Consider the following 144,179-nt stretch of genomic DNA (forward strand, 5'->3'; position numbering starts at 1 on the left):
AGCAAGACACTGAAACCCTGAACTGCTCCTGTTGAGTAGGTTGGCGCCTTGCATGGCAGCCTCTGCCATCAGTGAATGAATGTGTGTGTGAATGTGAGGCATACACTGTAAAGCGCTTTGAGTGGTCGGTAGACTAGAAAAGCACTATATAAATGCAGTCCATTTACTGTTTTACCATATACAAACTGACACACCTTCTGTCTTACTGTTGTTCAAAGTCACCACTGATATTTATAAGAACTCCAACAATTCATAGTTAAAATTCTTTAAAAAAAAGAAAGAAAATTGGAGCACCTCCGTAGCCGGATGGTTACAGCGCGTACCACATGGTCACAAATTTCACCGGTTTGATTCCAGCCATTGACCGTTATTCCATCTCATACCCAGTGATTAACCTGGGCCGGGGCTATCCGGGGCTCCATCAACAATTAATTTATTCATGCTTTTTTTCCCTCTTGCCTCTCAGTGGCGTGGCCACAGGACGGGGGGGGGCTCCCCCCACCACTTTTGTCAAAAGTTGGTCCTCAAGATTCCTTCAAAACCGAGGAGAAAATGCCTGGGTATAGGTTGAGTAGGGTAAGATTTTTTTTTGGAGGAATGCTGGAAGAAGATTACGTAAGTGAATTACGTGATAGCCATATATAGTGAAAGTGTTCCTTTTATTCGCGGTCATTGTAATTGTGATGCAATGTGGTTAGGTCATACATCATTATTGGGTTGCTTTCATCACACAGACATTGGAAGCAATGGAAGGTATTTAAATTATAATCCACAAGATGAGGTGCTTTAATCCACATAATGAGGTACTTTATTGATCTAAACTATGACAAATTGACCTCTTTGTTTGTGGGTAGAAACTGCAATATCTTAATACAGTCTTCCCCATTCGGTTTACGTAGTACCACGTGACACATTTGTTGTGTTCTATGCATATGCCAGTAGGTGGCACCAATGTTAAGAATGCCCTGTTGCGTGTAACGTAAGAGAGAAGAAGAACCACTTGATCATTACGACTGTGATCCGTGCTTTACTTACTTATTAACTTATGGTAGATAAGCATATCAGCTGATTTATAGAATCACTGTTAGAAAATTGTCAAATTTTCCGTTTTAGCACTGACAAACAGGATCAGGAGAGGCCTTCTAAGCCAAAGAAAAGCATGTTCTTCAAAAATTTACCTTTCGGCGCTGATTTATAGAATAACTGTTAAGAAATTGTCAAAGTTTCCATGTCAGCAATGGCAAACATGATATCGGGAGATGCATTCTAAGCCAAAGTAAAGGGCATGTCCCAAGACCCCTACATTTTTATACCCCCCCCCCCACTTCATTTACCCTGGCCATGTCGCTGTTGCCTTTATTGTTAAAAACCACTGAGGATGCACAAGCCAGTAAATTCTTAGTGCCGGTTCCAAGCCCGGATAAATGGGGAGGGTTGTGTCAGGAAGGGCATCTGGCATAAAATCTTTGCCAAATCAAATAAGCGGATCATAAATAAGATTTCCATACGGATCGGTCGAGGCACGGATTACCAACGACTGCCACCGGTTCTGTTAGCCAGCAGGGTGCCAGTGGAAACTATGCTACTGTTGGGCGAAGGAGAGAGGGAAGGCATGTCCAGAAGCAGTGAGAGAGGAGGAAGGGTAGGAGTGTGGAGGTGAGAGTTGGAACTTTGAATATTGGCACTATGACCGGTAAAGAGAGAGATCTGGCTGATATGATGGAAAGAAGAAAGGTAGATATACTGTGTGTGCAAGAGACCAGGTGGAAGGGGAGTAAGACCAGGAGCATCAGAGGTGGGTTCAAACTCTTCTACCATGGTGTGAATGGGAGGAGAAATGGGGTAGGGGTAATTCTGAAGGAAGAGTGTGCTGGTTGTGAAGACAGTGTCAGACAGAGTGATGAGTATGAAGCTGGAAATCAAAAGTATATTGATAAATGTTATCAGCTCATATGCCCCACAAGTTGGGTGTGAGATGGAAGAGAAAGAATAATTCTGGAGTGAGTTCGATGAATTGGTACCCAAGTGTACCCAAGGAGGAGAGAGTGGTGTTTGGAGCGGACTTCAATGGGCATGTTGGTGAAGGGAACAGAAGTGATGAGGTGATGGGTAGGTATGCTGTCAAGGAGAGAAATGTGGAAGGACAGATGGTTGTGGCTTTTGCGAAAAGGATGGAAATTGCTGTGGTGAATACATATTTCAAGAAGAGGGAGGAACACAGGGTGACGTACAAGAGTGGAGGAAAGTGCACACAGGCGGACTATATCTTATGTAGAAAGCGCGATCTGAAAGGGATTGGAGACTGCAAGGTGGTGACAGGGGAGAACGTAGCTAGGCAGCATCGGATGGTGGTCTGTAGGATGACTTTGGAGACCAAGAAGAGGAAGTGAGTGAAGGCAGAGACAAAGATCAAATGGTAGAAGTTGAAGGAAGACCTGTGTGGAGTTCAGGGAGGAGTTAAGACAGGCACTGGCTGGTAGTGAAGAGTTGTCGGATGGCTGGGCAAGCACTGCAGAAACAGTGAGGGAGACAGCTAGAAAAGTACTTGGTGTGTCATCAGGACAGAGGAAGAAAGACAAGGAGACTTGGTAGTGGGATGAGAAAGTACAGCAAAGAATACAGAGGAAGAGGTTGGCAAAGAAGAAGTGTGATAGTCAGAGAGATGAGGAAAGTAGACAGGAGTACAAGGAGATGCAGCAAAGAGAGAGGTGGCAAAGGAAAAGGCGTATGGTGAGTTGTATGAAAGGTTAGACACTAAGGAAGGAGAAAAGGACTTGGACTGATTGGCTAGACAGACTGAGCTGGGAAGGACGTGCAGCAGGTTAGGGTGATCAAGGATAGAGATGGAAATGTGCTGACAAGCAAGTAGAGTGTGCTGAGAAGGTGGAAGGAGTACTTTGATGGGCTGATGAATGAAGAAAAGGAGAGAGAGAGAAGATTGGATGATGTGGGGATAGTGCATCATGAAGTGCAGTGGATTATCAAGGAAGAAGTGAGGGCAGCTATGAAGAGGATGAAGAGTGTAAAGGCAGTTGGTCTTGATGACATACCTGTGGAGGCACGGAGATGTTTAGGAGAGATAGCAGTGGAGTTTTTAACTAGATTGTTTAACACAGTCTTGTAAAGTGAGAGGATGCCTGAGGAGTGGAGATGAAGCATACTGGTACCGATTTTCAAGAACAAAGGCGATGTGCAGAACTGTAGCAACTACAGAGGTATAAAGTTGATCAGCCACAGCATGAAGATATGGGAAAGAGTAATAGAAGCTAGGTTAAGAGGAGAGGTGACGATTAGTGAGCAGCAGTATGGTTTCATGCCACGAAAGAGCACCACAGATGCGATGTTTGCTTTGAGAATGTTGATTGAGAAGTATAGAGAAGGCCAGAAGGAGCTACATTATGTCTTTGGGGATTTAGAGAAAGCATATGACAGGGTGCAGAGAGAGGAGGTGTGGTATTGTATGAGGAAGTCGGGAGTTGCAGAGAAGTATGTAGGAGTGGTGCAGGATATGTATGAGGGAAGTGTGACAGTGGTGAGGTGTGCGGTTGGAATGACAGATGGGTTCAAGGTGAAGGTGGGATTACATCAAGGATCAGCTCTGAGCCCTTTCTTGTTTGCAATAATGATGGACAGGTTGACAGACGAGATCAGGCAGGAGTCTCTGTGGACTATGATGTTTGCGGATGGCATTGTGATCTGTAGTGAGAGTAGGGTGCAGGTTGAGGAGATCCTGGAAAGGTGGAGGTATGCACCGGAGAGAAGAGGAATGAAAGTCAGTGGGAGCAAGATGGAATACATATGCGTGAATGAGAGGGAGGACAGTGGAATGGTGAGGATGCAAGGGGTAGAGGTAACAAAGGCATATGAGTTTAAATACTTGGGGTCAACTGTCCAAAGTAATGGGGAGTGAGGAAGAAAAGTGAAGAAGAGAGTGCCGGCAGGGTGGAAGAGTGTCAGTTGTGATTTGTAACAAAAGGGTACCAGCAAGAATGAAAGGGAAAGTTTACAAGGCGGTAATGAGACCAGCTTCTATGTTGTATGGTTTGGAGATGGTGGCACTGATGAAAAGACAGGAGGCAGAGCTGGAGATGCTAAGATTTTGATTGGGAGTGATGAAGGGCAGGATTAGAAATTAGTACATTTGATAGATAGCTCAGGTTGGATGGTTTGGAGGCAAAGCAATAGAGGCAAAATTGAGATGGCTTGGACATGTGTGGAAGAGAGATGCTGGAGAAGGATGCTGAATATGGAGCTGCCAGGGAAGAGGAAGGCCAAAGAGGTTGTTTATGGATGTGGTGAGGGAGGACATGCAGGTGGCTGGTGTGACAGAGGAAGATGCAGAGGACAGAAAGAGATGGAAATGGATGATCCGCTGTGGCGACCCCTAACGGGAGTAGCCAAAGGAAGATGAAGTTTCTGCTTAAACAGTGTTTCAATTTTACAAAATACCAACCCAAGATAGTTTGCGGCAGGTTGCCTCCAATCTTTGGCAGCTGTTACATTAAGCTAGCTGGCAAGCTATAGTCAGAGTTAAACTGTCAAGCAAGCTAGCAGTATTGAAATCTGCACACCCACATGCACCCATGGCAACATTTAAATGACCGAGCCTCCCCCCCATAACAAATCCCAATTTAACCCCGTCATACCCCTCTCTCTCTCTCCCACATTTCATGTCTGCCTCTTCGCTATCAAATAAAGGTAAAAGAAAAAGAATACTCTTTAAAAAAAAAAAGGAAAGAAAGTTGCTGTCACAAAGGGAATTACCGTCATGCTACTGGTTTCCCTCTTGTGTTATTAATTGTTACATCGAGGGGGTAGGTTTCCCTTGATTGTTAGTCAAGAAAGTCTGTTTTTTCTGGTAACGCGTAAAATTAAGGACAAGGTGTCAGGTCCGTAACTGTTGGTGAAAGCTGCTGTGGCTCACTTACCCTGTGAAATGCCATAATGTGGAAAAAATAGGTTCAAATAGGCTCACATTTCAGAGTCACATCTCTCGGCTCTTCCTTTGATACCGTTTCATTTCAGGGAGGTGCAACTGAAAACCCTATACCCCTGGGCCAGGATTGGTTTATTTTAAAAATTCCAATTCTAAGTAAACTTTTTCATAAACTTTGTTGATACAAACAATTCAATACTAAGTTCTCAATTTCACCTGAGGCATGAAACGTAGTGGAGCGTCTAAATCTAAACCCATCCGTTGTCGAGAGAGCTGGAAGTGCTGCTTTTTTTCTGAGTAGGTGAAGTTGCAGTGTGGGACTCGGTAGATGTTTAAACTAAATTGAGATGTCCTATCTCATTTCTAAAAGTCTTCTGCCTGCATCGCCATGTCCCTTTCACTCTTCTCCCCTCGCTGCCTCACGTTTGTTATGCCTCCCTTTCTCTCTCTCTCTATCGCGTTCCAATTCTCTCTCGCTCATTCCAAGCCATGTCTCTTTCTTTTCCCTCTTTTGACTGCCTCTTCTTCCCACCCTCCAGCATGCGGTGTGCTGTGTGACTTTTCTGCAACCGTGCCATCATCAGCAGTGGCTAAGCAACACCTTTCTATGCAGTTTACGTGTCAGAGGACATCTGCCTCTTCTTACATCTTATAGGCCAGCAGCCAGGTCCAGTCCTCAGGATGTTTTCTGTTACATCTTTTTCACTATTACTTCCTGTTAGCCTATAGTATAGGCTAACGTGAACTGGACCTGGCTCCTGGCCTATTATTGTTACCTCTCCTCAGTTATGCTTGTGCATACACATCATCAGCTTGTCCATATTTAGACCATCTGCTTTAACCACAAACAACCAGGCAAACAATGAACCAACTGCTGCAACATTCCTAACTAAAGATTGCTTATAAAATCGCTGACTTGCTTAGCTCATTTTGAAGGATAATACAATCCACCCAACTAATTTGTGAGTGTGATAGCTTTAACCCAAAGCATGGGGGATGCAAACCGTTTTTTTTTAGTGCAGTTTGACTAAGAGGAAATCATACCTCCAACCCTAGCAGTATTAGTAACATACTCAAATTATTGAGCTACATGGTGGCCCAGTGGTTAACACTGTTGCCTCACAGCAAGAAGGTCCTAGGTTCGAACCCCAGGCCATCCCAAGTCCTTTCTGTGTGGAGTTTGCATGTTCTCCCCGTGTCTGTGTGGGTTTCTCCCGGGTGATCCGGTTTCTCCCACCATCAAAAAGACATAAGACATGCATGTTAGGGTTGAAACTCCTGTCTGTGTCTGTGACCAAGGCAATGGAAAGAAGAACTGGAGTTGGTCCCCGAGTGCTGCAGCTGCCCACTGCTCCTATGCGAAAGGATGGATTAAATGCAGAGAACAAATTTCATTTTAAGAATACAATTTGTTGCATGGTAATATCTCATGTTGTAACAAATCTCTAATGATAGCCTCTATAATTAAATGTCCTATTAAATAGCTTTAAATTGCCTTTCAACTACTGAAATATGATTGTTCACACGAATCAACTACACTTTTATTCTTAACAAGGAAGTCATCCCAGCCTTTCTCACCTGCTTAACTAACTGTTAATGATTTGATAATCTTGTGATACCAGACAATCGGAGATTGCTGCCTACCAATGTCTGGGGAGCCTAAATGCAAGATAGTTGCTACAGAACGGCCGCTAACAAACCTACGCCTACTGCTTTGGATACCAAGACACCCCTTGCCGGAAATGATGCCTCCCCCAGTCCTCCTGCATAGTGAAACAAACTGGAGATATAGCAAATCACTTAGTAACATGGAGAGAACTTTCTAAAAGATAGGAAATGGATGTCCCAAGCAGCGCTACATTATTTGTGTTTGTTTTTAGAATATGACTATGTTTTCCGCAAACGCGATAAACATCAACAAACTTTGAAGGAGTTTTCTCCGGTGACTGCGGCTGAGCCATCCTATAATGCACGTGTTGCTGGCACGACAGTGTTTAGAAGTGCACGACTTCTGCATGCCACCGCCCTGAAGACTGGATTGGTTCTGCGATGCAGGTTGCAGGCCGGTTTTAGCAAGGAAAGCTGGTAGAGGGTAATTTAGTTTAGAGACTGACTTGTGAGTCTAATGATTTGTGACCATCTCCACAATTTTGTGTGTGTGTGTGGGCAGAGTGTTAAATATGCCTGGTGTGTGCCCTAGCATGAAGATAACAGTCCATTACTTGTCTATCTGCATAGCTGGCTGGAACATTTTTCTCACAACATAATGCACTAATTACTGCTGTAATCACTCACACCTTGTTAATTTAACTGCCCCGGCCATCCCACGTCACTTTCTGTGCTCTCTCTCTGACTTCCCCCACACAATCCTTCTTTTTCTTACAGACCTATGAAACCTAATGTTTACTCACCACAACAAAGGATGATCAGATTCACCTGGCAGAAGCCGGTAGGGTAGCAGGAGCCAATGTCATCTACATCACTGAACAGGCGTAATAGTGTCTCCGGTGTGCATCACCGGACTGTGGTGGCGGTGGGCCCGAAATGACAGTCAATGAGAGCTCTTGTTACATCGCATGGAAGATTAGTGAAGTTTGGTCCCAACAAGGCCCCAAAGTGTCACTGACATAGTAATGGAGTTGGCAAATGGAAAAAGAATGGTCAATCAAATCAAAAGGAAAAAGGAACCCCCTTTTAATTCCCTTTTAAAAAAATGTCTTAGCAAATGGACTGATGAATCCAGCAACGGGTTTCCTTTTTAAAAACTGCATTAACAAACCAATTTACAAATTCCATCTACATATTTATTAATCCATTTTTAATTAATCTATCATTTTGTTACCTATAAATCCCTTTTTAATTCTATTCATTGATGGATTGATTTATCCATTTGTAAAGTCTTTTATGTATTTGTTATTGCATTTCCCCCTCTTTTTCTCCCCAATTTTACTTGGCCAATTACCCCACTCTTCCGAGCCATCCTGGTTGCTGCTCCACCCCCTCTGCTGATCCAGGAAGGGCTGCAGACTACCACATGCCTCCTCCGATACAGGTGGAGTTGCCAGCCGCTTCTTTTCACCTGACAGTGAGGAGTTTCACCAGGGGGACGTAGCGCCTGGGAGGGTCACACTATCTCCCCCCAGTCCCCCCCCCCCCGCCCTGAACAGGCACACCGACCGACCAGAGGAGGTGCTAGTGCAGCGATCAGGACACACCCACATGTAGACATGGCCAATTGTGTCTGTAGGGACGCCCGACTAAGCCAGAGGTAACGTGGGGATTAGAAATGGCGATCCCCATGCTGGTATTAAAGTCTTTTATAACTCTTTCTTTTTATTGTCCAGGTAAATACCAATGATTGAATTGCTCGTTAATCATTAACAAGACTCTCTGGGCCGTGTCCCTTTTCTTCCATTAGCAGACTGAGCAGCAAAAGCCATTGTTTGACAGCTCCTGTGCTGTTCAACTGGTAGAGGAGTCAAACACCAACAAGTGTCTCTTTACTCTTCAAGGGACCAGCCACCCTGCGAGAGAATGCACTCATATTTTAAGAAAAGTTTAGATAAATGTTTGTATGAATGCCACACAATATGTCCACCAAATTGCTTGTGGCCCCATTAAAGAGGTCATAAACTTTGTTTTTTTTTAAGTTCTTGGAGCTGGAAACATGTTTTTCCTCTTAGTTGGTAGAGCTGATTGCCCTGGTGATGAAATTTAATAAAAGATATCAAATGACATTGTTGGGTTGTCTTGGCTGACACACCTCTTCAGTGTCGCGTGGAGGTCGGGGACAGTATCTGTGGAGTGGCAGACTGGGGTGGTGCTTCCCATATTCAAAAAGGGACCGGAGGGTGTGCTCCAATTATCGGGGCATCACATTGCTCAGCCTCCCTGGGAAAGTCTACTCTAGGGTGCTGGAAATGAGACATCGACTGATTGTTGAACCTCAGATCCAGGAGGAACAATGCGGATTCCGTCCTGGCCATGGAATAACGGACCGACTCTTTACCCTTGCGGAAGTGCTGAGGGGGGCATGGGAGTTTGACCAGCCAGTCTACATGTGGTTTGCGGACTTGAGGAAGGCTTACGACCGTGTACCCCGAGGCACTCTGTGGGGGGGGGGGTACTGCGGGAGTATGGGGTACCAGGACAGTTGCTACAAGCCATCCAGTCCTTGTATAACCAAAATGAGAGCTGTGTCTGCATTCTCGGCACAAAGTCAAATACATTTTCGGTGGGTGTCGGACTCCGCCAAGGTTGTCCCTTGTCTTTGATTCTGTTTGTGATATTCATGGACAGGATCTCAAGGTGCAGCCAAGATGCGGAGTGTGTCTTTTTTGGGAACCTCAGAATTGCATCTCTGCTCTTCGCAGAAGATGTGGTTTTGTTGGCTTCATCAGAACGTGACCTCCAGTGCGCACTGGGGCGGTTTGCAGCTGAGTGTGAAATGACTGGGATGAGAGTCAGCACCTCCAAGTTCGAGACTACTGGACAATGGTGGATTTCTCCCTCCGGGTTGGGGATGAGTTGTTGCCTCAAGTGAAGGAGTTCAAGTATCTTGGGGTCTTGTTCACGAGTGAGGGTAGGATGGAGTGGGAGACTGACAGGCAGATTGGTGCAGCTTCAGCAGTAATGAGGACATTGTACCGGACCATTGTGGTAAAGAGGGAGCTGAGGAGGAAGGCAAAGCTCTCAATTTACCAGTCAATCTTCGTTCCAACCCTCACCCATGGTCATGAGCTTTGGGTAGTGACCGAAAGGGTGAGATCACGGATAAAAGCGGCTGAAATTAGTTTCCTCCGGAGGGTGTCTGGGCTCAGCCTTAGAGATAGGGTGAGGAACTCAGACATCCGGAGGGAGCTCGGAGTAGAGCCGCTGCATCTTCGCATCGAAAGGAGCCAGTTCAGGTGGTTCGTGCATCTGATTAGGATGCCTCCTGGGCGCCTTCCTTTGGAGGTTTACCGGGCACGGCCAACTGGGAGGAGACCCCGCGGTAGACCCAGAACTCGCTGGAGGGACTACATGTCCAGTCTGGCCTGGGAACGCCTTGGGACCCCCCCAGGAGCAGATGGAGGGCATTGCTGGGGAGAGGGATGTCTGGAGTGCCCTACTTAGCTTGCTGCCACCATGACCCGACCCCGGAGAAGCGGCTGAAGATGAATGAAGGAATATCAAATGCCTCACATGGCTTTGAGGGAGAAATGAGGTATTTTCTCTTTCTTGTTGGGTACAATGCACATTACCGTCAACCCTCCCAACTTGCCTCAGGGATAGGCAACATGATCCAGAAAGAGCCAGGGTGGGTGCAGGTTTTTGTTCAGACCAAGCAGTTACACACCTGAGTCTATTAGTCAACCAATAGTCTCTGCTAAAGACCTTGATTTGACTCAGATGTGTAACTGCTTGGTTGGAACAGAGACCTGCACCCACACTGGCCCTTACTGGATCATGTTGCCCATCCCTGGGCCCTACATCATATGGGGGTATCAAAGACACCAACACCCCACTACTGTGTAGCTGACACGCGTGGTGTCCAGCGCATCAGACCAATAAAATATGAGGTGAGTAGAAAGGCGACATGTCAGCGTTGACCAGTCAAACTCTGTGGGTAGACTTGTGATGAGCTGGGGCTTGATTTTCTACTTCAGTACCGCCGCCTTGAGTCTAACCCACACCACCATCACCATCCTCTTCATCAACACCCCTTTTTTTGCATGTGAGTGGAGAGAGACAGGATAAAAATGATTGTTTACTTAATCGAAACAAATTAGTTTGCACTTCTATTAGTCTGGCTTTTTTTTTCTCTTGTTAAAACTAAGCTAATGAAGAACATGTTCCTATTATAGCAGAGAGGAGGTAAGGCCAAATGTCACACTTAGACCCGGACGTTGCTTGTTCAAGGTTGTGATTACTTTTAAACTAACTATCCTGAGGATGTAGATGCAAATAAATGTCCTCTTCAGTACCTTCAATCACTGTTGTATTCAATACAATAGCTTATCTACAAACGTGCAGATCATGAACACTTGTATAGTTGCTTATTTAAATGGTTTTAAAACATATGCTCAGAGTGACGCATATTCAGTATATCGGACAAATGCAGAAGAACAAGACAGGTAGCAGCAGGTTTAAGGATGATATGGACGACCAAGCTTATAGAAGACGTTTACCAACAGATGCTATTAAAACATGTTTTTTTTGGTGGTGGGGATGGTACTGACACAACATCTTGAATGACTCTCTTTAACTTCAGTTGGATCTGAGGGGTTTGGGCATGGTAGGCCAGTGGTTAGCGCTGTTGCCTCACAGCAAGAAGGCCCCGGGTTTGAACCCTGGGGTTGTCCTACCTTGGGGGTCATCCCAGGTCGTCCTCTGTGTGGAGTTTGTATGTTCTCCCCGTGTCTGCTGTGGGTTTTCTCCGGGTGCTCCGGTTTCCCCCACCATCAAAAAGACATGCATGTTAGGGTTAATACTCCTGTCTGTGCCCCTGACCAAGGCAATGGAAAGATGAACTGGAGTTGGTCCCTGGGCGCTGCATGGCGGCTGCCCACTGCTCCGAGCCACACAGCTAGGATGGGTTAATGCAAAGAATTGCCCCACGGGGATTAATAAAGTATCTCTCAATCTCAAATAAACAACTGCTATTACCAGTATAACCACAAGTGTACGCAAATTTAACAGAAATGACAAATTTAGGATTATATTTTGAACATCCCCGATTAGGTATTTCAAGGTGTCCTGTCTGTCTGTCTCCACACTGACAAATCTAGGGTCACATTTGTGCACATTTGTTCCCCAGTCTGTAGTGGGTTATTGCACACCAGTGGTATTCAAATAGAGCCATGTGCATTCAGATGTTCTTGGTTTCTTGGCGTTCAGGTTGCCAAACACTTCAGGTGATTTAACTAAATAACAAACCTTCAACCAATGAGGGAGGGTCTCGTTAGTTAAGCTACCTGGTGCAATGTTTGGCTGGGACAAAAACCTTTATGCTTCCACTGCCATATGGATGGAAACCCTCTGCTGAACACTATTATAAATAGAAAAGGAAAAAAGAAAAAATAACCCAAAGAGAGTGATGGAAAGTAACAACAGAAGATGAATTGTGAAAGGAAGGAGAAGCCATAAATGAGGAAGAGAAAAGTGGACAACGGGGGCAGATAAATGATGATAAAAAAAGGTGAAAACAGATGTAGTAATGTGAATCATAGAGATTGAAAGGGGGGGAGGGAGCAGCTGTAGGTTACACACACATGCACACACACACACACACACACACACACACACACACACACACACACACACACACACAGAGTACATTTAAACAGCCTGCTTCAATTACATAGAATTAATATCGAATCTGCCAAGGTAAAAGCCTCAATTCATTTCCACTATTTCCTCTCCTCTGCTCAGGGACACACAGCATTTCAAATTGGATCTGAGTGCATGCAACAAATGAGGTCACACAATCATGCAGCACAGGAGTGATACTTTTGTCTAACCTCAGAAAACACACTTCTGCCACCTTGTAGAGGTAGAGGTACCACTGATATACTTAAACTAAGGTCAGAAATTTTGAACGGGCTTTCTGGGTCATCATTCACCAGCGACTCACACAACTGTGGGGGTCTTCTCACAAATTTTAAAGAGGCACAATAGACTTGGTTCTGCTTCCTTCTCTGTTACCTAACTGTCCAAAGCTGACAAAAGCTGGTGCTCACAATTGCACCTCGAGGCATTTTTGGAAAAAGTCATGATATCCAACTCCCCTCCAGTTCATCTTATAGGAGGGAATGGATGAATATGGTACCATGGCACATTTCATACATAAAATAGAGCCAAGACTAGGTGAAAACCTAGTATATGGCTGCACCACGACTACATTTATTAAATGGCTGTTTTTACATGACTATGTTTAAAAAGCGGCTGCTATGACATCGTTTCCGTGAACAACTGATCACGTAATAGAGAACTGTTAGTACGGCCAATGGGGACACTCCAAGTTGGCCGTCTGACCAATGGTGAAACTCCAACACTCAGTCACTCACTCATGGACAACCACATGTGTAGGGTCGGCCCTACTCTTGCAGTCCAGTCCAAAAAAAAAAGAAAGCATCATGCCTGTGGCTCTGCCAACACATTCACCATATACATATGCAGGAGTGCAATGGAAAAACCCAACATGGTGGTGCACAGTATGACAACATGGTACTGGGCTAATCTCACAAACAATTTTTTTTTTGTGCAGCATTATAACTGTATGATGAAGAACCTCTCATGGTTGCGGTGGTTGAAAACCTTAGAAAAACGTTTGTTTTCACTATCACCACTCCTCTTCTTTCACTCTCTAGCTCACTCGACCAACACTGCTCTCTGTTGCTACCCGATATAAGTCGTGTGTGCATATGTGACTCAAATCTACAGTTGATTCGGATTAGGCAGCGACAGGATCATCAGGAATCAGGAACACTTTGTCAGGAACTATTGCAACACAAAGACAAAAACACATCCAAAAGCTACAAGAACTTCAAAAACACACACATCCAAACTAATGTATATATCCAAACTAACACACAAACTAAAAAAAAAAAAATCACTGTCCAAGGGAACGAACACCAGCCAGGATGAGTGTCGGAACTGCCGGTCTGCATGGGCTAGCTGTTAGCTTAGCCTTCCCAGCTTCTGTGTACTGTCAGACTGCCCTCAGTGCTTTCTCCTCAGGTGCAGCTCCAGGCAGGGGCCATGGTCCTTGGGCCTACTGGACACAGCAGACCAGGCTCCCCCAGCCCATCCAAAGTCAATCATAAGTTATTAAAAGAATTTTGATAATCAAAAAATAAAGGAACAACTTTCTCTAGGTTGCAGTCAAAACCGGAAGTGTTGCATATTCTTGTCGCTGCCCGATCTGAGTCAACCACAGATGCGAGTCATGCATGCGCATGTGTACACAGTTTGCCCAGCTTTATTATATCATGAACATAAAGACAGGGTTAGGGTTTGACCGAAATAGTGGCATAGCAAACCTTTTCTTTTTGGAAAGTGCAAGTTGATATTAGACTCGGTCACATTTGTGCGAGGGTCCACCTAGGGAACTGCACATCCACAGGCTGACAGGCAAAACGCTTTTATTAGGTAGATTTTTTTAGTGATTTTTTTTTTTTGGTCCTTGTATAATCAAAGTCAGAGCTGTGTCCATAACCTCAGAATTGCATCGCTGCTCTTTGCAGATGATGTGGTTTTGTTGGGTTCATCAGAACGTGACCTCCAGCGCGCACTGGGGCAGTTTGCAGCTGAGTGTGAAATGGCTGGGATGAGAGTCAGCACCTCCAAGTCTGGGGCCATGGTTCTCTACCAGAAAATGGTTGATTTTTTCCCTCCGGGTTGGAGATTAGTTTTTGCCTCAAGTGAAGGAGTGCAAGAATCTTGGGGTCTTGCTCATGAGTGAGGGTAGGATAGAGCAGGAGATGGACAGGCAGATTGGTGCAGCACCAGCCGTAATGCAGACATTGTACCAGACTGTTGTGGTGAAGAGGGAGCTGAGCCGGAAGGCAAAGCTCTCAATTTACCAGTCAATCTTCGATCCAACCCTCACCTATGGTCATTAGCTTTGGGTAGTGACCGAAAGGGTGAGATCGCAAATACAAGCAGCTGAAATGAGTTTCCTGTGTAAGGTGTCTGGGCTCAGCCTTAGAGATAGGGTGAGGAGCTCGGACATCTGGAGGGAGCTCGGAGTAGAGCCGCTGCTCCTTCACGTCGAAAGGAGCCAGTTGAGGTGGTTCGGGTATCTGGTTAGGATGCCTCCTGGGTGCCTTCCTTTGGAGGTTTACCGGGCACGGCCAACTGGGAGGAGACCCCGCGGTAGACCCAGAACACTTCATATCCAGTCTGGCCTGGGAACGCCTTGGGGTCCCCCAGGAGGAGTTGGAGGTCGTTGCTGGGGAGAAGGATGTCTGGAGTGCCCTACTTAGCTTGCTGCCACCGCGACCCGATCTCGGAAAAGCGGCTGATGATGAGATGAGATGAAGATTTTTTTTTAGTTTGAGCGCTGCATATTTAAAACTTTGTTTTTTTCCCCATATTTTCCATTCAATTGACACGGGCGCTGCGCAAAAGTCTTATTATGACAGGAAAAACATTGGTTTTTCTGTCCGCATGAGTGTGTATCTGTCTGCTGATAATCTTACATACCACTGGGCCCGTCAGCCTAATAATTTTTGTAAACAGTTATGACTGTATGATCAACGAACTCTCGTGGTAGTGGTGATTCAGATCCTTTGAAAAACCTGTTTTATACCGCAATTGAGTGCTAACTCTTCAGCTGGTTTTTTGCCTAAGTCCAAGAACCGAAGAAGGGAAAATATGCAGGCAGTGCCCCTGTATTTTCCCTTCCCCTAGTAGGTGAACAAAGGGGTGGTTTGTCGCCAAGTCCATACACCGGAGAAGGGGAGATACGCCTGGCAGGGACCTGCACTCTACTGAGTGTACTCTTCTAAGTGTTGTGGTATGAGGTGGTCTGGATAAGGAGAAGAGAGAGACTTCCTCTCTGTCTCAAAATTGCTCCTTTCTGATTCATTATCTCCCACAGTCCGCGAATGCGCAAGCAGTCCAACCAATTTGCACACAATGCATGCATGAGCAGGGAAGGGAGGGAGAAGGGGAGAGAAATAAAGAGAGGGAGAGAAGGGGAGGGAGAGAGTGATAGTTTTGACCACCAAGCTAAAAAGAATAATATGCAGGAATGGCCATGAATCTGAACAAATGAATCTCTGTAATCTGACATATGAATCAACATTTAAACACAGCCCATCTATCCCAGATTAAGACAAAAAAAAAATTTCTGATCTCCGTGTGATTTCAATAAAAGGACTGCAATTACTGTACTGACAAATGTGACGGGTAATCTGCCTTTACAAAGACGTCATTATGACTGTGTGCAAGTATATTTAGCCACAAATGGTAGGTCATGTTTTTCTGACAAGTGAGCATCAGAGCACACTTCTGTGTCAAACAATCAAAAATTGATCTAACAAACAATTAGCTATTCAATGTAAACAGTATCTTTAATTCACTTATTTTACAGGCCACCGTTATGCTTAAGCACTCTCATATATTCAGACACTTATCACACAACATGCATGCTCAACGAGTCATGGCCTTTTTTAATTTGATGATCCATCAGGCTTTTTCCAACGATATGAAAAAGCTGCAAAGGGATGTGATGATGTGTAGTTTTAGTGAAGGCTAGAATAGAGATGGTTTTGTTTACATAGGATCAATGAGTTGGTTAGATGTGCGTTATACCAATGCCATGTAATGTACGACAGTTCATCTTGAATGAGGAAGCATGTTAATTAAGGTGTGATTGCAGTGATGATCCAGCAAGTTGTTGCACTGGAAGAAGATCAGCAACTGTGGCTGCCTGGTTGTCTGGCCCCGGCGTCAAGGCCAGCACTAAACCCTGATGGCTACACAGGAAAGAGGGGGGACAGAAACAGCTAGGAGCATACACCTGTGGGCCATCAAGCTAAGCTGCTGCCAACTCGCAATTAACCCAGCAGCCTACAAAAACAGCATGGAGACTCAAAGAGGTGTGCCTCTGAAGCCACCGTGCTCCTGCACCTCATTATTGGATCTTTCTTCCCAGACTGACCCAGAACTACAGTGAGACCTCTGTCCCTCAACCACTCTGCTCATGAGCCCTTGAAGATTTGCCTCCCCCGATTCTTCTACAGGGTTTTGGTTTCATATAAAATAACCCTGTGAGGGGCGTCTGGGTGGCGTGGCGGTCTATTTCGTTGCCTACCAACACAGGGTTCGCCGGTTCGAATCCCCATGTTACATCTGGCTTGGTCGGGCGTCCCTACAGACACAATTGGCTGTGTCTGCGAGTGGGAAGCTGGATGTGGGTTTGTGTCCTGGTCGCTGCACTAGCGCCTCCTCTGGTCGGTCAGGGCACCTGGGGGTAATAGCATGATCCTCCCATGCGCTATGTGCCCCTGGCGAAACTCCTCTCTGCCAGGTGAAAAGCAGCGACTGGTGACTCCACATGTATCGGGGGAGGCATGTGGTAGTCTTCAGCCCTCCCTGGATTGGCAGAGGGGGTGGAGCAGCGACAGGGACGGCTCAGAAGAGTGGGGTAGTTGGCCAAATTCAATTGGAGAGAAAAGGGGGGGGGACCCTGCAAGGGCTTTTGTTTGTCACAGCTGCTGAGTCTGTGTGTGTGTGTGTTTCGCCCTGCTAGCCCCCCCCCCCATCCCATTCCAGAGATGATGGAATTTCTGTGTGATCATCCATCCATCCATTATCCAAACCGCTTATCCTCCTCAGGGTTGCAGGAATGCTGGAGCCTATCCCAGATGTCACTGGGCAGCAGGCGGGGAGACACCCTGGACAGGCTGCCAGTCCATCACAGGGCCGACAGACACACACACACACACACACACACACACACACACACACACACACACACACACACACACACACACACATTCACACCTAGGGACAATTTAGTACGGCCGATTCACCTGACCTACGTACATGTCTTTGGACTGTGAGAGTAAACCGGAGCACCCGGAGGAAACCCACGCAGACACGGGGAGAACATGCAAACTTCACACAGAGGACGACCTGGGACGACCCCCCATGGTTTGACTACCCCAGGGCTCAAACCCAGGACCTTGTTGCTGTGAGGCGACCGTGCTAACCACCGTGCCACCCTGTGATCTATGTGATCAACATCAGGGACAAATGAATTGAGCAAGCTTCTGTTTTGGGTTGACACGATATTATGCTTAATGCTTTTCTGAGAGGAGTGAATAATGGGGAAAATGACATTTCAGGAATTCAGCATTCATTGAACATGAAGCAGCATAATCATCATGCCATACTGCTGTTAGAAACCAGACATGAATCTACAGCACGGAAAAGGGGCCTTTTCCAATTCACTAGCAAAGACAAACCTTTAGGTTGCTGTGGTGTTCAGTTGGTCCCAGTTCATTTGCTCACCATTTAGTAGCCTTTATTTTACAGCAATCAGGTCAGCTTATGAATAGAGAAGGAATGCCCAGCATTAATGTAGAGATTAAAATGCAAACATGGTTCATTTGAAATGTTAAAGCCAATCTTGCTCTCGCGCGCACACTCGTGCACACACTGCCCACACACGGTTATTACTAATCTAGTCAGGTGCTAGTGTGACTAAATCCTACATGACACCTTCCTCCTCCAACCCTTTCATTTTCTCTTCCCCTACCCTCCATCCCCCTATCTCACTCTCTCACTCCCATCTGATGACTCTGGCAATCTGCATGTCATGTAAAATTAGGAGGCTGTGAGGAAGGGAGGGAGGGAGAGTGATATGAAAAGTGTGTGCTGGCAATTTCACGTGATGAAATATGTAAGTGTGTGTGTGCATCCCCGTGGCATGCCTGATGATCAGGGCTACCACACATGGTGAGAATGACAAGTTTTTCCTCTGATCTGAGCGAAAAACGTGGCAGAGGCAAAGTTATACACCGAGGACACAGCACAAACACATATGCAAATCCAATGCCATCTTTGCTCCCCCGCCAACCAATCATGTTGGGTGTTTTGGCTAATGGCTGGACCCACTCTTGCTCTCTTTTGCGCGCGCGCGCGGGCGCACACGCGCGCGCGCACACACACACACACACACACACACACACACACACACACACACACACACACACACACACACACACACACACACACACACACACACACATATATATATAGAAGATTGAGAATCCCATCCTTCTTTCATTTTCTCTCTGTTCCTTGACACCCAGAGCCGTTATTTTTCTTTTTAATCTATCAAGGAAAATGCTCTTCTGTGATCATACTCACATGACAGGCACTTCTACCCCTCCCTTGCAGGAACACAAGTAGTCACATATACAGGCACATATAGTATGTATGACTCTCCTAAACTGAATTCTGTCCAACACGCATGCACCCCCCCCCCCCCATTAAGTCCTATCAGAGCAGGATCTTTCCCTCAGTGAAAAATCTCAGCCTTCTTATTCATGAATGGCTATATGTGGCAATTTAGTTTTACTCCTCCAGTCTGTTGCTTACCTCAGACAGGAGATGAGTCCATCTCCGGGCAGCTGGCAGTGAGGGGGGCTGTGATGTGGTCATTTGGCTGGCTGGCGCTCTCTAGTATTTCACTGTCTTAACTGCTCTGGCATCTCATCTGTCCTCTCAGAAGTTTACTTCAAACAAACAAGTGCTGAGGTCACAATAGCTTAGCTCTCCCTAAAACACACAAACACACACACACACACACATGGCTCTGCAAAGAGGAAAAGCCTGAGTAGGAGTCGTCGTTTTGTAAATATCCCAGGAAAGCTGAATCGGTTCATCTCGACACAAGGTTTAGTGGGAGAAACATTTCATCACTCGTCTAAGTGACTTCTCCAGTCTCCGCTGACTGCAGGTATCCCCACCCTTACAAACAACACAGTTGCACCACCACCATATTGTGGGGTGATACTGCGCGTCGCGTACAAAAAAAAAGTTCAAGACTTCAACTCTGGCAGTGGGGGGGCGTAAGCGTGAGACGAGGACAACTGCGACAGTTTCACAGGATTGTGCCTGCTTCTCGCTCCGCCTGCCAGATTGCCCATGCCTCCCCACCTGCCCGCTGGCCTCTCATTGAAAATGAATTACTTAGGCGCATCAATCGTTCCCCATCTGAAAAGTCCATTAAGCAGCAAAAAAAAAATCGCCTTCCTTAATGGGCCCCTGACAGCCTCTGGGCCACGGGGCAGTGCACCAGTTGCACCTCTGATAGTTATGTCAGTGCCGGTTTCATATGCAAATTGTCATGATCATTAATTACAAAGGCCACGTGTACTATTCACAGAGGATTGGGGAATAGCTGCAATCACAGCATTGTAAGATGGCGACAGGTGTACTCTTAGGCCCCCCCTCGGCTCAGGGATGGTCGTTCCCTCTTCGCATAGATGGCCTCTTTGACTCCCCGATCGAACCACTGTTCCTCCATATCAAGGATGTGCACATCCTCATCCTTGAAAGAGTGGCCACTGGCCTGGATATGGGTGTAGACTGCGGGGTCCTGGCCTGAGTTGTGCCAACTGCTTTGCCAGTCTGTTTGATTTCCCCGATGTACAACTCATGGCGATCCTGTTAAATCGCCGGTTTTGGTCGTTATGCAACTGTACTCTTTATAAGCTTGGGGATACCTGCAGTCAGCTGAAACCGATGAAGTCACTTAAATGAAATGATGAAACGTTTCTCCCACAAAACTTTGGTGTCCAGATGAACTGATCCAACTTTCTGGGATTTCTACACCTGGACTATTGAGCATGGATTGAGAACTTTGGAAATAATTCTCATGATAATTGAAAAGGAAAGATAATAAAAAGCTGTTTATTTTTCCAGTAACACAATTTGTATTTTGTCAATGTTTTATCAAAGTCCAACAATGCTTTAAAAACTCTAATCCTTCAATTTAGTATTCTTGTGTGCTTCAGTGAATTCAAGGACAAAGAACCAGTTTTGGTATTGAGAAGCTGTTTGGTGTCCATGGTTCTTTAAGGATTGTGGTTTCCACATACAAATCTTTCAGTGGAAATTGGGTGGATCCAATCAATCCACTGGTAAACATCCATGTCTTTCCAAACAGCATAATATTAAGAGGAATGTTATGATCAATTCCAAATTCAAGTCGACCAGCATTTTTCCAGCGATGGATTTGGACCAAATTGATTAAGTTACTATTTGTAGTTTGTCCAGGTCAGTATACTCATATCATGAGCATGGATCCCATGGTAATTGGTCTTAGCTAATTTCATAGGCTGAAAATATTAAGAAACCCTAGCCCTGGCAGTAGACCATTTCTGACGATAAGTGCTCTACTCTTCACACACATAATTGTCTTTGTTCCTAAAGGATGAGGATTGCATTATTGATTGTTAAGGAATGATAATACTATGTGCCACAATATATCAAATTGTGGTCATAATAACTAAGCCTATCCTACATAAGTAGTTTAGTACCAAAATATCCACTGATGAGCAAAAACATTATGACTTCCTTCCTTCATATTTGTATTATTATTATTATTATTATTATTATTATTATTACAATATTTGGAACCCAGCCACTGAAGATGCACAAGCCAGTGCATTCTTAGTGCCTGTCCCAAACCTGGATAAATGGGGAGGGTTGCGTCAGGAAGGGCATCCAGCTTAAAACCTTTGGCAATTCAAATATGCAGATCATAAATCAGACTTCCATACTGGATCAGTCGAGGCCTGGGTTACCAATTACTGCCACCGGTACTGTCGGCCAGCAGGGTGCCGGTGGAAACTATGCTACTGTTGGGTGAAGGAGAGAGGGAAGGCATGTCCAGAGGCAGCGGTAGAGGAAGGGTAGGAGTGTGGCGGTGAGAGTCAGAACATTGAATGTTGGCACTATGACTGGTAAAGGGAGAGAGCTGGCTGATATAATTGCGAGAAGGAAGGTAGGTATACTGTGTGTGGAAGGGGAGTAAGGCCAAGAGCATCGGAGATGGGTTCAAACTCTTCTACCGTGGTGTGGATGGGAGGAGAAATGCGATAGGGGTAATCCTGAAGGAAGTCGCTCAGGTCTTTACTCCTGCCCATTTCTCCTGCATCCAACACGTTGACTATGAGAACTGATTGTTCACTTACCATCTAATCTACCCAGACCTTAACATGTCCCCTTGTTTGGAGATGATTGTTATTTGGTTCGCCTGTGAGTGTTCACAATGTTTGGGCTCATCAGTGTATTTAGTTAAGGCCTTGGTGAAGATTTGGTTGGATCCTTAAAATAAATACTGGCAGTTTGGCATTTGGATTTGGTCAAACAACATGGTTGGTGAGTAGCAAGGTAAAATGTAATTCTACAGCTTAATTAAGGAGTACCTAAAACAGATTTAAAAATCAACAATAAGGCCTTCAATGTGGAATGGGCTCAACATAATACTTAGCTGCTGAGTAATCATTCTCTAGCAGTTTTGGAGAGCTGCACATTTGCTATTTGACAGAGGGGGGACACAAGTGCACTTGGAAAAAGGTGAATATCTTCACACCGTGAAATGATGTCAGACTTTTGGTATAACATTTTAAAACTTTCATGGCCCTATCATTTATAAAATTCAATTGGTTCTGATTTTCTATGCAGTGCAGTCTTTTGAGATAGAAAACCAGATTTCCTGTAAAAGAGCAGTCCATTCTTTAACTTAGTCCAACTCTCCCCCTCCTTTAATGGACTGATTCCAAACTGCGACCCCCCATTTCTGAGAGCATTTTTAAATCTGCGTGCATATGGAATAATCATTATAAGTATATCAAAAACATGAACAGGCACTAAAAACCATTTCTAGGTAATACCGGAGTAAAAGAATGAGAAACTTCCAAACTCAGTAAGAGGCTAGAACCAGATCATTGCTGAGGTAAAGGGCGATGGTACCGTTAAGAGCCTTTAAATAGCCAGCTTCAACTTCCAATAAAATTCAACACTGGGGGATCCTGCAAAATTAACCCCTTATCAGTACCTATAATACTTCATTCAACATCTGTTTGTTTTGTTGGTGGGGGTGGGGGGGCAGTTTAAAGGTCAGTAGTGATGACAGGAGTGACCCCGTGGATGAGCATCGTGGGCCCCAAGCCTTGTGTCAGCAGGTCCAGTTGACGTAGATAGGTGGTATAGCGACGCGTGTCAGCAGGTGGGCGGGGCAAATACAGGAAACGAACAGCTGGCGGGGGGCAGGCCTGCTCAAGGATCAGCCTATTGACAGCTGCAAGGTATTCATCCGACAGGCGTGTAGCATTACTGGGGAAGCTGTTGACATAATCATCTTCATTCTCCTCTTCCTCCTCCTCCTCTCTTCTCCTCTCCCCTTGTTCGATGTTCTGTTTCCTGCCCAACTCACCTTGGCGCTGCCAGTGCAGTGCCACCTGTTGATCCCAGGGCACAGCATAGACGTTGGCTTTTATTCTCAGCTCTTTCAAGAGCTGGTCCAACTTATCCTCTGAACCCCTCACACTCTGCCCTTCCTCCACACACAGGAAGAGGCGGAGCCTGGCTTTGCGCCAGGCACGAACCATGTTGAGAATACATGCCAGTTGCAGTAGGAACAGTGAGCAGGTATCCACATAGTTACAGCTGTCTGGGCGCAACAGATTCAGTGGCCAGACATCTACGTACACGGCACCTTTCCCTGGGGAAGAGGTGGGTGGGGATAGTGCTTGGGCACGGTCAAATTGGTTGAAGTAGCGAGCCAGTGCCACATTTTTCAGCATCTTCATGGCATCCGCAATGACCGCAACGTACTCCTGAGGTCCCAGGACTTTTCCATCGCCCAATTCACCCGATTCCTTCCCATCTGCCGTCCCCCGTAGAGGGGCAAAGTGGAAGAGAGGGGGTTCTTGCTCTGGGTCTGCACAAGAACCAGATGGGTCAGGGGACCTGGCTGTGGAGAGGGATGGGTCCACCAGTTTGTCCTGTGGAGTACAGTCATCATAGAAACCCAAGACTAGGGTGTTAGGACGCATCCCACCTAGAAAGAAAGGGAGGAGGAGAAAAGAACAAGATAAATGGGAGAAGAAATAGGGAGATGGGTTTTTATTGTCTAATGCAAATCATTTCTTTACCATTACAATTGATTTTTTGTGTTCTTAAATAGCGGGCTGCAAAAGTTCATATCTTTTCATCTGATGAATTGGAAGAAAAATACAGGATTAAGTGGATGACTAGAAAGTGAGTGCTGGGAAAGAAGCCAAAGTGAGATAAGAGAGTAGGATACTGAGAAGAGAAAAATGGTCAAAGTTGGAGAGAATGAGTGGCACTTAGAAAAAGAGAGATTGAAACAGCAAAATAAAAAAAAAAAAGTTTAGCAGCGCAGGAATTGGTAAAAAGGAGAATATGTATATGTGTCTTTGTATGTGTGTGTGAGAGAGAGTGAGACTGTGAACCCTAGTTATCCTTTGAACTTGAAATTTAGAAAATTGATAAATTAGAAAAGGAACAAGAAAATTATCAAACAAATAGTAAGCAAGAAAAAGTAAACAATGAAATCCCATTTTAAAAATAAACAAATATGCAATCAAATTTGAATAGGAGCATTTTAAACCAATGGAAATTACAAAAGTACAAGTAAAGTAACCATTTTGTCGGTCCATGTACAGAGTGTACAACACATTAGGAATCCTAATCTATTCCACATCTTTTTGCCTTCACAGTGGCCCTCACAAAATGAGAGCACACCAATGTATCCTGCTTTGGTTTTGAGCGGGCCAGTAGTGGCTCTCTACCCCATTCACTCCAACTTATCCAACAGATGTTCATTTGGTTCGAGATATTGTGACTGGGCAGGCCACTGCATTATGTTAAATCCATCATATTTACATCATCCTGAAATATTTACCTACAGATGGACATACTGCTGCCGTGAAGGAATGCAACTGATAGGCAGTTAGGTTCTGATATCCTACGGCATTCAAATTATGTTTTTCTTTTATCAAGTGGTTTGATGTGTGTCGTGAATACACACCCCATATCCCCAAACTTCCACCGCTACCAGCCTCCAAAACATGAAGCGTGACACACTGACTAATGTGGTTTTCTCTGTACCCTAATCCTTCTGATGGCCTGAAACGGCAGGAACCGTGATTTGTCAGACTAGGCAACGTTTGTCTCATCTTGTAGTGCCCAAGGTTCACATTCTGTAGCTCACTGCAACGACAGTTAAATGGTTTTATGTTGACAGGAGTGAGGTTCTCGCCTGCCATACCTCATTTGTTTCAAGATGTGATGATGAGTTGCACATACTTTTATGGGCGTCTTTTTGGGGGGGGGGAATCCCCCTTTTTCTCCTCAATTGTATTCAGCCAATTACCCCACTCTTCCGAGCTCTCCCAGTTGCTGCTCCACCCCCTCTGCCGATCCGGGGAAGGGCTGCAGACTACCACATGCCTCCTCCAATACATGTGGAGTCGCCAGCCACTTCTTTTTTGGGGGGATATCCCCCCCTTTTTTTTCTCGCCCCAATTGTATCTGGCCAATTACCCCACTCTTCCGAGCCATTCCAGTCGCTGTGCCACTCCCTCTGCTGATCTGGGGAGGGCTGCAGACTACCACATGCATCCTCCAATACATGTAGAGTCACCAGCCGCTTCTTTTCACCTGACAGTGAGGAGTTTCGCCAGGGGGACATAGTGCGTGGGAGGATCACACTATTCCCCCCCAGTTCCCCCTCTGAACAGGCGCCCCAACTGACCAGAGGAGGGACTAGTGCAGCAACCAGGACACATACCCACATCTGGCTTCCCACCCACAGACACGGCCAATTGTGTCTGTAGAGACACCTGACCACGCCGGAAGTAACACGGGGATTCAAACTGGTGATCCCCGTGTTGGTAGGCAACCGAATAGGCTGCCACGCCACCCGGACGCCCTTTATGGGTGTTTTTTGGCACTAATATTGTACTGGACTGTCAGCTGGGTAAGTATAGACCTAACAGGTCCTACTAATTGCCCCAAACAACCCAAAACCCATACTATCCCAAACAATACCCAAACTACCACTAACACTAATTAACTGCAGTGAAATTTGTGATATTGGGCTATACAAATAAAACTGATTTGACTTGACTTTACTCAGGTCTACAGGTAACTTAAGAACAGTCTGAATCTGATCAATCAGCAGGTTTCAACTGGTAAAAAGAACTACTTCATATTTCACTTGTCAATACATTTAAGGAGAACTAAGGGAATTTGTAACTGAACGGTGTCACAGCTTCTGTTTGTGAAAAAATAAATGATAAACCAGCAAGACATGATCAAATGATTTCCAGTCTGATGCCAAATAATGAACGTTCTTAAAGAAAAACACCTGGGACCAGTAAGATAGTAATCAATTACAACTCGAATTATGAATGTTTTATTCTAATGCAGTCAGTGTCCACTTCTTACTAAAATATTTTTGGGAAAATTCAGTAAAGGGGGGTTGTTGACGGCCCAGCAACTGCTTGGTTGAAGAGTCTTTGGCTTCTCTAGTGTTGAACTGATGAAACTGCTGGACAAGTAAAATATCAGACTGGGACCGGAGTCTTGAAATGTTGATAATAATTCTTCAACATGATGAAACACTTAATAGGTCCAGTATAGTTTTCATTGCATGTTGTTGCAATAGAATGCCAAATTTCTGATAATTGTTTTTGTTTTTGTCTTTTTTAGGTCGGATATTTACAGGAGTAAGGTAAATTAAGATTAACTTTGTTCATCTCCAAAAGAAAAAATTGGGTGATCACCCACACGTGAAAAAAATCCCAAAAACTAAGCCAAAGGCAGAATACACAACAAATCTGACCACCATCTCACACATCCTGTAAACACGATTACAGTCAAGCTACACAAAAAGTGATCATAAGCATCATCACCATCATCAGGTAGAGTATCCTCGGATGGCTCTGACCCTCTCATGCCACCCATCCCCATCTTGCATAGCAGCTGGAAGATCCTCAGATTGTCATCGACAAGTTGATTAATGTAATTTCTTGCAGGCCTTCCGACCAGAACCCTTCATTCTCAGATAGTGTTTGAGATGGCGGGTATATTGCCATAGAGACACTTCTTGGGAGGGTGCTTCTTCCAGGATACATTTAGTTCAGCATGAAGCATTCTGGTGAAAGCCCCATCAAGTTTGGATTCAAGCTGTTTAGTGAGGGTCCAAGAAGATGATCCATAAGTGAGAACGGACTCAACTGTTGCTCAAAAAAATTCCCGCTTCAGTTTGTCTGGTAATGTGGACTTCCAGATGATGTTAAGTCCCTCAATGGCACCCCAAGCCTTTCCAATTCGAAGCTGCGCATCTGTCTCAGTGGATTCGATGTTGCTTTGACAGATTTGATGTTATGACCATCTGATGAGGAGATGACTCCTTCTTGGTTGTAGCTTTACCTAACGTTGATGTGGAGGCCCACTTGTTTCGCTGCATTTTCAAGAATGTGCAACAGTGAGGTAGCATGCTTAATGTTGTCAGCAAGAGGGGCAAGATCATCTGCGTAGGCGACATCAGTTAAGGTTTGAGCAGGATGTCGACTGCTTCTCCTGGGCTTCAGTGTGAGGCCAAGCTCCTTGATTGTGTCGATGGAGGTTCTTAGTACATAATCGAGACACAGAATAAAAAGAAATGGTGCTAGCGTGTCACCTTGTAACACACCAGCAGCAATATCAAAAAATTCTGTCTCTCCATCCAGACAGTGAACTTTTGAGCTTGTGTCTTTGTATAACATCATGATGGCTGCAACAGTTTCTTGTGGAAGGCTGTAAGCTAGCATGATTTTCTCCATTCTATCACGGTCTATAAGGTCATAAGCAGCACTGTAAAAAAAAAAAAATCACCAAGACAGGGTTGCAATAGTCAACTGTAAATTTGTTACCAGGTTTGTGTGTAAAGTCCTTACAAAATTCTTGGTATTAACTAGTAACTTGTAAACTAGCAATTTACTCATTTGAGTTGCACCATTCAAACAATGTCATGGCTAGTAAACTAAACTAAATCTATGGTAATTAGTGGGACCTGACTCAACCATAGTCTGTAATTCTGCACAGTTCATGTCAGCCTTTTTTGATATCTTTAATTAGTAAGCCATTTAGTCTACTGATGGCTGGGTATCTTTTGAGTTGTGGGGTATTCCATAACAGGCCCTGTTGAGTGTGGAAAAACACTGTTTTTAACATATTCAGCCCAGCACACCCATTAACATCCATCCATCCATCCATCCATTATCCGAACGCTTATCCTGCTCTCAGGGTCGCGGGGATGCTGGAGCTTATCCAAGCAGTCATTGGGCGGCAGGCGGTGAGACACCCTGGACAGGCTGCCAGGCCATCGCACAAGGCCAACATACACACACATTCACACCTAGGGACAATTTAGTACGGCCGATTCACCTGACCTGCATGTCTTTGGACTGTGGGAAGAAACAGGAGCCCCCGGAGGAAACCCACACTGATATGGGGAGAACATGCAAACTCCACACAGAGGATGACCCGGGACGACCCCCAAGGCTGGAGTACCTGGGGCTCGAACCCAGGATTTTCTTGCTGTGAGGCGACCGCGCTACCCACTGCACCACCGTGCTGCCCACCCATTCACATACCCCGTTCAAAAGCCCATCAATCTGTTTTCTTGCCCAACTTCTACACAAACACAACCCACTACTTAGTTGTCTCAAGTAAAGAATACTTCTTTAACTGAGAATGAAGAGGATTAAGCTAGTGAAATCAACAAGGCATCATAGCTTTCTAAAAGTCGGCCTGCATCACTGACAGTGATAGGAAGTCAGTGGATAATAGCCTTGTGGGGTGGCTATGAAGGTACTGACCCAGTCCGGAGATGAAGAGAAGATGCTGTACCCCGTGACGCACCGAGTCTGCCAGGGTCAGGTTGACGAAGGCCTTGATGTTCAGATGGTCCACCAGAGACAGCCAGGAGTCATACTGGGATTGAAGCGGATCAGACGGTAAGGTGTCTGGGAGGGAAGAGACAGAAGGCAGTGAGAGGTGATCAAGAGAAACAGAGACTGAGAAAGACAGAGATACCAGGCAATTATATGGAAGCGCAATGCAGGCCAGGAAAGGGGAAGAAAATAGTGATGTATAGATGGACTGACAGAAAGACAAGAACAAGCAGGGAAGAGAGTGGACAATACAACTGAAATGAATGGAGAGAGAGAGCTGAAGAAAGAAATGGTGTGAGTGAGAAAAGTAACAATGCGGGGTGGTATGATAGAGATGAAAGCAAGAGTGAGACAGACAGAAGGCGAGACAAGGAGAATGATAAAGGGAAAGCACACAGAGAGAGGCAAGCAATCAATCATAAAAAACCAATCAATATGTATATAGAAAACCATCTAGACAGCACTGTCTGTCCATGTCTGCTCGCATCATAGAGAATTCATCGGACAGTTTTGTCAATGCTGGGACCTCTTAGCGCTGGAACATTGCTGTTACCAGAGCTAAGTTTTCTAAACCAACATCAGCTATACAAGATACAGAACTTAAGTGTAATAAAACCCTCGACCATTTTAGTGAGGTTGCTGACATCAACAGGTTATAAACCATGTAAAAGGTAAAAAAATGGCAGGTTGGTCTTGGTACTCTGTAATTTTAGCATAGCAGGATAACCACAGCTGCAGCTAATGAAACTAACAATGGATCTGTTGGATGTAGGTGTTCCAAAGAACCACCATTTGTTTCTCATACTGTCAATGTACTGTTGTTTGTTGTTATCTTATTGCATTGTAAATGGTATGCTGTTGCAGTTACAGGTTGTGGGTGGGGGGTGGGTGGGGTTATATTTGTAATGACCTGTAACTATCGCAATATAAGTATATTCAAAGAACCAGCATTGAAAGGGCTACTGACAATTTTTAGTGCTGGCTCTGTCTGACTGTTTGTCAATGCTGATAGGTGTGCTGGTACACCCAAATCAGACCCATAATACATCTTTTTAGCTGTAGCTGTATTTATCCTGCTATGCTTACATCACAATGTACCAAGACCAGCCTGACATGTCTGATGTTTTTTTTTTTACATTTACATGGTTTTTAACCTGTAGGTGTCAGAAAATTCACTAACATGGTCAAGGATTTACTAACTCTTTAATGGAAAGTCTCAACTGAAGGTAGAAGAGCACCCAAGAAGTGGCAGGGAGTTTTAATTGGCAGGTTCATCTTTAAAATGAATATATCTTAATGAGCAGCTTTTTTATATTTGAAGAGCACATCACCATCCTTAAAAGATGTGTTCTTCAATATCTGAACAAATTCGTCAGTTTTAAAAATCCCTAGAGCTTGGATTTTGAAGCCTCCATTCTGGGCCAGCCCCATTCCTCCTCCAAAACAGATACAAAACATAGCCTTGGTCCTTTGAACTAAGTACAAAGCTTGGAGAAAAAAAATGTGTGCTTCTTCAGAAGAAAAGATCACTGCATCTGGGACTCCTTCCTTAGAAATATCAGCAACAGCATCTCAACCCGGTGTCTTGAAAATGCTGCATGCTTCAATGTGCATTATTTCAGCCACTATATAAAGTTCTGTTCATTCTGAAAACTGTATTTTTGTTGACCAATTAAAATGTATTGATTGTTTTAAATAAAGCTGAATTTTCAATTTCCCGAGTCAACAGTTTCATCAAAACCCTTGACCCCCACAGGGAAAACTTGCAGATACTTCCAGTGGACAAACATGTAGTGACTGATTACCACTGTATATTCTTAGAAATGATAAAAGAATAATATCACCCCTCAGGACCAGCTGTGCTTTGCCCAATTCTCAACTTTGACAAATGTACAGAAATCGAACATATGGGGGGAAAATTACTTCCATAAGTTAACCATTTTGGCCTGCAAAAATTCAACAGGGGTGGAAAATTGTCACATTTATTGCCATTTCAGGACATGTCTTTCAATCAAATAAATCCATATATTTCATATTTTAATTTCACAAACTTCAGTGTGAAAAGACACCCATACAGGGTGTCCGGGTGGGGTGGTGGTCTATTCTGTTGCCTACCAACACGGGGTTCGAACCCCCCGTGTTACCTCCAGCTTGGTCGGGCGTCCTACAGACACAATTGGCTATGTCTGTGTGTGGGAAGCCGGATGTGGGTATGTGTCCTGGTCACTGCACTAGCGCCTCCTCTGGTCGGTTGGGGCACCTGTTCAGGGGGGAGGGGGAACTGAGGAGAATAGCGTGATCCTCCCACGCGCTACGTCCCCAGGCGAAACTCCTCACTGTCAGGTGAAAAGAAGCAGCTGGTGCCTCCACATGTATCGGAGGAGACATGTGGTAGTCTGCAGCCCTCCCCGGATCAGCAGAGGGGGTGCAGCAGCAACCGAGACGGCTCGAAAGAGAGGGGTAATTGGACGGATACAAGTGGGGAGAAAAAGGGGGGGTAAAATCCAAAAAAAGAAAAACACAAATCCTACCTGCTACATCTCATCTTTGAAAAACACCTATACATGTTTTCCATACAGAGCAGAGCCTTCAAAAGGAGCGGCGTTTAGAGTTTAGAGGATAAGCTGAACCAGTCCCGTTTGATTGTTCCTCTTACTGAGATCTCCAAGCTGGACGTGTCCCAATACGTATAGGCCACTCTTTTTGATGTCGTTGATGAAGGTGATGAGGCCCACATTGCTGCGAGGATTGGACACCATCAGCAGGACCTGAGGCCTCCAGAACTTAACATGGTCCTTACGAACGTCCAACATCAAAAGGTACTTACGTACCTGTAGAGAGAAGTGGGGGGGGGGGTGTTAATTCGGGAAGTGCTGCTATTTAACCAATATGTTTTTCCCCTGTGGTGGATCAACTCACATAACAGACTTTTTACTGCATACCTGTTCACACTGTGAGTGTTTTTTTATTCAGGCGTGTCTCTTGCCTGCGCCAGTGTGCTCTGAATCCAGGAACTGATCAAAATCCCATTAGAAAAGTGACTCAGCACTCACTTTTCACTATGTATGAAAGTATCCATGTGTACGGTCGAGTCATCTGTGTGTGTGTGTGGTTACATGCAACCGCGTGTGAATGCCTGTATATTTGTAAAATGTATGCGCTGCCTCACTAAAAGCCAACCAGAACTGCTTGTAATACAGTGCTGATGAGGACGCATAAACGTTCCATTAAGATCACCATGTAGCGCACCGGAGGTTTGATGCTTTTTGTTGAATAGATTCAAGTACGGGTGTCTCAATAATCAATCATTTCGACTAGCTCGAGTTTTTAATGTACATCTGGTACACGACTTCTCAGTCCTGTGTGTGTGTGTGTGTGTGTGTGTGTGTGTGTGTGTGTGTGTGTGTGTGTGTGTGTGTGTGTGTGTGTGTGTGTGTGTGTGTGTGTGTGTGTGTGTGTGTGTGTGAACCTGAATGTGTTGGCAGTCTGTGCTCGGATCCATCAATAACAAATACTTCCAACATCATTATCATCATAATCACCCCGACTGTTGTTATCCCACTATGTTCCCATAATTAGAAAAAGAAAAACAAGATCTCAAAGGCTATGTCCAGTGGCGTCCACCCGTCTAATCATCTTTCTCTGCATCGCTCCGTGCCTCCTACTCGCTCTTTTCTCTGTCAACGTAGCATCATATCTGTATCACTCCAGTCTCATCCATCACTTGCGTTTCCTCCCACACTCCTCATAACTACCGCACTCTGTTCTTTTAATGGCTCCCTTCTGGGTTTTTTACTCTCCCTGCTTTGACATGATAAAATCGACGTCTCCGCCATTATTCTGCAACTCTCCAGGCTTCACCCGCTCATTTACACACACTCTCATATATGCTCTCTTCCTCCCGTTATCTCTACGTTGTGCAAATGGCCACATCCCTCTTCACTGCTTCAATGTCACCCGGTTGGCGCCCGTCCACACCAGCCACCGCACGATATATATAGGATAGACAGACTTTCACACACACACACGAACACACACTAAAGAAACCAACATACACATATCCACCGAGGCAGACAGACAGAATACAAAGACACACAGCGCCCAACCACAGGCACACACACTCACTTCCACTTGGCCCGCTAGCGTAATAGCTTAATCTGACTGCTGCTGCTCCTTCTGCTCCCCTCTGTCTGGGGGAGAGGGGGATGAGAAGAGGAACAGAGCAGGGGAGGAGGAGAGGAGAGACACAATAAGTTAAGTGGCTGTAATACTGCCCAGCCTCCTGACAGGATGCTGGCAACTCCTCACAACACCCAACCCCGAACCCCTCTGGCTGTAGCCTTGGCAACAGTTCCCCTCAGTAATGGGCCCTTCTGCCAACAGTGGCCCCTCTCCTTGAGAGCAACAGGCTCATAAGATAGAGGACACATAGAACTGCAGGATGTGTGCACGTGTGTGTATGTTTGTGTAGGACTGAAATGGGCAGTATAATACTGGCTGAATGAAGATCTGTTGGTGGGGCTCTGCGTCTGTGCGTGTCTACCTGGTGGAAGATGAGAGCTTGGCTGATGTAGCCCCAGCTGGATGTAGGGCTAAGGTAGTGGATGAGCAGAAGCAGCAGGAGCATGAAGGCGATGCTGGCTGAAGCGTAGATGGCGTTGATGAGGAACATCATGATGGCACAGCCCACAATGCCCAGCACACATGTATGCCAGGTGAAGTAACGAAACGTGGGCCTGGGGAGGAGGAGACCGGAGAAGAGAGAATGAGGCCAGAGGAGAGGAGACCCGAGTATGGGAGACCAGAGGTGATGATGATAGAATGATGAAATGATGGAAATTAAGTCCAGCACTTTTTTGTTTTATCCTTTACAAATGTCTTTTGTTTTTGTTGTGACCCCCCCCCCTTTTCTCCCCGATTGCACTTGGTCTATTACCCCACTCTTCCGAGCTGTCCCGCTCACTGCTACATACTCTGCCGATCCGGGGAGGACTGCAGACTACCACATGCCTCCTTCGATACACGTGGAGGTGCCAGTCGCTTCTTTTCACCTGACACTGAGGAGTTTCGCCAGGGGGACGTAGCACAGGGAGGATCACACTATTCCCCCCAGTTCCCCCTCCCCCCTGAACAGGCGCCCTGACCAACCAGAGAAGGCGCTAGTGCAGCGACCAGGACACGTTGCCACACCCGGCTTCCCACCCGCAAATGGCCAATTGTGTCTGTAGGCACGCCCGACCAAGCAGGAGGTAACACAGGGATTCGAACCGGTGATCCCCGTGTTGGTAGGCAACGGAATAGACTGCAACACCACCCGGACACCCCTTGTTATGACATTTTTAGACTATGTTGTCAAATAAACTAAACTAAACAAGGCAAGGGGAGATGGGTAGGCGGTGGGAGTTAAGGAGGATAAAGGAGGTGCAGATATAACTATTTGTAGATGCACTGCACAGCAGCTCCAACTCCAAAGGGTTTGGTTCGAAAAACAATCTTGCCGTTCAGTGTTATAGACCAATAATAAATGACACTTGGTCAGTGACTTGCTGGTAGGCAGTTTAACTTAGTGATACATATATGAAACAAAGTTCAAGAATAGTTTGGAAATGTACGTTCATCTGTGCAAAGGTCTCTTAGGAAAAAGACAAGTTCTATCTCATTACGACTTACAAGTATTACATGACGATCAAATCAACACTTCAAATGTATGTTATAAAACATAATATCCATGCTACAATATATGACGTGATATCCATGCAGAAAGACAGGAAAATTGTATACTTAAGCCAACCCAAAACACAAAATATGCACGTTATATAGACACATGCAGAAACTCGAAAGCATTGTGGAGCAGGCTGGCAGACACAGGCAATACACAGCCCTGCACGTCACAAGTGGACGGTGGCGCTTAAATTGAGTAATTAGGTTGGTGAGAAAATTAAAAGAACTTTCTTTGAGTATCTATACAAGCCATCCAATTTTTTCCACATCTATGAAATAATTTGGGCTGCACTCACGACTGATGTCTGGATTTCTGTCTGGTCAAACAAACACCCGCAAACAAGTGCCCTTCAACACAAGTACACATACGCAGACACAACAAACACGCCGTTTTGTTTGGTTTTTTGTTTTTGTTTTTTTAAATTGAGTGAACGCATAGTAGCATATAAATCATCAGCCAAAGTGTGGAGTGAATGCTGGGGCCCGAGCAATTAAAACAAACATTGCAAAAAGATAATGAGCTACACGCACAGTGTGTTATGGGCTACTCACAGTGTGCTATCAAGTGCAAATGTGCATGAATTCAAATTCGAACATGCGCATCCGAGGCAGTACTGCAATTGCAGGTGCCGCATTTCCTGGATCATGTAGTGACCCCAATTTCCCTGCAATAACTGGATCCCCGTGGATAACAACCATTAAAATGGTCCCAGCTGTAATTACACCACACAGCCCTAACGACAGACTGGTTGACTTCATTGAGAGTTGCTGTAGGATATACACCCACAGACCCGGCACCTCTACCAGGGAGAAAAGCCCCCACTGCTGAAGCATATGTGCAAAGTGAACAAGTGTTCAGAGGTTAGGGAGGGGAGGGGAGGGGAGGGGGGGGGTCAGGAACCCAAGGCTGAAAGACAGGGGGAAAGAGAGAGAGACAAAAGAGAAGAGAGAGGCGTCCGAGTGGCACGGCAGTCTATTCCGTTGCCTACCATCACAGGGATGGCCGGTTCAAATCCCCGTGTTACCTCTGGCTTGGTCGGGTGTTCCTACAGACACAATTGGCCGGTGGGAAGCCGGAGGTGGGTATGTGTCCTGGTCGCTGCACTAGCACCTCCTCTGGTTGGTTGGGGCACCTGTTCAGGGGGGAGGGGGAACTGGGGGGAATAGCGTGATCCTCCCATGTGCTACATCTCCCTGGCAAAACTCCTCTCTCAGGTGAAAAGAAGCAGCTGGCGACTCCACATGTATCAGAGTAGACATGTGGTAGTCTGCAGCCCTCCCCGGATCGGCAGAGGGGATGGAGCAGTGACCGGGACGGCTTGGAAGAGTGGGGTAATAGGTCGGATACAATTGGGGAGAATAAGGGGGGGGGGGGGAATCCAAGAAAAAAAAAAAGAGAAAGCAGGAGAGAGGGAGAGAGAGAGGTGCGCAATGGATGGTCATTACTGTTTTTTTTCTTAGTCATTGTTACTTTTTCCTCCACTACGTTGGAAGGCATAGAGAAAGAACGAAGAGTCCCGTTATTGCACCTCACCACTATTTAACAAACAACCTCTCTTCTCTTAGCGTTATTTGATCTCCAAGCACTGAGGGTGCCCACCCAACTATGGCTCTCTCTCTGCCCTTTCTCCATCCCTCCATTCTGCTGGAATAAGGTTGCAATTAGGATAAAAGCTCGCCCGCCCAGTCTGCGCTCCCCTCTTTCACTCTGCACCCACCAAACACCACCCCCACCCTTTTGTCTCCCCTGTCCCCGTGTCATCAGCACCAGTGTTGCTTCCATACAATCACCTCTCTCTCTCTCAACGAGCCCCCCACCTCCCCTGTTCCCAAATGACTGATGTCACTTAGCTGATACAGCAAAAAAAAAAGTTACAAAACCGACCATCAATCAAGTGCTTAGGAGTGAGCAAGAGAGATTGAGAGAGAGAGAGACTGGGCAAGGCAATTAGCCAAAAGACACGTCATGATTGGATAGGGACAAAAATTTCATCATCTCTAGTTTTGCCAAATGCACACGCACGTGCACACGCACACACACACAAACTGAAGCTGCCAGTTTATGTTGTCACATCCTGCGAGCGAAAGGTCATTGAGTATAAGGAGACATGACGTCAGGCAATGTATCACTGACACTATAGCGATGAGAACAGGGATAACCTCAGATGCCTGCTACCACCTGAACACAACCTGATATACAGTTTACACTAGTATGAACTGATGTAGGACTGATCACAACTGCCTTCGTAGAGGATCTAACTCATTAAGACATGATAAAGCCTTAACTTGAATACAAACTGACACATAGTACGATCTATTGCAGAATAAGCTGTTATGGTACCTTGATTAATAATTCATTCATCCAACCATTATCCAAACCCCTTATCCTTACTCAGGGTTGCAGGGATGCTAGCCTATCCTAGCAGTCATTTGGCGGCAGGCACGGAGACACCCTAGACAGGCCGCCAGTCCATCACACACACACATCCACATTCATACCTAGGGACAATTTAGTACAGCCGATTCACCTGACCTACATGTCTTTGGACTGTGGGAGGAAACCGAGCACCCGGAGGAAACCCACACAGACACAGGGAGAACATGCAAACTCCACACAGAGGATGACCTGGGGCAGCCCCCAAGATTGGACTACCCTGGGGCTCGAACCCAGGACCTTTTTGTTGTGAGGCGACCACGTTAACCACTGCACCACTGTGCTGCCTTGATTAATGATAACAATAACAATAATACCTTAAAAATAAAATGCTAGGGTGTCCGTGTAGCATAGCCATCTATTCTGTTGCCTATCAACACGGGGATCACCGGTTCGAACCCCCTTGTTACCTCCCGCTTGGTCAGGCGTCCCTACAGACACAATTGACCGTGTCTGCGGGTGGGAAGCCGGATGTGGGTATGTGTCCCGGTCGCTGCACTAGCGCCTCCTCTGGTCGGTGGGGGCGCCTGTTCAGGGGGGAGAGGGAACTGGGAGGAATAGCGTGATCCTCCCATGTACTATGTCCCCCGGGTGAAACTCCTCACTGTCAGGTGAAAAGAAGCGGCTGCTGACTCCACATGTATCGGAGGAGGCATGTGGTAGTCTGCAGCCCTCCCCGGATCGGCAGAGGGGGTGTAGCAGAGACTGGGATGGCTCGGAAGAGTGGGGTCATTGGCCGGGTACAATTGGGGAGGAAAAAAATCTAAATAAAATAGATAGATAGATAGATAGATAGATAGATAAGTAAATAAAAATGCTAATACCTTAGCTTAAAATAATAATACTTTGAAGGGAAAATTCACTAATTTTCTACCTCATCTCTATCTGTCTTGTGCATAGCATATGAAAAATACAGGCAGTTGTTCCAGATCTTTTTTTTTTCTCTGGGGCAGCATTGAAACAGCTTTTTCCCATCTGCAAGGTGATGCATCCTGACGTCAGTTGGCAAATGGATAAACAACAGCCTAGTTGGGGTTATAACCTGGGCTATGATCTACTATAAAGACACTGTTCAACAAACACATCCTCATTTTCTTGGCCAAGCCAAGGTGGAAATGGCATCCCACAATATTAGTGGACTTCATAACCGATACAGAAGCTTAAGTGCAATGCATTCTGGTACATGTAGGCACTGTCAGATAGGCCCCTGAGCAAGAGGATGGCAATTTTTCCATCAATATGATATGCAGTGGAGATTTTATTGCTTCAATAGACTACATTACGCATCAGTACTGACTGCACATGCATAAAAACCATCAAAGAAATGTCCTTTCATTATCATTATGATAATAATAACAATAGTAATAATAATAATGATAAGATTTATCCTATTCTAGGACAAACGTAATTTAAATGTTGGATTAATGGGCAGATTTTAGAAACAGACTGAGTTATGGATTTTAGGCATCTTATTCCACTTCTTCTTCTTTCATATAAAACAATAAAGATGATGAACCAAGTCAGTAGAACTTATTTATTAGCCTTGATGTTTGCAGACAACTCAATCCTGTCTGGCCATGCTGGCTTCTCCCATTTTATAGAGAATCACGGCCGTCATGGAAAGCAGAGTCCTCTTGCTTTCAATGTGACTCGTTAAGCTGGTGAATTCATATTGTTCTTGACAATCAGCTTCAGAGAGGGCAGCTTTACTATCTGCTATTCAAGTATCAGCTGCTGCTGTGCCCAACAGCAAATGTCTGCCATTCTGTGGAGCTGTTGGGAATGTAGTATTTGAATTCCCCAGTCCCTCCAAAAGTCCATCTCTCGGCCAGGATGCAACTGTGTTTCATATGTTTGGCAAAACATCCTTTGCCCACAATGTGAGAGCCCCCATTTGACCCTGTGATCGTGTGTGTGTGTGTCTGAGCCACTATAACAAGTAGCCAGTGTCTGTGTGGGGATGCTCTATGGCTGTAGGACATAGAGCATCCCCTGAGGAGCACTCTGGGCAACTGGAGCGACCACTGATAAGCTGGAGCCAACAGTAGCCTCCTCAAACAAAACAAACACATGCAAACAAAAAGCTGCAAAACACACACAGTGTCTAAGCAGACCAATTCACACATATAAATAAACACACAAACCAATGCAAAACAACAGAATGTTCAAGCAAACTGAGCGAAAGATACAGGTGCATATGTACACATACACAGTCACACACACAGATACAGGCAAATCTGAGAGGAAGATATGCTTGCATATCTTCCCAACAAATATCACACAGCATAAACTGGATCTGAAAAACACAAAACCCAATCTCCAGATCACGTACCTGCACACTCTGCTCTCTCCGATGTGCATATATGTACACACACACACACACACACACACACACACACACACACACACACACACACACACACACACACACACACACACACACACACACACACAGGCAAGCATATGTACAAACACACACGACATACACACCCTTTAACAAGCAGCCATCTTTTCCGCCACATCATAATTGCACTCCCTCCCCAATCCCCCCCCCCCAAATGAAAAACGGTGGTGTGTGCCAAATTTAGGGGAAAGGGAAATATTTCTGCTAAATTAGTTATGCTAATTACAGAGCAGTTCTCAGGGGGAGAGACGGCGCTAAATGGCTTTTAATTCTTTTCGCTTGGAGAGAGACGTGGGAGAGGGGGATAGAAAGGGAGGGAGAACACAACCAATAAATAAATAAATAAACCAATAAACAAACAAACAAACTGGTGTAAAAATTTGCCCAGTGACAACAGGCTAGGAGAACTAACAGCTCTGGGAGGAGTAGGTGGTACACAGCAGCCTGCTCGCCGGCCAACAAGCGCCTTATCAGCTCTGGGCCCCAACGACTGGCCAGTGGGGAGAAAGGTTGATGTTAGAAAAGTTTGGGCCAACTTGCGCCCTCGTACCCTTCACCAACGGTCAAGTGCTGATAACGTGGCACAGCAGATTAGGCTAAATATATACCAGCACTGTGGATTGGAAATGCAAGAGAAAAAACTGACTCCTCTGAGACCTGAGTATTTACATTTTAAAGGCTCGATGTTGAATCCAAATAAAAAACAAAGCGATGAAACCACTTCTTGTACTCCTAAACAATTAGCTCGAGCAGTGGTACTCAACAATGTGCTATGGAGGGCTGCTATTATGCAAGTATATTTCATCACTCAACTAAGCAACATCCAGATGAACTGATTCAACCTTCTTTGATTTTCTTACCTGGATTATTGAGCATCCATCAAGATAGTATGCAAATATTCATTCCATCAGGACTCCACAACAGATGATTTCAGTGATCAGTCCTCTCCTTCAGTTGAATGTGTGCTTATGAATTAAAATCAGCTCGTAGGGAGTCTGGTTGGAATGAAAACCTGCATGCTCTTGACTCTCCGTGGCATATGGCTGAGTACTAGAGCCCGACCGATAAATTGTCGTGCCGATATTATCCGCCGATATGAGCTAACTGCAGATAAATCGGTATCAGCATTTATAACGGCCAATAAATTACAATTAAAAAAGAAATGGAGAGACAGAAGACGGATCCTTCAACCATGCTATGAGTGTTGTCTTGCTGCCCCGAGCAGAGCCGAGCAGAGTAGCTGATAACGGACATCATCTGTGATCATGGTGAGCTGATAATTGTCACCTGAAATACATTACTTAAACAATGACGAATACCCCCCGCCATCACTTCTCCTCTTACTCTAAATAAGCCTGACAACGTTCATGTCAGCCATGCCTGGTTTTGCTGCAGTAACATGAAAGTCGGTGCCGTCAGTCAAACGTCAAAATTACGTTTAACGTTACGGTAGGTGAGTGGTGTAGGCTAAGCTGTTGACAATCTTGACTGTAGATTTATTTATGAAACAGTGTTGCAGTTCTAATGAGTAAACAAACAGTCCTATCATTTCTCTCTCATCACTTCTAAAGGTTTACAGACAACATTGCTTATACTAGCTTATCACGCTGTCCATCGCTAAATTAGGTTAGCAATGGATAGCTAGCTATTGCCATGTTTATCAGTGCAAGACCGCTAATGTGAATGAGTGTTTAAACTATAGCATTTTAACTTATTCTGCCTAAATGAAGCAATGGTAAACATATCTGTGACTCGCATGTCTATAGTTAATCGGTGCTTTGGAAATTATTAAACCAGAGGGGGCACGTAAACAAACATGAGCTGAACAAGTATCTAACATGGCATGGTAGCCAAACATATGTATCTAGCTTCTCTTTCAAACATGTAGTGTGAAATCCCGAAGTTGCAAGTCCTCGTTGCTGACAGTCATGTAGTATTAGATGCATTCAACGGCAGCGTTTGCTCTAGGTCACTGTACCAGTTACTGCATAGTTTAAGATAGCATGTTTTAGACAGCGCCAAATGGTGGTTGAAAAATGGCTTCTCGTAGTTTGCATTGGATAGAAATAAAAGAGTGCTGGTAAAGGGATAAACTAGATATGAATATGCTACATAGAAAGAGGTCATTGTGACAGATTAGGTGTAAGCTAATAATCAAATAACAAAAAAACCCTATTATATGATTTTTTTTTTGCCTATGAAGGAGAGCCCTGTTTATCAGATAATTGTAATCACAAGAGTACTGATAAATGGTATATATGCCTATCCCAGCAGTCATTGGGCAGCAGGCGGGGAGACACCCTAGACAGGCCGCCAACACATCCCAGGGCCGACACATTCACACCTTGGGACAATTTAGGTACGGCCCATTCACCTGATCTACATGTCTTTGGACTGTGGGAGGAAACCGGAGCACCAGGAGCAAACCCACACAGATATGGGGAGAGCATGCAAACTCCACACAGAGGACGACCCCCAAGGTTGGACTACCCCGGGGTTCGAACCAGGATCTTCTTACTGTGAGGCGACCGTGCTAACCATTGCGCCACCATGCCACCTATTATGTTAATTTCACAAGGATAATATATTTTTGCTTGATTTTTTTTTAAATTTATAGTTTGTCTTTCATGTCCATATGGCAGGCCCACACAACATACGCACGCACGCACGCACGCACACACAATTTCCTTTAATGTTCATTAGTAGTAGTAGTACTCTATAGCTTATAATGGAGCTCATATTTTTTTTAAACTTTTGTATTTTTATACATTTGACTCTTAATTACCTTTGTTCAAAGTACTATTTATGACAATAAAACAAGTTTATTTTTAAACTGCATTATGTCATGTTATCTTGGTGAGAACTCTTAAATAACGACACATAATAAATGTTGTGTTTCTGGAAAAAAAAAAAACCTAATATCAGCCGGTATATCATTACCAGGTTTTTAAATCCTTAAATGTTGAAATGAGTATCGGTCTTAAAAATCCCATTTCGATCAGTTCTACTGAGCACCACTGCAAGAGGTCTCAGCAGTAGCTAGCACCAATTCAGGATTCAATTTTAAACACCATAATAATAATTTGTTGCTTTAAAAAGGGAATTACAGAGAGATGCCAGTTTGTGACTGGAGGATAACAGGATTGGCATCCCAAACTGGGTTTGCAGAATCTGGAAATAAAGGAAATGAGACAGATTCCATACTCCATATAATATCCATACAACCACAAACATGGCACTTAGTCCCCAAAATGCTCCTGTGGAGTAATACATGACCTCACTTGCACTGGGCAGCTCTTGCATCTGACAATCAATAACACTTGAAATGAAATAAAATATTAAGGTACATAAATCCCTTTTCACAAAGTATTAGAATTATTAGGGTACCTCACAGAATTGTTAGTGTCTCCCAATTTCTTGTTTTTTTCTCAGATGCATGTACACAGGACAGTTTTTATGTCCTGAACAACACTCAGTGACCAGAAAAATAGAAACCCAGCTCTGTTCAGTACCACATTGGACCACCTTTGGCCCTGATAACAGCTTCCACATGCTGTGGTGGTGACTCACCAAGGGTCCTGTAGCACCCCATTGTTAAAACTGATCATGCAGACGTCAATGCTTTGCACGACTGCCCAAGGTTGATGGGTGGACGCTCCCATCTAAAGATGCTGCATTCAAGTTAATCCCAAAGGTGTTCAATGGGATTGATATCAGGGAATTTTAGTGGTAAATTCATCATCTCATTTCACCTGAATGATCCTAAAACCATTCCTTGAAAATTCTTGTTCTATGAAAGGGAGGATTATCTTGTTGAAAGTACCCATACCCTTGGGGGTATATGATGGCCACGAATAGATGAACCTAGTTTGCTCCTTCCTATGTTAAAGTACGCTCTGGCATCCAGACATCGATCTACAGGATTCAATGGAGCCAGCAGAATTCCCCCCCCCCCCAAGTAATTACACCTCCCTACCAGTCTGTACCGTTGCAACCATGCAAGATGGGTCTATCACCAACCTCATGGTGTTTATACCACACCCTGAGTCTATGATCATGGCAGTGCAGCTGGAATCAGGATTCATCAGACCGCACAACCTTTTTCCAGTCACTGAAAGTCCAATGGCTCAGTTGCTACCGCCTCGCGACTGGCGTCGCAGACATTAAAGGTGCTATACGTAACATTTCAAGCGGCTGTAGGTAACTTTGGATGAGGTGAGCAATTTCGACAAAACGGACCCAACCCCCGACGTAACTGGCAATATTTTGTATTGTTGTTGATAATCTATGCAAGTATAAAAAAGTTTTCAGTGAATCTCTTAGTTACACCAAAATGTTGTGGATCACGGTTTTACTTACAGGTGAAGCATTTCTAATATCGCTATGTCCACAGTAAAGCAAGCCTTCACATTTTCACAACAGAGACGCAACACCAGTCTCACTCTCTAAACACAGCAAGGTTTTACGGACTTTTGTGGTTGTCAGTCATACATGAACGTTTGTTGATTTTGCGATTGGAAAATGTCCACTTAAGTCCAGACAAAGATAAAGAAATGTTTTCACTTGTCTCACTTGTACATGTTATCATAATTTTATGGACAAATACAGAGGAAGAGCATCGTTGTACTAGGTATATTTGTATACCGCGAGATACGAATTGATGTTGCTAATAGATTTTCCATTTTTTTACGTTCATTGCCTGTCTCCAGACTTGCTGCCAGCCAGGCTGCATCTCTCTTGTGGGGCAGTTTGTAGCTTTCACAAGCAATGTCGTACAATACCGGCTGGTTAGACACAGCAACAATCTGTCTCCTCCATCCTGGCTCACTAAGAAAACTATAGTTAATTACAGCCGAGTGGGATCAACCACACACTTCTTTGCTATTGGTTGAGGCTGCAGATTCCCCAGTCAAAGGTCACCAAAGGTGAACTCCACGCAAAGCGAAGATGCACATTTCTTTCAACATCGAAAGCGGATGATTTATTCACCCCTTCACTCGCACAGAATGAAAGTGAACGGGGGGCGAATATTCGCCAATGTTAATTTTGTGCATGTGTGACCATAGCCTAAATAAGGATCAATGCAAGAGAACTAAGAGTAAAACAATACACTCCAAAGGAAACAGATGTGTGTATGCACACACACACATGCATGCATGCACACATGGACAGACAGGCAGACACACATAACAACAAACATCATAAATAAGGTCACGATGCATCTCAACAAGCTGCTTATTGAGCATGTGTTAATACATATTGTACCCCACAAAAATTAACACACACTGAAATAAACTTACATACACGCGGACACACAAAGTTGAATTGTCCATCCCTCTCTGTTATGGGGCTTGTGAGCAGTGGCTAACTTTACGTCTTTTAATTAGCACACTGGTGCTAAAACAGAGGCCAGCTGGCGCGCGCACACACACACACACACACACACACACACACACACACACACACACATCAAACCAGTGGTTGAGAGAGAGAGTGAGTGGTTGAAAGACATTTTTACTTGTGATGTTCTTCACTCAAATATCTTACATCCAAACGGAAGATTGGCTGACTACAAAGACCCCCCCCACACAAACACACACACACACACGCACACACACACTTTTTAGATTCATATGAAAGATATCACAAGCCACTGGACAATCATGGCTCTGTAATAGGTATATACAATTATACAAAATGTGTGACTGTGAGCATAAAAGAGAAAGAAAGAGAGAGGGACAGAGAGAAAGCGAGACTGTGTGAGGATGTTCATTAAGCAAGGAACAGGTACATACAGAGAGATCCCAAGAGTGATGGATGATCTACTTCTTGTCCATGTGTATTTACTTGCGTGTGTGCAAACCAGCATGCTTTTTGGTCATGTGCGTTTGTCAGAGTATCTTTGAATGTTGTTTCTGGCAGATCCAAAAGCCTGTCTAAGTTCAAGTCTTTGTGGGAAATGTGTAATGTGTCTTGTGTTGGTTTGGTTGCATGTCTGTGTGTGCTACCTGAAGTTTGGTGCGGAGGCCCATTCCAGGGCAAGGCAAGCCAAGTCCACCGCAGCATAGACCAACAGGAAGAAAATCGTCACAATGCTGGCTATGGTGTTGAGCTTACCCGAAAACAACACCAACTATAAAAACAGAGAGAGAGAGAGAGAGAGAGAGAGAGAGAGAGAGAGAGAGAGAGAGAGAGAGAGAGAGAGAGAGAGAGAGAGAGGTGATCAAAATGTTGGGAGACGACAGGGCATTTTGCCTAAAACTCATAATCCTTTATCAAGGGAAAGCGCACCATCTTTACCAGTAACACCCTGCCCCGTCCACTGGGCTGCTAGAACCTGTCAGAAGCTGGTTCACTCAAGTGAGCTGTCAAGGCAACTTGCACTGCTCACTGTACGTATATGAACTACAGTGGATATAAAAAGTCCATACACCCCCGTTAAAATTGCAGGTTTTTGTGATGTAAAAAAAATGAAACCAAGATAAATCATGTCAGGGCTTTTTCCACCTTTAATGTGAAATTGCAACCTATAAAATTCAAGAGAAAAACAAACTGAAACCTTTTAGGGAAATAAATAATAATAATAAAAAATACAATAACCTGATTGCATAAGTGTGCACAACTCTAGTTGAAGCACGTTTTGATTTTATTACAGCACTCAGCCTTTTTGGGTAAGAGTCTATCAGCTTGGCACGTCTTAACTATTCATCATTCCCTCCACCTTGACTAAAGCCCCAGTTCTAGCTGAAGATAAGCAGCCCCAAAGCCTGATACTGCCACCACCACGCTTCATCATAGGATGCTGTTCTTTTGGCGACATGCTGAGTTGTTTTTGCACCAAACATACCTTTTGGAATTATGGCCAAATAGTTCAACCTTGGTCTCAACACACCATAACAAATTTTTCTACATGGTTTTAGGAGACTGAAAATTTAGCCGGGCTTGGATGGGTTTTTTTTTTTTTTTTTTTGTCAAAAGGCTTCTGTCTTGGGGCATCCGGATAGCATAGCAGTCTATTCTGTTGCCTACCAACAGGGGGATCCGGGTTCGAATCCCCATGTTGCCTCAGGCTTGGTCAGGCGTCCCTACAGACACAATTGGCTTTGTCTGCGGGTAGGAAACCGGGTGTGGGTATGTGTCCTGGTCGCTGCACTAGCACCTCCTCTGGTCGGTCAGGGCACCTGTTCGAGGAGGAGGGGGAACTGGGGGAAATAGTTTGATCCTCCCATGTGCTACATCCTCCTGGTGAAACTCCTCACTGTCAGGTGAAAAGTAGCAGCTGGCGACTCCCCATGTATCGGAGGAGGCATGTGGTAGTCTGCAGCCCTCTCAGGATCGGCAGAGGGGGTGGCGCAGCGACCGGGATGGCTCGGAAGAGTTGGGTAATTGGCCAGATACAATTGGGGAGAGAAAAAAAAGGGGGGGCTTCTGTCTTGGCACCCTACCCTATATTCCAGACATATATGAAGAATACACGAGATGGGTATAATATGTAGAGAGCAACCAGTAATTTCCAGAAATTCCTGCAGCTCCTTCACAGCGGGAGTAGACAACTTTTTTCCTTTAACTTATCATTATGAAGTAAATGTTGATCGCACAGTGTAATGGCTATAGAATAATGACACCATCGGTGTTTTAGATTGGTTCTCTAGAAGTGTAATTCTGTCTGCCACCGCGTACAGATTTTCCCAGCAAATCGATTTATGGCACAGGAAGTGTGTCAACCACCCGTAGCAGGCTAGGCAATGGTGGACGGTGTAACAACTGAAGTAATTGTGGAAACTACCCGGCAAAAGAAAAAGAACCCAGTTAATGGAGGAAGCAAAGAAGGCAAAGAGATAGAAGACCAGATGAACAAGAGTGAATCTAAGATGGGCGTTCACTTGATGGAGAGAGCTCCCGGACTTGAGAGGTTCCAAACCGACTTTCAATTGGTATTATTTCTACTTGATCAGTAAGTAACACAACCTGCCTACTTATTAATACAACTGGATGTTTTACTCCGCCTTTATCATAGAATTGAGATCAGGGTTTCTAGTTCAAATTGGGGTTCTTACAGTTTTTTCTTGCTTTGGACAGTAGCCAGGCTGCTAATAAATGGAAAGCGAGCGAGTCGTCTTTGCTACGGCAGTGAAAACAATAATACCACTTGGAAACACTAGGGGTTTGAAAAGTTGTCGACTTCGACTTTGTTGCTGTAGGCCTCTTAGCAGCCTCCCTGATCAGTGTTCCCCTTAGGTTCTCATCAATTTTGGAGGAATATCCTGTTCTTGGTAATGTCGCTGTTGTGCCTTTTTTTCCCAATTGTTGATGATTGTCTTCACTGTGTTCCACCATGGTATAGCTAATGCCTTGGGAATTCTTTTGTACCCCTCTCCTGTTGATCTGATTGTTGACATCTTTCAACAATGAGATCCCGTCAATGCTTTGTAAGCTCTTTGTGGATCGTGGCTTTACGGTTGGATGCAATCAAGAAGATGTCAGGAAAATCCTAACTGAACAGCTCAACTTTATTCTGGGTTAATGACAATCACTTTAATTGATGGTAGGTGTAAGTTTTGTATTTTTTTTCCCCTAAAATGTTTCTGATTGTTTTTCACTTTAATTTTATAGCTTCCAATTTTTAAAAAAAAAGTGGAAAAAGTTCTGACATGTTTATCTTGTTTTGTTTCGTTTTGTTTTTTTACATCACAAAAGCCTGCCATTTTAATAGGAGTGTGTAGACTATTTATATCCACTGTATTTATTTTAGTAACAGTCATGACACTGACCAGTGTAGTAACGCAGTCATTACCAGTCTTGTGCCAGTATCACACAAAAAAAACTATCACCTCAGGTGTAATTTTTAAAATGATTGCAATATCACTTAAGGACTCTTGTGTCATTTAAATTAAATAATCCATTAGTTCAAAACAAACCAGTAAATTTTCATTTACTGAATTTTACTGTTGTACTGCCATTTTAAGCTGAGCCATCTGGGTTTGGTTTATTCTTGTGTTAAAACACTGCTTCTGGGGCATCTTGTTGGCTACACCCGTTAAGCATATTGGTTTAAGCATGATGAATCCGGCCACAAGTTCTTTGCTGCATGTCTTCCCCTACGCTCTTCGCCCAGGTTTAGTGTCCGTCTCTACTGTCCTTTCTAATAAGGGCCAAAAATTGCTTCTGGATGGCACAGCAAATTACAGGTTTGATCCTGACATGAAACGAGGCAACACAACGTTGTGCCACACAAAGAATGCAGTTCCTGTCTCAGCCAATTATTCATTCTTTAAAATCCAGAGCAAAGAGGTATTTCACCAAGTACATACACTGATGAGCCAAAACATTATGACCACTCACAGGTGAACCGAATAACACTGATCATCTCCAAACAAGGACACATGTCTGGGTAGATTCGATAATAAGCAAACAATCAGTTCTCGTAGTCAACGTGTTAGATGCAGGAGAAGTGGGCAGGAGTAAAGATCTGAGCAACTTTGACAAGGGCCATATTGTTATGGCCAGATGACTGGGTCAGCGCATCTCTGAAACGGCAAGGCTTGTGGGGTGCTCCCAGCCAGCAGTGGCGAGTACCTACGGACACTGGTCCAAGGAGAGATGAACCAAAAACTGGTGACAGGGTGTTGGGCACCCAAAGCTCATTGTTACATGAGGGCAACGAAGGCTATCCCGTCTGGTCCGAACCGACAGGACTATCGTGGTACAAGTCACAGAAAATTTGAATGATGGTTATGGGAGGAATGTGTCACGTCCCACGGTGCATCACACCATGCTGCGTATGGGGCTGCGTAGCCACAGACCAATCAGAGTGCCCACGATGACCCCTGTCCACCATTGAAAGTGCCTACAATGTACACACGAGCATCAGAACTGGATCTTGGAGCAGTGGAAGAGGTCATCTGGTCTGATGAGACCCATTTTCTTTTAGATCACATGGATGGCCATGTATGCATGTGCCATTTAGCTGGGGAAGTGATGGCACCAAGATGCACTGTGGGAAGACAAGCTGGTGGAGATAGTGTGATGCTCTCAGCAACATTCTGCTGGGAAACCCTGGATCTGGTCATTCATGTGGACATCAATTAAAAATATGCCATCTACCTGAACATCATTGCAGCCATGGTACACCCCTTCATGGCAATGGTATTCCCTGTTGGCAGTGGCCTCTTTCAGAAGCATAAAGCGCCCTGCCACACTGCACACATTGTTTGAGAATGGTTTGAGGAATATGATGAAGTGCTCAACGTGTTGCCCTATCCTCCAAATTATCCAGATCTCAGTCCGATAGAGCATCTGTGGCATGTGCTGGACCAACAAGTCTGATCTATGGTGGCTCCACCTCAAAACCTATAGGACTTGAAGGATCTGCTGCTAATGTTTTGGTGCCAGATACCAGAGGACACCTTCAGGGGTCTTGCAGAGTCCATGCCTCCGTGGGTCTGCGCCGTTTTGGTGACACATGGAGGACCAACAGCATATTAGGCAGGTGGTCATAATGTTTTGGCTCATCAGTGTATCATTTCCCTTATCAGCATCAAAACCCAATCAGAGGAGTCTGAAACATTGTATGTATGCGATACATGGACGACTAACAATGGGAGAGAGAAGGAGCGCGCACCAGTGTTGGAGAAATGCTGACCATTATGAAAGTACAAGTATGAAGGGAGGAAGTCGCACACTCGCAGCCACAATGCAAGAATATTTCAATGAATAATATAGTTTAATGTTATTCATTCAACTATTCTTGCAACATGGCTACAAGTGTGCGACTTCCTTCCTTCATATGTGGATGACTAAAACTGTTGGCATCTCCCTTAAGTAAATCAGCATCATTTTAAAAATGCTGGATCACGGGGGTGAGGGGCACTGACCTTTAACAAAATCTGCTAATCAGTGTCTGAAATATTACATGCCTGGTTCAAGGGCATATAGTTGGAAGTTTGCAAATCTGTCTTCACTGACTTTGTGACCATGAGACAGAGGTAAACTGAAGAGAGAGAGAGGAGAAAGTAATGACAGAGAATTGAGATTAATGATGCTGTAATTGACAGGCCATCACAGAGACAGAAAAGAGGGGAGGGGGGGCTGGGTGGGGGGGAAGAATGACAAAAAGATGATGGACTGAGGATGATATGAAGATGAAGGCAGGAGGCGAAGAGAGAAAAAGAGAAAGAGGTGAAATAAGACTCTCTGACCTTACACTAAGTCAGCGTATGCCTCCACAGCACTCCTGAGAGCTTAATTAGCCATTATTTTACACACACTGGCCAGTATGGCCAACTGCTATCACTGCACAGAGTGTGTGTGTGTGTGTGCGTGTGTGTGTGTGTGTGTATTTGTGCATCTCCGTAGGCTAGATTTCTATAAGGTGTATTTATTAGCAAGAATGGAAAGTGGTGAGCGTAAATTGCAATACATCTTACTGAAATAAGTGGAATCACGTTGACACTTTAATTGAATGACAAGGATCTAGTAATGCATACGTAACAGGTGAAATAAAAGGTTTACTGGTAGGAAACATAAGGGTATCTGCAGGGTATAAATACGTAGAAACTTGATTGAATAATGAACAACAGTTTTGGGGCCTAATTGGTAACAGAGGAAAACTGGACAGGACTTAGGATTGGGATGGCGTTGTAAGAGCAGGATAAGACATGAGACACAAACCAGGGCTGGAGTGGATGGAACCGGGAGCGGCTATGACACAAATGTCTTGAAGATCGCAAGTAACAATCAACAGCGCCTCTGCATTAGGGGCCGGTGGGCATGTCGCCATTGCACGACATGATCAATAATTCAGTGTAACAAGTAATGTTTTTTTGCTTCGTATCTATCATTGTTGTGCGTTTATTACATATTAATACGGTAACGCTGTCTGATACATTCCAGATATCTTCCTGTACCTGTTGCGAAAAGGTCAATACCTCTAGCAGTCAAAGAAGGTTGAATCAGTTCATCTGGATACGTTTATTGACATACGTTTCATCACTCAACTAAGTGACATCTTCAGTCTAAACTGACTGCAGGTATTCCCACCCCTTATAAACAATAAAGTGCCTAACGACCGAAACCAACGACCAGTTTCCTCTTTGACTCCCCGAGACCATCTATGTTAAGAGGGAATGACCATCCCTGAACCGAGGGGAGGGCCTAAGTCGAGTACATCTGTCACCATCTTACAATGCTGTGATTGCAAACATTCCCAAATCCTCTGTGAATAGTACACATGGCCTGTGAAGCTCTAGTTAATGGTCACACCCAAATTTGCATACGAAATTGATTATTGGTTTTGGTCATTATGCAACTGTATTGTACTGTATTGTTTATAAGGGGTAGGCAGTTTAGACTGAAGAGGTCACTTAGTTGAGTGATGAAACGTATCTGTCAATAACCGTTGCATCCAGATGAACTGATTCAACCTTCTTTGATTTTCTTACCTGGATTATTGAGCATGCATCAAGACATTCTCCCAGCAGTTTTCATTTGGTGAGGATGGGGCCAGCCCTTCGGTGTTTGTTAAATCAAGTGAGCAGATGAAAACACTGTGCGCATGTTCAGCGCACTTTCAATAATGAGCTGTGGGGCACGATTATGTTGGCCCCATGCCGAGCATCTAATAAAAACTAATAGAATGATATACATCAAAATGTTTACATAAAAATCGTTTTCAGCGTTGCTACACACAACACCATATGACACCATGTGGCAACAGAGGTCCTCTGTCAACTGGGATATTTTTCTTTTGCCGGGTAGAGTTTCCACAGTTACTACGGTTGTACCACTGTTCGCCATTGCTTAGCCCGCTACTGGGTGGTTGATGCACTTCCTTTGCTGGGAAAAATTGTACCCGCTGGCAGAAGAATTTTTTCTGGACCCCCCCCCTTTTCTCCCCAGTTGTACTTGGCCAATTACCCCACTCTTTCGAGCTGTCCCAGTCGCTGCTCCATCCCCTCTGCCGATCAAGGGAGAGCTGCAGACTACTATATGCGTCCTGCGATACATGTGGAGTCGCCAGCCGCTTCTTTTCACCTGACAGTGAGGAGTTTCACCAGGGGGACGTAGTGCGTGGGAAGATCACACTATTCCCCCCAGTTCCCCGTCCCCCCCGAACAGGCTCACCGACTGAACAGAATAGGTGCTAGTGCAGCGACCAGGATACATACCCACATCCGGCTTCCCACCTGCAGACACAGCCAGTTGTGTCTGTAGGGACACCCAACCAAACCGGAGGTAACACGGGGATTCAAACCGGGATCCCCATGTTGATAGGCAAAGGAATAGACCGCTACGCTACCCGGACGCCCGGTGGCAGACAAAATGTCATGGTGAAAGCGAGGCTTATGGAGAACCAATGTAAATGTGATGGCATCATTATTCTATAGCCATTACACTTTGCAATCAACATTTACTTCATAATGAGAAGTTATCATTATTAGAATTAATATTCTAATATCTATCCATCCATCCATTATCGGAACCGCTTATCCTGCTTTCAGAGTCGCGGGGATGCTGGAGCTTATCCCAGCAATCATTGGGCGGCAAGCAGGGAGACACCCTGGAGAGGCCGACCACCACCACCACACACACACACACACACACATTCATACCTACGGACAATTTAGTATGGCCGATTCATCTGAGCTACATGTCTTTGGACTGTGGGAGGAAACCGGAGCCCCCGGAGGAAACCCACGCAGACATGGGGAGAACATGCAAACTCCACACAGAGGACGACCCGCGACAACCCCCAAGGTTGGACTACCCCAGGGCTCGAACCCAGGACCTTCTTGCTGTGAGGCAACTGCGCTAACCACTTTGTCGCTGTGCCGCAGTGGTTAGCGCAGTTAATAGTTAATAATGATAAGCTAAAGCAAAAAAGTTGTCTACCTCCACTTTAAAAGTTTTACAGTGATTTGAAGCACTTCAGTATAATGTCATGCATGATGATGTCATTAGGTCAATTTGAGCCGAGTTTACTGTCACGTTTCTCCATCTTCCCTGCTCACCTTTTCAGCTTCTTCTCCTTTCAGTCAACCCACTTTCCTCTCCTAAGGTGCCATTCAGGCTTTGGCCTGTGCCCTTTCTCTCCTCCCTGCTTTTTCATTCTCCGGTGTGCGAGATTGTTGGAACACGGGGGGAAGATTAGAATCATGCTTTTGTCACCAGTGAATCATTTGAATGGCAGAGAGAGAGAGAGAGAGAGAGAGAGAGAGAGAGAGAGAGAGAGAGAGAGAGAGAGAGAGAAGAAAGAGAGAGAGAGAGAGAGAGAGAGAGAGAGAGAGAGAGAGAGAGAGAGAGAGAGAGAGAGAGAGAGAGAGAGAGAGAGAGAGAGAGAGAGAGAGAGTGAGAGAGAGAAAGGACGAGAGAATCAATGATCTCTGATGGTGGCGGTGGCACAGCTACCGATTTCCCTGTAATTACTCCTCCTCCAATCCTGAAATACGCTGCGAAGAATGTGGGGGGGGTGGGAGCACAAAAAATGGAAGACGTTTACCCTTTAACACTAAACTCTGATAATGATGGGCATCAGAATACATGTTCTCCTCCACAGCCCTCTCCTCCTCCACGTCTCTCTCCATCTTTAACCTTTTCCCTTCTGCCAATGTTATCACCTTGGTATACACTGACTTCTTTTCTCCACTTTGAAGACAAAATGTAACAGAAAGATGTACAGCCAAATGCATGTTTTCCAGCAGTCATTGAGAACACTGAACAGGCCTATGTTTGGTTTAATTGATAATTCCTTTTCTCTTTAGGTTGAATTTCAAGTAGTCAACACTCAATAAAATGTCTGACGCAGTCAATATCATGTGTTTTCGCTTTACCAGAGGTGGGCAAAGTTTAAGAAGAAGCGACCCTCTGCTAACATTGCTGAATGGGCAGATGCAAATTGGTGCATTGAAGCAGCCGGTCACTGAAAACAGTGGCTGTTATATTTGCTGTAAGGACAGCAAACCGCCTACACTGAATGAGATTCACCAAAAAAAAGAAAAGAAAATCCAAATCTTTTTGGATCTTCCTATCTGAAGAACGTTTCTGTTGCAAGACAATCTTTACAAAGGCATATGGAAAAAAATCACTAAGGGTGGTTCTCGAATTAAATCACTCTGGACTGTTGTCACATGAAAAACAATTATCGTTAGGCCCCACAACTTTGCTTGGATAGAGAACAAGAAGAACAAGAAATACACGTTATTTTGTCATTGTATTCTTACAATGAAATGTGTGCTCTGCATTTAACCCATCCTATTGTATAGGAGCAGTGGGCAGCTGCAGCGCCCGGGAACCAACTCCAGTTCTTCTTTACATTGCCTTGGTCAGGGACACAGACAGGACTATTAACCCTAAAATGCATGTCTTTTTGATGATGGGAGGAAACCGGAGCACCCAAAGGAAACCCACGCAGACACAGGGAGAACATGCAAACAATATCTGGATTAAGCTCCTGATACTTGGAGCACCAGATATGAGATTTGCGGCTTTACAGAACACTATTCTGAGCGTCTGAGTGGCGTGGCAGGCAATATATTCCATTGCCTACCAACAAATGGGATCCCAGTTCAAATCCCCATGTTACCGCCGGCTCAGTCGGGCATCCCTACAGACACAATTGGCCATGTCTGCAGGTGGAAAGCTGGATGCAGGTATGTGTCCAGGTTGCTGCACTCGTGCCTCCTCGGGTCAGTCAGGGCGCCTGTTCAGGGTGGGGAAGGGGGGGTGCTGGGGGTGAATAGTGCGATCCTCCCATGCGCTATGTCTCCCTGGCGAAACTCCTCACTGTCAGGTGAAAAGAAGTGGCTGGCAACTCCACATGTATTGGAGGAGGCATGTGGTAGTCTGCAGCCCTCCCCGGATTGGCAGAGGGTGTGGAGCAGCGACCGGGATGGCTCGGAAAATAGGGTAATTGGCCAGATACAATTGATACGAAAAATGGGGGGGGGAGAAAGAAGAAAGTGTGCCAACTAACTGACTGTAGAAATCAAAATTCAGTTTCTCTTTACCTAATTCTGCTCTTGAATTTATTGGTGGTTAATGAATGTTGGCACACCTCAGCAAAAAAGGGGGATCAGAAAACAAAACAAAACCAGGCAGACGAGAAGAGGAAACATGTTGCCTGTGTTACCTCTTGTTATCTTTTATGGATTAATCTTTACGGTTCTGTGAAGAAGACCAGTGAACTACAAGGCCACATTCTTCTTCTTTCCTTCTCTCACCTGCACTAGAAACCAGGAGATAAGCACCGAGGCCCAGGGGTTACCGCTGTGCGACGTCCTCTTGGCCAGAGACAGCACCTTACCTAGAGATACATAGGGGTGGGTGGACAGCGAGAGAAAGACACACACACACACACACACACACACACACACACACACACACACACACACACACACACACACACACACACACACACACACACACACACAAACAGAGAGGTGGTTTTGATTATTCTGAGTGAATATGGGATTCAGTCTTGATACGGGCAAAAAGAAATAAAGGGTTAAGAGTGCTATGAGGAGGGGTCCTGTCCTGTCCAGAAGAACAAGGACCGGCTGTGGAGATCCTCATCGACTCGAGAAACAACAGGTGGCACACCTGTCGACAGAGAGGGTACGAAGATGGAATTTGAGGTGGAGGTCGAGGAGAGGCGAGGGGGGGGGTTTCAAGTTTCAGACCAAATTCCATAGTTTATAAACAAGTGGAATTAAATGAAAGAGAGACGCTCAAGTCAAATCTGTGTGGCTGAGAACGGCGGACTGAGAGAGCGTGAGAGAGAGAGAGAGAGAGAGAGAGAGAGAGAGAGAGAGAGAGAGAGAGAGAGAGAGAGAGAGAGAGAGAGAGAGAGAGAGAGAGAGAGAGAGAGAGAGAGAGAGAGAGAGAGAGAGAGAGAGAGAGAGAGTACAAATCTCCCTGAGGTTTCTTCCTATTTTTTCTCCCTGTCAAAGGTTTTTTTTTCGGGAGTTGTTCCTTATCCGATGAGAGGGTCTAAGGACAGGATGTTGTGTTGCTGTTAAGCCCACTGAGGCAAATTTGTAATTTGTGATATTGGGCTATACAAATAAAATTGACTTGACTTGACAGTGGAAAACGCAGAGCAGAGTTTAAGGAGGGAGAGATTAGTGTTAATAGAGGTGAAAAAAGTAACATGAACGGGACAGCAAGATTGGATGGTGTGTGTGTGTGTTTGTGTGTGTGTGTGTGTGTGTGTGTGTGTGTGTGTGTGTGTGTGTGTGTGTGTGTGTGTGTGTGTGTGTGTGTTTTGGGAAATTGAGGCATCCATCACATAATTTGTATAGGACATACTCACAAGGTTAAGCAGCAAGGAGCATGCATAAGTGACAGCAAACACAACACACGTGCATACGCGCATCAAGTGCGCACACACATACGGCGGGGGATGCTAACTATCTCATATTTCAATATAAGAACAGCATCCAATCAACACTCTGATAGACTCCGAAGCAAATGGTTTAGTCAAATTTAATTCAACTCTCCGGCCGCTGGGGACAAACAGAACCAAATCACGGTCGTTTTTTGTCATCCGCCTCTACTCGGTGGGACCACTCTACAGACCAACCTCGGCTAATACAGTCATTTGTCTCCCCTGACATACACACGTGCACGCACATGCACGCATACACATACACAGCCATACTTGTATGCACAGACAGACAAGCATACACACCGGGTTAGCTGTATTTACGGCAGACTTAAGGCATGAGATTGGGAAGTTGCTCACGCACACAGTATGAAGAAGCAGGCAGCATGGAAACACACAGTGACGCACAACTGGGCAGAAAAATATGCAGGTGCGCCTTGCACACATTCCCCGCTCTGACGGACACCCAGCAAATATCTCGTTGTAAAAACATTTTTTAGATGGATAATCCGGTGAAACTTAACAGAAACAGGTGAAGCCAAGCATGCATTCCTCTTCACCATACAGAACTAGTCATTTAGGGAAGCGTTCAATATTAGAAGGGTTTATATCGTCTGTGGGTAATTCAAAGACTAACCAATATTCAACTGTTGGGCTTGTGCTTGCATGCTCATACTGGACCTGCCCCCCCCATATTTTTCTCTCTAATTACCCCACTCTCCTAGCCATCCCGGCCGCTGCGCCACCCCCTCTGCCAATCCGGGGAGGGCTGCAGACTACCACATGCCTCCTCCGAGACATGTGGAGTCACCAGCCGCTTCTTTTCACCTGACAGTGAGGAGTTTTACCAGGGGGACGTAGCGTGTGGGAGAATCACGCTATTCCCCCAGTCCCCCTCCCCCGAACAGGCGCCCTAACCGCCCAGAGCAGCTGCTAGTGCAGCAACTAAGACACATACCCACATCCAGCTTCCCACCTGCAGACATGGCCAATTGTGTCTAGGGATGCCCGACCAACCCGGAGGTAACAAAGGGATTTGAACCGGCGAGCCCCATGTTGGTAAGCAACAGACTGCTATGCCACCTGGATGCCCGACCTGTCTTTCCTAAGATACTGACAGGTCAACCAAAACAAAAGCTTTGCTCAAAGCATGATATCCAAACTAATTACACAACAAATGGTCACCACTCAGTGACTATTAGTGGTACGCAACATTGTTCTAACTTCTGTTTTTTTCTGCCCGAGTTACCTGCCCATCTGAATGTTACTGGTATATGGAAATGTGTGCTGCGTTACCTTTTTAGCCATGTCTACAGCTAGCCATTTACAGTCGGGACTTATTGTTCAAGGCCGTGTTTTGATAAGAACATGTCAGTCCAATCTCACAATGGAAATGACAGGGATGAATTTTTAGTTTCAGGCATACTTTGAATGCTAAAAACACCATTCCACCCGCTTCTTCTTCTTAAGCTTGCTCACTTGATATAAATAGATATTCAGCTACAGTATACCCTCTTCTGTTGTATACCCTCAATTTGTTTTTCCTTTGACAAAAAAAATTGCATCAAGCTTACAGCTAGTTATTTTCTGTTTCACCACGCTTTTGAACATTCTATTAGTAGTTGTTTTTGGCAGTGGGGGGGTTGGTGGAGGTAGGTCATTGTGCCACAGGGTCTGAAAGCAAAATTAATACCAGCAGAATGTTTTTGCAAGGAAACAGCAGCATAACAAACTATATCACTTGTGTTACACACCAAATAAGTCGTCCCTGGCCAGGGCGTAGAGGATGCGTGAGGCCCCAATGAGGTTACACATGGCAGCCGACAGGGTGGAGGAATAGACCCCAACGGTGACGAAGGGGTTCCATACGTTGATGTCCCTCAGGAAACTGTAGTCCCTCTGAAGCAGGACACTTTATAGGTTTGGCAGAGGGGAGCAGAGAAGGAATAAAACAAAATACTTCATGAAATTGAAAGCCACATTATTCACACTGTATTCTTACAATGAATTGTATTATTACAATGCAATCTGTTCTCTGCATTTAACTCATCCTATTGTATATGAGCAGTGGCCAGCTGCAGTGCCCAGGGACCAACTCCAGCTCTTCTTTCCATTGCCTTGGTCAAGGACACAGGCATGAGTATTAACCCTAACGTGCATGTCTTTTTTTCTCCCCACTTGTATCTGGCCAATTACCCCACTCTTCCGAGCCATCCCAGGCGCTGCTCCACCTCCTCTGCCAATCCGGGGAGGGCTGCAGACTACCACATGCCTCCTCCAATACATGTGGAGTCGCCAGCCGCTTCTTTTCACCTGACAGTGAGGAGTTTCACCAGGGGGATGTAGCACGTGGGAGGATCACGCTATTCCCCCCAGTTTCTCCTCCTCCCTGAACAGGAACCCTGACCGACCAGAGGAGGCGCTAGTGTAGCGACCAGGACACATACCCACATCCGGCTTCCCATCCGCAGACACGGCCAACTGTGTCTGTAAGGACGCCCGACCAAGCCGGAGATAACACAGGGATTCAAACTGGCGACACCTGTACTAGTAGGCAATGGAACAGACTGCCACACCACCCAGGTGCCCAACATGCATGTCTTTTTGATGGTGGGAGGAAACCGGCGCACCTGGAGGAAACCCACGCAGACACGGGGAGAACATGCAAACTCCACACAGAAAGGACCTGGGACAGTCTGGGGTTCGAACCCAGGACCATCTTGCTGTGAGGCAACAGTGCTAACCACTGGGCCACGGTGCCTTCGTGGTCCACAAATGAACGTTTGCCTCGGGCTTTAAATCGTCAAAAGTTGAAAAGGTCGTTTCATTACAGAAACGATCAGACGAGACAATATGACACCAGGACAGCAAAGGTGAATGTCCAGTGCGTACAGTATTCACAGCAGTGTACGGTATCCGGACTGGGGGTTTACCTTCCAGCTATGCGTCGATATGGGCTGACAATGCTCGTTAACCTTTGGAGCAAGTAAGTAAGAAAAAGTCGAGAGGAAAACACTGGAAGAGTGACAGAAAAGGAAGAAATGCCATTGTTTTTAGGCAAACCCGGGTGAACTAATAGAGTGCTCTACTTTTCAGCTACTACCTTGCTCTGCAACTATTCAAATGTGACAAACGGCAAAGAAAAACACACGGTATAGAACAAAACTTCATAAAAAAAATAGATGGAGAAGTCAAGTAAGTGGCCTGTCATTTCAAGCTCATTTGTATTGTGGGCACCACGTACTGGTTGGCGTCCAACCAAAATATGGAAGTTTAGAGAGGAAGCAATTATTGTAACACTGAACCTAATGATGAGGTACAAAGTTAGTGGGTTTATTGTCTTGGCTGTGTGTGTGTGCGTGCGCGCACAGGGAAGTTGCTGTACTGGAGACCGAAGCGAGATGGAAAGAGAGATTAGAGTGCACACAACGCAGCAGGGTGGGTATGATTATGGTCCGCCCCCCCACCACTTTTCAGTACAACAGAGCGAGAGAAACTGAAGAATTAGATGACCATTTTAACCCCCCCCCGACTCTTTATCTGTCCGTCTCTACCTATCATTTACCCTGTCTGCTCTGATGTATAACTCCCACCTCACAATATCGTCAAACCTGCTTTATGGCTTCCTGTTTTTCTGCCCCCCCCCCCCCCCATCACTGGTCGCCCCAGTGTCCGCTTTCTTCATCTCTCTCTCGCCATTGTAATTAGGGTGTCTAATCACGTTTTCTTTCAGGTCCAGCGGTTTTTATTGTTCACTCTGTCCAAAGATCTGAGCACACTATTATTTCACATGGAGCCCAAGAGCCAGGCGACACACGCATACACACACACACACACACACACACACACACACACACACACCAACTACACAAAGGTTCTGCTCTGAACTTAACATCACCCTCGAAATTAAGAAATGTCAACAACTTTATATGGTGTTTGTGCATGTCCGTCTGCACACAAATTATGGGTCTAGGCGCTGCAGTTAAAAGTTTATGAACCATTGCTTTAATCAGAGCCTCTGACATATTCATAATAACAAATAATGTTCAGTGGTCTTCTACACAAGTACAAAGTCATTTTGAAATGTTTGCACGTGTGTTTCATACAACAACAAAAAAGCAAACACAAGAACCACGACAATGGTAAGTGCAACGAAGAATATAGGTCTATGTGTGTGTGTGTCTGTTGCATGCACGCAAGCACGTGTGTGTGTGTGTGTGTGTCTGTTGCACGCAGGCAAGCACGTGTCTGTGCAATGATGTCGTTCAGACTTCATGGGCTGCTTAATAATTTTTCTGACATGTGACAGGTGCAAAATAAATCTTAAAAAGCTTGACATTTCCAAACTCGCTTTAAAAATGAAGCTGTCATTAGCTGACAACAATAAAAGATGGTGAATAGATGAGTGTATGTGAGTGGAGAGAGACGTGATCGCACGTGTTGGACCATAATCCAATGGACAACAGTACACTATACTGCGTCTTGTCATAAATTTTAAGTATGGGTTTTTCACGATACACTTGTCCATGCATTTCCAGTGCAAGTGTGGTTTCTTCCAGCATCCACATTTGTGAGAGAGTGTGTGTGTGTGTGTGTGTGTGTGTCCTTAATAGTAATTACTGATCAGGCTGTAATGGGCTCTGCCATTCAAATAAAGAGAGGAACAAAAGAGAGAGAGAGCAAGCGAGATTAAAATGAGTTCTGTTCCAAAGGGGGGAGGGGGCGAGTCTTAAAGACTACAGGACCCTGCAGAGATTTGTTTGCCCGATTGTTCTCATTCCTCCCAGCCTCTATTCTTCAGCTCATTTGCTTACCATTTTTATTCATGCCCCCGTTTGTGTATTCATGCGTATTCATCTTTTAATCCATCATTTCATGTGTTTGTGCTTCTGATAATTTGCCACTGCTCTGGGTAGCACATTATGGATTAATTATCTGCATTTTTCAAATAAAATAGGATGAAAAATGAAGTGCTGACAACGTGTGTGTGCGTTCATGCGTGTGGGGGAATATATACACACTGATCAGCCAAAACATTAAAACCACTGACAGGTATTTGAATAACATTGATTATCTCGTTACAATGGCATCTGTCAAGGGGTGTGATATATTAGGCCGCAAGTAAACATTCAGTTCTTGAAGTTGATGTGCTGGAAGCAGGAAAAATGGGCAAGCGAAAAGATCTGAACGACTTTGACAAGCGCCAAATTTTGATGGCTAGACCACTGGCTCAGAGCATCTCCAAAACAGAAGGTCTTGTGGGGTGTTCCCGGTATGCAGTGGTCGGTACCTACCAAAAGTGGTCCAAGGAAGGACAACCGGTGAACCAGCAACAGGGTCATGGGCACCAAAGGCTCATTGATGTGCGCGGGGAGTGAAGGCTAACCCATCTGGTCCAATCCCACAGAAGAGCGACTGTATCTCAAATTGCTGAAAAAGTTAATGCTGGCTATGATAGACAGGTGTCAAAACATGCAGCGCATCACAGCGTACTGCGTATGAGGATGCGCAGCTGCAGACCAGTCAGAGTGCCCATGATGACCCCTGTCTACTGCTGAAACCGCCTACAATGGGCACGTGAGCATCAGAACTGGACCATAGAGCAATGGAAGAAGGTGGCCTGATCTGATGAATCACATTTGCTTTAACCTCATGTGGGCGGCTGGGTGCGTGTGCATCGTTTACCAGGGGAAGTGATGGCACCAGGATGCACTATTGGGAGAAGGCAAGCCAGCGGAGGCAGTGTGATGCTCTGGGCAATGTTCTGTGGGGAAACCCTAGGTCCTGGCATTCTTGTGGATGTTACTTTGACATGTACCACCTACCTAAACATTGTTGCAGACCAGGTACACCCCTTCATGGCAATGGTATTCCCTGATGACAGTGGCCTCTTTCAGCAGGATAATGCACCCTGCCACACTGCACGCATTTTCAGGAATGGTTTGAGGAACATGACAAAAAGTTCAAGGTGTTGACGTGGCCTCTAAATTCTCCAGATCTCAATCCAATCGAGCATCTGTGGGATGTGCTGAAAATACAAGCCTGATCCATGGAGGCCCCACCTCGCAACTTACAGGACTTAAAGGATCTGCTGCTAACATCTTGGTGCCTGATACCAGAGGACACCTTCAGAAGTCTTGTGGAATCGCAGACTCCATGCCTCAACAGGTCAAAACTGTTTTGGTGGCATGAGGGGGACACACACAATATTAGGCAAATGGTTTTAATGTTTTGACTGATCGGTGTATATACACACACACACACACACACACACACACACACACACACACACACACACACACACACACAATATGGACAAAAGCATTGCGACAGACTTCTTAATCATTGAATTCAGGTGTTTCATTCAGACCCATTGCCACAGGTGTACAAAATCAAGCAGCTGGCCATGCAGTCTGCATTTACAAACATTTGTGAAAGAATGGGTCGTTCTGAAGAGCTCAGTGAATTCAAGCGTGGTACTGTCACAGGATGCCAACTTTGATATAAATCAGTTCGTGAGGCGCCCGGGTAGCATAGCGGTCTATTCTGCTGCCTACCAACATGGGGGTCGGTGGTTCGAATCCCCGTGTTACCTCCGGCTTGGTCGGGCATCTCTAAAGACACAATTGGCCGTGTCTGTGGGTGGGAAGCCAGGTGTGAAGAGTGGGGTAATTTTCCAAGTACAATTCGGGAAAAAAAGAGGGAGGGGGGAGTCAGTTCATGAAATTTCTTCCCCGCTAGATATTCCAAGGTCAACTAAGTGGTATTATTGAAAAGTGGAAGCATTTAGGAACAACAGCAACTCAGCCACGAAGTAGCAGACCACGTAAAGTCACACAGTGGGGTCAACGAATGCTGAGGTGCATAGTGCGTAAAAGTTGCCAACGCTCTGTTGACTTAATAACTGCAGAGTTCCAAACTTCCTCTGACATTAACATCAGCACAAAAACTGTGTGCTAGGAGCTTCATGGAATGGGTTTTCATGGCCGAGCAGCTGCATGCAAGCCTTACATCACCAAGCACAATGCCAAGCATCGGCTGGAGTGGTGTAAAGCATGCTGCCACTGGACTCTAGTGGAAACATGTTCTGTGGAGTGACGAATCACTCTTCTTTGTCTGGCAGTCTGATGGATGAGTCTGTGTTTGGCGGATGCCAGGAGAACATTACCTGCCTGACTGCATTGTGCCAACTGTAAAGTTTGGTAGAGGAGGGATAATGGTATGGGGTTGTTTTTCAGGGGTTTGGCTAGGCCCCTTAGTTCCAGTGAAGGGAAATCTTAATGCTTCAGCATAACAAGACATTTTGGACAATTCTATGCTTCCAACTTTGTGGGAACAGTTTGAGGAGGGCCCTTTTCTGTTCCAGCATGACTGTGCCCCAGTGCACAAAGCAAGGTCCATTAAGTTGGTGTGTAAGAACTTGACTGGCCTGCACAGAGCCCTGACCTCAACCCCATCGAACAAATTTGGGATGAATTAGAATGGAGATTGCAAGCCAGGTCTTCTCATCCCAACATCAGTGCCTGACCTCACAAGACACACTCCAAAATCTTGTGGAAAGCCTTCACAGAAGAGTGGAAGCTGTTATAGCTGCAAAGGAGGGACCGACTCCATATTAATGCCTATGGATTTAGAATGGGATGTCATAAAATCTCATGTAGGTGTAATGGCCAGGTGTCCCAATTTTAAGAGCATTCAGGGAGTGGCAGCTCTGTATCTTTTTTCCCCCACAAAGTTATTAAACTTTGAAAATCCAAAACTGTCAAAATGACTGCCTTGGTCATTTTAATAGTAATAATAATAATAATAATAACAACAACAATACATTTTATTTGTGGGCACTTTTCAGAGCACTCAATGACACCTTACAGAACACAGTTAAAAAAACAAAACAAGTAGCACTGTATCAGACAGCATAAAATCAAAAAGCAGGGTAGACAATAAAGAGTTAATACAACAGATAAGTATAAAATCATCATCTGCACAAAACTCAATGAAGCGTGGATCAGACTGAATATGCCAGTTTGAAAAGATACGTTTTGAAATGGGATTTGAAGGCTTGAAAGAGAGTCAATGTTGTGAATATCTTGTGGGAGAGAGTTCCATAGGTGGGGGGCAGAATGACTGAAGGCTCTAGACCCCATGGTAGTCAAGCAGGCCAATGGTGTAGTGAGTTGGAGAGCAGAAGAGGATCTGAGAGTGCAGGATGGCATGTGGATATGAAGGAGTTCAGAAAGATATGAAGGAGCTAGGTTATTAAGGGCCTTAAAGGTGAGAAGCAGTATCTTGAAGTCAATACGGTATTTAACAGGGAGCCAATGGAGTTGCTGAATAACAGGAGTGATATGATCTATGGAAGGAGTTCTGGTAATGATACGGTCAGGTGAATTCTGGACCAATTGAAGTTTATGAAGACACTTGAGGGGAAGTCCAAAGAGGATAGAATTGCAGTAGTCAATACGGGATGTAACCAGGGTGTGAATGAGTATGGCGGTGCTGTTAGGTGTAAGTGATGGGCGAAGACGATTTATATTGCGTAGGTGGAAGTATGCCGACCAAGTAACATTGTTGATGTGAGCTTCAAAAGATAATGTGCTGTCCAAGATGACACTCCGACTCTTAACCTGAGGCGATGGAGGAACTACAGAATTGCCAATAGTTACGGAAAACTATCAGGTTTAGCCAAAGTAGATTTAGTACCTACTAACAGGACCTCGGTTTTATCACTATTAAGTTTGAGGGAGTAGTATGAAAACCAGGATTTAATTTCTAGTAAGCAGTCAGAAAGGGAAGTGGGTGTAAGAGTGGAGGTAGGCTTGATGGATAGATAAAGCTGGGTGTCATCTACATAGCAGTGAAATTGAATGCCAGATTTCCTGAAAATGTAGCCAAGAGGTAATAGGTAAATAATAAATAGGAGGGGTCCCAATACAGATCCCTGGGGAACATCGGTAGTAACAAGAAAGGACTGTGATCTCAAATTTTTAAGTTGGACAAACTGAGTGCGGCCAGACAGATATGACCTAAACCAGTTAAGGGGGGTGCCAGTTATTCCAATGGAAGCTAATCACTCTAGGAGGATGTTATGTGAGATGGTATCAAAGGGTGCACTCAGGTCAAGAAGGTATGGTTAAGCGCCCAGAGTCAGCTGCCATCAACAGATCATTAGTGATTTTCACCAAGGCTGTCTCCGTACTGTGCATAGAGTGAAAACCAGACTGGAATGGTTCAAACAGATTGCTGTGCATTGTCTCTAGGTGTGAATGTGTGTGTGTGTGTGTGTGTGTGTGTGTGTGTGTGTGTGTGTGTTGGCCCTGTGCAATGGCCTGGCAGCCTGTCCAGGGTGTCTCCCCACCTGCCGCCCAATGACTGCTAGGATAGGCTCCAGCATCCACGCGATCATGAGAGCAGAATAAGCGGTTTGGATAATGGATGGAGATATATATATATATAAAGAAAGTGGGAGAGAGACAAACATACACATAAACACAAGCAAAAGTTTTCCCTCCAACCCTTCATTATAATGAGAATCAATGTTGCTACTTTCAGCACAGTTTCGCTTTGGAACATAAGAGGACCAAGAAAGAGTGACAGAAAGAAAGATGGAGAGAGGCAAAGAGCAAAGGGAGGCCGACAATAAAGTAATGGACAGAGGGAAAAGACACCGACAGAAGAGGAAGGATGACAGAACGAACGAGCGAGAGAGAAAGAGAGAGAGGGAGAGAGAGAGAGGGAGCAAGGGAGAGAGAGTGACAGTGAGCGAGTGAGTGAGAGTAAGACAGTTAAGTGCTCTTGTGGGAGTAGACCATAGTTAAGGATTATTAAATTGGATCAATAGCTAACAAGGCCTCTGTGCACACACCCTCCTTCTCTCTCTCTCCCTCCCTCGTCCTCGACTTGCCCTGCCTCTCTTCTCCAGCCCTCTAGCTCGTCCTGATCAGTCACCCACACAGCACAGCCAGCCAGATCTCAAATGGCTGACCTGGCATGTCCCATCTTCTTTCAGCCTTCCCTTTTGAGTTCATATTTATCATGTGAGATGTGTAAAATGTATATCAAACCTTTCACTGGTCCCACATCTCTAATATATAATCAATTTACCATTCTTTAATGTTACCGTCTGTGGATTCACGTGCAAATCAGTGCCCTTTTTGACAATTCAATACGCCAGGGACAGAAGGTAAGAAAAGAGCAGTCTTTTGTGGTTGCTCATTTTAATGGTTGCTGTCTGGTAGGCCTTTCCCATGAAAAGAAATGATGTGAATTATTGTTTCCCCACAGCAGCCACATGTGGAAGAGTAAAGCAAGCAACAGTGAGTTTACAGAAGAGTTGTTGTGGCCAACATGCCTTGGGAAAGACATAAGCTCTTAAAAAAAAAAACTTAACCAGCAGATATTACAAGATCAGCAGCTGAAGCTAAAATCAAACTTTTTTTTTTCCGAGGGAAAAGTACTGACTGACACAATGGCACTTGGGGCTCTGTTTTGGTTTCAAGAGGTTCATTTTGGGATTTACAACATATCAGACACAGGCATCTGTAAGTTAAACACAGACATCAATCTTCAGGGCTGTGACTTTCGAATTTCCCACTCTCTTGATCTTTATGATCAGAGTTTTATTCCCGACCTGGATGCTTATATTTATTGTTCATTTTGTCAGCCTTTGACTCTTTATCGATCCAAATCCTGCACTTCATCCACCCTTAGCTCTCCTGCCCTCAGCCCCATCTCTCTGACTCTTTTCTCCTCTCCTGCCTTTCTCAATATTATGTTGCTTGAGAACTGAGAACTTGTCCCTCGCTGCCACCATTCACCCCTACCTAAAAAAAAAACAAAAAAATAATAATAATCTATTCACAGGCAGCAGCGAAGAAATGTAACTGTAGGTCACAGAGAATGAAACTGACTGGAATCTCTGTGCAGGGGAGAGAGGGAGGGACTAACAAGGGGATGGATAGATGAGAGACAGAGAGAGAGACAGAGAGAGAGAGAGCAGGTATACTGCTGTAGGTGATAGTACAGGAACAGATGCAAGCGAGAGAGAGAGAGAGAAAGAAAGAGACAGAGAGAAAGAAAGAGAGACAGAGAGAAAGAGGGCTGGGTAATAGTACAGGAACAGATGAGAGCGCGAGAGAGAGAAAGAAAGAGAGAGAGAAAAAGGGCTGGTAATAGTACAGGAACAAATGAGAGCGCAAGAGAGAGAGACAGAGAGAAAGAGGGCTGGGTAATAGTACAGGAACAGATGAGCGCAGGAGAGAGAAAGAAAGAGAGAGAGACAGAGAGAAAGAGGGCTGGGTAATAGTACAGGAACAGATGAGAGCGCGAGAGAGAGAAAGAAAGAGAGAGACAGAGAGAAAGAGGGCTGGGTAATAGTACAGGAACAGATGAGAGCGTGAGAGAGAGAGAGAGAGTGAAAGGGCTGGGTGATAGTACAGGAACAGATGAGAGAGAGAGAGAGAGAGAGAGAGAGAGAGAGAGAGAGAGAGAGAGAGAGACAGGTATACTGCTGTGGGGTGATAGTACAGGAACAGATGAGAGAGGCTGAAAGGTAACGGAAGATTGGACCTGTTGCCTCACAATGGTTGGACTCTGAACAAGAAGACAGCAATCTGTCATGGGAGGAAGGGGAAGGCGAGAGAGACAAAGAGAGAGACAGAGAAAGAGGTAAACAATGAGCGGAGAGAGAGAGGGAATGTATGAACAAGTGGAGAAGCTGACAGCGAGCATTTGACTGACAGATTTTGGAGAAGAGAGAGGAACAGGAGAAATGCATGGAATAGATTGGAACATTGTAGGAGGTTGAGAATGGAGAGATAAAATAGCGGACAGCAGGCGAGAAAAAAGTACATGTGTAATATGATGTATTAACATGGGGGATGAGACAGCAACAGAAAACAGAGAAGGAGGAATTAAAAGCATATTTGTTTGTCAAACACATGGCTGCAGAGAGAGGGAGAGAAAAAAAAAGAGACAGGATGTGCAAACACCCACACTAACACACACGCACGCACACCAGGCTGCATGTCAGAGATAGCGCAACAAAAGAAGACCGGCAGATTTAAATTAATATAATTATCAAGTCAGTTATTAATACAAAAGCTTCTATAGCAGGGAGAGGATTAGCCCACAGGCCACTGATGTGCATTACGCTGAAGCAGAAGCAGCAACACACACACACACACATGCACACACATATCAAGTCAGCCATTCAAAGACAGACAACCCTTGAGAAGTCATACAAAAAAGCAAGCAAAACTCACACAAATCTGAACACAGTAAAATCCTGATGAGTTGCAAGATACCAACAAATTGTGGACAGAGAGCAGAGTATTTATACACAAAACCAATGTGCTCATTACAGAGCCTCGTCGACTCTACTCTCTCTCTCTCTCTGTCCGTCTTTTGGTCTCCCTCCTTCCCTCACACACGAGTGCACACACATTCACTCTCACACACACACACACACAAGCATGTGCATGCACACACACACACACACAGACACAGACACAGGAACACACACTAAAATGGGCTTGGTTGGGTAGCAACACGGCAATCCGTCATGGCTGGCTAGTAAGTCACACGGGGTTAATAGACTCTTCCTATCTCACAAACCTTCAACCTTCATCATTGCCATCCTCATCTTCCTCACTCATAATACCGCAATGCTATCAGTGAGTCAGAAAGGGCAGGGGAAAAAAATCTAGTCACTCTGGCCCTGCTAAAACCACATTGCATAAACTTCTAATTTTACAATTTAGTTTTACACCCACATTTCATTGTAGTGCTAATAGTTGCCAAACAAAACATGGGCCCTCACCGAGCACTAGATCTCTTGTTCTAATCTTGGGGGAAAGAGTTGCTGATAATCAAACCGACGCCTTGCTGAATCAGTTCTTAAAAGGACAGGTTGAATCTTTTTGAACCCACACGTCTTAAAATATTGCTGGGCGTAATTAAGTACCGCACAGACGAAAACAGTCAGACATGTCTTAAAAATGTTCCGTTGGGAATATAATCACGAACCATGCTTTCTGTCGAGTTAAAATTACATTATTTTGCATTCTCGCAAATGCATTTTCCAAGCTACATCCATGCCGCTCTACTCTGGAAATATGCATCTGTAGATAATGAAACAGGACTGCTGAGCTGCAAGACTTCAACTACAAAACCAGAAAAGTTTGCTCCAAATCTAAATTGGAATTTGCTCGGATTGAAAACACAATCTGAACACACATTAACTATATGGAGACATGTGTGACTGAACTGTGATCCTCCTGTTTAAAAAAAGAAAAGAAATGGAGATCATTTTTTCGAAGGATCGGGGCCCAGCCAAAAGATTCAACAAAGTGGTAAGTATCTTGATAGTGATAAGTGGTGATTTTGCCTGTATGATTCTAAATGAATCGTGACTACATTTTAATGAGGTCTGGGTTTAAATATAGTGAACCTGTCCTTTGAGAACCACTGAGGTCAAGTGCATTTTTTTGTGGGTGGATTCTCTCCATTTCTCACACAATTATATAAGTCCAGCCTCAACCTCTTCACACACAGAACTGGGCACACATGTGCAAGCTGTCCTAATAAGACAGTTACTACTTGGTATTACTATTGTACCATGTAATCCATCCTAAACAGCCAATCTGTTGGTATCTTCCGTTGGCATGTGGATACTGCTTGGCATCCTGTGCATCATGTTCTTCATAAATTTTATGTCCATTATAACTCTGTTATCCTCTTTCAATGTTGTATTATGTAAATTGCGTGAACACAACATCCATTGCACGCTGTCCGTCTTGGGAGAGAGATCCCTCCTCCTCTGTTGCTCTCCCTGAGGTTTCTTACTATTTTTTCTCCCTGTTAAAGGTTTTTTTTAGGGAGTTGTTCCTTATCCGATGAGAGGGTCTAAGGACAGGATGTTGTGTTACTGTTAAGCCCACTGAGGCAAATTTGTAATTTGTGATATTGGGCTACACAAATAAAATTGATTTGATTTTGAATCTGACACCTCCCTGACATTAAATTTTAAATACAATCTTAACTGCTTTGCCTTTTGAGCTGTGCTGAGTGCCATATGGAAAGATTACTTTGTTATTCTACATTTGGCCTCACGTTATGACCACACCGCTAAGGAAGCTTGTTCGCCTGGTGAGAGTGTGGCTGCCCCCTTTTGGAAGACTCGTGTAACTACAACACATGAGCCTTTTTTACTAAACACAAATAAATCTTACATGCATGCTCAATAATGCAGGTAAGGAACTCACAGAAAGTTGTGTCAGTTCATCTGGACACAACCTCAGTAATCTCAAGTCTCTCAATAAACGTGGCCAGATGAACAGATTCTACTTTCTGTGACAAAGAAGTCTTGAAAACACACCGTTTTTTTTCTTATTGGGGGGGGGGGTTCCCCCTTTTTCTCCCCACTTGTATTCGGCCAATTACCCCACTCTTCCGAGCCATCTCGGTCGCTGCTCCACCTCCTCTGCCGATCCGGGAAGGGCTGCAGACTACCACATGCCTCCTCCGATACATGTGGAGTCGCCAGCTACTACTTTTCAATTGACAGTGAGGAGTTTCGCCAGGGGGATGTAGCACGTGGGAGGATCACACTATTCCACCCAGCCCCCCCTCCCCCCCAAACAGGTGCCCCGACCGACCAGAGGAGGCGCTAGTGCAACAACCAGGACAGACACAGACAATTGTGTCTGTAGGGACTCCTGACCAAGCCGGAGGTAACACGAGGATTCGAACCAGCGATCCCGGTGTTGGTAGGCAACGGAATAGACTGCCACACCACCCGGACGCCCCAAAAGCATACCTTTTACCACAACAACACACACACGCACATATGCATACACTTATGATGGTCCCAACCCAAAATTACCAGCCGCTTTTCACAATGACATAGCTTCAATAATGCAATATTCTGCCACTGCTGTGTTATATCACAGGGCTTAGGTAATGGGGCTTTTCCTGGCATTTCGTTTGGAGGAGCCATGACATGACGGATGATTTTAATATGATCAGTCATATTTTAATCCACCATAATAAAGTTAGCTCGCCTGCCTGTATGTTCTAATGACCGCTGGGCCCCACTGCCACATAAGTTTGGAAAACTAATATCAGTTCACATGTGACGAAAGTGTTATTCCCCGGGTGGCGTTAACTATTCCCTATAAAATGAGACTATAGAATCCTCTCGGTTGGTATTCTTTTCACTGGTCGACCGAATTTAATACGAGTGTCAATCCATCCTGATTTTATTTATGTTTGTTATATAATTAGGAATAATTAGAACATTTTTCATAATTTCTTCTAGAAAAACTAAGAATTTAAACATTTAAAAATGTAAATTTAAAATGAAAAACTGAGGTAAATATGACAACATGGGGGAAAGATGCAGAGCTCTCCAGAAAATGATGTACTGTCTCACATCAAAATAAGGAACTTTTACATTTTCTTCAATTCTGATATGATGCAAATCAAAGATAATAAAAAGTAGAGATTAGAATAAATAAATAAAGCATAGTGTTGAAACTTTAGCCAACTAAGCTCTGTTGGTGTTCTCATACAGCACTGCCACCTTCAGCCTCCACACCCCACCCTCACATTTGTCTTGCTTTAAACCTCTTTTTTTCCCTGCCTTTTTCAAACTGTGCATGGGCAGAGCCAGGCCAAACACTTAGGATATCACCAGTACAAACAGTTTTACTATCCTAGGGAAATTAAAAGATGCTAACTTCTTAGAATTAATCTAGTCAAGACAGTAGAGGCCTGTTGATAGTCAAGGTGCCTTGTCCTATAAGTCAGGTTTCGGGTCCTTGATCTGCAGGTATTCAGAGCAGTCTTCTCAGCAGTCATTCATCCTGTGCAGCTGAACACACTTGTGGTCCTTCAGTCACCGCTATGAATGAAATCATCCTTCAAACGTGTGTGGGTGCATTATATCAATATTCAAAGAGGAGGGGCAGGTTCCAAGGGAACTTGTTTTAAACTTAGCGGAACTTCCCATAACCTTTTGACACCTTTCTTGAGAGTCAAGTAATCCCAATCCACACTGCAAGATCTTAACGGCTAAAAACGTTGTCTCAGTCATTTTATCCTTAACATTTTCATGTTTTGCATTTTTCCATTTACAAGACACTATTGTACAAAGCAACATACAACAGAGTCAGACATACTACTGTGTCAACCTACAGGAGTCTTACAGTACTTAGTGGTCATCATATCATAACCTGGCGCACGTGTCACTTACAGTGAGAAATAACATCAATAGTTCTCCAAATTAGCTGGACAATACCACAAACCAGTATCACGGTCATGCTCAGAGACCATCTATGAATTAGGGTAGGCCTGGAAAAGAATCAAGTAGACCAGAATAGAATAGAATACACTTTGTCATTTGTACAACCCATCCTATTGTATTGGAGCAGTGGGCAGCTGCAGCGCCCGGGGACCAACTCCAGTTCTTCTTTCCGTTGCCTTGGTCAGGGGCACAGACAGGAGTATTAACCCTAACATGCATGTCTTTTTGATGGTGGGAGGAAACCGGAGCACCCGGAGAAAACCCAGACAGACACGGGGAACACATGCAAACTCATGACAGAAGGACCTGGGATGGCCTGGGGTTTGAACCCATGACCTTCTTGCTTTGACGCAACAGTGCTAACCACAACTCTTTTCTCCTTTCTTGAGTGTGACAAGTGAGACTGCAGTCTTGACGGAAGACCTATTGTGTGGTCAAGTTGAGAGGAAAGATACGAATCTACTTTGCATTCTGATTCTCCTATCCACCACCTCTTCATGGTAAGGCACACTTACACTAAGGTACTTGACATAATATGCACTCTTGGCTACAATATGATAAGCAGAGATGTTCACACGTCCTCAAATGCGGGTCTGAGTCAAATTCCAAGTATGTGAACCTAGGGTCTGAGTCAAGGCTCAAGTCTGGTCACAGGTCTGAGTCAAGTCTCCAGAACGGTTCAGTTTCAACAACAGTATGGCTATTATGGGAAATTCGCCGAGACTGCTAGTTGAGAATATAGGTATCAGAAGTGTGTAAGACAGCTTTGGGGGGGGTCGGGGGAGGAGAAAAACAAATAAATGAACAAAATTATGCCAAATATGATGCCCATTCTCAGTGCCACACAACGGTGCACAGCATCAGTCCGCACAATCTCTCTCTGTGGAGAGAGAATATTGGAATATTGGGAATATCAGAAGCTATTTAACCTATTGTCTATTCCAACAACTCATTCAATTATTCCATTTAGTGGGTCGTTACTAAATATCAAATGTCTATTTCATGCTGTTATTCATTTACCCCATCTATTACGCAGTGTCATTTTATTTAACCTTTGTTTATTACTTGATAGATTACTTCAATGATAAAGTAATTATTCCTGTAATTTTGTGTGATGAATTGTGTGTTGATGAAGATTTCGAGAATCCCTCAACAGGAAAATTGACATGCCCTTCAAGACTGTAAGACTGATTTAAATGGATGAGACATTTTACTCTACTATATAAGAATGATAGTGCCCCTCAGGTAATCTAAATTTAAGGTTAAATAATTTACCTTTGAATTTGGCAAGTAATTAGGCAAGTACAGATACTGATGATAAACTGAGGTTGGATAATCAATGGTCATTTTCCTTGACCCAAAAAGTACTATTCCTTTCCCATGATATAAACACATGTGTGCGCACACACATATCTAGAAGATCATGACAGACTGTGTATGTGACAGACACGGAAAGGGGTTATTGTATGCGTGTGTGTGTGTGTGTGTGTGTGTGTGTGTGTGTGTGTGTGTGTGTGTGTGTGTGTGTGTGTGTGTGTGTGTGTGTGTGTGTGTGTGTGTGTCAGACACAGAAAGGGGTTATGGTGTGTGTGTTAGGATGAGAGAGGCAGGGCAGAAAGCGCTGCCGAGTAAATGATGGCTATATTGATCTCCAATGTTCCTTTATGGCCCTTTCATGTCAGTTTAGCACCTTTGCAACACTTGCTTTAGAGCCACATCAATATCCAATTCTGCCCCCTCCCCTGATAGAGAGAGAGAAAGCGAGACCAATAAATAATGAAAGCAGAAAAGCAGAAAGGGAGAGATTGACTAGGTGATACAAACTGAATGGCAGAGGAATAAATGAGGGGTATCAGGTGTAATACAGCACCTGTCTGGTCTTGAAGCACCAGTGTGGGGATTTCACCACATCACATATAATGTACCCAAATGCTCTTCTAACCAAAAGAAAGACTAGGCAAGACAAATTGGCATTACACAATAGTGACATCTCACTGCAATGTGTTGATCATTTTTGCTGCCTGATGCTGTCTATTTCGCTTTCGTTTTGAGTGTTTTAACTGTATTTGAAGGAGAGGCTTGTGACCAAGAATGCCAGTGTATTTCAATACAAATAACCAGTAATTGAGACGAATTTCACCTTCCTTCTGCTGACTTCATGATGTGCAAGAGGGGATGAGACAACAGAAAGTGTATGTTGAACACGTAGCATTGTATGTACATATGTGCTAGATGTGTTTTAAAGGGGCTATGTGTCATTTCTACTTATAGCAGTTCCCCCCCCCCTTTTTTTCTCCCCAGTTGTACTTGGCCAATTACCCCACCTCTTCCAAACCATCCCGGTCGCTGCTCCACCCCTCTGTCAATGCGGGGAGGGCTGCAGATTACCACATGCCTCCGCCGATACACTTGGAGTCGCCAGCCGCTTCTTTTCACCTGACAGTGAGGAGTTTCAGCAGGGGGACTAGTGCATGGGATTATGCTATTCCCCCCGGTTCCCCCTCCTCCCTGAACAGGTACCCTGACTGACCAGAGGAGGCGCTAGTGCAGCGACCAGGACACACACCTACATCCGGCTTCCTACCCGCAGACACGGCCAATTGTGTCTGTAGGGACGCCCAACCAAGCCAGAGGTAAAATGGGGATTCGAACTGGCGATCCTCGTGTCATATAGTAAGTTCTGACCTGACAGTGATGTCAATAACAACAGCAACAAGAACAACCCGAAAACAGACAAGACAAGCAAATCCACTATACAGGGAGTGGACAACCAGTACGTTTGGATTTTTGAATGTAGAAAGCTTTAAAGTGGAGGAACTTTAAAAACTTCCTTTTAAATCACTTCCACTAGATATGATGTATGATGTATCATGATAGTCAAAAATTACACATGCCACCTTTAAGTGCCTAATGGATGATTAACAATACACACACTGACACTCACAGAAAACTATTTTTTGGCAACCAAAAGTAGCCAGTTGAACCAGATGACATAAGCTGAAAACAGACAACTTTATTGTCTCATCTGTTGTTTCTCTAAACAGATGGACAGTTTCATTTACTCCACTTGAACAGATAAAAGAAGTATACGTTAGTATTCAGTATGGGCGTGAAATACCACATCACATTCATCTGTCTAAAAAAACTCAAGTTTGACAGTGTGTGTGTGTGTGTGTGTGTGTGTGTGTGTGTGTGTGTGTGTGTGTGTGTGTGTGTGTGTGTGTCACGGTTTCCGTTAGCCGGTAAATACCGGTTTTTGACTGGTAAAATCTATGAAAAACCGGAAAAATAAAAACTTGCCGGTCAAAATGTCTGGTAGGCATGCACATAAAAAACATAATGATATAACGTTGGCTATCCCTCACCTTGACATTTCTGTCAACGGCCCATTAACAGCCTGCAGTGCTCTTTTCCGCCATAGGGGTCCGATCTTTAATTGCGCGATACTACCACCTTATTCCTGGCCAAACAATGGGCGTCGCCATGACACCGCTGTCCAGTGCAAAGTGCTTACATGTGAGTTCAGCGAGCTATACCCCGACTGGGCTACACTGGCTAAAATTGCCTGGGTCTTGCCCATGTCGAGTGTGTCTCTGCAGAACAGAATTAAGACGGCGCAACGAAATCGGCTGGACCAGGACAGAGTGATGCGGCTTATGCACATTGCAAGCTGCAAAGACACTCTAGACACCTTTGATTTTAAAGTCGGCAGCGGAGGAGTTTGCCGCAACAAAAAAAACGGAGAAAATAAAAATGTCTGCTAGCCGTATCATATATAGCCTGGGCTAAATGTTACGAGTGTTCTGTTGGTTATGAGTGTTTTGCTATTGTTTGTTTTGCACAATTGTTACAGTTCGTTTTGTTTAATATGCATTATTCATTAAGTAGGTAAACCAATTTGAGGTTCTTGTCATTATTTCTTCAACCTAAGTGTAGGCTGTTATATTTGCATTTGTAACAAACTGTTTTTGAACGTGTCCAGTAAGTTTAACATTTGTCCGGTAAAATAAATTCTTTCCGGATATTGGACCGGCAAGGAAAAATCCTAGTGGAAACCTGGGTGTGTGTGTGTGTGTGTGTGTGTGTGTGTGTGTGTGTGTGTGTGTGTGTGTAAGCATGCAAGTGAGTGCGTTACTGACCGGTCACATGAGCAAGCCACAAGCAGGCTGAGAAGGTTGTAGATGATGAAGGTGAAGATCACAGCAGTGATGGTACCACGGGGAATGGAGTAGCTGGGGTTTTTCAAATCCCCTTGGTGTACACACAAACAAATACAAGTAGACACACAGATTACTTATGCACTCACTACACATGTGCACATAAATAGACATGTTACTCACTCTCTCTCACAGACAAACACAGCCACAAATCCATAAACTGCCAGTGCTCCATTTCTACCCCAGGGCACCCTACCACATCCCCCATACCTGACATGTTTGATCCAGCCATGATACCAGTGCAACCATTGAACATGACGGCAAAAACAGTGGCAAAGGTCATCATGGTTCCCGTTGTGTAATCCACGGTGTAATCAGCTGTAAAGAGAGATGCTATGACATGAGTCATTGGGTAGGGTGCTTTTCGACATTCCACAAAAAATGTCCTATTTTTGCTTACAAGTGGGTTGGGGAAGTCAATTCAAAGGGGGAAAGGCTGATTTACTTCTGTAAGAGTAATATAGGATATATGTTAGCCCAGTCACTAAAACCTTACCCTGTAGGTTCCCCAACAGCGTGTCCAACTTGAAACCGGTAAAATTGGCTGAGGTTGGCGGCCCAGGACCTGTGCCATTACCAACTGGGGAGGGTGCGGCAGGGCCGGGTAAGACAATGGTGCGGGGTCGTACCGCAAAGAAGCTGACAAAGATAGTAGCCATGACAAACATGACGACTAGGAAGATGAGGAAAGTGGCCTTGGCATAAATGTGGGCACCCACCAGGCATACCAACAGGCATAGCAGGGCAATAGTGGTGGCATAGAGCAATGACCACCAGTAACCCGACGGCAGCACCTGATAGGGTAATGTCATGGTGGCTCCATCTAGAAGAAAAACGGGGTAATCATAATGAGAAGATATGCAAAGAGAGACATGCATATGATTATTTAACTTCGATATCAGCATTTACTTGAGTTAACTCTTTCTGCCACGGATACACGTGATTACATGGGAAAAAAAACTATAAATGTCCAAAGTACAATTAACCTTTAAAATTAGAAGCATCATCCATAAAAATGTAAACAAAAATCAGCATTTTAGCATCAGAAGAAACAAGTTGACTTTTAAAGGTAGAATCAGTAAAATTATTTCTTATGACCACTATCAGCTACCAGTGGGAATCACAACAACATTGGTAAGTCTCTCTGAGCAATGGTGACCCACAGGTTACATAACTGATGCTAATAATACAGACACTACGTGATGCAGAAATCCTGCAGAAATTTTAAGTGTAATAATTTTGTAAAACACTGAACAAAATTCATAACTTATCATGTATGACCGTGTATTTGACAGGGCCACCAATAAGTGGGGGGAAAAGGGGAACGCTTTCTGGGGCCCAGCAGCTGGGGGGGGCAGCAATAATCATCTTCATCCTAAATAGAAGCAATGATAATGGTAATACTTGCCATTGAGTGTGAACTGGCTAAACAGATGGACTTAAAATACATTATAAAGGATTTTGCATCCAGTAAAACAAGGAAGACAGCTGTATGTATGTATAAGAGCCAAAGATGAAGCCATGATGTAAGAAATTGCATTTCCTAAGTGTAGCAGATCTTTGTTGACCTTGGTGTGTTTAAGTGTGTGTGTATGTCTATGTAGCCCCCGCTAACGAGTAAGTCTCTCTCAATCTATGTGTATGTGTTTATTAGGAGAGACAGAGAGACTCTGGCCTCCTCCGGTGTTTGCTTCCCCACCACCAGCCCTGGCCCCTGCTCAACAGCAGTTGTTTTGGTTGGGTGCTGCGCCCCCCTCCCGTGAATTCTGGGGGGGGGGGGTACCTACATATTCCCTAATTCCCCATTTGCTGTGTCAGTTGTTAGTTAAGTTTACAGTGCAACTTTCTACTCCACTCTCGAACAACATTGGTTATAACGAAATAAAACTTCTTGTGTTTGTGGCACTGTTACATTAAAACTCTTGCCTCAAGCCTCTCCTTGTTCCCCGACTCCTACAATATAGTCATTAACCTATACCATGGAGAGGATGAATGAAACTCTGGAATTTTTCAACAACTTTTAGAAGCTATAACTATTTCAAAGCACCAAGTAATTCCTTTTCCCAAGTATTAATTTTACAATGGTTCTCTCTGGAGCAACTGGCCCTGCTGCGCCATTAGCTAGTGGCCAGCCGCGGTACTGCAACCACTATCAAGTTCAACTTGATAGTGGTTGTAGTACCACTGAACAAAGAACATTAAAGACACTAAACCTGGTGCCGGACTGATGGTACTGACCCATGGTCTTCAGCAGGTCATCAGTTTACACACACACACACACATATATATATATATATATATATATATATATATATATATATATATATATACACACACACACACACACACACACACACAAGTAGCTGGGAATACACAAACACACACAAATATGCAAACGACTACACACACATAGGCATATTTATTAAGGCTGGGCCTACACATACACACACACACACATCACACACTATTTATTATTATTACTGCTTTTTTGTAGTTATTTATTGCTATTGTTGCTGCAGTGTTGAGGAGCTGAAACTCAAGAATTTTACTCTTTATAATGAGACATAACAAATAAAGAAACTTGAATCTTGAATCTCTTGAATCCTCCATAAGCTTCAAAACTGGCATTGGAGGTAGATGATGGCCATTTTTTTGCTATGTCAAACTCAAACTTTTAATGAAAGCACCTTTAAATAAAACTTTAATTTGTATAATCTTTGACAACCTCACCTTCTGGTACTCCAAAGGTGGCTACAATGGCTTCAACGAGACCCAGCACATAGAGGGCACTGCCACACACATTAGCCAAGAAGAACATGATGCCTATACTGCCACCGAACTCTGGTCCCAATGCTCTGCTGATCATGTCTAAGAGGTGCTAAGGCTGAGAACAGTTGGATTAGATGCAGGTCCATGAATTTTTACAAGCGCAGTCATTGTTTTGAAGAAAAATATGAAATATAGGAGAAAAAAAAACTCATTTCAAATTTGGCAGTTTATTTATTCAGGAGGAAGTTCTGTTTTAAAAATGTTGTTTGGGTACCAAGTCCACCAGTCAACTGTGTGCCACTGAAGCAAGTTAAATCTTACTAAAGGAATCAGGATACTTAAGCTGTAGTTACACTTGTCTCTTCAATGTCACTTATGTGACAAGATCCACCAAATCGGTTCTCAGCTGTGTCCACACTTGACACTTCAATGCGCCCTGTCTGTTGGGATAGTGATTGGATGTAGTGCTCCCATGCTGCTCATCAGGAAAAATGGCACTTGGTGCGAGAGTGCCTTCTTGTACTAAGAATATGAAGGATTATCATCAAATTACTATGTGCTGACACAGGGGAATTGGTTGTAGCATTTGTCTTTACTGTTTCAGGTGGCCTACTGCTACTGGAGGGAAAGGTCCCTCCAGCACACTGCATTCTCTCTCCATGACGGTCTCCATGTTCAACCCTGTTCTAATATAAAAAAAAAGACATTCAACAGAAAAATTGTCCATAAGACGGCAGCCTGGCCAGATTTGGTGAAATGCGGTAGCCTGGTTTTGCAGCACACAGCTCTTCTGTCTGACAGAAAACACGCTACAGGATAGCGTTCCCATAAGATGGAAGAGCAAATCTGTCATGTGCAGGGGTGGGACAGGATGGGACAAATATCCCACAGGAACGGCAGATACAGGAACACTAACATACAGGAACACTAACATAAAGGAAATAAAGTGTAGGCCGATTTAAATTATTGAAATAGAATAAAATAATAATAATAATAATGAGTGAAAAATAAAAACAGGCCTACATTGAGGATTTGATCATCATCCTTAGGGTTGTGATTGATGAGTGTTTGCGTACAAAAGTCTCCTACTATTTCAGAATTGATAGCTGAACAATAGTGAGGTTTGAATTTGGTAGCTTCAGTGACAGAAAAAAAAATGTGATGAATCAATTAATTAATAAACAAACTTTAATGGGAAGGGTCTTGAGTAAATACTTTGGTATCAAATTAGAGCCTCTCAGTCTCAACGGCAAAAGCAATGTCCCTTCCAATTTGGGGCGTGATTACAGAAAACAGAATGATGAGTCTGACTTGCAAAATGTATTCTAAAATAAAATGGTTGGCTTGGGCGATAGTTTAATATATACATGGGATGGATGGAACAGCAGTCAAAAACACCAACACAAGTTAACACGGGATAAAAACACTAACTGAGTAGCATTATTTGGACAAGATGAGAACATTTTTAACAGGGCTGGGCAGGACAAGAGCCAAATTTCCCTCTCATATATCCATCCATCCATCCATTATCCAAACCACTTATCCTGCTCTCAGGGTCGTGGGGATGCTGGAGCCTATCCCAGCAGTCATTGGGTGGCAGGCGGAGAGACACCCGGGACAGGCCGCCAGGCCATCACAGGGCCAACACACATTCACATCTAGGGGCAATTTAGTATGGCCGATTCACCTGACCTGCATGTCTTTGGACTGTGGGAGGAAACCGGAGAACCCAGAGGTAACCCACGCAGACACGGGGAGAACATGCAAACTCCACACAAGGACGACCCGGGATGACCCCCAAGGTTGGACTACCCTGGGGCCCAAACCCAGGACCTTCTTGCTGTGAGGCGACCGGGCTAGCCACTTTGCCACCGTGCCGCCCCCTCTCATACAGCCCTGTAAAAAACACACATACTAGAAGTAAAGTCCAGTGTCACATGCCAACGACAGACACATTTCTTTGCTACACACTCACTGGAGAGGAACTCTCATGTGGCAGGAAGATGACGATAGGCTTATGCTTAATAAATTGTGCAGATTGTGCCCACACCTCACTGAGATCTTATCTAAATGCAAGCCAGACCACCTCGCATGTCATCGACTCACAGCGTGAGCTAGATCCGATCTTGGAGAGAACAGACTTGACAGTTGATGCATCCTGGTGAGATCAGAAGAAAAAAGCTGCATTGAAATGACAAATGTAACCACAGCTTTAGAACGGATTTGCTGTAAAGTAGAGCAGACCATGGCCTTCTTATTTTGGGACATCCTGACTGGGCCAGTCCGAATGTTCTCAGGTCATAGTTTCCTTACATTGTGCATGTGTGTATGTGTACAGAAGAATCAACCAGTGGGGAGCACCTGGGGACACTCAAACCTGAGAATAATAAATCTTTAAAAAAAAAAGTTATTAAGTTATTGTTTCTATTTTTTTGTTATTAGTAAGTCCAAGATAATTACAATGGATACAGTAATTATGAACTACTTTTTTGTTGATAACTTAGCTTGTGAAAGGTTAAGGGAACTGTGGACAGTTCACCACAGGTTTACATTCTGTAGATATGTTAATATGTAAATAGATTTACATAGCATAAATGACGTTAAGAGGCTGGAGAGAAAATTGTGAGGCCACAAAGCATGCAGCTAAGGAAAAACCAATAGAAAAACAAGCAAAGGAGCTGTTTTGCAAAACATTCTACAAGGTTTAAAAAAAGTTATGATGATGCTTACTCCAGCAAAGGCCGCATTAGATGTACATGATGTAAAAGAAATCTGTGTGGTGATGCATATGGTTACTATAGTGTTTTAACCTGGGGTTGTGTATGTATGCATCTGTGTGTGTGTGTGGGGGGGGGGGGTATCTGGAGGTCGCGCAGTTCAGTTGAATGAAAAAAAAAGCTTATGTAAACTGAGAAGTGAATTGACCTCGAACAACTATTTGATTCTTGACAGGCGTGAAATCTGCTGGTCAGTTAATGTTTTACAGTTTAGAAAATTAACAACAGCTTTAATTCACCCTTAAACAGAATACTTTGCATGTGTGACAGATACAACGCAACAATCAAGAAACCAAGGACAGTTAAATAAGCAAAGACATGCACTGTGTGAATAACATACACTACGTAGGGCCGTCCGCAATGGTTGCATTTCTAAAAATGTGTGTGCACTCTTTATCATATCTAATTTGACCACCATGGTGCCTATACTACACTTCTGTGACTATCATGTGCTTCTATCATGTGTTGGAATGTGTGTATGTGTGTGCACGTACAAAAGGACACTTTCGTGTGAGCTCAACAGTGTGTATGTGTATGCATGTCTGCTTGTCTGTGTATGCCTGCCATGGGAAGGATACAATAGGCTCCTCCAGCGTCAAGCGCTCCATTGGTGGAGATGGCACAGACAGAGAGCACGGTCATACTGATGATGAAGTAGGCAACCAAGAACATGGCTATGGCCTGGTAGAGCCCACACTGACCCACCAGGAAACCTAGCAGGAGGGGGGAAACACATGACACAAATTACACACAGAAATGAATGATTGAAATGCAAAGCAAAGCGCCACTGAAACATTTCTGAGAGGGAGTGTGAGAGAGAGCAGGGCCGGGGTGTGTGCAGCTCACACGTCACTTGGTGTCAAATGGGAAATTTGGCCTGAGCAGTAAAATCAATCTGGCCAAAGGAAGAAGTTGATGGTGGCCTTTACTGGAACTGCTCAAACAATGTAGTTTCTAGTGGTGGCAATGTAACATGGTACCCAAGTAAAAGGACTCATATTAAAACGTTTGCCTTCAAAGAAATTACTATACTGTGTAATAACAGTGACAATGCTGCTACTAATTTCCATTACTACTTTAAATTAACAGCATAATAGTGCTGCACTGATGACTTAGTTTTCTAGCTCAGAGCAAGTTTTGGGCCAATTGTCTGATCACCGGACTTTTTTCATTTATTCATTCATTATCCAAACCACTTATCCTTACTCAGGGTCGCGGGGATGCTGGAGCCTACCCCAGCAGTCATTGGGCGGCAGGCGGGGAGACACCCTGGACAAGCTGCCAGTCCATCACAGGGCCGACACATACATTCACACCTAGGGACAATTTTAGTATGGCTGATTCACCAGACCTACATGTCTTTGGACTGTGGGAGGAAACCGCAGCACCCGGAGGAAACCCACACAGATACGGGGAGAAATGCAAACTCCACACAGAGGATGACCCAGGATGACTCCCCCAAGGTTGGACTACCCTGGTGCTCGAACCCAGGACCTTCTTGCTATGAGGCGACCACACTTTTAATTTTATCTCTGATTTTTCCCTTTTTCTCCCAATTTAGTGGCTAATCGCGCCGTATTCTAGTTCAAACACCCACCCTCGTACTGCATGAGTTCGCCAACTGCATCTCTCCGGCCAGCAGTCTCGAAGGAGATGCCTCGCCACTTCCGTGACAAGGCGAATCCAGGCCAAACCACTGCTTTTTCTGACATGGAGAGACGCATTCATGTGACGAACACAAGCCGACTCTGCCCCCCTCCCGAAGACAACGCTGCCAATTATTGCTGCTTCATTGAGTCCAGCCATAGTCGGATCTGACAAGAACGAAGCGTGAACATCGGTCCCCAGTGGGCAACTGCATCGACACAAAGCCAATGCTTACACCGCTACACCCCCGCTATGAGGCGACCACGCTAACCACTGCGCCATCTAAAATGGAAATATTGCCCTACTAAAAAACAACTATTTACGGTTCCACTTTTACAATTATTGTGATTTATTGAATACTAGAGCATAAAAATTACAATCGCAGACAATATGGTCAGCCTTGCTAGGCAACTTCTGACAAAGGGAACAAAACATGAGATCCTCTTGTTCTTCATAGCAGAGCCACAGGAAAACACGAAATCAGCTTGTTATAAACATTCTCTGCCTCTATGCATCAGTATTATTATTTTTCAGTGTTTCCTCTACCATGAGCATTAATGAGCAGCCCGCCCACTAATCCCCCTGTAGACAAAATGGCGATGAATATTTCCATTTTCAATGAAAAGGAAAACCCATGTGCAACAACAGTTCATTTTACTCTACCATAGAATTACAGGTTATCCCATGAAGAACCTGTAGCTCTCTGACAGTTCATTAGTTTGTCTGTGAAATGAAATCGTCTCATCATGTGCCGGCATTTTGGTGTTGACCAGACCGTGTTGCATGCCTTGTAACACAGTGACTATGTCATGTGCTGTTTGAAACACAGAATCCATTCTCTCTAGACATTAATTTACATTTAACACAGTTGAAAGCTGTTGTTTTGTTTTTGTGATCCCCCCCTTTTTTTTCTCCTTATTTGTACTTGGCCAATTACCCCACTCTTCCGAGCCGTCCCGGTCGCTGCTCCACCCCCTCTGCCAATCCGAGGAGGGCTACAGACTACCACATGCCTCCTCTGATACATGTGGAGTCACCAGCCACTTCTTTTCACCTGACAGTGAGGAGTTTCGCCAGGGGGACATAGCACGTGGGAGGATCACGATATTCCCCCCAGTTCCTCCTCCCCCCTGAACAGGTGCCCCAACTGACCAGAAGCAGCGCTAGTGCAGCGACCAGGATACATACCACATCCAGCTTCCCACCCGCAGACACAGCCAATTGTGTCTGTAGCAGGAGGTAACACGGGGATTCGAACCACCAATCCCCATGTTGGTAAGCAACGGAATTGACCGCCACACCACCCGGACGCCCCACAGTTTAAAGTTTTGACGAGTTGAAAGGTGACTCATTCTGGGATGAGATAACTTATATCCTCATACTGCACGATTAAAAACAAAAACAAAAAAACAAACACTTAATACCACTGTCGGGAGATTGCATACGTACCCCTTTAATGCATGTGAACGCCTCAACGTTCCTAGACAAACCAAAGTGTTTTACAACACTTGTAAAAAAGTAATAGTTATAAAATAGTGAAATATTTTTTACATATGTAGTTTTTGCACAGCAGTAACAATAATTACTACAGTGAAACTGACTAAAGTGGGGGCATCCAGATAGCGCAGTGGTCTATTCCATTGCCTACCAACACAGGCCCCACCGGATCGAATTCCCGTGTTGCCTTCTGGCGTGGTTGGGCATCCCTACAGACACAGTTGGCTGTGTCTGCGGGTGGGAAGCCAGATGTGGGTATGTGTCCTGGTCGCTGGACTAGCCCCTCCACTGGTCGGTCGGGGCACCTGTTCTGGGGAGGAGGAGGAACTGGAAGAAATAGCGTGATCCTCCAACGCACTACGTCCCCCTGGCAAAACTCCTCAGTTTCAGGTGAAAAGAAGAGGCTGGCGACTCCACATGTATCGGAGGAGGCATGTGGTAGTCTGCAGCCCTCCCCGGATCGGCAGAGAGGGTGGAGCAGCAACCGCACAGCTCAGAAGAGTAGGGTAATTGGCCGAATACAATTGGGGAGAAAAAGGAAGAAGAAAAAATCTCATCATCTCCCAACTTCTGCCGCTTTTCTGGGGTCGGGTCGCGATGGCAGCAAGCTAATTAGGGCACTCCAGACATCCCTCTCCCCAGCAACGCCCTCCAGCTACTCCTGGGGGATCCCAAGGCGTTCCCAGGCCAGACTGGACGTGTAGTCCCTCCAGCGAGTTCTGGGCCTACCCCAGGGTCTCCTCCCAGTTGGCCGTGCCCGGTAAACCTCCAAAGCAAGGCGCCCAGGAGGCATCCTAATCAGATGCCCAAACCATCTCTGGCTCCTTTCAATGCGAAAAAAAAAAGAAGAAAAAAAAAAAAAGAAACTGACTAAAGTGATGTAACGGGAGGACATGAGCTTCATCCAGAAGCCCAAACACAACAGGTTGACACCAGCTTGGATGACATAGCAGTTGGAGTGCATCCGGGCCTGTTTATAGGAATAATTGATTAGAAGGGAGTCGCATCAAGCTCTACCAGGTGAAGAGGCCAGAGAGCAAGGAGAAAAACAATCTGATGAATCTGCCACCCCATCTAAATGTAAATGCCTCTCAAAGTGGTCATTAAGGTGCCCAGTTGATTCAGCTTTCAATAAATTATCATTTCAATGACTGGCTTGCTGATACTTTACAGTTTTAGTCATGTCTTTTTTTTTTTTTTTTTGCCCAATCAGACAACTACCAAAGCAATACTACTTGTCCAAAGATAGTTTGCTTGCCCCGGACAAGTGAACATGAGTTCACGTCGAGCCCTGGCTTATGTGAATAACTGCCATGATAATGTAGTTATACCTTCATGACAATTGTGAAGTGAAACTTTGTCACAGACAAAAGCCTATTTCACTTTTATGTCATCTAATAAGAGGTCCATCGATCATGTAGCATGCCAATATGAGTTAAAAGCTGGGGATCTTACAGTACTTTCACATTGGTCGAGACAATCAAACTACTGTTTTGTAACTTCCACTATTGTCAAACTTTGCCCCCCCCCCAAACGTGTGGTGCTGTGTGGAATACAAGTCTACAATAATCCCCACAGAGCCTCTGTGTGTGCATGTGCTTGTGTGTGCGTTTGCCACAGCAGCTGACATCTCACGAGACAGCATGAAAAATGCAAGGGAGTCTGAAAACAACTCATGGATAGAGGACATCAAGTAAAACAATCCCCATTGTGAACATTAACATTCAGGTCAAGCACTACACATACCTCCAGACAAGAAACAGGGAATGCATGGTCAAATTTTATGTAAAAAAATATGGCCAAGCTTTTGTATTTATGAACAGTTATTTCTAAGACCTTTTAACTTATTAATGGCCTCCTTTTCTTGCCAGCAGTGGTGGAAAAATCTAAACCTTGAGAAAGGTGTCATGTGAACATGATTACTAGCTGAAGACTAGAGTTGTGTTCAGAGGGGTGGGGTCTTTATTCTTAAGAGCAATTCTCCTGATTTGAACCCTAAATTGCATGCACTTGCAATTTCATTTTCCCATAGTATTATAGTAGGTAATACAAAACAGTTCCACTTTCTTAGTTCCTCTCTTTCAGTCATAGTGAAATTAAATCTTGAAATACACTATAACCTATGAACATGGGTTTCATGCTTTGCACACAGAATGAATGAATCCAGGAAATGAATAAAACATTGTCAAGGACTTTTTATTTTCCAGCATTTGCTCAAGGTGGGCATGCTGTTGGACTTCAGATTCTATAGTAACGTAACAGCATGGTCAAACTAATGATCATTAACGCTAGGTGTTCCTTGTACACCATCCCCTTAACCATGCTACAGGTCCCCCGTCTGTTTTCATAACCAAAATCAAGATTTTCTGTTTCAGCTATACGTATCAACTTCACTCACACTAGAAAGCATAAGGACAGTTTCAGGCTTGTCCTAAAAATGTTGAGAATTGTTTTGCTTCTCTCGTTTTTCTGTGTAAACAATAACCTCTCCAACACTGCATAAGTGCTGTCTGTACATCCATCCATCCAATCTTCAAATTAGTCAAGTCCTGACACCCTCAGTGTGGTAAGAGTTGTGAGACAGGGTGTGCAATGCATCAGCTAAATAAGTAGGTGAGCCCCTCTGTTACAGACACATCCCTTTACTTATCTGGCTTTCTTATCCTACTTTTTTGGATTCCTCAAAATGTGTTGAAGGTAGATTGTGACTAAAAAAGGTATATTCCAATGTTTGTTTTTTTAAGTTGGCCGGACATCCTGACTGACACAAGGACCTTTAGGAATTGGTCAATTCCTTTATTCAAGCAACCCACTGAAACAAATTGCATTTACTCTATTTAGTCTATTTTTTACACTACAAGTAGCCCAAAACATCTGAGGTTTCCTTCTTGGCACCTCTTTCTGAGCAAATTATGTCATCTGTATTATGTTGTATAAGCTGTGTGCCAAAATAATGTCCCATGCTCAGGAAACTCACAGGACAAAAAAAAAATTAAAAAAGGAGGATCTCCTGTAGTTCACGGGTATGGCAATCCAATTTCTGAATGAATCAGAACGAAGAGTATCTTTCTCACTTAAGACTGTTAAATATGGAGACATAAACCAGAGTGGGTGAGAACCCTCTGCCCTTTAGTTGATCTGTGTACTCTAAAATTGAAACTACAAGGGTCATCTTTCACGTCAAGATAAGTGGCATAACCCCAAGAAGCAAGAGGGCAATCAAATAATCTGTCTGGGAGTCTCAGCTGGCTTTTGATTGGTCAACATGTGCAGAAGTCAAGACACCAATGCGTTGCATCCATGTTGGGGCTGAGTGTAGAGCTAGTGTATGTGTAATGCATGCGGGATGTACTTAAATGTTCAGAACTGGTGATTAAACAGATTCAGTGCAGTAGCTCTATTAGTCTGCAGGTGCATTTTGGTTATTTTTGGACTAATTTTATGATTCACTCACAATCACAAGCTGAACTCTGAGCTGCCAATGAAGTAGGCTAATGTGACCATATAGTTCAAAATCACCAAGTTTTTGGTTTCTATAGAACTTTGGGGGTTGTGGGGGGGGGTCTCCTTTTCCCAGCTGCATGCGCAAGCCGGACCCATCCCTGTGATGCAAGCGCGGATGTAAGTAATTCAGACAATAAGAGCGGTGCGCTTACATGGATGAAACAAGCGACACACTACTTACCGATCCTTAGAAAGACCACCACGCTGAACATAGACAGTAAGGTGGGAATCACCACACCGAAAAAGGTGGAGAGTTTCTGGGGCTGCTTGTGGTGTGTCGACTTCCGCCTGGAACTCGACGCGTAATGATCCACATTTTGACAGGCTGACGGCGGCCGGTGGTGCGTCGACTCGTTGCCGGAGGTACTTGAGAGCCGGTAGTGCAGGAGAGGAGTCCGCTCCGTCATGCTGAATTCCCGTAAACAAGCTCCGTACCGTGCGCTTTAAACAACCGCGATCCCGACGGTTAACGCTGTCACCGAATTACGTGTTCAGAACTACAACAGATAATCGATAAAAACAAAATATCACGGTTCCCCGTCTGTTACGGACATCTAAGTGTTTCAAATGCCTCGCAAAGTAGTGGCGATTATCGCTTAATCGGGACTGTCAGTTTAGGAGGAAAAAGTAATCCTACCCCGTTTAGCTCGCAGTACGCAACAGTTCTCCGTTAAAAAGAAGGCACAGTCGTTCAAGCGAGTTGCGTCGGGTTAAAACGGAGTGGAGATGTTCGTGTCAAATCCACCCGGCTCCGCGGCTGTTTTAGCCATCTTGACACCGGATAAATTCTGATGAAGCGCTGAACTGATTCATCATGTGACGGCTGGATTTTCTAACTCACTGCATCCGATCATGTGACCAGGAGGGCTGGCCCAATCGGAGCCTCCCATTCCCTTCCGCCGCGATGATGCCAAAGTGAAAGTGTTTCAACAGCGGTCCCCGCCTGATGGAGCGACAGACGGGCCGCGGTCTGCTCAGGATTGAAGCCTGTCTATCGGTGCCGCGGCGCATTAATGTACACATCCGGAAGTAAAATATCCTCTGCATTGCACTTTATCTTATGTGCTAAAAATCCTTTATTCACAAACAAAATATTTTAAATTCCAGGAATACCCCCTCCCTTTTTAGCTTAAAGTAACTTCCATCCATCCATCCATCATCCAAACCGCTGATCCTGCTCTCAGGGTCACAGGGATGCTGGAGCCTATCCCAGCAGTCATTGGCCGGCAGGCGGAGAGACACCCTGGACAGGCCGCCAGGCCATCACAGGGCCCACACACACACACACACAGACACACAAATACACACCTAGGGACAATTTAGTATGGCCGATTCACCTGACCTACATGTCTTGACTGTGGGAGGAAATCGGAGCACCCGGAGGAAACCCACACAGACACGGGGAGAACATGCAAACTCCACACAGAGAATGACCCGGGACGACCCCCAAGGTTGGACTACCCCAAGGCTCAAATCAAGGACCTTCTTGAGGCGACCACACTAACCACCGCCTGAAATAAAACCATAAGTGTTTAATAGAGTCTGTAATTTCGTGAGGGAGTTACCAGGATCCATTATGTATAAAATTGCACCATCTGCCAGGAGATTAATTTCATGATTTGTTTGCTCAACTTTGAAACCCTTTAAACCCTTTATATCAGGATGCTGTCTAATTGCTTCGGTGAGGGGCTCAATAGTCAAGACAAAGAGTCTTGAGACAAAGGGCAACCATGTCAACTCGATCTACTCATGGGAAATACTGTCGAGATCTGTCCGTTAGTGGTCATTTTGGCCCTGGGTTCATGATAAAGGGTTTTTAAGGGGTATTTTTGACCTATTTTCCAACATCTGATATTTCGACAGCCTGAGCAGAATTTCCAATACTAAAACATGGAAGCGCACTCCTGATCGACAGCAGTGTCAGCCGGCGAAGAAGAGTGAAAAAAAGAAGTGCGCATTAGCCTAAGTATTTTTTAAAGTAATTTCTCATTCTCAAATCTCTTAAAGAAAAAAAATAAATGTACTGCATTACATTATTAGGGTCTGACGAACCCCTGACAGTTAATGAGGTTTTCCTGTTGCAAAATTGTTTTTCTTGAATTTCATCTTCATTTACCCCCTCCCTTTTTATTGTAATGTAATCCATCCATTTTCCGAACCACTTATCCTGCTCTCAGGGAAGCTGGAGCCTATCCCAGCAGTCATTGGGCAGAGTGGAGACACCCTGGACAGGCCGCCAGACAGGGCCGACACACAAACACATAACTAGGGACAATTTAGTATGGCCAATTCACCTGACCTACATGTCTTTGGACTGTGGGAGGAAACCAGAGCCCCCGGAAGAAACCCACGCAGACACGAAGAGAACATGCAAACTCCACACAGGATGACCCGGGACGACCCCCAAGGTCGGCCTACCCTGGGGCTCGAACCCAGGACCTTCTTACTGTGAGGCAACCGCCCTAACCACTGCGCCACCGTGCTGCCCTATACATTTCAATTAATTTCACATCATAAGCTCAAGATTTTTCGCTTCATTTACAGGCTGATGTGTTTTACAAACCTGAAACTGTTTGTATAGGTTATTATTCAGTGGCAAGGGGGGGGGGGCTCTGCTTTAATGTGTTATTGGGGGACCCTCCATTTTCAACCCGTCTGAGGAATGCTGTATCTACACTTTGCAGTACATATCACAGAAGAACATAGCATCTAACTGATGAACAATGTTTCTATTTCTATCTAAAAACCAATTTGTATCGAGCACGCGCACATGCACACACACACACAGGGATTTGGTAGCTGTGACAGAGTGGCATGCTGACCAGCTGCCACCAGTTAGCCCAAGGCTGCCAATTTCACACCACGTATTGGCAGAGTGAAATGCCTTTGTGTTCCCCTTGTGAAATAGGCAGGATGGGAAGCTTGGCAACCAAAACCACTTAACACAAATCATTTAATAAAACATGGCTATACCATCTACTCCCGTGGGTGGATTACCAAACGGGCCTACCAGGACCAGGTGCCCAAGGGCTCAGAAGTCTCTGTTATAAACTTTGCATTTCTTGTCACATAGTCAAAGGGCTTAGTCGTTCCTGTCAATAACAGAGCCCCTAGCGTCCTATTGAAGAAAACTGCAGGTGAATGTGTGTCTTATGCTGCTGGCCTGCTGCCGTTAATTGTGTGAATGCGCAATGAAAATATTGTTGAGGTACGGGGGGGCTTTTGCATCTGTGCCCAGGGGCCTATTGTCTCATAATCTGCCTATGCCTACTCCTGCCCCATGACTGACTTGGCAGAGCATAATGGTGTAAAATTGAATGTTTATGCACTGCTAAACTTATGGCTTCCTCCATTCACACATTCTAGCTGACCGCTCCATCCAAGGTCAACAGTCAAAGCCGTCCTGTTTGGTTGATGACGTGAATTCGCGTGTCACAGTTCACCAAATCTGAACTGGACGCAAAGGCATCAAGGTAAATTCACTTATGACAGCAAATTCAGTTCATACCAGTGGATTTGTCACAAGTCGTAAATTTGCTATTGGGTGTGAAGCAGCGTTGAGGCGAATGCGTTAATTGCCGTTCACCAATTTGCGAATTTTGTATTCGCCAATGCTTGTGTGACTGCAGCCCAATCGACTCGGGGCATCTGCACCGACATGAAGACGCCCAGCAGGGACGGGGGACACAGGGCCCGCCACAGCTGCTCTCTCCCGGCCAAAGCCTCTATAGACATTTAACTGGTTTTGCCCCCCCGTTTCGTTTTAATCTTCGTGTTTTAAGAACGACCGGGATTTCACGCCTACCTAAAACGACCATGGGCCGTCAAAATGACGGCCGGTTTTTAAACTCTATTCTGTCACGATAAATACTCAGTTGAGATATTAATGCATTGCATGTGGTAGTATATCTGTTAGGAAACGACTGACTCCAAAATTAACATTTTAGCAATTATAATACAATTTTTAAACCATTTAAACTTCAGAGAGACATGGTCGAACTTGAATAGCAAAATTGGAAAAAGTGAAAATATTACCTGAAAAACAAAACGGAAAACAGATAGGGCTATTGCTTATCTAACAAACGTAACGAGGCCTATAAAACGTGAAATGTTAAAACAGAACTGAAGTTTTTAAATTTTAAAATCCAAACCATTGGTCATTCTAGTTTAAGAAATGGTTGTTGAGCCCCCAACGTCCTTCATTGTCCGTATCTCTGTGCCCACAGACCTCCTGTTAGTGACCCGAGCCTTGCAACAGTAAGTTATATCATTCACTCCTGGCAACTCACTCACTCACAAAGGGACGCTTGGTCTCAAGTACAGCTGTACCACCTGCATACATTCAAAAACGTTTGTGAGTGCATGTAAAATACATGCTGTAGTGAGACATTACAGATTTTGTGTGTGTGTGTGTGTGTGTGTGTGTTAATTTACATAACTCTGGCACCAAATTACTCGTCAAGTGAGCTAATTAGTCTCAGAGTTTACAAAATAAGAACAGTGACTTTTTTTTTTGGGTTTGGATATATGTGTTAATTGAATATGTGTGTTCTTGTAGTTCTTATATGTGTTTTTTCCACTGCCGTGGGATGGGGGGAAACGGCATTTCATTTCACTTCATGTGCGCATGAGGTGAAATGACAAATAAATTGTTACTGATTCCTGATTCTTGCAGGCCAGTCAAGAGGGGTCAACAAAAAGAAATGTTGTGTCAGATCTCTTCATAAGCCCAACGGTACAAAGGAAAGGACAGGTTAGGTCTGGTTTAGTGATTGATTTGCAGCACAAACACAGGAGCTTGCTAAAATTACACATACACTTATTGGTGTAACGTATTTGGTGTCGCTGTGTCACTTTGTTGAGCTGCTTCTAAGGACTGTTGCCGGGCGAAATTCCATTGTACGAGCCTCAATGACAATAAAGTATATTTTATCTTATATATCTAAACCTACTGTAGAGTTATGGTAAGCACAACCTGGACTATGATTCAAGTGCTTTGTTCTCAGTCTTTGTTAACCTGAACACAACAGGGGTCCACGGCAATGTCCACTCAGCTGGTGTGTGTGTGTGTGTGTGTGTGTGTGTGTGTGTGTGTGTGTGTGTGTGTGTGTGTGTGTGTGTGTGTGTGTGTGTGTGTGTGTGTGTGTGTCAGGGAAGGACTGGGACAACAATTCAAATCTGGAGTCTTACACCCACCCAGGCCACCTTGCCATACTTTACAAGTAAAACAACATGATTTGTATGACTGTAAAGAACAATTAAGTCCACCAAACACTTTTTTGTGTTTTTTAAAGACAGAATGTACTGTTCTATGTTCTGAGTTACAGTCTCAATGACACATCCATTCAGGCTTCTTCTCCTTCTATGTAGCCTAAATCACAACAGCCCTCCAGTTCACATGATGAAAGCGTGGCTTGATCCATGACATTCAGCAGCATTATCAGACACAACACGTGTGCTGGATCAATGAGCGGCTGCCTTTATTCTGTTAAGTGTCCAATCGGGATATTGTGTAAATGATACGTAGGCCTTGTATTACCACCTAATGTGAAAATGGAGGTAATATCAGCTCAATACAATGATCCTGTGTCAGTCTGTTCACAGCAAAGTCCAACAGTTGTGTTTTGCATCTTTGACACAATATGTTGGTTTGTCAGATATGCCTAGCTTAAAGACATTGGTACTATTCATTGAGCATAGATACAACCAGTAAACAAATGTTTTGGCATTAACCTTTGTTCTTCTCATAGTGTTTGAGGTCCTTCTTATGAGCTTTTCATTCATTTTGTCATACAATTTAAAACTGCAGGTGCAAAAAAGTAGACTAGCTTTGGCTAGAAAAATAAAAGAGGGAGGGTGTCATAACTTTTCATCGTTGTTGTCGTCGTTGGTGTTGCTGCTGTTTGTTTTTGTTGTTGGTGGTGGTGGTGGTGGTGTTTTGCAAAAGATCATTTGGGGATGAATAGGGAGAGCGAGCAAAATAAATCAGAGGCTGACACTGAGACTCAGATGCCCTGTTCAAATTTGTATCTTTAGGCATGACTAATGAAATTATTAACTAAAATACTTACCTTCTGTGTCTGTGCACACATGCATAGTTATGAGAGAGCAAGTGAAGGGATAAAGCAAAAAGATTGTGAAGGGGAGTCCCCGCCCCAGTTGGTCCTCACGTTGTTTTTTTTCTGTTTCTCCACTTTCCTAGCCCAATCTGCACTAACAAACTGGATTTATAAATACTTACCTTTGTTGATATCCCAGTCCAATGGTATTTTCTTAATAATTAAACATAATTAAACAACACTACCACCACTACATCTCTGCCTACATGCCCAACTAATAAAAATGGCCCATTATCAGGGCCAGCGTCTTATCATATCCAAGGTGACAAGCTGTAATTAAAATCCAAGAAAATCTTTTACTGACATCTCTTCAGTAGCAGTAAATGGGTGCTCTCTCCCCTCCCTAGAGGGTCATGACTCATGCTATACAGTTAGTCCCTGATCATCGCAAAATATGGAAGAGCTACTACTATATCAGGGCGTGCATTTTGACCATCATCAATATGCGTCACGTGGTCGTAGACTGAGAGTAGGGTATGGAAAAAGGACTGCTTGGGTGGGAGATCATCCATGAGGAGGTTGATGGGAATTGATGGACCCGCCACTTGAAACTCGATTAACCACCATCTGCAGGGTTTACTTTGGCCATGGTAACCAAGTGTGGCTACTCTCCTCTACCTGTAACATCTTGGCCCCATCCCCCGAAATTTATTGAGCTGACATAACCAATATCCTACTATATCTTTAACAAGGAATTACTTATATTGCACTGTTTCAGCTATGCATACACATTGCTGATGGCTGAAATTACTTAACATTCTTTATCTCGAAGGCGGTTCATCATATCACCCTTATCTTTATCAGAGAAGAGCACCATTCCTGGACTGTGTCATTGTTTTTCCCCATAGTATCTTTGAGAGTGGAATTTGGACCAACAAACATATTCATTTTAGGTTGCTGATGCATCTCCAGGGCTGTTAAGTTGAGTTTAATTGGTTTTGTGTGGATGCCGTCATGCATGAGAGAATGTTGTGGCTTCATGGATTTCCCTGGGCAGTTATCTGCTGTTGCCTGGACAAGTCCATTTCTGGAGACTAGTAGCAAGCTGGTTAAGTTTTCCCTGTAGTAGAGCTCTGTATTTCTGCAGAAGTTGTCTCGAGCTTTGGGTCCAGTTGGGCTGGTTAGGGTAATGTGGTGGCATTGCAGATCCAGAGGCTATTGCCCTGTCCACCTATATAGGTCCAAAAGGAGAGACAAACACTTCAGTGCAGACAGTCACATCTGATGTGCACTGTTGAACCCTAGCTATAATGTTTTGTGTCAATAGTACAGTAAGCAGATTGAGATGCCAAAGTTAAATTCAAGGGGCCGTGCCTATAGGACCCTTTCGGAAAAAAAGGGTCCCATATTCCCCGTTTTCCCCTAAAAAGGTCCTATAATCCCCGTTGCAATAGACACCGGGGAACATAGGACCCTCTTTTGGAAAAAGGGTCCTATATTCCCCGCTGTTTCCAGGGGAACATAGGACCTTTTTCCAAATAAAGGGTCCTATATTCCCCACTATTGCCAATCGAGGAACAAACCGGGGAACTTAGAACCCTTTTTGCAAATTATTTCCTTAACGGGTCCAAAATAATAAAAACTGGGGTCATGGCTGAGTTGTAGGCTACGACAATCTATTCCTCCGCTGATTAAATTAGGCCGTATTACCATTGTTGGCTGTTGTATATCGCAGGCCACCTTGAGTGCGTATCCAAATTCGGCCTAGAGGAGGCTGTAATTTGCTTTATTGTTATTTCTTACCAATATTTACTGCAGTAGGCCTAGTTAGTTGGCTCTCCGGCTCAGCATGGACAGTCGGCAATCAACGCAAGTTTGTCTTGCAGTAGGCCCGCCTACCAGAATAACCTAGCCATTTCCACCTTCGCTCAAAGTTCAATTTGCACAGCACTGGACACTTCAGCCACTTTCTTGTTACTTTGTAGTTCGTTTTCCATATTAAATCACTTGGCAGACTTTCTTTCAAAAATACTTTAATGATGAACTTTTTAGGCAGAGAACTTAGACCAGGACTTGGGAATTTAGGACCAGCACAAAGTATCCATCAACGGGGGCCGCCTACCTTACACAATAGGCTAATTGCCTAATAATAATAATATGTGCTTCTCAAAAAACTAAAGGCTTGTGGAGGTGCTAAACCAAAAACATGAATCAAAGACGAACATCAAAGGATGTAAGGTAACACTCACCAAATGGTAAAAAAATAACAGAGGCAGTCCTCTATTTCACCATTTTATTGTTTGGCATCAGTCATTAAGGTTTCTGAAGAAGACCACCCGGCCAAGTTAATGACTGATGCCAAACAATGAAATGGTAAAATAGAGAATTGTGTCTTTTTTTTTCATTTGATGAGTGCTACCTTACATCCTTTGATGTTCTTCTTTAATAATAATAATAATAATAATAATAGTAATAATATCAATAATAATAATAAGAAATAATACATAATAATAATAATAATTACAGCCTAATAATAATAATGATAATAATAATAATAGCCTAATTATAAAAGAGGCCTAATAACAAATAACAATTACAGGCATAATACTATCAATAGTAATGCTGATAATAGGCTATTAATAACAAAATGCTTCTAGTAAAAGCTTGGCTGAAAAAGAGTTGGTCTATGGCAGAAGCCCCCCAGAAAAGGCATGGTCTAAAACAAAAATCTCCAAGGCCTAACTAGGCTAACGTTAAGGCTTTTTTCTTCTTCAAAAAATCAAAATGAGTAGTCCTAGTCCATTAGGCTACTCAACAAAGAGGGGCTAAAACCCTGGATTTGACATTGCCGACGCTGCAGGACCCTTTGCGCATTATAGATCCTTCTGATTGGGACTGTTGGCTCCCTCGCAACTTCTGCAACCACCCCCTGTCGGAATTCTGCACGGTTCACCATTTCTCCGTCAGGGGGATGCACGTGTTCCCCAACATCGTGCACAATAATGTTAGCATCCACGTCCTCCACTTCAAATCTATTTGTGATCAGTGGCACTCTACAGTTCCACCTCCAGCACCTCCATCTAATGGTGTCTTGATTGGTGCGGTGCTTCTGATATCTGAAGTTCTCATGTACCAACACTTTGCCCCCTCGATCACCATCCATAACTATCGCCATTGTTTGTCTTCTTGTAGGCTAGTAAGCACATGACACTGAGTCCACGAGTTATCACCGATAACAACCGATTGTTGCAAATTGTTGCAAGTTGGCGGGCGGTTTAGACATTGGTGAACTTTGATCATGTGATTTAGAACGCCAGGAAACTTGCGTGCAGATGACCACACATCCACGACAAGTCTTAAATATTTCCAAACTCGAAATCATGTGTGCATTTGGCTATTTATAAATTATTTTTCGAGCAATATGTGTTTTGTGATTCAGCTTTAGCGTTGTTGATTAGCCTTTCATTCATATTTTGTCAAAAAGGCGTATTCATTAGCCTAGGCCTATGTCCCGTTATTTCTGTAGCATACAGCATCTTAGAATCTTAAGAGACCAGGCAGATATTGTTATTATTTTGTTATTACCATGCTATATTAGCCTACTTTATAATTATAAATATTTCAATTATCCAATTTTTAGCATTTCTAATATAAGGCTATATTGTTATTATTATTATTATTATCATCATCATCATCATCATTATTATTATTATTAGGCTATTATTATTATCATTATTATTGTCATTATTATTATGTTATTATTATTATTATTACAATTATGATGCTTAAAGGGCCTTACTGAGCAGATGGTTTCTATCTAATATCTGTCAGATGCTTTTCCCAATAAGCTGGTGTGGTTACAATGGGAACGACGGCTTTCTAGGGAACACAGAAGGAGTGGGACGGAATTGGCCTATTGTCGGTATCAGCCAGCTTTCGCAGGAGTCTATCCCTGGTACAATGCGCTAGACCTCTGGGAGATGGACTGCTGAGGACGGACCACAACACGTATCCTCAGTTCCCAGCACTTCTCGCACAATGTGCTACTCATACGCTGAGTTGGCGGCACCCGGGATCGAACTCACGACCTTGCGATCCATAGGCGAGAGCTCTACCGACTGAGCTATGCCCGGGTACAGTTGCTCAAGGAGCATAGGCTTACTATATTACATTCAGACACAGACGAGCCAGCTCACCTACTCGGCGAGGCGCATTTTCCTCGATAAGTGACACATTTCGCGCATAAATATCAGAGAACTAACGGGGTGGGTTATGCGCCCAAATGTAAGCTATAGCCTAATAAATTGAAATTGGTGTAGTGTCGAAAGTTTCCACATACTTTAGCCAACCTGGACTTTGTGAATTCGTTTTTGTGATATAAAAATAGAAATCATATGATTCATTGTCTTCTTAATAATCTGCCCTAAATAATGCATTATTGAAAATGCACTTTTTGCGCCAAACAGCGTCAAACCTGCTGACCGGGGAACATAGGACCTTTCTTTATAAAAAGGGTCCTATGTTCCCCTAGGGCACCCGGGGAACATAGGACCCTTTTTATAAAGAAAGGTCCTATGTTCCCCTGCACATACAAAACGGGGAACATAGGACCCTTTTGGGGAAAAGTGGGGAATATAGGGCCCTCTGTATACAAAAAGGTCTGATATTCCCCGGTCTCATACAAAGCGGGGAACATAGGACCCGGGGACTATAGGACATTTTACAGTGAAATGTTTTTATGTGTGTGAATATTTGTGCTTTATAACTTCACAGATACACTACATAGCCAAAATGTCTTTATGCATGCTCAATAATCCAGTAAGAAGATCACAGAAAGTTGAATAAGTTCATCTGGACACGTTTATTGAGCGAGAACCATTTCGTCACTCATCTAAGTGACCTCTTCAGTCTCAACTGACTGCAGGTATGCCCATCCTTATAAACAATACAGTGGCATAATGACTGAAACAGCGATCAGTTTTATACGCAAATTGCCGTGACCATTAACGAGCGTTTTAATGGCAATGTGTACTATTCACAGAGGACTTGGGAATGGTTGTAATCACAGCATTGTAAGATGGCGACATATGTACTCTCAGCCCCCCCCCCCTTAGTTCGGGGATGGTCGTTCCCTCATCACATAGATGGCCTCTGACTCCCCGTTCAAACCAGCGTTCCTCCCTATCAAGATGTGCAGATTCTCATCCTTGAAAGAGTGGCCACTGGCCTGTAGATGGGTGTAGGCTGCAGAGTCCTGGCCTGATGTGTTAGCTCTCCTGTGTTGTGCCATCCTCTTGGCCAGCATGTTTGGTTTCCCCAATGTACAGTTCACGGGGATCCTCCTGGCACTTAACAGTATACACTATATTGCTCTGTTTGTGCCGGAGGACTTGACCCTTGGGGTGGACCAATTTCTGACGCAGCGTGTTTTGGGGTTTGAAAGCAACTGAGACACAATGTTTGGAAAATACACATCTCAACTGTTCTGACAATCCCACTACATACGGAATCACCACTGGTTTACACTTCGGCAGCTGTTGTCCTTCTCCACTCTTCGATTGGTTGGTGCACTGTTTCGGTGTCTTCCTGGCTTTGACAAATGCCCAGTTAGGATAACCACACTTAACAAGGACCTGTTTAATATGGGATTTCTCCCCTTTCATGGCTGCTGTGTCGGTGGGGACGTTGTCAGCTCGGTGGTACAGCGTCCTGATGACTCCTAGTTTATGCTCCAGTGGATGATGAGTCAAACGTTAAGTACTGATCAGTATGTGTTGGTTTAGGGTAAACATCATCAATCAAATGTCCCCCATAACCATTGCAATTTCACAGTCTAAGAAGGCTAACCTGTCATTTTTCACATCCTCCCTGGTGAACTTGAAATGGTTGTCCACAGAGTTAATGTGATCGGTGAAATGTGGTACATCCTGAGATTTAATTTTAACCCAGGTGTCGTCCACAAATCGGAACCAATGGCTAGGTGGTGTCCCTGGTTAGGATATCAGAACCCTCTTTTCCACGTCCTCCATATACAAATTGGCCACTACAGGTGAGACTAGGGAACCCATAGCACACCCATGCCTCTGCCTACAGTGCTGCACCCTGTATTTGAAGTACGTGGACTGAAGACACAGCTTCAGGCTCCTGAAGCTGTGCCTTAACACTTGGTCAGTGTTAAGGGTGGTCCTACTGCAAAGGGTGGGGTCGTTTTGTAACTAAATCTCAGGACGTACCACATTTCACCCATTCATTTCGCCCAGCCTACACAGTTCCTATGCAGGTGGCTGGGCCTGCAACGGAGCCTAAGCAGTATCACCCTTTACGGGTATAACTACAACTACAGCTTCCTCTCAGCAGTCTGGCAGAGGAGCTCAAGGTCACCCGAGCCAGAGAAGTCCTGCTCTACTGAGAGTCCACAGACACCAAGGTCTCTCCTGCGGGTATTGAGGTCAAAACAGGAAGGAAGTGGCATGTGCAGGAGGCAGTTAGCAGCCTGAGGCAAGGTTGTGGCACAGCATCCTGATGGGCACTATGGCAACTGGTTGGGCTGGGCTCGGGATCAACTCAAGGCCTTGCTACGGTAAAGCCTGAGGAAAGGAAAGGCCAAAGCTGACCCAGGAGGAGGTATGCACAGAGGTGGAGGAAGCTCACTACTGCAAAATGGTAGGTATGTGCAAGCAGGGGGCCTGGACCAAGTGGGAGCATACAACTGGCCGAAAGATCACCTGGGCAGAACTCTGGAAGGCAGAATAACACCGATTCAAGTTTTTGGTCTAGTCAGTGATCGATGTCCTCCCAAGCCCTTTCAACCTGTTCAGCTGGGGCCTGGCAGATTTACCTGCTTGCCAACTCTGCCAGAAAAGGGGATCCTTAGAGCACATCCTGAGCTGCAGTGCAAAGGCTTTGGGAGAGGGGTGGTATCATCGGTGCCATGACCAAGTTCTGCGGGCAGTAGCAGACACCATCTGCAGTGGGATCAGCTACAACAAGCAGCAACACCAAACCAAATGCACTATCGCCTTTGTTCGAACAGGGGAGAAGCCCCAGCCCCAGCCAAAGACCCAGGATTGGCTGATCGCAACAACAAGGGACTGGAAGTTCCTAGTCGACCTAGGGAGACAACTGAGGTTCCTGGACACCATTGCAGCAACCACACTCAGGCCAGACATGGTCCTGATGTCCACTGCAACCAAGCAAGTGGTTTTGCTAGCGCTAACTGTCCCCTGGGAAGATTGGATGGAGCAGGTGCAAGGAAGGAAGAGAGCCAGGTATGTAGATCTGATAGCTGGGTGTCAGAGGAATGGATGTGTAACCAGGTTAAAATTAATGTTTTTATTTTATTTTGTTTGAGTATGAAATATCACCAAATCCTGTCTGTGTGCTGTTATTTGTGTTTACTACATTTTATTTTATGTCATTATTTACTTTTATGTATGTTTTACAACGACCGTCATATACATGTATGGTCGCTTTAAGAGAGAGGTCTTGTGGGTACACGGAAGAGGGAACGCGGGAGAGGCCATTTTTGTTTTGTGGGGGGAGTGTCAAGCAGCGACCGAGCCGAGCCACACGTGTTTCTTACCGTAGCACAGTTTTGCTGATTGAGGAGAACGTAACCTTGAGTATCCCTGTAAGAAGATACTGCAAGCTGTGGGATAAAATACTTGTTTATCCTTCCTTACATCGGAGTCCCGTGGACGGTTTCTCCTTCTAACGCACACGAGTGAAGTACCCATATGTGCCGTTCTAGTCTAGACTGCTGAATAGGACAATACAAAGCTCAAATGACCGGCAGTGGAAACCAGTTATTTCGAAAATAAATGGCAAGGTGGGCCAAATAGAGTCCTGTGTGTCCCCCCTCCTTCCTTGATCATGATGATGATGATGATGATGAGATACTGAGGGCCCCCCCCCCAACAACACCTGGGGCCCCACCCAACTAGAACACAACGCAGAGCTAACGATGAGAGTGACGGGCGTGCAGCAGGCTGACCAGCATAGAATACCATAGGACTGCCCCCGTTACATTGGTGCCGTGACCCTCCTGGATCCTGAGAGCGACATCAGTTGCTCGCCGCGGGAGGCTGCTGTCGTCATCAAGCCCCAGACGTCCTCAGGTATTTCTATAGACTGTACACTCATGTTACAGTGGACTGGAGTTGAGCTGTATGGACACTGGACAGTCATAGCTGTGGTTACCATGGACTGGGCTTGTGAACAGGACATTTGTATATATTGAAGGAAGAAAAACACACGAAAAAAAAGGAAAAAAAGTTAATGTTGACGTGATTGAAGGACTCATGTGAATAATCTATTGATGTAAACTACTAGATATGTGCATATGTGATTAATCTATTGGTGAATTTGTTGATTGTGTGTGATTGTTTCAATCTCTTAGTGATTTCTAGATTCAATTATTTAAATTAATTGAGCTTTTCTCTTTTTTATTTTATTTTTTATTTTATCTGAGTGTTAGAGGTAGGAACATGGCAGAGGGTGGTTCGTACGTAGGTGGGGGTAACATTGCTGATCAGGATCTTTTGGATCGCCAGTGTGCTATGGAGAGGGGGTACCAGTTAGATGTGGGTGGGGGTTTACGGCTAGGTGTAGGTAGGAGTTTCGGGCAGCTCTTAGAGGGCGGGGAACCAGACACCAGAGCACCAGGACCTAGAGACCCGACCACATTTGGCACTCCTCAGTTCACCTCCACACGCTACGTAGAACGGGCCAGGCCAGGTTTCAGCGAAGGGGCTGTGCTAGGTAACAGCGAGCAGCCGGTGGGTGAGTTAGCCACGCTCATTACTCAGCTAGCAGAGAAGATAGGAGAGTCAATCACTGCTAAGCTGCAGGAAAATCAAATGCTTAGAAACACACACACATACAGTGCTAGGTCTGCTGAACAGCGTTCGGAGACAGTGCCTAGTGTTAGAGTAGTAATGCAGACAGACGCTAGGGAGCCTCCTATTTTCAGGGGCGATAGCTCTGATAAGTTTACAGTTCATGAGTGGGAGAGCCTTATGACTTTGTATTTGAGGAAGCGAGCCATTCCAGTTAGTGAGCAGTCACATGAGATTCTAGCTAAGCTTATGGGGAAAGCAGGGGACGTGGTGAGGATAAAGCTGCGCAACACATCTGTCGACCACATAGCGAACCCCCACATTATTTTTGGTGTACTGAAGCAACACTTTAGTGACCTCACATACTCGAGCATGCCCCTGGCGGACTTTTACAGTACGCTGCCCAAGCCAGGTGAGGACGCTATGGAGTATTGGATTAGGCTTAATAAGACAGTGGAGGTGGCTGACGAATGCTTGAAGTGGCAGGGCCGTAGTATTGAAGAGCCAAGCCACGAGGTAAGCATGATGTTTATCAAACACTGTCCAGATCAGTCTCTTGCCAATGTTTTTAAGTTCAAGTCCGCAGGGAAATGGTCTGCTAGCGAGATCCAGGAGAGGCTTGATGAGCACATGCTGGAGAGGAAGTCCCGTGTTGCTGCAGGTGGACAACGTGAAGCAGGCGCGGTAGAGCGTAGGTTCCATTCACAGGTTCATGTCCCTGTAGTCGACATGGCTCCCGACTTGAACACGACCGTGCCGGTGGTGCCATCTCCCGTCCCGGCTCATGCGTCATCTCCTACACCATTTTGTGCAAGGTCTCCTACACCGTCTCCCGCACCGTCTCCTGCACCTGTCTCTGGCGGTGATGACTATATGAGGAGTTTGGTGAGCTTGCTAGACCGTTTGGTCACAATGCAGACTCAGGTTCCAGTTAGCGCTGCAGTCCGGACACCGACGCTGACTCAACCGCCAGCTAACGCCACAGGGCGGGTGCCAGACGCACCACAGAGGTTGTGCAGGGTTTGTAAGTCTCCGGATCACTCCACATTTTCCCACTGCAGCCGGGAGAACCGATGTATAAACTGTTTGTCTCCTGGTTATTGGAAGAGGGACTGTCCTCACCCTCAGCTGCCCAACCAGCTCCGTTCTCAGCCTGATGAAAGAGCTGGTCGTCAGTCTCGTCCATTAAACTTCTAAACCCACACCTAGAGAGGGATGGTGTGGGTAATGTAGATGTATCCCTCACTGATGTCTCCGACCTGGCTCACTTGTATGAAGACAAGTGTGCCAAAGCACCTCAGGGTTCGTGTATGGTCATTCAGGTGACACAGAGGATTCAGGCTTTCAGTGACTTGTTCTATGCTCCTGTTCTTGTCAACCAGAGTGTGCAGCTTAATGGCATGTTGGATACTGGCTCTATGTCATGCAGTATCAGTGAAAATGCAGTAGAGAAGCTCCGCTCTGGGGGTGTTTTACCTGAGAAGCAGCAGCCTGAAGAGAACATTGTCTTGATTGGCTGCGGTGGTCTGGAGACTAGGCCTGGTGGTTTTTATGACCTCAACATGCAGCTTTATGGTGTTTCCTTTGTCATACCCACTCTGGTCGTGCCCGGTCAGCATGATGATCTGATAGTCGGCACAAACGTCATTAAACATGTGGCCCATGTACTCAAGAGTGGTACTGAGTACTGGGACATCGCGTTCAGACAGGAACATCCATCTAGTCCTGATGTTGAACAGTTCTTGTCCATGTTCACGAATGTAGAGCGCTGGAGGGGTGGTGCAGTTCCTGAGAAGATAGGTACTGTTAAGCTCACCCAGGCCGTGACACTCTTACCGAGGCACGAGCACTTAGTCTGGGGCAGACTTCCTGCTAAGGTGCCTATGTCAGCTGGAAGCACTGTTGTTGTGGAGCTGACAGACTCCAAGGCCATGCCACGCGGTGTCCTCGTAGGTCGACTTGTCACACCACTCTGGGGTGATAGGTGGGTACCCATGACTGTTGTCAATCCATCTGACAAAACCATCACGCTGAAAAGGAACTGCAAGTTGGCTGATGTGTTTCCATGCTTGGCGATTGAGGACTTTAATGTTTTCCAGGGACTGCAATCAGTTGCGGGGAGGCATGAGTCCAACGCCACAGGTAGTGCCTGTCTCCCTGTCCAGCCGGCTAGGAGTTTGTCAGAGCTCGGACTCAGTGACATTGACCTCAGCTCCTGTCAGGTTAGTGAGGCATGCAAGTCCCAGCTCACTCAGCTGCTCACTGAGTACCATGACATCTTCTCCAGGGACTCTCTGGACTGTGGCGAGGTCACAGGATACACACATCGCATCCATCTGGTGGATGAGCGCCCCTTTCGCTTGCCCTACAGGAGGGTTCCCCCAGCCCACTATCAGAAGTTGAGACAGGTTCTCACTGATATGGAGGAGAAAGGGATTATCCGGAAGTCCTCGAGCACATACGCTTCACCGCTGGTTATGGTGTGGAAGAAGGATGGCGGGCTTCGGATCTGCACTGATTTCAGATGGCTGAATGCTCGGACCTTGAAAGACGCTCATCCCTTGCCACACCAGTCGGACTGTCTTGCCACGCTGGGTGGTAACTGCCTCTTTAGTACGATGGACCTCACCTCTGGCTTCTTCAACATCCCAATGCATGAAGATGACAAGAAGTACACTGCTTTCACGACTCCCCTTGGGTTGCATGAATACAATCGCATGCCGCAGGGCCTTTGTAATAGCCCTGCAGCCTTCATGAGAATGATGATTGGGATCTTTGGGGATCTGAACTTCACGAAGCTTTTGTGCTATCTTGATGATCTTCTTGTCTTCGCGCCATCAGAGGTTGAGGCTCTGTCGAGGCTCCGCACTGTGTTTCAGAGGTTGAGGGAGAACAACTTGAAACTGGCTCCGAAAAAGTGTCATCTGCTGCAGAAGCGGGTGCGGTTTTTGGGCCACGTGGTTGATGGCAGAGGTGTGTCTGTCGATCCCTTCAAAGTAGAGGTCATCTCCAACATGACAGTGCAGGATCTCATGGAAGGTGATGGGTGCACGCCTTCTGTTCGTAGGATCAAATCTTTCCTTGGTATGGTATTTTACTACCAGCATTTCCTCCCAAACTGCTCCTCCGTGGCTAAGCCCCTGTTCGCCCTTACGGCTGGACAAAAGAGGAGGGGGAGGTCGGCTAAGGATAAGAAGCCCCATGGCAGCTTCCGTAAGCTTACCTCCGCAGACTGGACGGCGGAATGTGGGGAAGCATTTGATCTGTTGAAGACGATGTTACTGGAGTGTGTGGTGCTTGCCCATCCAGACTTTGAGGTGCCTTTCATTTTGTCGGTCGATGCGTCTTTGGACAGACTCGGCGCAGTGCTGTCTCAAGTGCCTCGAGGAGAGTCCAAGGCCAGACCTGTTGGTTTTGCAAGCAAGTCCCTCAGTGCCTCACAGCGGAAGTATCCAGCTCATAGACTGGAGTTCATGGCGCTGAAGTGGAGTGTTTGTGAAAAGTTCAGCCACTGGCTGAAGGGTCAAAGCTTTACCGTATGGACAGATAATAATCCGCTGACTTATCTCCTAACGAAGCCGAAGCTTGACGCGTGTGAGATCCGCTGGGTGTCTAAGTTGGCGTCTTACACCTTCGATCACAAACACCTGCCAGGGAAGAAAAACGTGGTGGCGGATGCCTTGAGTCGCGACCCTTTTTCCAAGCCCGTCAGTCAGAGGCTACTTAGGGAGCCCTACCCGGCCCTTGTTCAGGAAGCCGACGGGGTTGAGGGGGACTCTGTGCAGGATGTTTTCAGACTCAGCTGCCAGTCCCAATCAGTGAGTAGTGCGCGATCTGGGTTTGCTTGTGATGCATCTGAGGTCAGGGCTTTTTGTCAAGCCAAATGTGACTGGCCTGATGCATCAGTATTCAGAGCACTCAGTTTGGTCCAACACGTTCAGCATCTGTCGGGTGGTCAGGATACACTGCCGATGTTATCCACCGAGGAGCTCAGGTTGAGTCAGGAGCAGGACCCCTGCATCTCCAAGGTGTTGCCCTTTGTCGCTGTTCGGAAGCGGCCATCGAGGCGTGAGAGGCATGGTGCTGACCAGAAGGTCCTCAGGCTGTTGAAACAGTGGGAGAAGTTGGAAGTCAATGATGGTGTCTTGTACAGGGTGACAAAGGACCCAGTGTCCAAGCAGAGGAGGTCTCAGTATGTTTTGCCTCTGAGCCTGAAAGACAAGGCACTGTCTGGCATCCACGATCACGCTGGTCATCAGGGCCAGGACCGTACTCTCTCTCTTGCAAGGCAGCGTTTTTATTGGCCTGACATGGAGAGGGATATCAGAACATATGTCAGATGCTGTCGGAGATGTGTGTTTGGGAAGACCCCAGAGCCAGCTGCTTGCGCGCCCCTGGAAAGCATTAAAACCTCCGCACCGATGCAGCTTGTGTGTATGGATTTCTGGTCCGCTGAGGACAGTAAGCAGCGGTCAGTCGATGTCTTAGTGGTTACTGACCACTTCACTAAGCTTGCTCACGCGTTCCCCTGCGCCAATCACACAGCAAAGCAGGTCGCCAAGAAACTCTGGGATCATGTATTCTGTGTTTCCGGGTTTCCGGAGAGAATACATTCTGACCAGGGCACAAACTTTGAGAGCAACCTGATTGCAGAGCTTCTCAAGTTGGCGGGTGTAGCGAAGTCCCACACGACGGCCTACCATCCTATGGGTAATGGCGGGACAGAGCGTTTTAATTGCACGATGGGGAATATGCTCAATTCCCTTCCGCTTCAGTAGAAGCAACAGTGGCGTCAGCAGAGCCATTCTCTCACGCTCGCGTACAATGCCACTGTTCATGAGACCACGGGTTACGCGCCTTTCTTCCTGATGTATGGGCGTGTCCCAAGACTGCCGGTGGATGTTATGTTCAGGCAGGTTTTGCATGACCCTCACATTGTTGACTATGACTCTTATGCTCAGTCTCTGCTTTCCTGTCTAAGGAGTGCAATGGAGATCGCTCAGAAGCACTCCACGGCTGAGCAGCAGCATCAGGCGCGACAGTACAACAGACACGCCAAGGGCACTGTCCTGTCTGTCGGGGATCGTGTTTTGGTTGCGAACCAGAGTGAGCGAGGGAAGAGAAAGTTGGCTGACAAATGGGAGAACAGAGTGTACACGGTTGTCGGTGTCAACCCCAATATCCACGTCTACAAGATTCAGGATGCAGAGGGGCACACCAGGGTGTTGCACAGGAACCGTTTGTTGGAGGTCAACTTCTTGCCCCTTCCTGAGTTAGATCAGGGTGAGGAGTCCAGTACAACCAGTCAGTTGCTTGACTGCGCAGAGTCCGATGAGAAGGACAGTGCAGATGGCCTGACGGTCTCAGGGGATGCAATGGGGCTTGCAGTCTCATCACTTGGAGACTCGCCTAGATCTGAGTGGGCAGAAGCGGAAGAGTTCATTCCGTCTAGTCTGGTAGTCAGTCCTGTGGGGGCCACTGCTCAGACTCCACCCAACACACATGCACCACACATAGAGGCATCACACTCACTAGATGTTGGTGTTATATCTCACACTGATTCGCACACAGAAGCACCACACTCACTCGATACAGATGTTGCAGCTCGCACTGTCTCACGCACACAAGTAGAGAGCGATGGTCGGGTTAGGACATGCACAGGGAGGGTGGTGAGGTCAGTGAACAGGTTAATAGAATCTATGGCTCAGATGCCATTTCTACGGAGTGTGAGGGATTGAACTTTGTGGAGGTTGGAGTCATTCAGACTACTTTAATCTGAGTTATTAGGTGTCTATCAGACAGGGTTGTTTTGGGCCAAGTGCATGGTGTGGCGTATCAGGCGTCACATTGATCTAAGGGAATACTGAGACTTGATCAACCTCATTATTTTCTGAACCTCGTAACCGAGTTAGCTCCTATAGTCCATGGGCCAGAGCCCAAAATTTCCTATTTCGGTACACTCAAGGTGGCAAAACTTACTTATAATTTTTGAAAGGATCCATGTCTGTAGATGATATTTTGGTATGATAACCATTCCTGAGTGGCAGCTGTATCACAGTTATCAGCTCATGAAGTTAACCACCCCCTAAAGTAAATTGCATTTTAGACGCTGGTGCATATCCTGGTTTAGCCTCATGGTCAGGACATTTTTCAATGTTCTATAATATTGTCTTTGGTATCATTTTAAAGGGGACCTTCTTAGCTTTCATTCAAGCCCTGTTGTGGATATTTCTCACAAATATAGAGGTCACTTGAGCTCTTCAACCCGCCAATAACACACATCTTTCTGCAATGTTTGCCTAAACTATATACTTTCTTTTAGCCCTGTGGCATCTAGGAATATCAGGGACACAAAACACAAAGACTGGAATACTCACAGGACTGTAAAAATTCAGGAAATGTATAATATACCCATACTATTTCATTGTGTGAGGTGATTGTGAACCTTAAATTAGAAGGGCATTATTACTAAGAAACTAACTAGACCAAAGCCAGTTAGTCCATGGGTCAGACCAGATATCGATATCACCCAAGGTGACACAACTTCACTGGTGCCATTTTATTTGGTACACTAACAGAAGTAAAATAATACATGATAACCTTTCCAAATGAGCAGCTATTTCATTTTTCTTTCAGGAAACCTGTTTCTGTGCCTCACGATTGTGTATTTGCCCAGATTTTTACAAATATAGCATTTCAACACCCCTGGTACTGATTAGCCTAGCTTAAACTCTGGGACAGTTCTTAGTTGGCCAACAACCAAGGATAACCAGTACTGTGTACTTCCATTCATTGTGCTAAGCTAGGCTAACGTGCAGCCAGATAGCTTTCTACTAAACACATATAGAGGAAACTGGTATCTATCTTCTTGTCTCACTCTGGAGAAGATTGTTAGCTAATTTCCCATAATGTTAGCATGTTCTTTTAATGTATATGTTAATATGATTAGTTAAAGTGGCTACGAGGAACTTTCATCTTGTGTTGATTTTAGCGGCCTCATGTGGACAAAATACAGCTGTTGCATAGCAACTAGGTAATGTATCTATTTGTGGCTATGTAAGATAAATAATGGTAATATGACGCTGGTGAAGCAAAGCAAACTTTGTTTTAGTAGTGTTCATACACCTAAGTTACATGTATTTGTTTGTATGTGGCAGGTGAAAACTGACTGAATATGGCCACTGGTGAACAAGCAAGTTTTTACCCAATACCAAAGCGCCCACGGGTGGAGTGCATTATCCACTGTTCTGATGATACAGATAAGCTGGTTTCACTACAAAGTGTCAACTCATGGAGAACTCTGCTCAGGGCAGCTCAGATACGAAATCATGCACCAGTTTTGAAACTGGCAAAAGACATTCCTGAGGGACAGATTCCAGCAATCTACTACCACAGAAAGTGTCGCAGTATCTTCACTATGAAGCAAATTCTTGATGGCCTCCTTGCAAAAGAAAAGAAAAGTTGTGTCTCTGCTGAAGAGAAACAATCTAAGAGAGTAGCTCGACATGCTCCAAGTACATCTAGGACTTATGATGCAGAGTGCGTATTTTGTCAGAAAAACAGCAAATATTCCAAGAGACAGAATACGAGAGAAGTACTGGTGCAGTGTCGAGAACTGCAAGCTGATGCAAAGATCAGGAGTGCAGCCACAAAGAAAAGGGACAGCAGAATCCTTGCCATTGTGAGTAGAGACCTTGTAGCAGCTGAAGGGCACTACCACAGGTCATGCTATAGACTTTACACCAAAGAAGAGATTTCCAAAGGAGAGGTTGCCAGCAATGAAGATGATGATGCTGCAGCCCAGTATGAAGCTGCTGTGAATAAGGCATACAATGAGCTGTTCCTCTTCATCAGGATGGAGCTTTTTGGCAATCCTCAAGTGATGACAATGACTGATCTCCTAGACTGGTAGCTTCAATGAACTCCCAAGGCATTGCCCAAGTCAAGGAATCAACCAAGAAGCACATAAGGCGAAACCTGGAGAGTGAGTTTGCTGGAGCCTTGCAGATATTCCCTGATGAGAAAGGAAAATTCCTCCTCTATCCCGATAACTTGTCCATGAGGGAACTTGCCAAAGAAAATCAGTCTCTCAAAAGGGAGCTGCAGACCCTGAAAAGTGTCAGTGCACAAGATGTTCTAGCCAAAGCAGCCATCAAATTGAGAGCAGACATTAAAAGTCAAGATGTTCCTCAAACCTGGCCGCCTGAAGTCAAACCAGAAGCAGAATGTCCTACCATTCCAGAGTCGCTCATTATCTTCCTGTACTCTCTACTCACAGGCTCAAATGATCCTGATCATGCATCCCAGAGAGTGCAGTGCCTTCTGCAGTCATTTGGCCATGACATAGTATATGCAGTGACATGTGGAAATACCAAGCCTTCCAAGCACATTGTTCTGCCATTCAGTGTCAAATCGTTGACAGGAAATGTAGAGTTGATAAACATCCTCAACCGACTTGGTCACAGTGTGTCCTATTCACAGATGGAAGAGATCAACACTGCCCTGCGTCTCCAGAAACTCTCATCATCAGGGAGTGGCATTGCCCTTCCAGCTAACATCCATCCTGGCATATTCACAACTTTAGCCTGGGACAATATCGACCGTCTTGAAGAAACTGTCAGTGGTGAGGGAACATCTCACAGAGTCAATGGGATTGCTGTGCAAGCAAAGCCAGTCAACCCACTTCCTGTCCAACCCATGCCCACTGTTCCCAAAACAAAGATGAGAAGCATTGATGGACCCCCACCAATGTTACCAACTTACAATGCTGGACAACGGGTAGGGCCACCACAAAGCAAAAAGTCAGATGCCGATACTGCAGCCAATACTAAGCTTGCCAGAGAGAAAAACCTTCTTTGGGTCCTAGCACGCATGTCACAACAAGAAGAACAGTCAGTCAGCAGCTGGACAGGCTTCAACATCCTGACTCGAGGAGAGATGACGGTCATCCCCGACAATATAGGCTATCTGCCTACCATCAATGCTCCAGCGACACAAATGTCTACTGTCAACGAGGTGCTTAACCAGTCACTGAGCATCATGCAGTGCTTAGGCCTGAGGAAGATTGTCTGTGTCTTTGACCAAGCCCTGTATGCGAAGGCTGTCGAGATCACATGGAAACACCATGACAAGTTCCATGATATCATCGTTAGGCATGGGGTATTCCACACCATCTGCACACTGCTGGCAATAATAGGAAAGCGTTTCCAAGATGCTGGACTCAAAGACCTCTGCATTGAGTCTGGCATGATTGCAGAAGGCTCAATTGCTGGTGTTATGGATGGCCGCAAGTACAACAGGGCAGTGCGACTACACAAGCTCCTGTATGAGGCTCTCATGCGACTGACCTTGAATGGTTTCCTGTCCTGGTTGGAAGAAACTCACAGGAATGACATGGTTCACCTGAATGAGACACTGAAGACCATTGACAGCCTTGGGAAAGAAGTCTCACAACATGCTTTGAAGGAGGTCCTCGAGAACAGCTCTTGTACACGCATCATGGATCTATTTGAAGTCTACCGTGAGTTCCTTAGAGGTGGAAACGGCAGCCTCTCGAACTTCTGGATGTCCTATTTGGACATGGTTGAAATCTTGTTGGGGCTCATCCGAGCATCCAGAGAGGGAGACTGGATGCTACACTTGGCTAGCATTCGTGCAATGATCCCATGGTGCTTTGCTTATGACAGGATGAATTATGCACGCTACCTCCCCTACTACTACGCCCAGATGTCTGAGCTGCCCATCACACACCCAGATGTGTACACAGAATTCATGGAAGGAGGCTTCTCAGTCCAACTGGGCTCCACCAATCCCTTTGGCCGAATCCCTGTTGACCAAGCTATAGAAGAAACGGTGAACAAAGACACCCAAACAGCTGGAGGGACAAAGGGATTCAGCTTGAAGCCAGGAGCTGTGACCAAATATTATCTCACAGCTGAGTATAGAAGCATGTACCTCAGACAGCTGAGAGACCTGACAGGTCAAGGCAGGTGCAAATGGTCTCATCCAGATCTACAGAGTCCAAGGATCAAGAGAGATGAAGCAGATGTCCAGTCTCTCATGGACCTTATGGAGAATAACTGGCTCAATCCTATGTCCCCTGATGAGATTGATTTGGTTAGCCTCTCCACTGGCAACATGGCTCCACCTGATGTGACCATAGATCTCTTGAGAGCTCTTGAGAAAGGAGAAGAGGCCTACCAAGCATTCCAGCAAACAAGGTTAGATGCAGACCCACCACCTGTGAAATTCCACGACAAGATGACCAAGCAAAGTCTGAAAACATTCTCCAATGTCAGCACAAAACAAGCTCATGGAAAGAAAGCACAGGATGTGGTTCTGAAGGCAGATAGAAACCTTTTCAGTCACATGATCCTGGTGGCTGAAAGCAGGAAGGTGAATCTGAAGGATGTCCTTGCCTACCCATTGGGCCCACTACCATGGGCACTGGCAAATGCTGATGGGTCCTTACGAAAAACAAACAAGGCTGCACTTGCCAGAGAGCTTGAAAAGAATGTATCTCCTGCAGAAGACATCCCAATCCCATCTACTTCCATCATTGATGGGATGAGCCTGGTCCAAAAAATGAATGGCAACAACAAAACCTTTGCACAGGTGGCAGAGTCAGCCTTGACCCAGGTCCTCCATGAGGGAGCACAGAGTGGGAGGATTGATGTTGTTTTTGATGTCTATCACCAGACTTCGATCAAAGATGCTGAACGACTGAACCGGGGTGGAGATATCACTCTCCAGTACAAGAATCTTGCAGGGGGACACCACGTCCAGCAGTGGAGAAAATTTCTGTGCAGTTCCTCCAACAAGACCAGTCTCATCAAGTTTCTGGTGGAAGAGTGGAAACTCCCACGATACAGAGCTATGCTGCATGGCAAGGTGTTGTACATGACCTGTGAGGAAACCTGCTACAAGTTGACAGAAGATGGGTGTGAGGAAGCAGCAGAACTGCACTCCACACATGAAGAAGCTGACACCCGTCTGCTCCTGCATGCATTGCATGCAGCAAATGCGGGCTCAAAGTCAGTTATCATCACAGCTGGGGTAGATGGGACATCACCTGTCCCATCTACCAGAAGTGTGGGACTCAGAACCGCACACGGTTTGTCGACATCACCAAACTGGCAAGTTCACTTGGAGACAGCATCTGTGACAGCCTAATTGGCTTACATGCCTTCACAGGCTGCGACACTGTCAGTGCATTCGCTGGTCGAGGGAAGCTGAATGCCCTGAAGATAGTGAGAAAGCACACTTCCTGCAAAGAGACTTTTAGTCAACTGGGACAGACATGGAATGTGAGTGATGAGCTGTTCCAGAAAATTGAGCAGTTCACCTGTCGGATGTATGTTGCTAATAGCAGCACTGCTGAGGTGAACAAACTGCGTTACCAGCTCTTCTGCACCAAAAGGGGAGAGGTTGAGTCCAGCCAGCTGCCACCATGTAGAGACTGTCTCTTTATGCATGTTCAACGAGCCAACTATCAGGCAGCAATATGGAAGTGCTGTCTGCAGGCTAACCCTGTGGTGCCAAGCCCTACTGAGTATGGATGGACAGACGATGAAGGCAAGCTGGCCATTTACTGGATGCGCTCCCCACCTGCACCAGATGTGGTCTTGGAAATGCTAACATGCAAGTGTGTGCATTCATGCAAAATGCCAAGCTGCATGTGCCTGTCAAATGGACTTCCATGCACAGACATGTGCAGGTTACAGACCTGCAGTAACCAAAAACAGCAGGATGGTCCAGAACTGGACTTTGAACTTGGGGAGTCAGATGATGAGAGAAACGAGCAGTTTGATGAATGACAGTGTGATGATTCTGATGGTATTACTGTGGTAGTAGTCTATTGATGCACAGGATGTTGATTCTGGACTTGGTTACCCAGAGCTTGATAACAATAATGTAACCATATTCACATATACCCATTAGCCTACCCATTACCATTATATATACCCACTAATGATATGGGATTACATGTATCATTGACTAAGTATATGTAAATGTCAATGTTGTTTAAAATATTAAAATAGTTCATTACCTCACTATGGTATTCCTTTTTATCATGTATTTTGATTGTGTATTTAAACAAATGTATAGAGACCAGTTTGTGACCTAACTGGCTTTGGTCTAGTTCTCATTTAAGGCTCACAATCACCTCACACAATGAAATAGTATGGGTATATTATACATTTCCTGAATCTTTACAGTCCTGTGAGTATTCCAGTCTTTGTGTTTTGTGTCCCTGATATTCCTAGATGCCACAGGGCTAAAAGAAAGTATATAGTTTAGGCGAAAATTGCAGAAAGATGTGTGTTATTGACGGGTTGAAGAGCTCAAGTGACCTCTATATTTGTGAGAAATATCCACAACAGGGCTTGAATGAAAGCTAAGAAGGTCCCCTTTAAAATGATACCAAAGACAATATTATAGAACATTGAAAAATGTCCTGACCATGAGGCTAAACCAGGATATGCACCAGCGTCTAAAATGCAATTTAGTTTAGCGGGTGGTTAACTTCATGAGCTGATAACTGTGATACAGCTGCCACTCAGGAATGGTTATCATACCAAAATATCATCTACAGACATGGATCCTTTCAAAAATTATAAGTAAGTTTTGCCACCTTGAGTGTACCGAAATATCGTCTGGCCCATGGACTACTAAGTTGACTGGAGGACTAGGTCCTTCTTTTCACTTGTGCCAGTAGTCAGTGATGGGCTTTTCCTTTCCTCTTTCTCTTTTTATCCTGCTGTCAGGATGTTGGTGAATTTCAGGAGGGGTGAATGTAACCAGGTTAAAATGAATGTTTTTATTTTATTTTGTTTGAGTATGAAATATCACCAAATCCTGTCTGTGTGCTGTTATTTGTGTTTACTACATTTTATTTTATGTCATTATTTACTTTTATGTATGTTTTACAACGACCGTCATATACATGTACTGTCGCTTTAAGAGAGAGGTCTTGTGGGTACACGGAAGAGGGAACGCGGGAGAGGCCATTTTTGTTTTGTGGGGGGAGTGTCAAGCAGCGACCGAGCCGAGCCACACGTGTTTCTTACCGTAGCACAGTTTTGCTGATTGAGGAGAACGTAACCTTGAATATCCCTGTAAGAAGATACTGCAAGCTGTGGGATAAAATACTTGTTTATCCTTCCTTACATCGGAGTCCCGTGGACGGTTTCTCCTTCTAACGCACACGAGTGAAGTACCCATATGTGCCGTTCTAGTCTAGACTGCTGAATAGGACAATACAAAGCTCAAATGACCGGCAGTGGAAAACAGTTATTTCGAAAATAAATGGCAAGGTGGGCCAAATAGAGTTCTGTGTGTCCCCCCTCCTTCCTTGATCATGATGATGATGATGATGATGAGATACTGAGGGCCCCCCCCAACAACACCTGGGGCCCCACCCAACTAGAACACAACGCAGAGCTAACGATGAGAGTGACGGGCGTGCAGCAGGCTGACCAGCATAGAACACCATGGGACTGCCCCCGTTACAGATGGAAGGCCCACTGTGAGCCGGTTGAAGCAGGGGCTTTGCAGGCCAGTCTCTACACCAGGTCCTGGGATTCTTGGAGGTTTGTGGGCTGCAAAGAAAAAGAGCCATTAGGGACATATTGGAAGTGATTGAAAAGGCTTTCTCTTGGCTCTGGGTAAAGAGGGGTGATGTGTGGTGTAATGCACTACCTGGACACAAGTCGGGGCCTAATCACCCCGGGCTGGGTCGCTCGGGCAAGGGTGTCTGTCTGATGTTTGCCCCGAAACACCTATGATCGGGTTTGTTACTGACCATGTGTCCAGGCTGCACCACATGGTGTATCAAAGAACTAATTATCTTGCCTTAATCCTTAAAATCATATCTACTCCTTGTCCTTCATTAAAAAATTCAGAATCTGTGAATATGCAAATTATCACATACTTTATACATTATGAGAATATACAGTAAAACACACTAACAAGATGTTTTAGAGTTTGATTATATTTACAGATATCCCGTGCATCACAGCACATGAGAAGGTTGAGGCAGTTTGCCTCAGTCGTGATGTTTTATGGGCTGCCCTCACCAGCCTCCATGACCAGGAGAGTTCTGGCCTATGCAAGTTGAAACATCAGCCCATGTTTAACGTTAAGTTCTCTACGTTTATTTTACATAGAAAAAAATGTATTTCATAATAGCTAAAAGGTATGTACGGTAGCATACTAAGGCCATTGTAGGTAAAAAAGAAATTACAGGGGTGGGGAGGGGTAATATCCTGAGAAAAAACTTAGAATTTCCAAGATTTTTCTCAGATTTTCTTTTAAAACACCTTATCATATCTACAGGAGAACTAAGTAGGGTTTCTATATCGATAGCATTTTGTATTTGCCACAATCAGTAACTTAAGTCCTTAGATGAAAAACCATAAAAGTTAAAATTATTCACGTGATTTTGGAATTTTACTATCTTACCTCAGGTGGCATGTTTGTAATTCAAGACAGTGGAGGAGAGAGTTGTGTAGTTTCAGCTGTCACGGTTTAACCTGTGCACACAATACACGTTACACGCATTGAAATAAAATTATAACTGGACTGTGCCCTTCATAAAGGCTTCTGTAGTTTTACAGGTTAAGGTAAACAACTTGTATCATTCTTTCATAACTTAACAGTATATTTGTTTCAAAAAAGTCTGGTTTTAGGTCTTGCAGATATGCCTCATATCGTCAGTTTACATGGTGCATGCATGGCAGGCTGGGGAGAAGAACCCACCGAGTCATTCCATCATGTGCAGTCAACAAAATAGGAAAGGTCTTCTCTGAACCAAGCGTGATCTATACAGGGTTTGACGATGTACGTATTGATCATGCAGAAGTAGATGAAGCATGGAGAAACTTTAATGATATTTAAAATGTATTGTTCACATTTGAATGAATTTCATCATGAGCATGAGTTATGCACAGCTCAACAAAATGGGTTATCATACAAAAATGTTAATCGCTGGGGCATCCGGGTAGCGTAGCGGTCTATTCTGTTGCCTGCCAACATTGGGATCGCCAGTTCAAATCCCCGTGTTACCTTCGGTTTGGTCGGGCGTCCCTACGGACACAACTGGCTGTGTCTGCGGGTGGGAAGCCAGATGTGGGTATTTGTCCTGGTTGCTGCACTAGCGCCTCCTCTGGTCTGTCGCGGCGCCTGTTCCGAGGGGGAGGGGGAACTGGGGGAATAGCGTGGTCCTGCAATGCGCTACGTTCCCCTGGTGAAACTCCTCAATGTCCGGTGCAAAGAAGCAGCTGGCGACTCCACATACTATATCGGAGGAGTCAAGTCAAGCCAATTTCATTTGTATAGGCCATTATCACAAATTACAAAGTTGCCTCAGTGGGCTTTATAGCAATACAACAGCCTGTCCTTAGACCCTCGCATTGGATAAGGAACAACTCTCTAAAAAAAAAACAACCTTTAACAGGGAGAAAAAATAGGAAGAATCTTCAGGGAGAGCAACAGAGGAGGGATCTCTCTCCCAAGATGGACAGATGTGCAATGGATGTTGTGTGTACACAATTTACAGAGGCATGTCTGCAGCCCTCCCCGGATCGGCAGAGGGGGTGGAGCAGAGACTGGTACGGCTCGGAAGAGTGGGGTAATTGGCTGGATATGATTAGAAAAGGGGGGGGGTAAAAAAAATTAATGGTTTAAATAAAAATGTTTTTATAAAATGTACCCCGATACGAAAAATACATAGGTTTGTTTTATGCCATTTCTGAAATATAAAGTGTCCTTGAAAACACTGACCGCTTGATTAGCATTTAAAATTAAAGTTAATGTGGATTTGAACAATACAGGTGTGTCGATAATAATAAAAAAAATAATAATAAATGTTATTTGTAAATGCACTTTACATTTCATAGAAACCTCAAAGTTCTATAAAACAATGGATAAAATACATCTACAATAATCAGTACACAGTGCTAGTGAAACAGCAATCACAGGGGCGGCGAAAGTACAGTCATCCACAATCCGTAATCATAGTCCGTGAAACAGAGTCCATGGTCAAAACCATTTAAAAAAAGGCATGGGAAAAGAGGTGGCCTGGCTAGGAAAAAAAATTTGGTGAACAGATGGGTTTTGAGGTGTTGTTTGAAAGTTTCCACAGACTGTGGTGCCCTGAGGTGGTCTGGGAGGGCATTCCACAGCCTGGGGGCAGCTGAGGAGATAGCCCACTTCCCCATGGTTATCAGCTTCCACTTTGCTTCTTGGAGGAAGTTGGCATCAGAGGAGCGAAGGGTAAGTGTGCAGGTCTTTGGTGCAAGGAGCTCCTTGAGGTAGGAGGGGGCATTTCCATATATGCATTGGTGGGTGAGGAGGGAGATCTTGTACTCAACTCTGAAAGATATGGGGAGCCAGTGAAGTGATCTGAGGGTGGGAGTGATGTCATCATACCTGCGCACCCTCATCAGGATCCTAGCAGCGCAGTTCTGGATGTACTGGAGCCTCTGAAGACAGAAGCTGGGGATCCCGATGAGGAGTGCATTGCAGTAGTCCAGCCTGGAGGAGACAAAGGCATGGACGAGCATTTCTGCATCTGCCTGGGAGAGCATGGGACGGAGTTTGGAGATGTTCCTGAGATGATAGAAAGACTTTTGACAGAGGTGTTTGATGTGCATCTCAAAGGTGAGGTGGGGGTCCATTTTAACCCCCAGGTTTGTGACTGATGTGGAGAGGGGGGTGTTTTGGCCGGAGAAAGTAATGCTGGTGATGGATGATGACTGGATCTGATGAGGTGTACCAATTTGGATAGCTTCTGTCTTAGAGCTGTTTAACTGTAGAAAGCTCAGCTTCATCCATGCCTCTATCTCCTCCAGGCACAACTTCAGTGTGGCCAGTGGCAGAGGTGTGGAGGTAGTGGGTTTGGTTCTGAGATATAATTGTGTATCATCAGCATAGCAATGGAAAGCTATTCCATGCTTACTGATGATGTGGCCTAGGGGGATCATGTACATGGTGAAAAGGGTGGGACCTAGCACCGAACCTTGTGGAACACCGCACGTGACATTGTGGGTCTGAGATTTTGCCTTGCCCAGGGCAACATACTCAGTTCTGTCAGATAAGTAGGAGGCGAACCAGTTGTGGACAGTGCCAGAGAGACCCAGGGTGGAGTGCAGACGTTGGAGGAGAATTTTGTGATCTATGGTGTCGAAGGCCGCTGTGAGATCCAGGAGGATGAGGAGGGATGGGGAACCACTGTCAGCTGTCATTAAGAGGTCATTTGTGACCCTGACCAGAGTCGTTTCTGTGCTGTGGCCAGGGCGGAAACCGGGCTGGAACTTTTCGAACAGATTGTTATGTATTAGGTGGGTCTGGAGTTCAGCAGCGACTGCTTTTTCTAAGACTTTGGAAATGAATTGGAGGTTGGAGATGGGTCGATAGTTTGCAAGGATTTCGGGGTCAAGAGAGGGTTTTTTTGAGTAGGGATCTGATAACAGCAGTTTTGAAGGAGGTTGGGACATGGCCAGATTGGAGGGAGTGGTTGATGACCTTGGTGATGAGGGGACTGAGGGCGGAAAGGTTAGATTTTAGCAAAACTGTGGGGAAGGGATCAAGGGCACTGGTGTTGGGTTTCATGTTCTTTACAATGCTCTCGACCTCTTGCTGCGTGGCATTTGAAAAACAGCACAGAGGCTGGACGCATCCAGGTTCTGGGTCTTCGGAGGGGGCCAGTGAGGCGGGAAAGCTAGAGAGGTGAGAGCGAATGTTATTCACTTTCCCCTTGAAAAAGGTGATGTGCTCGTTGCACCTCTCCTCAGTAGCTTCTAGGCGTGAGTGGGATTGAGGTTTGAGTAGATGGTTTACAGTGGAGAAGAGCTGCTTGGAGTTTCCAGGATTGCTATTGATAATGTTTGAGTAGAACTGTGAACGTGCAGTGCTGAGGGATTTGGCATACTCTTTTTGGTGTTCTCTGTATGCTTGCTTATGAACGGTCAGTCCAGGGTCAGGAAACGCCGCTCAAGAACACGTCCGGATTTCTTCATCCTCCTCAGCTCATTTGTGTACCAGGGCGCTGAGCGCTGGAAGGAGACCATCCGGGACTTGAGAGGGGCGTGTTGGTTTAAAAGATCAGTCAGGGACTTGTTGTAATAATCAGCAAAGTCTGTGGCTGAGTGGAAATATACAGGACGAGATGAGATGTGTTGAAGATCAAGGGAAAGGGCAGCCAGGTTTATGTTTTTTAGGCTTCTAAAATGAATTTTCCGTTTGGGCCTGGAGAGGGGGGTCAGTAATGGCAGCTCCATGGAAATCATGTTGTGGTCAGATACACCTAGACTATACACCTGTAAGCTATTTATGGGGACGGTGTTTGAGATGACCAAATCGAGTGTATGACCTTTGTTATGTGTTGGCTCATTGACATGTTGTGTGAGGTGGAGGTGGTCCAGCAGTTGGAGAAACTCGATTGCTGAGTGATCTGAGGGGTTGTCCACGTGAATATTAAAATCTCCGAGTGTAATGTCCGTAGACGCCTTGTCTTACTGACATAAGAATAATTCAAGAACGAGCCGACTTCGTAGGTTCTTAACTGCGTAGCTTTTACTAGCGTTCATCCGACATACAACCTTCATAACATGCGCTTCCAACTTCCTGTATACGTCACACGCACTGCACGTACACCCGTGAGTAGGTCAAGTTAAACACGTGACCTTTCATTCATTACATCTCCCCCTCTAAGATGATTTTCTAACCTGTATATCACCCCCCTTTTCACAAAAAAATAAAAAATCCCCCACAGTACACAAGTCCATACGCCTCACAAATCCAGCCGGATTGCAGGCTTGCTCACCCTGCCAGAGCGAGTAACATATGGTGTGGAAGTTGGCATTTCTGCTGCTCGGGACTCATCCGTGTTTCCACTCTCCCCTGGAGTGACATGGTCAGGATCCCTGCTGACAAAGGTGAGTGTTTTAGGTGTGGCCAACAGGTGGCGCCTGTTCCTTCTGTAATGTTCACCTTGAGCTGTCTCCACTATGTAGGATCTGGGAGTGGAGCTCTGACTGTGAACAACTGCTGGCATTGTCCATGTTTTCTGTCCATCAGGTTTGGTGAGTACTGCGTCAGTGGGCGCAGTGTCCGCACGCCGTTCCTGCGGTTGTAGTAGAAAGCCTGCCTCGATTTGGCTACGGCGTCAGCGGTTTTGATCAGTTCCTCTTTAGGCCAGGCCGGTTTCAGGTTATGCTGCAATGTGGGTAAGGTGGTTCTGAGTCTCCTACCCATGAGCAATTCCGCTGGACTGGCTCCAGTGGAAGAAGAGGGTGTAGCTCTGTATGTCAACAGGGCGAGGAGAGGGTCTCCCTGCCTTAATATGCTTTTGGCTATCTGAACAGCCCTCTCTGCCTGTCCATTACTCTGGGGGTAGTGTGGGCTTGAAGTCACATGGATGAAATCATAATCCTCACTGAACCTCCTCATCTCTTCTGAAACTAGCTGTGGCCCATTATCACTAACTACAATTTCAGGGATACCAAAACGTGCAAATGTAGCCTTCAGCCTAGCTACAACCTGACTGCTAGTAGTTGTTGGTAGATTTAGGATCTCCAAAAACCTGGAATAATAGTCAGACACTATCAAGTAGTTTTGCTTTTTGTACTCACACAGGTCTATGCCAACTTTCTGCCATGGTCTGGATGGGAGCTCACTTGACATTAAAGGCTCTTTTCTCTGTGTGTTCTTGTGTTCTCTGCAGAATTGACATTGCTGTATCTTTGTTGTAATGTGCTCTGTCATTTTGGGCCACCACACTGACTGGCTAGCTCTCTCTATGCACTTAACTATCCCCTGGTGCCCGTCGTGTATTCTGTCTAAGATCACCTCCCTCATCTCTGTGGGAATGACGATACGACTGCCTCTGATGACTAAACCATCTACCGCAGATAACTCCCCTCTCACCTGATAAAAGTCTCTGACTGTCTCCGGCACTTTATCGACATACTCAGGCCAGCCGTGTCTGATGAAGCCCAACACTGTCTGGAGCTGCAGATCCCCATCCGTGCTCTGTTTTATCTCCTGCATCCTTTGAGGTGTGGCAGGCACCTGGCACACGATGGCATCAATGTGCGCTGCAACATCATCATGAGAAGCACCATCTCCGTAGCGCTGCTCTGGGCCTCTGGAGAGTGCATCAGCCACAGCTTAAGTTTTGCCTGGTGCGTATTCAGCCACTGCATTGAAACGCATCAGCCTCATTAACAGTCTCTGGCACCTAATGGGCACATTATCCAAGTCTTTGCTGTTCATGAGAGGCACTAGTGGTTTATGATCGGTGACAAGTCTGAAATTGTCAAGCCCAAACAAGTACTTCTCGAACCTTTCACATGCCCAGACGCTAGCTAAGCACTCTTTCTCGATCTGTGCGTACCTTGTCTCTGCGTCACTCAGCCGTCGGGAGCAGTAGGCCACGGGCTTCCAGTGTTCCCCGTGCTGCTGGAGCAGAACGCCTCCCAGCCCGTAGCTGCTGGCATCTGCTGACACCACCGTAGCCTTAGTGACGTCATAAAAGGTGAGTACCGGGGCGGTGGCGAGTGCTGCTTTAAGGTCTTGGAATGCTGTGTTCTGTGCAGGTCCCCACAGCCACTCTGTCGTTGCTTTAAGCAGTTCATAAAGCGGCTGACCTACAGTGGACAGCTCTGGGACGTATTTTGCCAAATAGTTCACCATCCCGAGGAACCTCTTGAGTTCCGTCACGTTCTGGGGCTGAGGAAAGTTCTCTATTCCGGCCACTTTGTCCGGGTCAGGTCTGATGCCTGCCTCGTTGATGATATGACCAAGGAAGCGGACTTGTTTCTGTTTGAACTTGCATTTCGCTTGGTTCAGTTTGAGACCTGCTGTTTCAATGACCCCCAGCGCCTCTGCTAGGCGCCGGTCATGGATTTCCTCAGTCTCTCCATGTATAAGGATGTCATCCATGTACACCTCTGTGCCCTCTAGCCCGGTCAGAGTTTCCGCCATCTTTCTCTGGAAAATCTCTGGAGCACTCGTTATACCAAATGGAAGGCGGCAGAAAGCATACCTCCCCAATGGGGTGATGAAAGTGGTGAGCCCCCTGCTGTCTTCATGCAAGGGGATCTGGTAAAACCCACTTGCTGCATCCAACGTTGTGAAGAACTTTGACCCTGCGAGCCTTGGCATTATTTCCTCCATAGTGGGCAGCACGTATTTCTCACGTTTCACCGCTCGATTCAGCCTCCTGAGGTCAGCGCAGCAGCGAACCTCTTTCTTGTTCGGTTTCAGCACCGGCACCATAGCGGCGCACCATTCTGTGGGCTGAGTCACTTTTTCAATAATGCCCTCATTTTCCATGCGCTGCAGTTCTTTCTTAACCAGTGGTACAAGTGGCAGCGGTATCCGTCTGGCTGTATGCACCGCGTATGGCTGGGCACCCTCCACCAGAGCTATTTTCACTGGGTCTGTTTTCAGCAGTCCACTTGAACCGAAAACTCCACTGACCTCATTCATCCGCTTCACTAGACCCATCTCCACTGCCTCTGGACGACTCAGCAGACAGCTGCCTCTCCCCTTGATCACATACACTGGAAAGGAGTATTGTTTCTCCTTGTAGTTGGTTGTGGCTTGAAACTGTCCTATGCAGCTGATGTTTCCACCTGGGCTTATGAAGCATGTGTCAGGAGGTCCCAGTTTTATGTTTGGCTTCAGCTTTTTAAATGTCCCTTGGTTGATAACAGTAGCGTCAGCCCCCGTGTCAATTTTAAAGGTTATTGGTACATCACTTATTGTTAAACTAACAGTCCAATCTTCCTGACTGCTCTCTTTGCCAACTTCTCCCAGAAAGTACAGCTGTTTAACCTCTTCAGTGACTTCTCTCACCGCTTTAGAGTGACATACACGCTCCCAATGTCCCTTTTTATGACACTTGTTGCACTTACTGTTCGTTGCAGGACACTTCCGCTCATCGGTGTGCTGCGTCTTGCCGCACCTCCCGCATTCATCTACTTTGTTGGTTGCAGGTCTGCTGCCACCATGACGCTGTCCGCCCTTTTTGTTTTGGCGTTCGTCCCGCCATCGGACAACATTGACGTTAGCCAGCTGGGCCTCTGGTTGGTTAGCTTGGAGGCTGAGCTGCTTTGTTATTGCCTCCGCCTGGCGCACTTGTTCAATGACTTTCACCAGAGTAAGGTCCGCTGTGAGCTGGAACTGACGGGAGAGCACCTTATCTTTTATGCCCACTACCAGACGATCTCTGATATGTTCATCCCTCTTGTCCCCAAACTCACAGTGTTCAGACAGCTCATACAGTGTCCGGATGTACATCTCCGCTGTCTCTCCTGGCTGCTGGCTACGTTGATAGAAGCACGCCCTCTCATGTATGATGTTACGGCGGGGAATAAAGTAGTCGTCGAACTTTTTCAGTACGATATCATAGTCCACTTTATCACCCTCCGCCGCGAAGTCAAACGAGCTGAATATCTTTTCAGCCTCGCTGCCCATTGCATAAATCAGCGAACTCACTTGAATCTCCCCGTCGTCTTTATCCAGCTTTGTCGCGAGCCTGAAGCGCGAAAACCGTTGTTCCCACTCCGGCCATTCAACGGGGCCGTCAAACTTGAATTCACTCGGCGGATTAAACTTCGGCATGACCGCTCGTGTTCAGATACACAGACTATTCTGACACCATGTAATGTCCGTAGACGCCTTGTCTTACTGACATAAGAATAATTCAAGAACGAGCCGACTTCGTAGGTTCTTAACTGCGTAGCTTTTACTAGCGTTCATCCGACATACAACCTTCATAACATGCGCTTCCAGCTTCCTGTATACGTCACACGCACTGCACGTACACCCGTGAGTAGGTCAAGTTAAACACGTGACCTTTCATGCATTACACCGAGGATCAGAATATTGTCAGTGGTTGAGCAGAGTGAGGTGAGAAGGTCCTGGAATTCTGAGAAAAAGATTGACTTGGGTCTGGGAGGAGGGCGGTAAACAAGAAGCACGGTCAAAGGGGCTAAGCTAAAGCTAAGCATTCAAATGAGGACTGTGTGGCAAGTGGGATGGAGGATGGCTCCAGTTCCTGCCGGTGGAAAACGGCTAGGACACCACACTTCTTGCCAAAGCGGGCCTTCTCCAAGTAACCAAAACCGGGTGGGCAGAGCTCATTTAACCCAAAGAAAACATCGGGCTGGTGCCAGCTCTCTGTAATACAGAGGAGATCTAACTTATTTTCAATAATATGGCGGTGGAGAAGGTAGGCTTTTGATCCAATTGACTGTGCATTAAATAGGGCCATTTTGATAATTCGCGGGGGAGGGTGGTTTTCTGTAGGGGTCGTAGTACTTTGAAATCCACACGTCGTCGTCGTCGTCGTCTGACCTGCAGGGGTTGCGGGAATCTCGCGGTGTTTCCTCCTGTAAGGTGCGGAGATCTCGCGATGTTTCCCCCATTACGTCTGTAGCAGGCGACAGTGCTCTGATGACGTCTCAGCGCGACGGTGGACCTGAAGGATAGGATGAAGCAAACAGAGTTGTGTGGCTGGTTGTTGATGAAATGTCCAGGAATCCGGGAAATATTGTCCATGTTCAGCAAATTTCCTCCGTTGATGGCCTCCGGTGTGTCCCCGCGCCGGTAGCCGGGCGATGGGCATCTCCCCTCCACCGGAGCTGAGGACTGTATACTGCTGGGGAGTCGCTGCTCCCTCTGGCCCAGCGACGTCCATGGCAGACCGGTGGTGGACTTGTTCCAGTCGAATCTCCGGGTCGGGAGGACAGCACTCGGACAGGGAGAAGCGGAGTCAGGCAGGCAGTGACCATCGACATCAAAGGTATCTGTAAAACGTGCACATACCTGCAAAACAGCGGTGTTGCTCTTGTCGCTAGGCCAGCCAGTATCACCGGAGTCGTGTTGTAGTCGATCCGGGCTGTGCACAGATGTAGTTGGGCCGGGACACTGACTAGTACTGACCATGGCTTCACTTTCTTGTTGGTAAGTGGAATCCGTGGATGGCAATTTCTGTTCCTTTAGTGATGGCGACCGAGGCTAGATGTTACCGTCCGTTCAGTATCAGCGCAGGCGAGTCCAGGCAGGCAGCTGGTAAACACTACCGAGCCCGCAGATACAAGTCGATGTCCCTTTCCTCTGTTCTCCGGACGGGTGGACAGTGGGAACGACGAACTAAATTATCTTAACTGTTGTGTTGTGTTGTTTCCAGGACACAGCGGGTCAGGGGCGGTACTGGACCATCACCACAGCTTACTACCGGGGAGCCATGGGCTTCATCCTGATGTATGACATCACCAACGAGGACTCCTTCAACGCCGTGCAGGACTGATGAGGCTCCCACATCGATCATGTGTTTGTAATGATGCAACCGCTTTAAACTTGAAAACTGCCACCTGAAAAAAGATCATGATCTGGATGGTCCCTCTTATGGAGCCATGATATGTGTTTGGTTCACTCTCATGTCCATGCCCCGGTTTGAATCTGACACAGAGGAGAGAACACCTGCCATCATAGCCAGTCCTTCTCAACAGCCACTGGTCTTGCTCTGAATATCTTGTGGACTTTGCTTCGTGGTATTTTGAACTTGGGTTCATCAACATTCTCCCCATCTTGAAAAACAGCCTGTTCAAAAACAGAACTATGATAAATATAGGTATAACATAGTAGATAAAAGGTGCAAGGAACATTTTGATGCATGATATATAAAAAAATCACCCACCTGTTCCCTGTTCACATTGTTGTTATGACCCAGAGCAGCAAGCATGGAGGCATGGATCATCACATCATATTCAAAATGTGTTCTCTTCGGGAGTTACATGAGGAACATGGAGTGGTACACCTGATGTAAATTCAAATTTGACATGAAAAAAAACAAAATATGTGAATCACATCCTGCCATAGAAAAATACCATCACATTATATTAAGGTACCTTTTGTAAGACTTCTATATTTGAGCATAACTCTAATGTTGTCTGGATGCACTTCATCTGATGATCCAGGTCTTTCAAAAAACACCTGTCTTTCACAGTCTTCACAAGTGCTTTGTGAGCTTCAGATCCTGGCCTGAACCAAAGCTTACTTCTCTGGCTCGTCTCATCAAGGAGTTTGGTGATCGTGCCTGTTCCCTGGCCAGTCATGTTGGTTAGTAACATGATGTATTACTGATACCCCACTTCCCTTTCAACACCTCAGTCTCACCTTCACAGTTTGTGCACTTCACCACAAATTATTTATAATGGATGGAATCCACTCTCCCAGGCCTTCACATCCCCTCCTCTTAGCTGCAGTGGCCAGTTTTGTCACTCCTTTTGCCACATGCCAGGATCCAATTCATAGAGTTTTTCTGGATAACAGACCCTAATTTCTTTAACAATTAGTGGATGTCTGTCAGTGGAGATGGTAGAGACCATCACTACATTTTCTTCTGTGGTTTGAAGTACTTCCTTAAAACCTTTGATTTCCACAGTATTAGAGCTTGAAACTTGGGCGCAGTTTATTATCTTGAAGTCGACAACATTTGACTCTGCACATCTAATTAAGTGTACGTACAGGCTGAGTGGCCTGGAGAGTCGCACCAGGCATCTCCACAGAGCACAACTTCAGCTTCACATGACTTCATGGTAGTTAACACTGCACTCTGCTCTTTGAACCATGTTTTTTCAATAACAGGAAACACAAACTTCATCCTCAGTGTTGTGTATGTGTCTTCACTTAATGTTTTGAGGTTCATGTAACTACAGAACTGTTCATATTTAGCTAAATGAACTGATGCTGCCAAAAGCAGTTTTCCTGCCCCTTTGGTCCCACTCAAGAGTAGGTTGAGTCTGCCATCTGTAACTACAGCCACTGGCACATGTAAGTGTAACAGAGATAAGAATTATATATTTTAAACTTGTTCAAGTTCGGCAAAATATATGAAATAATTGTTTTTTATATATTGAGTTTCTCTTGTGCTCCCTGGCACAAACCGCATTACTGGTGGCGTCTCTGTCCCTTCTTCACATGACGGCGATGGAGTTGCTATGTTGTTCCATAGAGCTCACTCCAAATACGGCTAAAAAAGTGTTATAAAATTGCTAAAAGTACACTCCAGTTATGGCAATCAATGTCTAAATGTATGCACACATTTTTTTCCATGCTATACTTTCTTTTGTTAAACTTCACAATAGATGAAACCTTCACTCAAGCTAATGAGGCATGTAATGGCCGCCATTCTTCTCCACTAGCTAACATTTCTCTATGAATAGGGCGGGAGTTGTATTAATACAAAACGGTTTCAGGGAATGCTATTATGTAAAATGGTTATATTAAGTAGTGAAAATTAATACTACTGTAAACTATACGATCAAGTTTTATTTTGGTTGAACCAATTATTATTGTATTTTATTTTGTATTTATTACATATGTATTTATATATCAGCAGTAGAAAAACGCCCTTCACATGACGACGACATATGATCCTTCATTTTGCAGCTCCTTCGTATCTTCCTTGACAATCGAGGAACCACACTTTAAACAATAGTGAAGCAATTGTTCCAACTGTTACTCGAAAAAAGTCTATCTTCTTATGGGTGTCAGTTGAAGTTTGTGATTCCTGGGTGATTTGAAAGGGCTCAGATGAATTTACATTGTATTCCAGATCAGTCTGTACTCTGGCTGACTTCTCGCTAAGTTCCTCATCTGAGAGGAACAGATCCTGGGCCTGACTGTCCTATATTTGTTCATCAAACTCGATTTCATGTTCACCTGCGTAAACATGGTCCGTAGTTACCAGATAGTGAACATCCGACGTGTCTATATCCGTCTCAGTTGCTGCATCGGTCATATTTGGACAACACTGTACACTTATGGACTGCTGAACTGACTGAACTCGTGGATCGTCAGGGTCCTCCATGATCAGGGTTGTGTCTGATGGTTCGCCTTCAGAGGCTGCAACTGCAGAAGCGGGTTGTTTACATCCTAGCAGGAGAGCGCCCAGCGTCTCCTGTCTGTAGTGTTCTATGCATACGCCAGTAGGTGGCACCAATGTTATGAATGCCGTGTTGCGTGTAACGTATGTCAGAAAAGAAGACAATAAGAACCGTTGATCATTACTGCTGTGCTCCGTGCTTTACTTACTTACTCATACTTACTTACTTATACATACACTGCTTACACAACACACATCCAAACATAACACTGTCGTTGACGTTTATTTGAGCGGATTTCCCTCTCTACCCGAGGGCGCTTAGACTCCTTGTTGGAGAAAATTGTAGGGACGTTGTTTGGTTTTAGTCTTATAACCAGCAGCTCTTTTAGCGGCTGTGGTCAACTAAATGCATCAAACGAGAAGTGGCGAGAACACAGCCGCGGGTCTTTAGTAAATTGTATTCGTCAACAAGTATTTTCCCCACTCCTTTCTTCTCTTCTTATCTCTAGGAAAGCGTGAATACTTAAATCACGTCCCCTGTCGCCGTTCGACTGGAAATTACAACCAAGAGCAGCCCAGTGTGTTGATATTTTCTCTATTGTGGGCTGATCAAAATAGCAACACGTAGGCGCAACCAATTACGTCATTGACCCAGAGTGCATTGCGCAATAAAGTAACGGCGGTCACCATAGGTCAAAATATGTATTAAACGTTAATTATTGTTAAAATAATGAAAAAGTCATTTGTTTTTCTCAGTCACACATACATCTAACAGAACGTTATACCCACTAATCAACAGGGTTCGGTCTTCAATTTATGACCTCAGTAAATAAGTATTACTCTGGGTTTGACTTCATCTGCCCATCTCTCGAGAACGAAACGAAATCTTTCTCCCACCCTGTATGGCCAAAAGCAGCTGCTTCCTTCGATTCAGGGAGCAGTTTACAAATAATGTGGTAAATGGTGTCGTGACAAAGAGGCTTCCCCCTGTCGGAGACATGTTAGTTTTCTTTATAAACCTTGTGTGCAAAAGATGCGTCTCTGGCAGATTCTCCAGCCTGCTATGCTGGCGATGGTGGTGGTGACAGGGCAGCTCCACAGCCTATGTTCAACTCAAGCCGTCCTTGAGATACCAGATGAAGCCAGTTACACCACGACAGCCCTAGCGGCCTTTTCCCTTGCTGCCCAAAACAAATGAAAAGAAAAATAGAGTGCATAATTACAGCTATTAAGTGGAAAGATGCCGTCAGGGTAAACATGATATGGCAGAGAGTGTTTGTTATTATGCAAGATAATGTTTGTGTAATTGTCTGATTTTGCACCAGGCTTTAGAACATTTAAGTTTTTAAAAAAAAAGTATGGAGAACATTTGGGAAGTTTCAAGGGCCCATATACACTCACTGGCCACTTTATTAGGTACACCTTGCTAGTACCAGGTTGGGCCCCCTTTTGCCTTCAGAACTGCCTTAATCCTTCGTGGCATAGATTCAACAAGGTACTGGAAACATTCCTCAGAGAGTTTGGTCCATACTGACATGATAGCATCACGCAGTTGCTGCAGATTTGTCGGCTGCACATCCATGATGCGAATCTCCCGGTCCACCACATCCCAAAGGTGCTCTATTGGATTGAGATCTGGTGACTGTGGAGACCATTTGAGTACAGTGAACTCATTGTCATGTTCAAGAAACCAGTCTGAGATGATTCGGGCTTTATGACATGGCGCGTTATCCTGCTGGAAGTAGCCATCAGAAGATGGGAACACTGTGGTCATAAAGGGATGGACATGGTCAGCAACAATACTCAGGTAGGCTGTGGCGTTGACACGATGCTCAATTGGTACTAAGGGGCCCAAAGTGTGCCAAGAAAATATCCCCCACACCATTACACCACCACCACCAGCCTGAACCGTTGATACAAGGCAGGATGGATCCATGCTGTCATGTTGTTGACGCCAAATTCTGACCCTACCATCCGAATGTCGCAGCAGAAATCGAGACTCATCAGACCAGGCAACGTTTTTCCAATCTTCTATTGTCCAATTTTGGTGAGCCTGTGCGAATTGTAGCCTCAGTTTCCTGTTCTTAGCTGACAGGAGTGGCACCCAGTGTGGTCTTCTGCCGCTGTAGCCCATCTGCCTCAAGGTTCGACGTGTTGTGTGTTCAGAGATGCTCTTCTGCATACCTCAGTTGTAATGAGTGGTTATTTGAGTTACTGTTGCCTTTTTATCAGCTCGAACCAGTCTGGCCATTCTCCTCTGACCTCTGGCATCAACAAGGCATTTTCACCCACAGAACTGCCGCTCACTGGATATTTTCTCTTTTTCGGACCATTCTCTGTAAACCCTAGAGATGGTTGTGCGTGAAAATCTCAGTAGATCAGCAGTTTCTGAAATACTCAGACCAGCCCGTCTGGCACCAACAACCATGCCACGTTCAAAGTCACTTAAATCACCTTTCTTTCCCATTCTGATGCTCGGTTTGAACTGCAGCAGATCGTCTTGACCATGTCTACATGCCTAAATGCATTGAGTTGCTGCCATGTGATTGGCTGATTAGAAATTTGCGTTAACGAGCAGTTGGACAGGTGTGCCTAATAAAATGGCCGGTGAGTGTAGATTCTTTCTTACACTTGCTCCAAAAGCTTCTGTAAAGAAGGGCTTTCCAACTGAATCACCGATCAATTAATATTTGAATTGACACTTGATTCCTAATTTTCATATCTTTTCTGTGATCTGAAGGTGATAGAGGGCATCCCTCAAGCAGTTTATCACCATTTACAGAGAGCATACAGTAGGATGGACAAGGTAGAGCTCATAAAATGTTATCTATCTGCCTATGAACATGCTCTGTAACGTTAGCACATTTATCACCAGCGTATGTATGGATGTGCATTTAGAATACTTGTGTACCATGGTAGTCTCTAAATTCATGTTTGGTCGTATATGGATGAAAAGGGTTAATGTGAATATACACTTCTTTGAAATCTTGATATACATTATTGTGCTGTCTAATTTTAAAAGGAATATACAAACAAAGACATTTATTCTGAGGTTGCAAGTGTCTGTTTTCCTCAAGATGATATAGCACATGGCCCTGTCATGGACTGGCGGCCTGTCCAGGGTGTCTCCCCCAATGACTGCTGGATAGGCTCCAGCATCCCTGCAACCCTGAGAGCAGGATAAGCGGTTTGGATAATGGATGGATGGATGGATGGATGGAAAATATTTAATGTATTTTAGTAGGGAAGGAAAATATAAAGTACTAAGTTCTACAAGTCCCAATAGTCAGAATTCCTTTTAACTTTAGCTCCAAAATTCGTTTTGATACAACCTCATCCATGAGGTGCTGTTTACTTTTAAGCTTATCTGAAACAGCCAGAATGCATAGTGTGCCACACACATTCATTTGAATTTAATGAGTAAGGAGTAGCTGCTGCTCATCTGTGCACGCACGTAAACATGAGTGAATATACTACAATCCAGCCATAATGGCAAGTTGATTAATAAAATCCAAGTAGCTTGAAATAGTATTTCCTAATCCAGTCCTGAAGTACCCAGTCCTGCAGTTTTTCTTTGCATCCCTGAACTGGTAGGCCTGTAGTTGCTTAACCAATCACGTTATAGCCATATCAAAATCATATTATATAGATATAATCATATATCCAAGTGTGCCAAATAAAACATAATCAAGTGCTGATTGGTTGAATAAGTAGAAGCAGGCTGTTACGGTTTCACCCTCACAACCCCCGCAACCTACTTCTTCCCTCTGGACCTCCACGGCACTCGGCTTCGCCTGATTATCCACTCCTCACCACCAGAGCTGGGGCGCGTTCACGTTCCCCATCACCGGACTCAGACCCTGAGGTCCCCAGCACCTCCCAACGGGCACGGCGCGCCCTACTGATGCCATCTGCTGGCAGACTGGCAGCACGGCTCTGCTTTTTCCCAGTCACTCATTCCCTCAGCTGTGCCCCATCTACAATCATCTCAGCTGTTCCCCATCTGCAATCACTTCTACCCCTACAAGAAGCTGGCCTTCTCTCGCCAGATCTTCTCATAGGCTACCTCTGACCTGTTGCGCCGAGCCAACCAGCCAACCAACCTCGGACAACCACTTAGACTTTGAACTGAGACTACTCCTCGATTTCCCCTTTGCCGTCGGACTTGGTACTTTGGCTGATACACACACACTTCTACAACACCCAACGCCCCATTCACATTTTTAAAAACACTTAGGATAATTTACACTAACACATAGCTAGACACATCACCGCCTGTCACTACACATAGCGTATTTACTAACAAAACTACCTGAGCACCATACACATCCCGCATTTCTCCCGCCTCTATTATTTTTTCCCCCTTTGTTAATTTACATTAAATGTTAAGAGTCCTCTACCTCCCGTGTGGTCGTCTGGGTCTTTCTGCACAACCTGTAACACAGGCCCACCTATGCAAGGTATCAATGAAAATCTACAGAATAGGGGGTACTTGAGGACTGGGTTGGGAAACACTGGCCAAGTAAAAAGAAAGGAAAAAGAAATCAACACCAGATTGGCCATCAGCCTCACTTGCTTTCTTCTAATTGCATCAGCCCTTAAAAACCAATATTGGCCCACCTCTAGTACACACACAACCTTGGAATCACTTTTAATGCCACTGTCTGCACATCAGCAACACAGTCAGATCCTTATTTTTCCACTTTCACAGCATCGGCAGAAACCGGTCATCCCCCCCCCCCCCCCCAGCTGAAATGTGAACACATGCATTCACATGCTCCTGACTCAGATAAAAAAGCCCCCCTCTACAGCAATAGTCACCGTTCCCTCCATCAGCTACAGATTGTCTATAACTCAGCTGCCAGACTCTAAACCCACACCATATCCCAGAATGACATCACCCCCCCCCCATGAACTTTATTGGTTTCCTGCTAAGTACCACATTGACTACATAATCCTCCCCATAACCTATTAAGCATTGCATCACTTGGCCCCCCTCAGTGACTTCCTTCTCTTCTCCAAACCCACAGAGCCACCTCAGTCCACCTCCATCAGTCTCCTTTCCATACAGAGAACATACCTCAGCAGTTTTGGTGACAGGGCACTCTCAGTAGTTGTACACACCCTCTGGAAGTCCCTCCCTCCATCTATCCATAATGCTGAAACCATCTCCATTTTCCAGTCCTGTCTAAAAACCCACCTGATCACTTTGCTTTCTTTTTTAACCCATTTTCTGTTTCGTATTTCGCTTAAATTGGCAGCAACCACCAACTCCCTTACCACGGTGACCTCCAGGTGCGTTATGTTGATCATGATTTTTCTGAGATGATTGTTGCACACAGTCATTTGGTTTGGCCTGGACCCAGAGTGGACAGGAGGAAATTATCCAGACCAGCAGTAGGAATCCTAGACAGGTAGCCCCCCCCCCCCCAGAGGAGATGAGCAGTGAATTGTTGGTCTTTTGTATTTATGGAGGCAAGACAAAATCTGATCGACCATGCTTAATTGTTCAGGGGATTTTGAAAAGACCTCCACATTTTTAACAAGTGTAGACAGCACAACATATCTTAGAGAATAATCCCTTTTTACTATTTGTTCCCAACTTGTAATTGTTGGCAACTTTCCGCTTTGTGAATCTATCACCTCCACTTTAAACACTGACATTTTCAAACATATAAGCATTTCCAAATTGAGTAAGAGGTGTGAGGTAATAAATATGAGGGAAAGAGGCAACACATTTGGTATTCATATACTTAATGCTGCCTTGAAGTGGGGCAATAGTCACCTGTGCATTGTACTGCAGCGCTTGACTTTATTTATTTATTTGGCCACTTGTCCGATCACTGGACTTGCTTATCCAAAATGGAAAATAACTGTCCTTTTAAAAAACTATTTACAGTTTCACTTTCACAACAATCATGATTTAATTTACTACTACAGCATACAAATTAAAACAGCAGACAACAGGAGGCAATATATGGCAAGTCTTAAACCAGCCATGCTGCAAAGTAGTAAATATTACCAGAATAACTGCTGATCTGTGACAAACGAGGTCAAATGCCAGCAGCCATACCAACATGTACTCTGGCTCTGCTGAATGACAGAAGCTAAGCAAGTGTGGACTTGGCTAGTACTTGGATGGGAGACCTCCTGGGAAAAAGAGTTGCTGCTGGATGTGGTGTTAGTGTGCCAGTAGGGGGCAGTCTTCCATCTGGTCCCAATAAACAACAAAAATCACAGTACAGTGACGGGGACACTGTGCTGTAGGAGATGCCGTCCTTCAGATCAGATGTTAACACCAAGGTCCTGACTCACTGTGGTCATTAAAGATCCCATGGCACTTATCGCAAAGAGTAGGGGTACCCCCAGCGTCCTGGCAAAATTCCCAACCTGGAATCTCTCCATCTGGCCACCTAATCATATTCTGTGTAATTGACTCAATGATTCCCCCCATCTCCACTTCAAGCTGATGTGTGGTGAGGCTTCTGGTACAAAATGGCTGCGGTGTATCACCCAGGTGGGTGCTACACACTGATGGTGATCAGGGGTGGACAGTAACGACAGCGAGTGGACAGTAACTTGAGTACTGTACTTGAGTACATTTTTTGAGTATCTGTACTTAACTTGAGTATTAATTTTTTTTGGAAACTTATGACTTTTACACCACTACATTTGAAAGAAAAATACTGTGAAATACTGTCCACAGGTGAACAGGTAAATTGGAAACAGGTGAGTGTCATGATTGGGTTTAAAAGGAGCATCCCCGAAAGGCTCAGTCATTCACAAGCAAGGATGGGTCGAGGTTCACCACTTTGTGAACAACTGCATGAGCAAATAGTCCAGCAGTTTAAGAACAACGTTTCTCAACATACAATTGCAAGAAATCTAGGGGTTTCATCATCTACAGTCCATAATATCATCAAAAGATTCAGAGAATCCGGAGAAATCTCTGCACGTAAGCGGCAAGGCCGAAAACCAACATTGAATGCCCATGACCTTCAATCCCTCAGGCGGCACTGCATTAAAAACCGCGTCATTCTGTAAAGGATATTACCACGTGAGCTCAGGAACACTTTGGAAAACCATCATCAGTTAACACAGTTCGTCGCTACATCTACAAGAGCAAGAGCGATGGGAAGTGCAAGAGCGATGGGAAAAGGTAGAATGCAGCATGCCTTTCTCTCTGCCCAGAGAAACCAGAGGAGTTACCGTGAGCTGGTGTAGCTGAGGGAAACATCAGCCCAGCAGAGACGTCAACAAGACAATCTGCTCATCATAGAGAGAGACAGCTACCAGCTTGGACAAAAGACTATGTGATGACATAGGCTTAAGCCCAAAACAAGAAGACATGTAAAGGGTGTAGGCGGCTCGCTACCCTATGAAAAAAAAAGTGAAACTAAAGGGTAAAGAAGTGGAGTACAATACATTTATGAATTGGAGTTGAAGTGGCAGTAATGTGAATTTTAGTTACTACGATAGAGTGTTTTGAGTATTATACATGACACACTTTCAGTTGCACTTATATGGCAAGGCTTACTTGAAATACTGTGGAGAATTTAAGTTGGTTGCAGAAACCTTATGTTTTCAGATATTTTCATTCATGTATTCAGATGTTTTCAGGTTTATGAGTATGGAACATTAAGTTACCTGCTAATGTTACATTACACAAGGAAAATGTCTAATGCCGCTTAGGCTAAGTTCAGTCATAATGATATAGTATTTCCATGAGTATTGGGGAAGATGTTGTGTTTGTGGACACTACATTCCATTGCCACTGTGTAGCACTGTGAGACGATGCATAGCGGAGAGGGACTGCTGTGAGGGGACAAGAAGAACAAGCAGAGGAGGACAGAAAGTTTGAATGAAGCTAGTTGTTTAAACATAAAGTTAAATAACAGTTCGTTCGTCTCCTGTGATTCACTCACCAACATAACACCTACGTTAACCAGTCGACTAAAGGGTCCGACCCGTTAGCCAACCGGCTAGCGAGTGTACTCATTCATGATCGTTACACTATCCCGCTCCTCCGGGAAGCGTATCCCCGCTCTTCAGCATACCAACTCCCTCACGCCTTCTGGGCGCACGAGCTTCCAATGGCCTCACGGTCTCGCCATCCCACTTCTGACACCAATGTAGCGAATTCGGGGGGGGGGGGTGGCAGGGACCGGGAACCGCCACAGCTGGAACGCGAACCCGGGACTCCCACTCCACGGGCGACGACGTTAACCAGTCAACTAAAGGGTCTGACCCGTTAGCCAACCGGCTAGCAACTCTACTCATTCATGATCGATACGGTATGATCTTGTGTCAAACACTACCGTTTCACCATGGAACACAAAGTAGCATTCGCAATCGTCGCTATCCATGCATGGAGACAACGCCGCTGGAGGTGATTTTTATATGGACGGTTTAATTTTAGCTAATTCAATTGTTAAAAAAAGTCCTTCTCACAATCATTTAAATGGGCTATGTATTCACTGTTCATGAGGAATTTTAGCTAGCATCATTCACAACTGCTTAAATTTGCCATTCACTTGATTAGACCTCACCACTCACCCTAACAATCTCGGGAGATCTGCCTCCATGCATCATTTTTTTAAATTAACGTCTCTGTAAATGGACAGGGACGCATCGTACAGGACAGGAAAGCCAGCAGCAGCTTCAATCAGTTTCTCCTCCATGGCGGCTATGGGAATTAAAAAGCTAATATAGGAACTAAAGTTTAAGAAAACGTTTCACAGTGAAAGAATATAAGATTCCTGCCTACCTCTGCTGCCTGTGAAAGGCTTTTTAGCATAGCCGCGGGAAGTAGGGGTGCTGAGGGTGCTGCAGCAACCCCTGGTATGGAGCCCAAGAAAAATGGGGGGGGGTAAAATAAATAAATGAAAATGTTTTCACAAAAAAAATTTAATTTATTCATTCGTCTGTTCATTAAAATTAATTTGAAACATTGATGACTTAACTGTAAAAAGTAAGTGGCCTAAGCAACAATGACGACAAGCAACAATTGTCTCACGACGGCACCCATCAGTGACTCAGTCAGGCCAAGTGTCTGAACACCAGTCCAAATGGCGCAAAAACGCATTTCTGAGTTTTTTGGGAAGCCCCAAAAAGACAAAAAGAGATTGAGCCTGAAGTTGGCGGATCAAGCGGAGGAGGAGGAAGCAGACTTGGAGCTTAAGCCGAGTAGGCCTCCCAGCAGCAGCTGCAGCACCTCCGAAGCGACCGCCACACCTGCCCCGGGCCGAGGAGCCGTGCTAATTCAAGCTAACATCGCGGCAGTATCAGGACAAAATGCTAGAGTTAACGTGGTTTCATCAAGGCAATCACTCCACACCAACCAACCAACTTCAGTTTTCCTGGAAGGCAGTTTGGAAAAGAGACATTTTCTCATTCATTCAATGCAAACTGGTTCAACAAATGGAGGTGGCTGCATTGTATTGAGGAAGGTGATGGCGTTGTCTGTTTTAGCTGTGTGAAAGCAGTGGAGAAACGTCTCATCAATGAAGATAGTGTAAGGTTTGACAGCAGTTCTGTCAAGGGAGGCTTCACAAACTAGCAGAAAGCCATAGAAAAATTCAAGGAGCATGAAACGTCTAAACTTCATAGTGATGCCATTCAACAAATCGCTGCTCTACAAGACACCCCAATTGCTGCCCTTTTATCTGACGCTGCCCGTTGAACTCAAGACACACAGCAAGGCATGTTTTGGAGCTGATGTTCAGGTCAGGGCTCTTCCTGTGAAAGAAGGGGCTGACTTTTCGGGGTGACAGCACCCGTGATGGCATTTTGTATGAACTGATGTTTGAACATACCTACAACCTCCCAGGATAGAGACAGTGGATGGAGAGGGGAGATAACTAGCTCTCGGACACAATCCAGAATGACGTCATTCAACAGTATGCCTGTGCTATTCAATGTGAGATTGTATCCCATGCCAGAAATAGATAATACTATGGACTCACAGCTGATGGTACCACCAACTCCAGTACAATAGAGCAGTTCTCATTGATGCTGCAGTATGTGGATGAGAAATTGGAGATTCACTTTGAATTAATTGGATTTTACTATGCCCCCGACAGCAGCGGAGAGACCCTGTTCAAGTGCATCAAACATGTGTATTTCTCAGGCTGAACATCCCAGTTGAGCGTCTCCAACATGTCAGGACTGTTTTCGGGTGTTCAGGTGCAGTTAAAAGAAACATGCCCTGAGTCCCTCTTCGTCCACTGTGCCAACCATTCACTTGACCCAGTTCTTCAGGAGGCTGCGTGTGAGGTGGGTCTCATCGCTGATTCAATTAACTTTGTTCAGGGCATAGGTGTGGTAATCCGTGAATCAGCAAAACGCAAGGAGCTCTATGAGTCCATGTTTGGCTGCAATGAGATAGATCCCATACTGGCCATATGTCCAACAAGATGGTGCATACAAACAATAGCTATCAAACGTGTGTAGTGCCTACAGAGAAATGATCAAAACACTGGAGCAGCTTAAGGATGACAAAAGTGTGCGAGGAGAGACCAGAGCTAAGATCGGAGGCCTGCTCAAGCAAGCAATGAAGGCTAAAACCTACTATGGCCTCCTCTGTTGTGAAGCAATATTCGAGCCGTGCGAGTTGGTGGCCAGGAGTTTGCAGCATACCAAAGCCAGCGCACTGGGCGCCCTTGGGTGTGCTAAACTCCTTGGAAGGCACACAGGCCCTTCGGGATGATACAGTGGTGGATAACATGCTACAACAAACTGTATCCACAACGGGACTTAAAATGCCAGGTGAGCACAGGATGACAAAAACCCCAGCCCGTTATCGACACACAGCAGAGCTAGAGGCAGACGCACACGTTGTGCAACACTCATGGAGACAAGCATTCTATGAAGCTGTGGATTTGGTCACAAGCAGAAGTAAAGAGGAGATTTGATCAAGATGGCATGAAAACAGCAGCTCTCAGAGAAAACGTGCTCATTAAGGCAGCCAACAAGGAACAAATAGTGGATATAGATTCCCTTCACCTTCCCTTGCACTTTGACAAAGCCCGACTGGAGATCCAGCTGAAAATGATGGGAGACCTCTGCAGTGATTCTCCCAAGACAGTAAAAGACATCGCAACAACCATGTCTAAACTCCATCCACAAACAACAAAGTTGAAAACCTCATCAAACTCTGCCCAAGTCTCCCCATCTCAGCTGCTTCATCGGAAAGGACATTTTCCGCTCTCCGCCGTCTGAAGACATGGTTACGCACAACTATGATACAAAAAAGACTGACCCACCTTGCTCTGATGCATGTTCATGGAGATGTATTGGACAGTTTGGACACTGATGCCCTCATGAGGGACTTTATCAGCGCCAACTATATATTTCTTGATTGGAGATTGTGGCTGATAGGTCTATGTGTATGGGTTGATTTTTATATGCCGTCGCCATGCAGCCTGCAGTTGTGTTTGGTGATTGCATGTGGCTGATAAGCCCATGTGTTATTATAGGTTGATTGTTAGGCTGTATGCTGCTATATGTGCAGCCTGCAGTTGTGTTTTGGAGATTGTGCTTTGGCTATACGCATACATATATTACGTGTGTTTATGTGTTTGTTTTTATGCTGCCGCTGAGCAGTCTGCATTAGTGTGGTGATGTGCTTTTATCATGCATAAATGAGTGTTGATTTTCAGCATCACGGTCTGCGTACAAGCACTCCACATAGAAAAGCAGCGCCCATAACGTTAGGCCTGACACCACCGTGTGTGTGTGTCTGAGAGACAGAGAGAGTCTATTTGTCCCTCAACAGCAACTAATCTCGCATTCTAGTCATTTATCAATGTTTTACTTAAGTGTCTAGGCTATGCACAGTCAAAACGTCAATCCTGGCAAAACTTGACCCCCCCCCCCTCTTTTTTCCCCCAACCCCCCCTGCTCAAAAACGTTCCCGCGGCTATGCTTTTTAGTACAGCTAGATTGATCTTCAGCCCAAGAAGGGGAAAAATTAATTCACACAACTTTGAAAACCAGCTTCTACTGAAGTCGAACAAGAACTTCTTCAAGTTTGACAAGACTAAGAATGTTCTCACCTGTTGTAGTGTACGTCACCTCCAGGGCGTAAAGCGTTAACAGGTTAAGAGGTCGCGTGTGGTTGTTCACGGAAGTTACATACAACATGCGGGGTAGGAAGGAAGTTCATTTTGTATACTGGAGTGCGGAATAAAGCAGCACGTTAGCAGCTTGAGCGGTGTAGTGTTTTTAGTGTTACTGGAAATAAGAACACAACACCTGTTGCCACTAGAGACCTGTGGGACGGACAGTACAGTCGAAGTCAGCCACAACAAATTGTTTGCATTGAAAGCAGAAGCGCACTTCTTTTGAACTTTAAAATTGGGTGGATGTTACCTCAAAAATAACCAATACTTCATTGTCTGAAAGTTTTGTTTGGTTGTGAATTAATACAATCGTTATTGAGTTTTTTTTTCTTTTTGGAGGGGGGGGTCTCACTTAAAACAGTGTTGCTATGTTGGGAGAAGGATACTGAATATGGAGTTAACAGGAGCAGCCGAAAGTAGTAGTAGTAGTAGTGTTGCTGTTGGGCAGTTATAAAGCTAGAGGTGTGTAACTGGAATTTTAAGGTAGGTTGGTTGTTTTATTAAATTGTTTTATTGTTGTGTTAAATAAAAAAAACAGCAATAACTGTCTCTTTGTCGATTCAATTGTGTTTCTACAGGCATTTCTATAGGCTTTGTAACATATTCTTCAAGCTTTTTATTCTACAGGTTCTACAAGCAAGGCAGTGCTTTCAGTAGGTTGTTTCAGAGTCGTTAGGTTCGGTACATGCATTGTGGCAACAGTACAACAATATGTTGACATTAAAAAGAAAATGTACTTTTGAAAACTTAAGTATTTTTAAAAGCAAGGACTCCAGTACTTTTAACTCAAATAAAAATTTGACTGAACAACTTTCACTTGTTTTGGAGTAATATTTGACCAACAGTAACTATACTTTGACTCAAGTAATGGAGTTGTGTACTTTGTCCACCTCTGCTGGTGGTTGAGGTGAGCTTCCCCCCTTCAATGTGAGGCGCTTTGGGTATCTACATAAAGCGCTGTAAAAAGTATTATTATAAATGCTAATACCAGGAGCAGTGTCGCCTAAATCCTGATAATTTTCTTCATTAAAAAGTCATAAAGTAGTTTCATAGGGTGTTTTTTTTTCTAATTCACCCTAAACCATTTTAGTGAGTTTGCTTACATCTACAGGTTAAACAAATGTAAAGGTTAAAAACGTGTCAGGCTGGTCTTGGTACTCTTTGATGGCTAGCAGGATAAACACAGCTACAGC

The 144,179-nt window shown here is 45.0% G+C and overlaps 1 protein-coding gene across 1 annotated transcript; it reads right to left on the reverse strand.

Moving 5' to 3' along the window:
- Positions 1–22,557: 22,557 nt before the first annotated feature.
- On the reverse strand, positions 22,558–89,473 carry zgc:153039 (uncharacterized protein LOC767698 homolog). The gene is made up of 13 exons (XM_056283528.1): positions 89,248–89,473; positions 82,997–83,131; positions 79,603–79,740; positions 77,369–77,695; positions 77,083–77,190; positions 76,795–76,906; positions 58,107–58,264; positions 55,190–55,272; positions 44,981–45,105; positions 32,957–33,149; positions 31,070–31,244; positions 28,339–28,485; positions 22,558–23,507 (listed from the first exon to the last, which is right to left on the reverse strand). Exons 1-13 carry the CDS (start codon positions 89,471–89,473, stop codon positions 22,558–22,560), a joined length of 2,877 nt encoding a protein of 958 aa, XP_056139503.1.
- Between the last annotated feature and the right edge of the window lie 54,706 nt (positions 89,474–144,179).

The sequence above is a fragment of the Lampris incognitus genome, chromosome 7 (assembly GCF_029633865.1).
Source record: "Lampris incognitus isolate fLamInc1 chromosome 7, fLamInc1.hap2, whole genome shotgun sequence".
NCBI classification, from domain to species: domain Eukaryota; kingdom Metazoa; phylum Chordata; class Actinopteri; order Lampriformes; family Lampridae; genus Lampris; species Lampris incognitus.

What these genes read in the sequence shown, in the direction of transcription:
- zgc:153039 (XM_056283528.1), bottom strand. Translation starts at nt 89,473, where the DNA reads ATGACGGAGCGGACTCCTCTCCTGCACTACCGGCTCTCAAGTACCTCC. An exon ending in GTGGCTTGCTCATGTGACCG is followed by an intron (nt 58,265 to 76,794) that starts GTCAGTAACGCA and finishes AAACCTATAAAG; the next exon opens with TGTCCTGCTTCAGAGGGACT. An exon ending in CGTCCAGCTTGGAGATCTCA is followed by an intron (nt 28,486 to 31,069) that starts GTAAGAGGAACA and finishes CTTCCCTCCCAG; the next exon opens with ACACCTTACCGTCTGATCCG.